Source organism: Triticum urartu, chromosome 7A (assembly GCF_056163025.1).
Source record: "Triticum urartu cultivar PI428250 chromosome 7A, HENAU_Tu73, whole genome shotgun sequence".
Taxonomy (NCBI): Eukaryota; Viridiplantae; Streptophyta; class Magnoliopsida; order Poales; family Poaceae; genus Triticum; species Triticum urartu.
In genome coordinates, this window is record NC_141879.1 from 739806755 (window position 1) to 739950933 (window position 144179).

At 44.9% G+C, this 144179-nt stretch overlaps 4 protein-coding genes, 2 long non-coding RNA genes and 1 pseudogene across 7 annotated transcripts; all 7 read right to left on the reverse strand.

Annotated features, from left to right (window-relative positions):
- Positions 1-4081: 4081 nt before the first annotated feature.
- On the reverse strand, positions 4082-16790 carry LOC147962562 (putative disease resistance RPP13-like protein 1). The gene is made up of 3 exons (XM_087534231.1): positions 15905-16790; positions 5295-7358; positions 4082-5207 (listed from the first exon to the last, which is right to left on the reverse strand). The coding sequence occupies exons 1-3, from the start codon at positions 16369-16371 to the stop codon at positions 4082-4084; spliced, it is 3657 nt and encodes a 1218-aa protein (XP_087390357.1). The 5' UTR covers positions 16372-16790.
- Positions 16791-18825: 2035 nt separating this feature from the next.
- LOC125525289 (putative disease resistance protein RGA3) lies at positions 18826-28473 on the reverse strand (annotated as a pseudogene). Its single transcript, XR_015610660.1, has 14 exons — positions 27773-28473; positions 22942-26404; positions 22733-22844; positions 22459-22614; positions 22259-22376; positions 22041-22161; positions 21806-21952; positions 21660-21700; positions 21421-21566; positions 21154-21282; positions 20905-21057; positions 20619-20710; positions 20402-20521; positions 18826-20278 (listed from the first exon to the last, which is right to left on the reverse strand). The product of XR_015610660.1 is annotated as a putative disease resistance protein RGA3 (transcript).
- A 2174-nt stretch (positions 28474-30647) lies between these two features.
- On the reverse strand, positions 30648-32844 carry LOC147962563 (uncharacterized). Its single transcript, XR_015611880.1, has 4 exons — positions 32728-32844; positions 32441-32532; positions 32224-32343; positions 30648-32100 (listed from the first exon to the last, which is right to left on the reverse strand). It is a non-coding gene; the product is annotated as an uncharacterized LOC147962563 (long non-coding RNA).
- Positions 32845-32980: 136 nt separating this feature from the next.
- On the reverse strand, positions 32981-33766 carry LOC147962564 (uncharacterized). The gene is made up of 3 exons (XR_015612421.1): positions 33629-33766; positions 33244-33523; positions 32981-33105 (listed from the first exon to the last, which is right to left on the reverse strand). It is a non-coding gene; the product is annotated as an uncharacterized LOC147962564 (long non-coding RNA).
- Positions 33767-35071: 1305 nt separating this feature from the next.
- Positions 35072-36980, reverse strand: LOC147962565 (uncharacterized). The gene has a single exon (XM_087536213.1). It carries the CDS (start codon positions 36789-36791, stop codon positions 35175-35177), a length of 1617 nt encoding a protein of 538 aa, XP_087392339.1. The 5' UTR covers positions 36792-36980; the 3' UTR covers positions 35072-35174.
- Positions 36981-47403: 10423 nt separating this feature from the next.
- On the reverse strand, positions 47404-48483 carry LOC147962566 (putative disease resistance protein RGA3). The gene has a single exon (XM_087534232.1). The coding sequence runs from the start codon at positions 48481-48483 to the stop codon at positions 47404-47406; it is 1080 nt and encodes a 359-aa protein (XP_087390358.1).
- Positions 48484-49970: 1487 nt separating this feature from the next.
- On the reverse strand, positions 49971-50648 carry LOC147962567 (uncharacterized). Its single transcript, XM_087536214.1, has one exon. It carries the CDS (start codon positions 50643-50645, stop codon positions 50103-50105), a length of 543 nt encoding a protein of 180 aa, XP_087392340.1. The 5' UTR covers positions 50646-50648; the 3' UTR covers positions 49971-50102.
- Between the last annotated feature and the right edge of the window lie 93531 nt (positions 50649-144179).

A 144179-nucleotide genomic window follows, 5' to 3' on the forward strand; every position in this document is an offset into this window, starting at 1 on the left:
GACCCCTTTAGTACCGGTTCATGGCACGATGGACCTGGAAGCAGCAGGATGGACCTGGAAGGGATTATTGTGATAGTATCGGCCCAGCCCCACACTGCTGGATTACTGGGTCTGTGTGGCGGCCCAGCCTGGCTAGGACTAGTGTGTTCCAAATTATTACTACTTCCTTCCTTTTTTTTCTTTACTCCGTATATAAGTTTTGTGCAAAGTCAATCTTCATAAAGTTTGACTAAATTTATACTAAAAATATAAACATTCACAATAATAATGTTATACAATATAAAATTATTAGTGCTGATATTTTTTTGGGAAAATAATAATTTCATGATGCATATGCTCTAGCCTTTAAACACATTTACAGTAGGGAAGAATCAATGGAGTGATCAATGAACAAGAAACATTTGTGTGTGGCCTAGCATTCTCCATTTGCAACACACATTCTGATACGAAAACAAAGCAACAAAATGCTGGAAATTTAACCAAGAATGGACAATTTATTCAAAGTGTTCTGCTTAATAGTAGTAAGCACTACATGTCTGAACAGCAAGTAATGCTCCAGGTTTGTCTGTGTTAAACAATCAAGCCTCAAAAGGAAAAGGAAAATCAATCTACCTAGGAAGGCTAGCTGGAACTGAACCGCAATCCTTACAATCTAAATTAACTTTCAAGTAAGTTTACACTAGGGATGAATTGTTATACTGATCAACACTACAGAAAAGCATGCATGATTTTCCATCTAAATTAACTTTCAAGTAAGTTTACACTAGGGATGAATTGTTGTACTGATCAACACTACAGAAAAGCACGCATGATTTTCCGAGTTCGAAATCGTCGTCGTCATCATCTTCATCATCTATGGTGTGCCAAGTTCTGTCCATGCTGCTTGATCCCGTCGACTGATCCGGCAAGATGGGCAGCGGAGTGGGGGTAGGAAGGAAGGGAGGAGTGTAAAGAGGCATTTTCTTAGAGAGCGAGAGACCCAACATGATTTGTGTTGGTGATCAAAGGGTGTTTTGTATACATGCACGACACGATGCACGCTTGAGAGCCTAACTAATTCCTAAATGCTGCTCAAAACTGTGTTTATTTGCAAGGACTAAGCGGGAGTGATGGGGAGCTCAGCTCACTGGTGGTATCGGCTTGGCGAGAGCAGACCAAGGGAGAGTAGATGGTGGGGAGGCAATGTAGGCGGTGGCAGTGGCGGAGGCTAGAAAGAGAAGGCGGTGGGGAGAGAGGATCAGGAGGAGCCTAGTGTCTGGCTTCATCAAAAGAAGGGGAAACCTGCATGACGATGACGCAACATTCATTAATCAATCAGTACCAGAAAATCACAGTGATAATTAAGAGATAATGTAACTTCTCTAAACACGTACTGAATCACCACCTCTTGATGTAATTAATTACCTTTGAAACAATTGATGCAGAACTGCGCAGCTCTCCATCGAGTCATCAAGACAGGGGCTCACTTCAGCTGCAGGTAATTAGCCAACTTGTAAATTCACTGTTGGCTTCAAATTGATTGTTCTGCATAATTCAAGTAATGGTGAACGTAAGACTTGGAAACTCACGAACATGAGTGCTCAGTTTATTAGTAGTATTTTGAGTCGGTCTACAATCGAACCTGCTGAACTGGCAATGAAACTCTGAGGGATGTAAGTGAAACATCACCATCAAGCGATCTCCAAAGTCTGCACAAGATGAAATGTAATCAACCTGTTCCAATGTTGCACGAAACATGCTTTTATTAGCATTCAAATATATTCATTCAGAATATAAATGCGAATGAAACGTTCTTGCATTAAACCAATGTAAGAATGGAGCAAAAAAAGGGTGTGATGACTACTCCATATACAGTACTAATTAACAGCCACTTGTATCATCTAAAATTGCTCAGATAGATCAATAGACCTAAACAGAGGAGAAATTGCTCTTGCACCCAAATTGATTATGTAGTGAAACAAAAGCCGGCCAGTCACTAGGAAGTTAGGCAATGCGCATGCATAAAAGTGAATCGGCCGATACTCCAGGGGAACCAATGAAACGGCTTGTATAATCTGAGACCTGAAATATTGCACACAGGTTAGAATAATGACACCACACTCTTAAGTTAAAAGAAAGGCACATTCATAAGATTTATGTAAACAAATAGGCATGCACCTCCTGGTGAATCAATCCGCTACCCCAGCCATGTCTTCAAATTTGACCATGCAATGCAAGCAAATTGCAGTACTCCATTTCAAACACCGGTACCACAATACACAAAATGTAATATAAGAGCTGCCAGAACTGCATAGGCAAGGAAGGTAGGCGTAAAACAGAAGCACTATGGAATGAAACAATAAATCAAGGAACACGAGTACATGTTTGTTTTGCATGCACTTAGTAGTTACTTGATGACTTGCATCGGTATATAATGAATTACCGTTGAAATGGCGAATGAACGTGCGCAGCTCTCCATCCAGACATCAAGACCGATGCTCTTTGCAGGTTACTTTTGCTGTTTGGATGTAACTACCAACTTAGCTTCTGAATACCGACTTCTGAATTCACCGTTGACTGCAACCTGTTCTGCAGAAATAGAATTAACGAATCTAAGAGCCAGAAAATGATGAACGAGGTCATGGAATTCATCATCGTGGATACAGTTGGCTCAATTCTTACAGCTGAAACTCTGAAGGTTAACACACAGCAGCACCGTGATGCTGCCACCAAATACATGAAATGAATCAGCACAGAAAATATGTAATGTAACTTGTTGAAACGAGTAATGAATCACCACCAGTCCACAGGAAGTAATCAACTAGTACCTTTTAAATGGTAGATTATGCACAATCACTCAGCTCTCCATCGAGAAATCCGGACAGATGCTTCTATTTTTACAATCGTTGTTTGGATGGAAAAACCGAGCTCTGAATTAATGCCAACTTGTAAATCCACTGTTGGATGCAATTTGTCTGCAGAAACCAAGTAACGGGTGTAAGACTAAATAAAAAAGGGTAAACAAGGTAATGGGATTCATGGATATAATTTCTCAGTCATTACTTCCGTTGGTCAACAGCCAACAGGCGAACCTGCTAAATCTGAACTGAAACTCTGAAGCTTGAGACTTTGAGAGTGAGTCTAGTCGGCGGTCAGGGGCTGCATGGACTTATGAACAAATAACCTGGTCGCTGATGCCACACATGCATGGAAAAAATCGGTGCTTTAGTATGGATCTTTTTTCCCCTTTCTAAAAGAGGTGAATGAGCGGCCAAACTGACATTTGTGATGGACGGTCGATGCAGAACTGGGCAGCTCCTCCAGGACATTACGGCATCTGCTTCTTTTGTCTAACTTCCAACAGTAGAAATGACAGTTGACTGTAAATCTGTAATGGTTCTGCAGAATAAAAGTAATGAATATGAGGTGAGAAAATTAGCAAGGTAAGGGAACTAACGAAATATAGATGCTTAGACATTACTTTGAGCTGGTTGTAGATGAAGCTACCAAGCAGAGACTGAAACTATGAAGGATGCAAGTCAAACTTCACAATATATGCAAACTTCACAGTCTGCACAAGATGCAGTTGGTAGTTGATTGTACTCCGAACCGACCAAGAGCTTGAAAAAATATGTGCCTGTTCCAACATCGTACAAAATAGTAGGCGTTTTAGCTTTGAGATATTCAAAAAACGGTGAGGAAACATAGTTGCATTATGCCACCAAAAAAAATGGAGCAAAGTATGTGTTGTGCTTACTCATATACAATTGAAGCAGTCTTATATCATCTAAAACTTCTGCGATATATATATTTCGCCAATACTCCAAACAAGCAATGCACACAACCTAGCTCGATCTAGTATCTGAGACCTGAAATATTTCCAAACCGTGAAGGTTAGGATAATAATCTTCATACTCCAAATTAGCAGAAAACAGAAGAAGGGCTCGCATATTACCAGTTACGTACCTTGGCCGAGCTAGTGAATGTACACACGAACATCTGGGTTTGTTTCCTTTAATTTCTGGAGTTGCTCATCTAGCTCGCGACTGCCAGCCGTTACGGCTACACGTAGCGAAGTGGGGAAGTCCCCCTTGGGCAGAGATCAGATTTCAGGACAACGTGTGACATGTAGGTGGCGAAGTGAAGGAAGGAGGTGTAACACTTGAGGAAGGCATGGCAGATTCGGGCAATCCTCAAATGTGATGTAACGGAGGGAGGTGAGGAGCTGAAGAGCTCCATCTTCCTCTCCCGTGAAGCTTTCTGCCCGCTGATCATGCCAGAATTGTAAATTCTGGAGGTTGCCGGCAAGGAGGCTGCAGATGGGAGCAACGAGCACGGCTAAGATGCAATCCACTACAAGAAATTCCAGTCGGAAGGATCCCACACGCAATGATAGGTTGGTCCTTGCTACCGCCAATTCCGAGAACAGATCCGCTGATACAGAGCGGCCAACACAATTTCCTTTGTTATACACAAACAAAGAGTTGAGGCTGACCGTGATGAGAGGATTAAATCCATCCACTGTTAAATTCTCAAAGTCCAGCAAAGCTAGAGATTTGAGACAAGTGAGGTCTGAGAGCAGAGCCATTGACTGCATGCCTGACTCCCCGTGGATCTCAAGGACTTCAAGGGAAGCAGGGAAAGGCTTGATGGTGTGAGCTGCTTCAGTGGGCCACTTAAAGAAGTTGCTACAGTCTTTTACTATAAGTTGTTGGAGCCACGTGAAGTCCTGCAGTCCATGCCACGTGATGTTGCATGTGCTGAAACTTAGATCTTTTAGGGATTTCAGTTTGATGAGCTCTCTCAATGGAATGTGTGACAGATCTTCAATACGGATTCCTTGTACTTCATGTAGGTTATCCCAGGCCAGCTCACCACTATACCCATTAATAACCAAGACCTTTTCATATCTTTCACAATCATAAGACAACTCTGTGGAACCATGTCTCACAAGATAAGATGTTAGTGTGGGCGTGTGAGGCATGGGAGGCAGAGACAACTTAGGGCAATCATCAACAACAAACTTTGACAGATTGGCATAAGAGATAGAGCACTCCAGAAAGGGCACAGCACAGAGTTTGGGACAATCTTTGCAGCTGATGCATTCAAGTCTTGAAAAAGATTGGGCATTAGCCCCCCCAACCCACTCAACAAATTCAGGTAATCTGTCAAGAACAATATTCTTCAAATTCACAAAGCTTTTGTCCGAAACACCACCCAAGCAAGGTCTGATCTCACGAAGTACAGAAATGCTGATCAATGTGAGTGACGCGAGATGCAATAGCTGCCCAAAAGGTGGAAGGGTGCCCCAAGACACATCCTCTAGGTGGAGAGACCCCAACATTTTGATGCTAATGTCACCACACAACCAACTAGGGCCAATTGTACCACCATGATTTCTAATTTCAAGTGCTTCAAGATTAGGGTGTCGCTTAAGAGCATCAAGAACATCACTATGTTGGAGTTCCGTACCACAAACTAACTCAAGCTTTTTCAAATCTCTTTTACACACAAGCTTGGCTTCTTTAGCCTCTTCCATGGTTGCCACCTTCTCAAGACCATATATAGTGAGTTCTCCTCCAAGCTCATTTAGTTCCCCCAACTCCCTCAGTTCAAACCCAACACTCTCTTTTCTAACGCTGAATTCTTTGAGCTCCTGTAAGCATTTCATCTTTCCGACCCCGGGAACTCGGGCATGGTGGTAAACACCAACACCAAAATGACGTAAGTTGATAAGACAGTTAATATCTTTAGGTAAGTTCGAATGAAGATCAAAAAAGTATAAATATTTCAAGTGATAGAATCTGGATAGTGTACTAGCAATTAGCCAATAGTCTGAATTTGGGTGCAAAAGTTTTAGGTACCGGAGGTGGATAAGTTTTGAAAAATTGAGTGGCAAAGGTTCATTGAACCCCACTCTTATAAGTAGGACACGGAGACCCTCTACTTCTTTACAAATATCTTTCAAAATACCATCTATTGTGACTCCATATCCTCCAAAAATCATCAAAGCCCGCAAATTGGCCATGTCTATCTTGCTTCTCAATTTGATCATTTCTATACTAAAATTCCCTTCATACCTACCTTCTATTGTGATGGATAAGTGTCGAACAGTTTGTGGGATGTCACCAACTCTAAAACCTGAACTACATATGTTGAGGCACTCTGGTGATGAAACACTTCGAGACAGTTCATGTAATAAATCATGAATTACATAGTATGGTTCCTTGTTATGATCTACTACCTTAACAAGAAAACCATTCTCTACAAATTCTTCAATATAATTCTCATCTTTTTCTATGACCCCTAGTGCAATCCAAAAATATGTAATATCTAAATTCCTAAACTGATAATCTTCAGGGAACAAGGCAAAATATGAAAAGCATTTTTTTAGATGAAAAGGAAGGTGATCATAGCTAATCCGCAACGATGGCATAATATCATCACTATTTTTTTGCTTTTGCCACTCATTGTTGTTAAGAACTCCGGTCCAATGTTCCCGAGAAAATTCCTTCCTTAGTAACCGACCAACTGTTTTGGCTGCTAGCGGTGAACCTTTCCATTTATTTGCAATATCTCTTGCTATATCATCAAAGTCCTCTTGGTTATACTCAAGTTTGATTCCCCCAAATATTAATGATTTAAAGAATGTGAAGAAGTCATCAAACTCCAGACCTTGCAGTGCTATTGTATTGGTTGTTTTAACCATTTCAGATATTATTGGAAATCGAGTTGTGACGAGAACCATGTTACCCTTGGCTTCCCCCTTCTTGAATGGCGCTAACAATTTTTTCCATCCCTCACCATTGCATTCCCATATATCATCAAAGACAATTAAAAACCTTTTTGACTTGAGTCTCTCTGCTATGGATATTTGGAGCTGATCTAAGCTTGTTGTCTGATTTGGAGAGTTGCTTCCTTCTATGCTACTAAGGACCTGTTGGCTGAGTCTAAGCTCATCAAAATCAGTTGATACGCATACCCAAACCCTAACAGCAAAGTGCTCTTCTATCCTCTTATCATTATACAGGTGTTGGGTGAAAGTTGTCTTTCCAATACCCCCTGGACCAACTATAGGAAGAACAGAAAGGGGCTCACACTGCTCTGTGGCACTAGTGAGGATATCACCTACAGTTTTCTCAAAAATAGCTCTCCTCCCATACAATGTATCTTGGACAATGGTTGACCCTGTGATACGGTGTCTTTGGGGGATTGTAGTGGTGGTGCTATGGTGAGGAATTATGTGGAGCAACTGGGAGACACGGTTACAAAGGGATTGTGTTTCCTCTATCACTGACTTGATTTTCTTGGAAATGGCAACTCTGTCAAATGGCAACTTAGCAACTGGACCATCATTATCATCACTACCAGGTTTCAGAATTGCATGTTGGGGAGCGTAGCAGAAATTCAAAATTTTCCTACGTGTCACCAAGATCAATCTATGGAGAGACAAGCAACGAGGGGAAGGTGAGTGCATCTACATACCTTTGTAGATCGCTAAGCGGAAGCGTTCAAGTGAACGGGGTTGATGGAGTCGTACTCGTCGTGATTCAAATCACCGATGACCAAGTGCCGAACGGACGACACCTCCGCGTTCAACACACGTACAGCCCGGTGACGTCTCCCATGCCTTGATCCAGCAAGGAGAGAGGGAGAGGTTGAGGAAGACTCCATCCAGTAGCAGCACAACGGCGTGGTGGTGGTGGAGGAGCGTGGCAATCCTGCAGGGCTTCGCCAAGCACCGCAGAAGAGGAGGAAGACTTAGGAGAGAGGGAGGGGCTGCACCAAAGGCAAAAGGTGTGTTTGAGAGGCCCTCCTACCCCACTATATATAGGGATCTCAAGGGGGGGTGCGCCAGCCCCTAGGAGATCCAATCTCCAAGGGGGCGGCGGCCAGGGGAGGAGTCCTCCCCCCCCAAGGCACCTAGGAGGTGCCTTCCCCTGCTGGGACTCTTCCTTTAGGGTTTCCCCAGGCGCATGGGCCTCTTGGGGGCTGGTGCCCTTGGCCCATGTAGGCCAAGGCGCACCCCCTACAGCCCATGTGGCCCCCCCGGGGCAGGTGGCCCCACCCGGTGGGCCCCCGGGACCCTTCCGGTGGTCCCGGTACAATACCGATGACCCCGAAACTTGTCCCGATGGCCGAAACAGGACTTCCTATATATAAATCTTTACCTCCGGACCATTCCGGAACTCCTCGTGACGTCCCGGATCTTATCCGGGACTCCGAACAACATTCGGTAACCACATACAAGCTTCCTTTATAACCCTAGCGTCATCGAACCTTAAGTGTGTAGACCCTACGGGTTCGGGAGACATGCAGACATGACCGAGACGTTCTCCGGTCAATAACCAACAGCGGGATCTGGATACCCATGATGGCTCCCATATGTTCCACGATGATCTCATCAGATGAACCACGATGTCAAGGACTTAATCAATCCCGTATACAATTCCCTTTGTCGAGCGGTATTGTACTTGCCCGAGATTCGGTCGTCGGTATCCCGATACCTTGTTCAATCTCGTTAACGGTAAGTCTCTTTACTCGTTCCGTAACACATCATCCCGTGATCAACTCCTTGGTCACATTGCGCATATGATGATGTCCTACCGAGTGGGCCCAGAGATACCTCTCCGTTTACACGGAGTGACAAATCCCAGTCTCGATTCGTGCCAACCCAACAGATACTTTCGGAGATACCTGTAATGCACCTTTATAGTCACCCAGTTACGTTGTGACGTTTGATACACCCAAAGCATTCCTACGGTATCCGGGAGTTGCACAATCTCATGGTCTAAGGAAATGATACTTGACATTAGAAAAGCTTTAGCATACGAACTACACGATCTAGTGCTATGCTTAGGATTGGGTCTTGTCCATCACATCATTCTCCTAATGATGTGATCCCGTTATCAATGACATCCAATGTCCATGGTCAGGAAACCGTAACCATCTACTGATCAACGAGCTAGTCAACTAGAGGCTTACTAGGGACACGGTGTTGTCTATGTATCCACACATGTATCTGAGTTTCCTATCAATACAATTATAGCATGGATAATAAACGATTATCATGAACAAGGAAATAATATAATAATAATCAATTTATTATTGCCTCTAGGGCATATTTCCAACAGTCTCCCACTTGCACTAGAGTCAATAATCTAGTTCACATCGCCATGTGATTAACATTCACAGGTCACATCGCCATGTGACTAACACCCAAGAGTTTACTAGAGTCGGTAGTCTAGCTCACATCACTATGTGATTAACACTCAATGAGTTCTAGGTTTGATCATGTTGCTTGTGAGAGAGGTTTTAGTCAACGGGTCTGAACCTTTCAGATCCGTGTGTGCTTTACAAATCTCTATGTCATCTCCTAGATGTAGCTACCACGTTCTATTTGGAGCTAATCCAAATAACTTTTCTACTTGGAGCTATTCTAAATTATTGCTCCATTATATGTATCCGGTATCTCTACTCAGAGCTATCCGGATAGGTGTTAAGCTTGCATTGACGTAACTCTTTACGACGAACTCTTTCACCACCTCCATAATCGAGAAAATTCCTTAGTCCACTAGTTACTAAGGATAACTTTGACCGCTGTCCTGTGATCCATTCTTGGATCACTCTTGTACCCCTTGACTGACTTATGGCAAGGCACACTTCAGGTGCGGTACACAGCATAGCATACTGAAGAGCCTACGTTAGAAGCATAGGGGACGACCTCCGTCCTTTCTCTCTATTCTGCCGTGGTCGAGCTTTAAGTTTCAACTTCATACCTTACAACTCAGGCAAGAACTCCTTCTTTGACTGGTCCATCTTGAACACCTTCAAGATCATTTCAAGGTATGTGCTCATTTGAAAGTACCATTAAGCGTTTTGATCTATCCTCATAGATCTTGATGCTCAATGTTCAAATAGCTTAATCCAGGCTTTCCATTGAAAAAACACTTTCCAAATAACCCTATATGCTTTCCAGAAATTCTACATCGTTTCTGATCCATAACATATACTCATCAGAAATTCTATAGTGCTCCCACTCACTTGTTTGGAAATACAAGTTTCTCATAAACTTTGTATACACCCAAAATCTTTGATCATCTCATCAAAGCATACATTCCAACTCCGAGATGCTCACTCCAGTCCTTAGAAGGATTGCTGGAGCTTTGCATACTTATTAGCATCTTTCAGGATTGACAAAATCATCCGGTTGTATCACATACAACCTTTCCTCAAGAAAAACGTCGAGGAAACAATGTTTTGACATCCTATCTGCAAGATTTCATAAATAATGCAGTAATCGCTAATATAATTCCAACAGACTCTTAGCATCGCTACGAGTGAGAAAGTCTCATCGTAGTCAACTCCTTGAACTTGTCGGAAAACATCTTAACGACAAGTCGAGCTTTCTTAATGGTGACATTTACCATCATTGTCCGTCTTCCTTTTAAAATCCATCTGCACTCAACAGCCTTATGACCATCGAGCTGTTCTGTCAAAGTCTACACTTTGTTTCCATACATGGATCCTCTCTCGGATTTCATGGCCTCGAGCCATTTATCGGAATCCGGGCCCACCATCGCTTCTCCATAGCTCGTAGGTTCATTGTTGTCTAGCAACATGACTTCCAAGACAGGGTTACGTACCACTCTGAAGTAGTACGCATCCTTGTCATCCTATGATGTTTGGTAGTGACTTGATCTGAAGTATCATGATCACCATCATAAGCTTCCACTTCAATTGGTGTAGGTGCCACAGGAACAACTTCTGTGCCCTGCCATACACTAGTTGAAGAGACGGTTCAATAACCTCATCAAGTCTCCACCATCCTCCCACTCAATTCTTTCGAGAGAAACTTTTCCTCGAGAAAGGACCCGATTCTAGAAACAATCCCTTATTGCTTTCGGATCTTAGACAGGAGGTATATCCAACTGTTTTGGGTGTCCTATGAAGATGCATTTATCCGCTTTGGGTTCGAGCTTATCGGCCTGAAACTTTTCCACATAAGCGTCGCAGCCCCAAACTTTTAAGAAATGACAGCTTAGGTTTCTCTAAACCATAGTTCATACGGTGTCATCTCATCGGAATTACGTGGTGTCCCTTTTAAAGTGAACGTGGTTGTCTCTAATGCCTAACCCATAAACTATTGTGGTAATTCGATAAGAGACATCATGGTATGCATCATATCCAATAGGGTGCAGTTATGATGTTCGGACACACCATCACACTATGGTGTTCCAGGATGGATTAGTTGTGAAACAGTTTCCACAATGTCTTAGTTCTGTGCCAAACTCGTAATTCAGATATTCATCTCTATGATCATATCATAGATATTTTATCCTCTTGTCACGACGATCTTTCAACTTCACCCTGAAATTACTTGAACCTTTCAATAATTCAGACTCTTGATTCATCAAGTAAATAGACTCAACATCTACTCAAATCATCTGTGAAGTAAGAACATAACGATATCCACTACACGCCTCAGCACTCATTGGACTGCACACATCAAAATGTATTACTTCCAACAAGTTGCTTTCTATTTCCACTTTACTGAAACGAGGCTTTCAGTCATCTTGCCCATGTGGTATGATTTGCATGTCTCAAGTGATTCAAAATCAAGTGAGTCCAAACGATCCATCTGTATAGAGTTTCTTCATGCATATCTACCAACAAACATGGTTCGCATGTCTCAAACTTTTCAAAAATGAGTGAGTCCAAAGATCCATCAACATGGAGCTTCTTCATGCGTTTTATACCGATATGACTTATGTGGCAGTGCCACAAGTAGGTGGTACTATCATTACTATCTTATATCTTTTGGCATGAACATGCGTATCACTATGATCGAGATTCAATAAACCATTCATTTTAGGTGCAAGACCATTGAAGGTATTATTCAAATAAACAGAGTAACCATTATTCTCCTTAAATGAATAACCGTATCGCGATAGACATAATCCAATCATGTCTATGCTCAACGCAAACACCAAACTCGATGGTAGAGGGAGCTTGCGATGCTTGATCATATCAACATTGGAAACACTTCCAACACATATCGTCAGCTCACCTTTAGCTAGTCTCCGTTTTATTCCGTAGCTTTTATTTCGAGTTACTAACACTTAGCAACTGAACCGGTATCTAATACCCTGGTGCTACTAGGAGTACTAGTAAAGTACACATCAACACAATGTATATCCAATATACTTCTATCGACCTTGCCAGCCTTCTCATCTACCAAGTATCTAGGGTAATTCTGCTCCAGTGGCTGTTCCCCTTATTACAGAAGCACTGAGTCTCGGGTTTGGGTTCAACCTTGGGTTTCTTCACTAGAGCAGCAGCTGAATTGCCGTTTCATGAAGTATCCCTTTGTTCCCTTGCCCTTCTTGAAACTAGTGGTTTCACCAACCATCAAAGATTGATGCTCCTTCTTGATTTCTACTTTTGTGGTGTCAAACATCGCGAATATCTCAAGGATCATCATATATGTCCCTGATATATTATAGTTCATCACGAAGCTCTAGCACCTTGGTGGTAATGACTTTGGAGAAACATCACTATCTTATCTGGGAGATCAACTCCCACTCGATTCAAATGATTGTTGTACTCAGACAATCTGAGCACAAGCTCAACAATTGAGCTTTTCTCCCTTAGTTTGCAGGCTAAGAAAATCGTCGGAGGTCTTATACCTCTTGACGTGGGCACGAGCCTGAAATCCCAATTTCAGCCCTCGAAACATCTCATATGTTTCGCGACGTTTCAAAAAACATCTTTGGCGCCTCAATTCTAAACCATTTAGCATTACGCACTGAACTATCATGTAGTTATCAAAATGTGTATGTCAGATGTTCGCAACATCCACAAACAACGTTCGAGGTTCAGCACACTGAGCGGTGCATTAAGGACATAAGCCTTCTATGACGCAATGAGGACAATCCTCAATTTACGGACCTAGTCCGCATAATTGCTACTATCAACTTTCAACTAAATTTTCTCTAGGAACATATCTAAACAGTAGAACTGAAGCGCGAGCTACGACATAATTTGCAAAGATCTTTTGACTATGTTCAGGATAATTAAGTTCATCTTATGAACTCCCACTCAGATAGACATCCCTCTAGTCATCTAAGCGATTACATGATCCGAGTCAACTAGGCCGTGTCCGATCATCACGTGAGACGGACTAGTCAACGTCGGTGAACATCTTCATGTTGATCGTATCTTCTATACGACTCATGCTCGACCTTTCGGTCTTCTGTGTTCCGAGGCCATGTCTGTACATGCTAGGCTCGTCAAGTTAACCCTAAGTGTTTTGCATGTGTAAAACTGTCTTACACCCGTTGTATGTGAACGTAAGGATCCATCACACCCGATCATCACGGCGTACTTAGAAACGACGAACTGTAGCAACGGTGCACAGTTAGGGGAGAACACTTCTTGAAATTTTAATGAGGGATCATCTAATTTACTACCGTCGTTCTAAGCAAATAAGATGTATAAACATGATAAACATCACATGCAATCAAATAATAGTGACATGATATGGCCAATATCATATAGCTCCTTTGATCTCCATCTTGGGGCTCCATGATCATCTTGTCACCGGTATGACACCATGATCTCCATCATCATGATCTCCATCATCGTGTCTTCTTGAAGTTGTCTCGTCATTGACATGCAAGTCGTGATTCCTTTGACAAGAACATGATCAATCTCATACATCACATATATCATTCATCACATCCTTTTGGCCATATCACATCACATAGCATACCCTGCAAAAACAAGTTAGACGTCCTCTAATTGTTGTTTGCATGTTTTACGTGGCTGCTATGGGTTTCTAGCAAGAACGTTTCTTACCTACGCAAAGACCACAACGTGATATGCCAATTGCTATTTACCCTTCATAAGGACCCTTTTCATCGAATCCGATCCGACTAAAGTAGGAGAGACAGACACCCGCTAGCCACCTTATGCAACTAGTGCATGTCAGTCGGTGGAACCGGTCTCACGTAAGAATACGTGTAAGGTTGGTCCAGGCCGCTTCATCCCACGATGCCGCCGAATCAAGATAAGACTAGTAACAGCAAGCATATTGAACAAAATCAACGCCCACAACTACTTTGTGTTCTACTCATGCATAGAATCTACGCATAAACCTAGCTCATGATGCCACTGTTGGGGAACGTAGCAGAAATTCAAAATTTTCCTACGTGTCACCAAGATCAATCTATGGAGAGACCAGCAACGAGGGGAAGGTGAGTGCATCTACATACCTTTGTAGATCGCTAAGCGGAAGCGTTCAAGTGAACGGGGTTGATGGAGTCGTACTCGTCGTGATTCAAATCACCGATGACCAAGTGCCGAACGGACGGCACCTCCGCGTTCAACACACGTACAGCCCGGTGACGTCTCCCATGCCTTGGTCCAGCAAGGAGAGAGGGAGAGGTTGAGGAAGACTCCATCCAGCAGCAGCACAACGGCGTGGTGGTGGTGGAGGAGCGTGGCAATCCTGCAGGGCTTCGCCAAGCACCGCAGAAGAGGAGGAAGACTTAGGAGAGAGGGAGGGGCTGCACCAAAGGCAAAAGGTGTGTTTGAGAGGCCCTCCTACCCCACTATATATAGGGATCCCAAGGGGGGGTGCGCCAGCCCCTAGGAGATCCAATCTCCAAGGGGGCGGCGGCCAGGGGAGGAGTCCTCCCCCCCCAAGGCACCTAGGAGGTGCCTTCCCCTGCTGGGACTCTTCCTTTAGGGTTTCCCCAGGCGCATGGGCCTCTTGGGGCTGGTGCCCTTGGCCCATGTAGGCCAAGGCGCACCCCCTACAGCCCATGTGGCCCCCCCGGGGCAGGTGGCCCCACCCGATGGGCCCCCGGGACCCTTCCGGTGGTCCCGGTACAATACCGATGACCCCGAAACTTGTCCCGATGGCCGAAACAGGACTTCCTATATATAAATCTTTACCTCCGGACCATTCCGGAACTCCTCGTGACATCCGGGATCTTATCCGGGACTCCGAACAACATTCGGTAACCACATACAAGCTTCCTTTATAACCCTAGTGTCATCGAACCTTAAGTGTGTAGACCCTACGGGTTCGGGAGACATGCAGACATGACCGAGACGTTCTCCGGTTAATAACCAACAGCGGGATCTGGATACCCATGATGGCTCCCACATGTTCCACGATGATCTCATCGGATGAACCACGATGTCAAGGACTTAATCAATCCCGTATACAATTCCCTTTGTCGAGCGGTATTGTACTTGCCCGAGATTCGATCGTCGGTATCCCGATACCTTGTTCAATCTCGTTACCGGTAAGTCTCTTTACTCGTTCCGTAACACATCATCCCGTGATCAACTCCTTGGTCACATTGCGCATATGATGATGTCCTACCGAGTGGGCCCAGAGATACCTCTCCGTTTACACGGAGTGACAAATCCCAGTCTCGATTCGTGCCAACCCAACAGATACTTTCGGAGATACCTGTAATGCACCTTTATAGTCACCCAGTTACGTTGTGATGTTTGATACACCCAAAGCATTCCTACGGTATCCGGGAGTTGCACAATCTCATGGTCTAAGGAAATGATACTTGACATTAGAAAAGCTTTAGCATACGAACTACACGATCTAGTGCTATGCTTAGGATTGGGTCTTGTCCATCACATCATTCTCCTAATGATGTGATCCCGTTATCAATGACATCCAATGTCCATGGTCACGAAACCGTAACCATCTATTGATCAACGAGCTAGTCAACTAGAGGCTTACTAGGGACATGGTGTTGTCTATGTATCCACACATGTATCTGAGTTTCCTATCAATACAATTATAGCATGGATAATAAACGATTATCATGAACAAGGAAATAATATAATAATAATCAATTTATTATTGCCTCTAGGGCATATTTCCAACATTGCATTGGGTGGGTTGTCCTTGTCAGTAATGACAGCAGCAGCAATACCATCATCATCTTTCATGCACGAACAAGAAAAGCATGTAAAGCAGTTACCAATGGTGTGGCGAAGAGCATAGCGACCGTGGCGAGCATGACCTCGGAGGTCATCACCCAGGTCTGCCATCGCGTAGTGGGTGCCGTCGAGCTGGTCCTGGATGATGAAGTAGTGGAGCTCATCCAGTGCGTCCTCGGCCTGGTCGGCCTTGGCGCTGAGCCTCTGCAACAACCCCTGGAGACCAGGGTTGTCGCTCACGCCCCTCCTTTGGGCCTCGTGCAACAGCCCCTGCGTGAGCAGGAGATCCTCCTTCATCTTCTCCGAGTTGAGGCCGAGCTGAGAGCTGGCAACAAATGCCTCAACGAACTCATTGGATAGGTGGTTCAGCACGCTGCCAATGAGCCCATTTGCCGGGCCGATCGCCGCCTCCATCTCCTCCGGCACCCCGGCAGGCAGGGTTAACTATGGTGGTTGGTGGTATGTGTGAGAGGTTGTGTGAGCAAGCTAAGCTAGCTGTTCGGTTGTGTGTGTTCCTGGTGGGTTGATGGATGGACTCTTTTATAGCACAGATCTGTAGGCATAGAGCGGGTAATCCTCTCTAGTTAGCAATAACTAGGTAGTAAAGTTTTGTGATACTAAAAAGATCTAGATCTGAAATTGAAGCACGAGCCAGGCCAGCATAAGAAAATCAATCAGGAATCCGAGGCAGGCGACACTCCATGTGCTAAGCAACAAAGCATGGGACAAAAAGGTGCAGAATTTTTAAGGAAGAAGAGCAGAGTGACCTGCTGCATTGACTCGATGGAAATTGTTGCGACCGACCGTTGCTAATGCCTTGTTTCATCTGCACGCGCGCGTGTGAGGCGATGGATGACGAACGGGGCTATGCAATGGTATTCAGTTGCACTTCTTGTTTAGTGTCTGGACAATGAGAGTTGGTGTTGGAATGGTGACATGCACACACACTTATCGACTATGCCATTTTCCAATAGTACTCCTGCTCGTGCCATCCTCTTCAGTTAACTCATAATTACAGTAGTAAAGTTTGTACTAGTAGTATACTAAGCTAGCTAGATCTAAAACTGAAGCACGAGCCAAAGGCAGTATACAAATGAATCAGGAACGCGAGGGGGACGACAGTCCATGAGGAAGCAACTAAGCACAGGAGAAAAGGTGCAGCATTTTTTAACAGAATGACCTGCATTGACTCGATGGACGGAAATTGCTGCGACCCACCGTTGGTTGTCTCATCTGCATGCGAGCGCAACCAAAGATCGATGACGAACGGGAAGCGGAACCGCAGGTCGAGGTGCCGCACCGGCCATGCGGTCGAGGTCATGCAGGTGATGTTGCGTGCCAAGGAGAAGTTTTTCCAGCTAGATCTGAAACTAAAGAACGAGCATTCCGGCTGCATAAAGAATCAGAAGGGCGGCAGTCCCTTCCATGTGACAGTCCATTGGCTGGAAGTAAAGTGTACGCTGCGACCGTTAATCCGCAGTCTGATCTGGAGCATGATCTCCGGCGTGGATGATGAAAGACGAGTTATGCTAGCTTGTGCATGGCATCAGTCAGAGAACACCTTATCCCAGCACTCACACAGAAAGAGATGATTTTTGGGACACACATTATATTAATTCCGGGATTTGAGAACTCGGTTGGGCCTGCAACTTGTTTGATCATGCGCGCAGGTGCACCACAAAACAGAGCTTATGTGCCTATGTTCATTTGTGTCTCGATCAACTCTTGTACCATTCAACAGGCCAGCATCCAACACTAGTTCTCTGAACTTGATAGTACGGAGTACCATTCAGCATTAGGAAAAGGATTAATTTGGATCATTTTATTGAAGGGTGGTGATCTGTGATCTAATAGGCCGGCATGCTTGAACATTTCTTTTTTTGAAAACAAAATTAAAAGAACTGGATGAGCCAATATGATTGGATCAAGAGGAGGCCGGCCGGAGCTGGAGACAGAGCCACATGTGTGAGAGATAGTAGCGTGGTTCGTCCGAAAAGATAATGTCCTGTACCGTAGTAGTATAATCTCTTGGAGATTCAGGGCCAGATAGACGCTTGACTTTCACTATATAAAAAGCATGTTGTGGATTCAGATCGATCTTGATGTTTTCAATGCACTGTGCCAGCTTGCACTCATCGTTTCTTTATCAGCTCCATTAATTGCTTGCATGCATGGACTGAGAATCTGAGATGGAACTGAAGAAAAAGAAAAGAGAAAGGTTTGCTTAGTTAGTGAGCTGAAAGCCTGCAGATGGTGTACGATTATTGCTGACAAAGACCCTGAGGTAGTACATTCTCAACTCAGCTACGCAAGAGGAAGAGAGCTGTTTGAATAAATAATCTCTTGCAAGACGGGGTGATATTTATTACAATAATTATTATTGGAAGAAGCAGTACTCGAGTCAGTGGCAATTAAAGCTCGTAAGACTAGCCATCGGATGCGGATTTTCGTGCTGAATTTTTTGATATATTATACGTTTTTTTCCAACATCGTATGCAAAAGTTATAGCCATTTTACATTTTCCCTACACTTTTTGCAAAACATGTCCAAATTTAAGTTTTCAAATTTTCCTAACTAGTAGATTTAGTAATATAACTACCTCTCGAAGGATTTTATTTTTTTGAAGTTTTTATCATTTTCTTTTGATTTTTTCAAAACTGAAATGGCGACACAAACCGGTCCTATAAGTCAGACCCCTTTAGTACCGGTTCATGGCACGAACCGGTACTAAAGGTTAGACCTTTAGTACCGGTTCGTGCCACGAACCGGTACTAAAGGTGATCGTGGGGCCCCGGCCTGACGCCAGCCTGCCACCACCCCTTTAGTACCGGTTCGTGCCACGAACCGGTACTAAAGGTTCAACACGAATAGGCATTAATGCAAATCCGTTCAAACCGGCACTAATGGTACCATAAGTACCGGGCCAAAATCAAACCGGCACTAATGTGCTTCACGTTTGACCCTTTTTCTACTAGTGGATATAGATGGATCCTTTTGTAGCAACTTCTGCACTTTGATTTCAATAAGTACAAAAAGGTCCGTGTTCATTTGAGCGAGTCTTCTTAACAGAATATTTATGTATTCGCCCATGTTTGATGGTGCGGTGGCAGAACTTAATTTGTTTAGCATATCATTGACCTAGTACCGTGCACTCAAGGAAGCTTCCAAGAAGATACCTTCTTTTTTTTGCAAAGAAATAAACAGGAAGTAGACTTTGTTGTGCAGACGATCGAGTCCACATGAGGGCCTGATCATGTTGCTTTCAGAAACTACCAGATTGACTGGTGGTTTAGCAGATTATGAAGTCAATGCTTCACGTACCCGTTCAATCATGCAGCCAAGGAGAAGGAGACACATGAAGTCTTGGCAATCAGACCGCTCCAGCCAAGAATTTTTGTGAATGTTGTGGCCGGTTGCTAGGAAAAGGAAAGAAAATGTTGCTCACGCATTCCAGCAGACACCTTCAGTGCACGGAAACACGGTGATTTCTCAATCACAAGATACAGCGTAGGCTAGTAAATACAGCTAGCAAATTCAACAGAAGGAAGGTAGACTCGCCTCACGCGGGCATCGGAGAAAGAAGGCCGGAGCAGGAGAAGGCGAGCGTCGTGACGGCTAGCTGGAACTGAACCTAGGAAAAGGAAAATCAATCTACCTAGGAAGGCTAGCTGGAACTGAACCGCAATCCTTACAATCTAAATTAACTTTCAAGTAAGTTTACACTAGGGATGAATTGTTATACTGATCAACACTACAGAAAAGCACGCATGATTTTCCATCTAAATTAACTTTCAAGTAAGTTTACGCTAGGGATGAATTGTTGTACTGATCAACACTACAGAAAAGCACGCATGATTTTCCGAGTTCGAAATCGTCGTCATCATCTTCATCATCTATGGTGTGCCAAGTTCTGTCCATGCTGCTTGATCCCGTCGACTGATCCGGCAAGATGGGCAGCCGAGTGGGGGTAGGAAGGAAGGGAGGAGTGTAAAGAGGCATTTTCTTAGAGAGCGAGAGACCCAACATGATTTGTGTTGGTGATCAAAGGGTGTTTTGTATACATGCATGACACGATGCACGCTTGAGAGCCTAACTAATTCCTAAATGCTGCTCAAAACCGTGTTTATTTGCAAGGACTAAGCGGGAGTGATGGGGAGCTCAGCTCACTGGTGGTATCGGCTTGGCGAGAGCAGACCAAGGGAGAGTAGATGGTGGCGAGGCAATGTAGGCGGTGGCAGTGGCGGAGGCTAGAAAGAGAAGGCGGTGGGGAGAGAGGATCAGGAGGAGCCTAGTGTCTGGCTTCATCAAAAGGAGGGAAAACCTGCATGACGATGACGCAACATTCATTAATCAATCAGTACCAGAAAATCACAGTGATAATTAAGAGATAATGTAACTTCTCTAAACACGTACTGAATCACCACCTCTTGATGTAATTAATTACCTTTGAAACAATTGATGCAGAACTGCGCAGCTCTCCATCGAGTCATCAAGACAGGGGCTCACTGCAGCTGCAGGTAATTAGCCAACTTGTAAATTCACTGTTGGCTGCAAATTGATTGTTCTGCATAATTCAAGTAATGATGAACGTAAGACTCGGAAACTCACGAACATGAGTGCTCAGTTTATTAGTAGTATTTTGAGTCGGTCTACAATCAAACCTGCTGAACTGGCAATGAAACTCTGAGGGATGTAAGTGAAACATCACCATCAAGCGATCTCCAAAGTCTGCACAAGATGAACTGTAATCAACCTGTTCCAATGTTGCACGAAACATGCTTTTATTAGCATTCAGATATATTCATTCAGAATATAAATGCGAATGAAACGTTCTTGCATTAAACCAATGTAAGAATGGAGCAAAAAAGGGTGTGATGACTACTCCATATACAGTACTAATTAACAGCCACTTGTATCATCTAAAATTGCTCAGATGGATCAATATACCTAAACAGAGGAGAAATTGCTCTTGCACCCAAATTGATTATGTAGTGAAACAAAAGCCGGCTAGTCACTAGGAAGTCAGGCAATGCGCATGCATACAAGTGAATCGGCCGATACTCCAGGGGAACCAATGAAACGGCTTGTATAATCTGAGACCTGAAATATTGCACACAGGTTAGAATAATGACACCACACTCTTAAGTTAAAAGAAAGGCACATTCATAAGATTTATGTAAACAAATAGGCATGCACCTCCTGGTGAATCAATCCGCTACCCCAGCCATGTCTTCAAATTTGACCATGCAATGCAAGCAAATTGCAGTACTCCATTTCAAACACCGGTACCACAGTACACAAAATGTAATATAAGAGCTGCCAGAACTGCATAGGCAAGGAAGGTAGGCGTAAAACACAGAAGCACTATGGAATGAAACAATAAATCAAGGAACACAAGTACATGTTTGTTTTGCATGCACTTAGTAGTTACTTGATGACTTGCATCGGTATATAATGAATTACCGTTGAAATGGCGAATGAACGTGCGCAGCTCTCCATCCAGACATCAAGACCGATGCTCTTTGCAGGTTACTTTTGCTGTTTGGATGTAACTACCAACTTAGCTTCTGAATACCGACTTCGGAATTCACCGTTGACTGCAACCTGTTCTGCAGAAATAGAATTAACGAATCTAAGAGCCAGAAAATGATGAACGAGGTCATGGAATTCATCATCGTGGATACAGTTGGCTCAATTCTTACAGCTGAAACTCTGAAGGTTAACACACAGCAGCACCGTGATGCTGCCACCAAATACATGAAACGAATCAGCACCGAAAATATGTAATGTAACTTGTTGAAACGAGTAATGAATCACCACCAGTCCACAGGAAGTAATCAACTAGTACCTTTTAAATGGTAGATTATGCACAATCGCTCAGCTGTCCATCAAGAAATCCGGACAGATGCTTCTATTTTTACCATCGTTGTTTGGATGGAACAACCGAGCTCTGAATTAATGCCAACTTGTAAATCCACTGTTGGATGCAATTTGTCTGCAGAAACCAAGTAACGGGTGTAAGACTAAATAAAAAAGGGTAAACAAGGTAATGGGATTCATGGATATAATTTCTCAGTCATTACTTCCGTTGGTCAACAGCCAACAGGCGAACCTGCTAAATCTGAACTGAAACTCTGAAGCTTGAGACTTTGAGAGTGAGTCTAGTCGGCGGTCAGGGGCAGCATGGACTTGTGAACAAATAACCTGGTCGCTCATGCCACACATGCATGGAAAAAATCGGTGCTTTAGTATGGATCTTTTTTCCCCTTTCTAAAAGAAGTGAATGAGCGGCCAAACTGACCTTTGTGATGGACGGTCGATGGAGAACTGGGCAGCTCCTCCAGGACATTACGGCATCTGCTTCTTTTGTCTGACTTCCAATAGCAGAAATGACAGTTGATTGTAAATCTGTAATGGTTCTACAGAATAAAAGTAATGAATATGAGGTGAGAAAATTAGCAAGGTAAGGGAACTAACGAAATATAGATGCTTAGACATTACTTTGAGCTGGTTGTAGAAGAAGCTACCAAGCAGAGACTGAAACTATGAAGGATGCAAGTCAAATTTCACAATATATGCAAACTTCACAGTCTGCACAAGATGCAGTTGGCAGTTGATTGTACTCCGAACCGACCAAGAGCTTGAAAAAATATGTGCCTGTTCCAACATCGTACAAAATAGTAGGCATTTTAGCTTTGAGATATTCAAAAAACGGTGAGGGAACATAGTTGCATTATGCCACCAAAAAATGGAGCAAAGTATGTGTTGTGCTTACTCATATACAATCGAAGTAGTCTTATATCATCTAAAACTTCTGCGATATATATATTTCCCCAATACTCCAAACAAGCAATGCACACAACCTAGCTCGATCTAGCATCTGAGACCTGAAATATTTCCAAACCGTGAAGGTTAGGATAATAATCTTCATACTCCAAATTATCAGAAAACAGAAGAAGGGCTCGCATATTACCGGTTACGTACCTTGGCCGAGCTAGTGAATGTACACACGAACATCTGGGTTTGTTTCCTTTAATTTCTGGAGTTGCTCATCTAGCTCGCGACTGCCAGCCATTACGGCTACACGTAGCGAAGTGGGGAAGCCCCCCTTGGGCAGAGATCGGATTTCAGGACAGCGTGTGACATGTAGGTGGCGAAGTGAAGGAAGGAGTTGTAACACTTGAGGAAGGCATGGCAGATTCGGGCAATCCTCAAATGTGATGTAACGGAGGGAGGTGAGGAGCTGAAGAGCTCCATCTTCCTCTCCCGTGAAGCTTTCTGCCCGCTGATCATGCCAGAATTGTAAATTCTGGATGTTGCCGGCAAGGAGGCTGCAGATGGGAGCAACGAGCACTGCTGAGATGCAATCCACTACAAGACATTCCAATCGGAAGGATCCCACACGCAATTATAGGTTGGTCCTTGCTACCGCCAATTCCGAGAACAGATCCGCTGATACAGAGCGGCCAACACAATTTCCTTTGTTATACACAAACAAAGAGTTGAGGTTGACCGTGATGAGAGGATTAAATCCATCCACTGTTAAATTCTCACAGTCCAGCAAAGCTAGAGATTTGAGACAAGTGAGGTCTGAGAGCAGAGCCATTAACTACATGCCTGACTCCCCGTGGATCTCAAGGACTTCGAGGGAAGCAGGGAAAGGCTTGATGGTGTGAGCTGCTTCAGTGGGCCACTTAAAGAAGTTGCTACAGTCTTTTACTATAAGTTGTTGGAGCCACGTGATGTCCTGCAGTCCATGCCACGTGATGTTGCATGTGCTGAAACTTAGATCTTTTAGGGATTTCAGGTTGATGAGCTCTCTCAATGGAATGTGTGACAGATCTTCAATACGGATTCCTTGTACTTCATGCAGGTTATCCCAGGCCAGCTCACCACTATACCCATTAATAACCAAGACCTTTTCATATCTTTCACAATCATAAGACAACTCTGTGGAACCATGTCTCACAAGATAAGATGTTAGTGTGGGTGTGTGAGGCATGGGAGGCAGAGACAACTTAGGGCAATCATCAACAACAAACTTTGACAGATTGGCATAAGAGATAGAGCACTCCAGAAAGGGCACAGCACAGAGTTTGGGACAATCTTTGTAGCTGATGCATTCAAGTCTTGAAAAAGATTGGGCATTAGCCCCCCCCCCCCCCCAACACACTCAACAAATTCACGTAATCTGTCAAGAACAATATTCTTCAAATTCACAAAGCTTTTGTCCGTAACACCACCCAAGCAAGGTCTGATCTCACGAAGTACAGAAATGCTGATCAATGTGAGTGACGTGAGATGCAATAGCTGCCCAAAAGGTGGAAGGGTGCCCCAAGACACATCCTCTAGGTGGAGAGACCCCAACATTTTGATGCTAATGTCACCACACAACCAACTAGGGCCAATTGTACCACCATGATTTCTAATTTCAAGTGCTTCAAGATTAGGGTGTGGCTGAAGAGCATCAAGAACATCACTATGTTGGAGTTCTGTACCACAAACTAACTCAAGCTTTTTCAAATCTCTTTTACACACAAGCTTGGCTTCTTTAGCCTCTTCCATGGTTGCCACCTTCTCAAGACCATATATAGTGAGTTCTCCTCCAAGCTCATTTAGTTCCCCCAACTCCCTCAGTTCAAACCCAACACTCTCTTTTCTAACGCTGAATTCTTTGAGCTCCTGTAAGCATTTCATCTTTCCGACCCCGGGAACTCGGGCATGGTGGTAAACACCAACACCAAAATGACGTAAGTTGATAAGACGGTTAATATCTTTAGGTAAGTTCGAATGAAGATCAAAAAAGTATAAATATTTCAAGTGATAGAATCTGGATAGTGTACTAGCAATTAGCCAATAGTCTGAATTTGGGTGCAAAAGTTTTAGGTACCGGAGGTGGATAAGTTTTGAAAAATTGAGTGGTAAAGGTTCATTGAACCCCACTCTTATAAGTAGGACACGGAGACCCTCTACTTCTTTACAAATATCTTTCAAAATACCATCTATTGTGACTCCATATCCTCCAAAAATCATCAAAGCCCGCAAATTGGCCATGTCTATCTTGCTTCTCAATTTAATCATTTCTACACTAAAATTCCCTTCATACCTACCTTCTATTGTGATGGATAAGTGTCGAACAGTTTGTGGGATGTCACCAACTCTAAAACCTGAACTACATATGTTGAGGCACTCTGGTGATGAAACACTTCGAGACAGTTCATGTAATAAATCATGAATTACATAGTATGGTTCCTTGTTATGATCTACTACCTTAACAAGAAAACCATTCTCTACCAATTCTTCAATATAATTCTCATATTTTTCTATGACCCCTAGTGCAATCCAAAAATATGTAATATCTAAATTCCTAAACTAATAATCTTCAGGGAACAAGGCAAAATATGAAAAGCATTTTTTTAGATGAAAAGGAAGGTGATCATAGCTAATCCGCAACGATGGCATAATGTCATCACTATTTTTTTGCTTTTGCCACTCATTGTTGTTAAGAACTCCGGTCCAATGTTCCCGAGAAAATTCCTTCCTTAGTAACCGACCAACTGTTTTGGCTGCTAGCGGTGAACCTTTCAATTTATTTGCAATATCTCTTGCTATATCATCAAAGTCCTCTTGGTAATACTCAAGTTTGATTCCCTCAAATATTAATGATTTAAAGAATGTGAAGAAGTCATCAAACTCCAGACCTTGCAGTGCTATTGTATTGGTTGTTTTAACCATTTCAGATATTATTGGAAATCGAGTTGTGACGAGAACCATGTTACCCTTGGCTTCCCCCTTCTTGAATGGAGCTAACAATTTTTTCCATCCCTCACCATTGCATTCCCATATATCATCAAAGACAATTAAAAACCTTTTTGACTTGAGTCTCTCTGCTATGGATATTTGGAGCTGATCTAAGCTTGTTGTCTGATTTGGAGAGTTGCTTCCTTCTATGCTACTAAGGACCTGTTGGCTGAGTCTAAGCTCATCAAAATCAGTTGATACGCATACCCAAACCCTAACAGCAAAGTGCTCTTCTATCCTCTTATCATTATACAGGTGTTGGGTGAAAGTTGTCTTTCCAATACCCCCTGGACCAACTATAGGAAGAACAGAAAGGGGCTCACACTGCTCTGTGGCACTAGTGAGGATATCACCTACAGTTTTCTCAAAAATAGCTCTCCTCCCATACAATGTATCTTGGACAATGGTTGACCCTGTGATACGGTGTCTTTGGGGGATTGTAGTGGTGGTGCTATGGTGAGGAATTATGTGGAGCAACTGGGAGACACGGTTACAAAGGGATTGTGTTTCCTCTATCACTGACTTGATTTTCTTGGAAATGGCAACTTAGCAACTGGACCATCATTATCATCACTACCAGGTTTCAGAATTGCATTGGGTGGGTTGTCCTTGTCAGTAATGACAGCAGCAGCAACACCATCATCATCTTTCATGCGCGAACAAGAAAAAGCATGAAAAGCAGTTACCGACGGTGTGGCGAAGAGCATAGCGACCGTGGCGAGCATGACCTCGGAGGTCATCACCCAGGTCTGCCATCGCGTAGTGGGTGCCGTCGAGCTGGTCCTGGATGATGAAGTAGTGGAGCTCATCCAGTGCATCCTCGGCCTGGTCGGCCTTGGCGCTGAGCTTCTGCAACAACCCCTGGAGACCAGGGTTGTCGCTCACGCCCCTCCTTTGGGCCTCGTGCAGCAGCCCCTGTGTGAGCAGGAGATCCTCCTTCATCTTCTCCGAGTTGAGGCCGAGCTGAGAGCTGGCAACAAACGCCTCCACGAACTCATTGGACAGGTGGTTTAGCACGCTGCCAATGAGCCCATTTGTCGCGCCGATCGCCGCCTCCATCTCCTCCGGCACCCCGGCAGGCAGGGTTAACTATGGTGGTTGGTGGTATGTGTGAGAGATTGTGTGAGCAAGCTAAGCTAGCTGTTCGGTTGTGTGTGTTCCTGGTGGGTTGATGGATGGACTCTTTTATAGCACAGATCTATAGGCACAGAGCGGGTAATCCTCTCTAGTTAGCAATAACTAGGTAGTAAAGTTTTGTCATACTAAAGAGATCTAGATCTGAAATTGAAGCACAAGCCAGGCCAGCATAAGAAAATCAATCAGGAATCCGAGGCAGGGGACACTCCATGTGCTAAGCAACAAAGCATGGGACAAAAAGGTGCAGAATTTTTAAGGAAGAAGAGCAGAGTGACCTGCTGCATTGACTCGATGGAAATCGCTGCGACCGACCATTGCTAATGCCTTGTTTCATCTGCACGCGCGCGTGTGAGGCGATGGATGACGAACGGGGCTATGCAACGGTTTTCAGTTGCACTTCTTGTTTAGTGTCTGGACAATGAGAGTTGGTGTTGGAATGGTGACATGCACACACACAGCATGAGTAGCAGACTACTTATCGACTATGCCATTTTCCAATAGTACGTCTTGTTTGCAAAGAGGATGTTCTCTGTACTCTTGCTCTTGCCATCCTCTTCAGTTAACTCATAATTACAGTAGTAAAGTCTGTACTAGTAGTATACTAAGCTAGCTAGATCTAAAACTGAAGCACGAGCCAAAGGCAGTATACAAATGAATCAGGAACGCGAGGGGGACGACAGTCCATGAGGAAGCAACTAAGCACAGGAGAAAAGGTGCAGCATTTTTTAACAGAATGACCTGCATTGACTCGATGGACGGAAATTGCTGCGACCCACCGTTGGTTATTGCCTCTAGGGCATATTATTGCCTCTAGGGCATATTTCCAACATTGCATTGGGTGGGTTGTCCTTGTCAGTAATGACAGCAGCAGCAATACCATCATCATCTTTCATGCACGAACAAGAAAAGCATGTAAAGCAGTTACCAATGGTGTGGCGAAGAGCATAGCGACCGTGGCGAGCATGACCTCGGAGGTCATCACCCAGGTCTGCCATCGCGTAGTGGGTGCCGTCGAGCTGGTCCTGGATGATGAAGTAGTGGAGCTCATCCAGTGCGTCCTCGGCCTGGTCGGCCTTGGCGCTGAGCCTCTGCAACAACCCCTGGAGACCAGGGTTGTCGCTCACGCCCCTCCTTTGGGCCTCGTGCAACAGCCCCTGCGTGAGCAGGAGATCCTCCTTCATCTTCTCCGAGTTGAGGCCGAGCTGAGAGCTGGCAACAAATGCCTCAACGAACTCATTGGATAGGTGGTTCAGCACGCTGCCAATGAGCCCATTTGCCGGGCCGATCGCCGCCTCCATCTCCTCCGGCACCCCGGCAGGCAGGGTTAACTATGGTGGTTGGTGGTATGTGTGAGAGGTTGTGTGAGCAAGCTAAGCTAGCTGTTCGGTTGTGTGTGTTCCTGGTGGGTTGATGGATGGACTCTTTTATAGCACAGATCTGTAGGCATAGAGCGGGTAATCCTCTCTAGTTAGCAATAACTAGGTAGTAAAGTTTTGTGATACTAAAAAGATCTAGATCTGAAATTGAAGCACGAGCCAGGCCAGCATAAGAAAATCAATCAGGAATCCGAGGCAGGCGACACTCCATGTGCTAAGCAACAAAGCATGGGACAAAAAGGTGCAGAATTTTTAAGGAAGAAGAGCAGAGTGACCTGCTGCATTGACTCGATGGAAATTGTTGCGACCGACCGTTGCTAATGCCTTGTTTCATCTGCACGCGCGCGTGTGAGGCGATGGATGACGAACGGGGCTATGCAATGCTATTCAGTTGCACTTCTTGTTTAGTGTCTGGACAATGAGAGTTGGTGTTGGAATGGTGACATGCACACACACTTATCGACTATGCCATTTTCCAATAGTACTCCTGCTCGTGCCATCCTCTTCAGTTAACTCATAATTACAGTAGTAAAGTTTGTACTAGTAGTATACTAAGCTAGCTAGATCTAAAACTGAAGCACGAGCCAAAGGCAGTATACAAATGAATCAGGAACGCGAGGGGGACGACAGTCCATGAGGAAGCAACTAAGCACAGGAGAAAAGGTGCAGCATTTTTTAACAGAATGACCTGCATTGACTCGATGGACGGAAATTGCTGCGACCCACCGTTGGTTGTCTCATCTGCATGCGAGCGCAACCAAAGATCGATGACGAACGGGAAGCGGAACCGCAGGTCGAGGTGCCGCACCGGCCATGCGGTCGAGGTCATGCAGGTGATGTTGCGTGCCAAGGAGAAGTTTTTCCAGCTAGATCTGAAACTAAAGAACGAGCATTCCGGCTGCATAAAGAATCAGAAGGGCGGCAGTCCCTTCCATGTGACAGTCCATTGGCTGGAAGTAAAGTGTACGCTGCGACCGTTAATCCGCAGTCTGATCTGGAGCATGATCTCCGGCGTGGATGATGAAAGACGAGTTATGCTAGCTTGTGCATGGCATCAGTCAGAGAACACCTTATCCCAGCACTCACACAGAAAGAGATGATTTTTGGGACACACATTATATTAATTCCGGGATTTGAGAACTCGGTTGGGCCTGCAACTTGTTTGATCATGCGCGCAGGTGCACCACAAAACAGAGCTTATGTGCCTATGTTCATTTGTGTCTCGATCAACTCTTGTACCATTCAACAGGCCAGCATCCAACACTAGTTCTCTGAACTTGATAGTACGGAGTACCATTCAGCATTAGGAAAAGGATTAATTTGGATCATTTTATTGAAGGGTGGTGATCTGTGATCTAATAGGCCGGCATGCTTGAACATTTCTTTTTTTGAAAACAAAATTAAAAGAACTGGATGAGCCAATATGATTGGATCAAGAGGAGGCCGGCCGGAGCTGGAGACAGAGCCACATGTGTGAGAGATAGTAGCGTGGTTCGTCCGAAAAGATAATGTCCTGTACCGTAGTAGTATAATCTCTTGGAGATTCAGGGCCAGATAGACGCTTGACTTTCACTATATAAAAAGCATGTTGTGGATTCAGATCGATCTTGATGTTTTCAATGCACTGTGCCAGCTTGCACTCATCGTTTCTTTATCAGCTCCATTAATAGCTTGCATGCATGGACTGAGAATCTGAGATGGAACTGAAGAAAAAGAAAAGAGAAAGGTTTGCTTAGTTAGTGAGCTGAAAGCCTGCAGATGGTGTACGATTATTGCTGACAAAGACCCTGAGGTAGTACATTCTCAACTCAGCTACGCAAGAGGAAGAGAGCTGTTTGAATAAATAATCTCTTGCAAGACGGGGTGATATTTATTACAATAATTATTATTGGAAGAAGCAGTACTCGAGTCAGTGGCAATTAAAGCTCGTAAGACTAGCCATCGGATGCGGATTTTCGTGCTGAATTTTTTGATATATTATACGTTTTTTTCCAACATCGTATGCAAAAGTTATAGCCATTTTACATTTTCCCTACACTTTTTGCAAAACATGTCCAAATTTAAGTTTTCAAATTTTCCTAACTAGTAGATTTAGTAATATAACTACCTCTCGAAGGATTTTATTTTTTTGAAGTTTTTATCATTTTCTTTTGATTTTTTCAAAACTGAAATGGCGACACAAACCGGTCCTATAAGTCAGACCCCTTTAGTACCGGTTCATGGCACGAACCGGTACTAAAGGTTAGACCTTTAGTACCGGTTCGTGCCACGAACCGGTACTAAAGGTGATCGTGGGGCCCCGGCCTGACGCCAGCCTGCCACCACCCCTTTAGTACCGGTTCGTGCCACGAACCGGTACTAAAGGTTCAACACGAATAGGCATTAATGCAAATCCGTTCAAACCGGCACTAATGGTACCATAAGTACCGGGCCAAAATCAAACCGGCACTAATGTGCTTCACGTTTGACCCTTTTTCTACTAGTGGATATAGATGGATCCTTTTGTAGCAACTTCTGCACTTTGATTTCAATAAGTACAAAAAGGTCCGTGTTCATTTGAGCGAGTCTTCTTAACAGAATATTTATGTATTCGCCCATGTTTGATGGTGCGGTGGCAGAACTTAATTTGTTTAGCATATCATTGACCTAGTACCGTGCACTCAAGGAAGCTTCCAAGAAGATACCTTCTTTTTTTTGCAAAGAAATAAACAGGAAGTAGACTTTGTTGTGCAGACGATCGAGTCCACATGAGGGCCTGATCATGTTGCTTTCAGAAACTACCAGATTGACTGGTGGTTTAGCAGATTATGAAGTCAATGCTTCACGTACCCGTTCAATCATGCAGCCAAGGAGAAGGAGACACATGAAGTCTTGGCAATCAGACCGCTCCAGCCAAGAATTTTTGTGAATGTTGTGGCCGGTTGCTAGGAAAAGGAAAGAAAATGTTGCTCACGCATTCCAGCAGACACCTTCAGTGCACGGAAACACGGTGATTTCTCAATCACAAGATACAGCGTAGGCTAGTAAATACAGCTAGCAAATTCAACAGAAGGAAGGTAGACTCGCCTCACGCGGGCATCGGAGAAAGAAGGCCGGAGCAGGAGAAGGCGAGCGTCGTGACGGCTAGCTGGAACTGAACCTAGGAAAAGGAAAATCAATCTACCTAGGAAGGCTAGCTGGAACTGAACCGCAATCCTTACAATCTAAATTAACTTTCAAGTAAGTTTACACTAGGGATGAATTGTTATACTGATCAACACTACAGAAAAGCACGCATGATTTTCCATCTAAATTAACTTTCAAGTAAGTTTACGCTAGGGATGAATTGTTGTACTGATCAACACTACAGAAAAGCACGCATGATTTTCCGAGTTCGAAATCGTCGTCATCATCTTCATCATCTATGGTGTGCCAAGTTCTGTCCATGCTGCTTGATCCCGTCGACTGATCCGGCAAGATGGGCAGCCGAGTGGGGGTAGGAAGGAAGGGAGGAGTGTAAAGAGGCATTTTCTTAGAGAGCGAGAGACCCAACATGATTTGTGTTGGTGATCAAAGGGTGTTTTGTATACATGCATGACACGATGCACGCTTGAGAGCCTAACTAATTCCTAAATGCTGCTCAAAACCGTGTTTATTTGCAAGGACTAAGCGGGAGTGATGGGGAGCTCAGCTCACTGGTGGTATCGGCTTGGCGAGAGCAGACCAAGGGAGAGTAGATGGTGGCGAGGCAATGTAGGCGGTGGCAGTGGCGGAGGCTAGAAAGAGAAGGCGGTGGGGAGAGAGGATCAGGAGGAGCCTAGTGTCTGGCTTCATCAAAAGGAGGGAAAACCTGCATGACGATGACGCAACATTCATTAATCAATCAGTACCAGAAAATCACAGTGATAATTAAGAGATAATGTAACTTCTCTAAACACGTACTGAATCACCACCTCTTGATGTAATTAATTACCTTTGAAACAATTGATGCAGAACTGCGCAGCTCTCCATCGAGTCATCAAGACAGGGGCTCACTGCAGCTGCAGGTAATTAGCCAACTTGTAAATTCACTGTTGGCTGCAAATTGATTGTTCTGCATAATTCAAGTAATGATGAACGTAAGACTCGGAAACTCACGAACATGAGTGCTCAGTTTATTAGTAGTATTTTGAGTCGGTCTACAATCGAACCTGCTGAACTGGCAATGAAACTCTGAGGGATGTAAGTGAAACATCACCATCAAGCGATCTCCAAAGTCTGCACAAGATGAACTGTAATCAACCTGTTCCAATGTTGCACGAAACATGCTTTTATTAGCATTCAGATATATTCATTCAGAATATAAATGCGAATGAAACATTCTTGCATTAAACCAATGTAAGAATGGAGCAAAAAAAGGGTGTAATGACTACTCCATATACAGTACTAATTAACAGCCACTTGTATCATCTAAAATTGCTCAGATAGATCAATATACCTAAACAGAGGAGAAATTGCTCTTTCACCCAAATTGATTATGTAGTGAAACAAAAGCCGGCCAGTCACTAGGAAGTTAGGCAATGCGCATGCATACAAGTGAATCGGCCGATACTCCAGGGGAACCAATGAAACGGCTTGTATAATCTGAGACCTGAAATATTGCACACAGGTTAGAATAATGACACCACACTCTTAAGTTAAAAGAAAGGCACATTCATAAGATTTATGTAAACAAATAGGCATGCACCTCCTGGTGAATCAATCCGCTACCCCAGCCATGTCTTCAAATTTGACCATGCAATGCAAGCAAATTGCAGTACTCCATTTCAAACACCGGTACCACAATACACAAAATGTAATATAAGAGCTGCCAGAACTGCATAGGCAAGGAAGGTAGGCCTAAAACACAGAAGCACTATGGAATGAAACAATAAATCAAGGAACATGAGTACATGTTTGTTTTGCATGCACTTAGTAGTTACTTGATGACTTGCATCGGTATATAATGAATTACCGTTGAAATGGCGAATGAACGTGCGCAGCTCTCCATCCAGACATCAAGACCGATGCTCTTTGCAGGTTACTTTTGCTGTTTGGATGTAACTACCAACTTAGCTTCTGAATACCGACTTCTGAATTCACCGTTGACTGCAACCTGTTCTGCAGAAATAGAATTAACGAATCTAAGAGCCAGAAAATGATGAACGAGGTCATGGAATTCATCATCGTGGATACAGTTGGCTCAATTCTTACAGCTGAAACTCTGAAGGTTAACACACAGCAGCACCGTGATGCTGCCACCAAATACATGAAACGAATCAGCACCGAAAATATGTAATGTAACTTGTTGAAACGAGTAATGAATCACCACCAGTCCACAGGAAGTAATCAACTAGTACCTTTTAAATGGTAGATTATGCACAATCGCTCAGCTCTCCATCGAGAAATCCGGACAGATGCTTCTATTTTTACCATCGTTGTTTGGATGGAACAACCGAGCTCTGAATTAATGCCAACTTGTAAATCCACTGTTGGATGCAATTTGTCTGCAGAAACCAAGTAACGGGTGTAAGACTAAAAAAAGGGTAAACAAGGTAATGGGATTCATGGATATAATTTCTCAGTCATTACTTCCGTTGGTCAACAGGCAACAAGGGAACCTGCTAAATCTGAACTGAAACTCTGAAGCTTGAGACTTTGAGAGTGAGTCTAGTCGGCGGTCAGGGGCAGCATGGACTTATGAACAAATAACCTGGTCCCTGATGCCACACATGCATGGAAAAAATCGGTGCTTTAGTATGGATCTTTTTTCCCCTTTCTAAAAGAAGTGAATGAGTGGCCAAATTGACCTTCGTGATGGACGGTCGATGCAGAACTGGGCAGCTCCTCCAGGACATTACGGCATCTGCTTCTTTTGTCTGACTTCCAACAGCAGAAATGACAGTTGATTGTAAATCTGTAATGGTTCTGCAGAATAAAAGTAATGAATATGAGGTGAGAAAATTAGCAAGGTAAGGGAACTAACGAAATATAGATGCTTAGACATTACTTTGAGCTGGTTGTAGATGAAGCTACCAAGCAGAGACTGAAACTATGAAGGATGCAAGTCAAACTTCACAATATATGCAAACTTCACAGTCTGCACAAGATGCAGTTGGCAGTTGATTGTACTCCGAACCGACCAAGAGCTTGAAAAAATATGTGCCTGTTCCAACATCGTACAAAATAGTAGGCGTTTTAGCTTTGAGATATTCAAAAAACGGTGAGGAAACATAGTTGCATTATGCCACCCAAAAAAATGGAGCAAAGTATGTGTTGTGCTTACTCATATACAATTGAAGCAATCTTATATCATCTAAAACTTCTGCGATATATATATTTCCCCAATACTCCAAACAAGCAATGCACACAACCTAGCTCGATCTAGTATCTAAGACCTGAAATATTTCCAAACCGTGAAGGTTAGGATAATAATCTTCATACTCCAAATTAGCAGAAAACAGAAGAAGGGCTCGCATATTACCGGTTATGTACCTTGGCCGAGCTAGTGAATGTACACACAAAAATCTGGGTTTGTTTCCTTTAATTTCTGGAGTTGCTCATCTAGCTCGCGACTGCCAGCCGTTACGGCTACACGTAGCGAAGTGGGGAAGCCCCCCTTGGGCAGAGATCGGATTTCAGGACAACGTGTGACATGTAGGTGGCGAAGTGAAGGAAGGAGGTGTAACACTTGAGGAAGGCAGTGGCGGCGCCAGGAAATGAAGCCTGGGTATTCATCCAAATTTTTTTTGCTCTAAATGTAGTATATGAACCAAACAACACAACACTAGCAATATATGAACAAAACAACACTAGCATAACGGCAATAGCAATATTTCAATGTATCAGACCATAACGACATGAATACATAAGTACCTTTTGATTGATAAAGTGATGATATCCTTCTTACAATATAACTTTGCGGTCGCCTTTTTGGAGGAAATTGATGACATCTTCATCCTTCACTTGATTGAAAAATTCTCTCTCAACAAATGTAACCAAACAATTGTTCAAATATTCATCACCCATTTTGTTCCTTAGCTTATTCTTCACATGGCTCATTGAAGAGAACACCCTTTCAACACTAGCAGTAGCTACTGGCAGAATCAATACCAACTTAAGAAGCTTGTAAACAATATGATATTGTTCATGCTTGTTTGTCTCAACAAGCATAACTAAAAGCTGACACAGATTTTTCAGGTTTTGAAACCTTTCATCTCTACGCACATAAATAACATACATGTTTAGTTGCCATGGAAGTCTTGCCAGTTCATCACTTGTAAAATCAGAAGCATAAAACTTTGTAGCAAGCCTAACCAACTTATCTTGGTCATAAGCAGCAAATAGATGAAGTGGACAGAATGCTGCCATGCAAGAAAGTAGCTCCGTGTTTACCTCATCAAATCTGCCATTCAGCTTACTGATTTGCCTATCAATGACACCCACAAACATATCAACCTTGAAGCGGTGGTAATTGATCACACCATTACATAAACCCCTTCTAGGCCGGCCAACGGGAAAGTAAGGACCCTCCATATCAACAACTTTGATCTTATGCTTTGTACAAAAAGATGTGACCTTTGTGAGAAAATCATCCCATTCAGCATCGGTCCTCAAAGCCTCCAAGTAATACTTTGTGTCACCAACAAGCTCAATAGCATGAACAATATCTTCGTCTTGCTTTTGCAAAGCTCTACACAACTCATCTGTGTATCCAAATATTTCTTGCATCAAGTGTGCCATGAAAACAAACTCAAATGATCGAAATATTGTCTCTATGGATAGAGCCACTTGTGCCTCCACACCATGGTACTCGTCTCCAATCTTGCGAAGGACTCGTCGTAGTGCACCATACATAGAGATGACATGGTTCACAGTTTTGAAGTGAGAGCCCCAACGTGTATCACATGGCCTTCCCAAACCCATTTCCTGATTCAGCCCACTCCCTGTTTCTACTTCTTCCAATTCCAATGCATTAATGAGTTCTTCAGCCTGAGCTATCCGAAGCATTCTCATCTTTTTACAAGACATGCCAAGAGCATTTAACAAGTGTGCAAGCTGCTGAAAGAACCAAGTACAATCACCACTCTCCTTAGCAACAGCAACAAGAGTTAACTGTAGTTGATGGGCAAAACAATGAACATAGTAGGCAGAAGGGGACTCATCCATAATCAGTTTTTTCAGGCCATTAGCATTACCTCTCATGTTACTAGCTCCATCATATCCTTGCCCACGAACCATTGCAGAGGTTAAATTGTAGTCCATAAGCATTTTCTGAATTGCAGCTTCTAGTGTCTGAGAGGTAGTATCTTCAACATGAGCAAGACCAAGAAAACTTACAACCGCCCTTCCTTTCTTATCAACATAACGCAAGCAAACAACCAACTGTTCATTCTGATACACATCACTAGACTCATCTGCAAGTATTGCAAAATAACCACCATCAAGTTCTTCAATGACTAGTTTAGTAGTCTCTTGTGCACAACATTTTATCACCTCTTGTTGTATATCATGGTGAGTCATCTTGCAGTTCCGTGGAGCATTCTTGAGAACAACCCTGTCAACCTCTTCAAAATTTCCTGCTAGCCAATTTAGAAGCTCAAGGAAATTTCCTTTATTTAGTGAGTCTTCACTTTCATCATGTCCTCTAAATGCCAAGCCTTGGCGCAACAGAAATCTCACACACTTGAGTGTCCATGTCAAACTTTGTTTATACAAAGCCTTGTATTGTGAGGTGTTGGAAGCAACAGACTCCCGAATTGATATTTGTGGTGTAGTGAACATATCATACTTCTCTTGAGCTTCAGCATGAGCACTACTTACATCACCAACATGCCTTGTCAATCTTGCTTTCATGTTCCAGTTTCTAAACCCACCCTTAACAGATGAATCTCCACCGGGGCTTTTTGTTTTATCCTTGAACAAATAGCAAACAAAGCAGAAAGCAACCTCTTTGTTCACACTATACTCAAGCCACTTGTAATCCTTAAACCAAGAAGGACAAAAGCGACGTTGTAATCCCTTATGTCTCTGTACTCAAAATTATGTTTCTTTGGTTGACATGCCCCCAACTCGATGTATCTCCTTCTAACTTTATCCTGGTCATTGACATTGTACCTAGAGATGGGGATCCGTTTCCCGGGATCTGACTCAAGTGCGTTCAAATCTACTTCAAATTGAACTTCATCATTTGCTTCATCATCTTCTATAATTGGGGCTGGGGAGCCACTCTCAGGTTCTGTGTGACTATCATCCGGTTCATGTGCTTGCACTAGTGCCAGTTGCAGATTGCTCTCAACATCAGGAGGAATGTTACTGCTCTCAACTTCAACATCAGGAGGATTTGGTGTAGATGTGGAAGTTCTTTTATTTGCCTTTGAAGCTCTTTCCCACAATGCAACAATGCTAACACCCTTCTTCTTCATCTATGATACAAGATCAGAAAAAGATAGATTAGCAATCTACCAAAATATACACTCTGAAAATTGTAGGTTAAAAATTAAAATATCAAAATTTCAATCTAGCAACCTGGTCGTTCCACCAAACTGGATGTACTAGCAGTAATATGTACTAGGAAGAAGCAAGCAACCTGCTCTGCTGGTCGCTCCAGCAAACTACATTAAAATAGCAAAACTGCAGTCTAGCAAACTAGTGACCAGATACTAAATTAGGAACTGGCTGGCCTTAAGAACGATTGCAGATTTGCTATTTGTCCGGATACTAAACGCTAGCAAACTAGTACTAGTAATCATTTTAATCTGGCTGGGGGCTGGCCTTCTTACTTTCTTAGGGGAAGAGATCAAGAGAACTAGAGAGAGAAGACATGGACAAGGAGAATAGAACTTGGACGCTCGTCGGACGCCGGCCGCCGGCGGCTCCGCTTGCCGCTGCTCACCGCCGCCACTGCAGGAGGCGCTAGGTTAAGTTGGGGAACGAACGACCTGTTGGAAATATGCCCTAGAGGCAATAATAAATTGATTATTATTATATTATTTCCTTGTTCATGATAATCGTTTATTATCCATGCTATAATTGTATTGATAGGAAACTCAGATACATGTGTGGATACATAGACAACACCATGTCCCTAGTAAGCCTCTAGTTGACTAGCTCGTTGATCAATAGATGGTTACGGTTTCCTGACCATGGACATTGGATGTCATTGATAACGGGATCACATCATTAGGAGAATGATGTGATGGACAAGACCCAATCCTAAGCATAGCACTAGATCGTGTAGTTCGTATGCTAAAGCTTTTCTAATGTCAAGTATCATTTCCTTAGACCATGAGATTGTGCAACTCCCGGATACCGTAGGAATGCTTTGGGTGTATCAAACGTCACAACGTAACTGGGTGACTATAAAGGTGCATTACAGGTATCTCCGAAAGTATCTGTTGGGTTGGCACGAATCGAGACTGGGATTTGTCACTCCGTGTAAACGGAGAGGTATCTCTGGGCCCACTCGGTAGGACATCATCATATGCGCAATGTGACCAAGGAGTTGATCACGGGATGATGTGTTACGGAACGAGTAAAGAGACTTACCGGTAACGAGATTGAACAAGGTATCGGGATACCGACGATCGAATCTCGGGAAAGTACAATACCGCTCGACAAAGGGAATTGTATACGGGATTGATTAAGTCCTTGACATCGTGGTTCATCCGATGAGATCATCGTGGAACATGTGGGAGCCATCATGGGTATCCAGATCCCGCTGTTGGTTATTGACCGGAGAACGTCTCGGTCATGTCTGCATGTCTCCCGAACCCGTAGGGTCTACACACTTAAGGTTCGATGACGCTAGGGTTATAAAGGAAGCTTGTATGTGGTTACCGAATGTTGTTCGGAGTCCCGGATAAGATCCTGGACGTCACGAGGAGTTCCGGAATGGTCCGGAGGTAAAGATTTATATATAGGAAGTCCTGTTTCGGCCATCGGGACAAGTTTCGGGGTCATCGGTATTGTACCGGGACCACCGAAAGGGTCCCGGGGGCCCACCGGGTGGGGCCACCTGCCCCGGGGGGGCACATGGGCTGTAGGGGGTGCGCCTTGGCCTACATGGGCCAAGGGCACCAGCCCCAAGAGGCCCATGCGCCTGGGGAAACCCTAAAGGAAGAGTCCCAGCAGGGGAAGGCACCTCCTAGGTGCCTTGGGGGGGGGGAGGACTCCTCCCCTGGCCGCCGCCCCCTTGGAGATTGGATCTCCTAGGGGCTGGCGCACCCCCCCCCCATGGGATCCCTATATATAGTGGGGTAGGAGGGCCTCTCAAACACACCTTTTGCCTTTGGTGCAGCCCCTCCCTCTCTCCCAAGTTCTTCTCCTCTTCTGCGGTGCTTGGCGAAGCCCTGCAGGATTGCCACGCTCCTCCATCACCACCACGCCGTTGTGCTACTGCTCGATGGAGTCTTCCTCAACCTCTCCCTCTCTCCTTGCTGGATCAAGGCATGGGAGACGTCACAGGGCTGTACGTGTGTTGAACGCGGAGGTGCTGTCCGTTCGGCACTAGGATCATCGGTGATTTGAATCACAACGAGTACGACACCATCAACCCCGTTCACTTGAATGCTTCCGCTTAGCGATCTACAAGGGTATGTAGATGCACTCACCTTCCCCTCGTTGCTAGTTTCTCCATAGATAGATCTTGGTGACACGTAGGAAAATTTTGAATTTCTGCTACGTTCCCCAACAGTGGCATCATGATCCAGGTTTATGCGTAGATTCTATGCACGAGTAGAACACAAAGTAGTTGTGGGCGTTGATTTTGTTCAATATGCTTGCCGTTACTAGTCTTATCTTGATTCGGCGGCATCGTGGGATGAAGCGGCCCGGACCAACCTTACACGTACTCTTACGTGAGACCGGTTCCACCGACTGACATGCACTAGTTGCATAAGGTGGCTAGCGGGTGTCTGTCTCTCCTACTTTAGTCGGATCGGATTCGATGAAAAGGGTCCTTATGAAGGGTAAATAGCAATTGGCATATCACGTTGTGGTCTTTGCGTAGGTAAGAAACGTTCTTGCTAGAAACCCATAGCAGCCACGTAAAACATGCAAACAACAATTAGAGGACGTCTAACTTGTTTTTGCAGGGTATGCTATGTGATGTGATATGGCCAAAAGGATGTGATGAATGATATATGTGATGTATGAGATTGATCATGTTCTTGTCAAAGGAATCACGACTTGCATGTCAATGACGAGACAACTTCAAGAAGACACGATGATGGAGATCATGATGATGGAGATCATGGTGTCATACCGGTGACAAGATGATCATGGAGCCCCAAGATGGAGATCAAAGGAGCTATATGATATTGGCCATATCATTTCACTATTATTTGATTGCATGTGATGTTTATCATGTTTATACATCTTATTTTCTTAGAACGACGGTAGTAAATAAGATGATCCCTCATTAAAATTTCAAGAAGTGTTCTCCCCTAACTGTGCACCGTTGCTACAGTTCGTCGTTTCTAAGCACGCCGTGATGATCGGGTGTGATGGATCCTTACGTTCACATACAACGGGTGTAAGACAGTTTTACACATGCAAAACACTTAGGGTTAACTTGACGAGCCTAGCATGTACAGACATGGCCTCGGAACACAGAAGACCGAAAGGTCGAGCATGAGTCGTATAGAAGATACGATCAACATGAAGATGTTCACCGACGTTGACTAGTCCGTCTCACGTGATGATCGGACACAGCCTAGTTGACTCGGATCATGTAATCGCTTAGATGACTAGAGGGATGTCTATCTGAGTGGGAGTTCATAAGATGAACTTAATTATCCTGAACATAGTCAAAAGACCTTTGCAAATTATGTCGTAGCTCGCGCTTCAGTTCTACTGTTTAGATATGTTCCTAGAGAAAATTTAGTTGAAAGTTGATAGTAGCAATTATGCGGACTAGGTCCGTAAATTGAGGATTGTCCTCATTGCGTCATAGAAGGCTTATGTCCTTAATGCACCGCTCAGTGTGCTGAACCTCGAACGTTGTCTGTGGATGTTGCGAACATCTGACATACACATTTTGATAACTACATGATAGTTCAGTGCGTAATGCTAAATGGTTTAGAATTGAGGCGCCAAAGATGTTTTTTGAAACGTCGCGAAACATATGAGATGTTTCGAGGGCTGAAATTGGGATTTCAGGCTCGTGCCCACGTCAAGAGGTATAAGACCTCCGACGATTTTCTTAGCCTGCAAACTAAGGGAGAAAAGCTCAATTGTTGAGCTTGTGCTCAGATTGTCTGAGTACAACAATCATTTGAATCGAGTGGGAGTTGATCTCCCAGATAAGATAGTGATGTTTCTCCGAAGTCATTACCACCAAGCTGCTAGAGCTTCGTGATGAACTATAATATATCAGGGACATATATGATGATCCTTGAGATATTCGCGATGTTTGACACCACAAAAGTAGAAATCAAGAAGGAGCATCAATCGTTGATGGTTGGTGAAACCACTAGTTTCAAGAAGGGCAAGGGAACAAAGGGATACTTCATGAAACGGCAATTCAGCTGCTGCTCTAGTGAAGAAACCCAAGGTTGAACCCAAACCCGAGACTGAGTGCTTCTGTAATAAGGGGAACAGCCACTGGAGCAGAATTACCCTAGATACTTGGTAGATGAGAAGGCTGGCAAGGTCGATAGAAGTATATTGGATATACATTGTGTTGATGTGTACTTTACTAGTACTCCTAGTAGCACCAGGGTATTAGATACCGGTTCAGTTGCTAAGTGTTAGTAACTCGAAATAAAAGCTACGGGATAAAACGGAGACTAGCTAAAGGTGAGCTGACGATATGTGTTGGAAGTGTTTCCAATGTTGATATGATCAAGCATCGCAAGCTCCCTCTACCATCGAGTTTGGTGTTTGCGTTGAGCATAGACATGATTGGATTATGTCTATCGCGATACGGTTATTCATTTAAGGAGAATAATGGTTACTCTGTTTATTTGAATAATACCTTCAATGGTCTTGCACCTAAAATGAATGGTTTATTGAATCTCGATCGTAGTGATACGCATGTTCATGCCAAAAGATATAAGATAGTAATGATAGTACCACCTACTTGTGGCACTGCCACATAAGTCATATCGGTATAAAACGCATGAAGAAGCTCCATGTTGATGGATCTTTGGACTCACTCATTTTTGAAAAGTTTGAGACATGCGAACCATGTTTGTTGGTAGATATGCATGAAGAAAATCTATACAGATGGATCGTTTGGACTCACTTGATTTTGAATCACTTGAGACATGCAAATCATACCACATGGGCAAGATGACTGAAAGCCTCGTTTCAGTAAAATGGAAATAGAAAGCAACTTGTTGGAAGTAATACATTTTGATGTGTGCAGTCCAATGAGTGCTGAGGCGTGTAGTGGATATCGTTATGTTCTTACTTCACAGATGATTTGAGTAGATGTTGAGTATATTTACTTGATGAATCACGAGTCTGAATTATTGAAAGGTTCAAGTAATTTCAGGGTGAAGTTGAAAGATCGTCGTGACAAGAGGATAAAATATCTATGATATGATCATAGAGATGAATATCTGAATTACGAGTTTGGCACAGAATTAAGACATTGTGGAAACTGTTTCACAACTAATACAGCCTGGAACACCATAGTGTGATGGTGTGTCCGAACATCATAACTGCACCCTATTGGATATGATGCATACCATGATGTCTCTTATCGAATTACCACAATAGTTTATGGGTTAGGCATTAGAGACAACCACGTTCACTTTAAAAGGGACACCACGTAATTCCGATGAGATGACACCGTATGAACTATGGTTTAGAGAAACCTAAGCTGTCATTTCTTAAAAGTTTGGGGCTGCGACGCTTATGTGGAAAAGTTTCAGGCCGATAAGCTCGAACCCAAAGCGGATAAATGCATCTTCATAGGACACCCAAAACAGTTGGATATACCTCCTGTCTAAGAGCCGAAAGCAATAAGGGATTGTTTCTAGAATCGGGTCCTTTCTCGAGGAAAAGTTTCTCTCGAAAGAATTGAGTGGGAGGATGGTGGAGACTTGATGAGGTTATTGAACCGTCTCTTCAACTAGTGTATGGCAGGGCACATAAGTTGTTCCTGTGGCACCTACACCAATTGAAGTGGAAGCTTATGATGGTGATCATGATACTTCAGATCAAGTCACTACCAAACATCATAGGATGACAAGGATGCGTACTACTTCAGAGTGGTACGTAACCCTGTCTTGGAAGTCATGTTGCTAGACAACAATGAACCTACGAGCTATGGAGAAGCGATGGTGGGCCCGGATTCCGATAAATGGCTCGAGGCCATGAAATCCGAGAGAGGATCCATGTATGGAAACAAAGTGTAGACTTTGACAGAACAGCTCGATGGTCATAAGGCTGTTGAGTGCAGATGGATTTTAAAAGGAAGACGGACAATGATGGTAAATGTCACCATTAAGAAAGCTCGACTTGTCGTTAAGATGTTTTCCGACAAGTTCAAGGAGTTGACTACGATGAGACTTTCTCACTCGTAGCGATGCTAAGAGTCTGTTGGAATTATATTAGCGATTACTGCATTATTTATGAAATCTTGCAGATAGGATGTCAAAACATTGTTTCCTCGACGTTTTTCTTGAGGAAAGGTTGTATGTGATACAACCGGATGATTTTGTCAATCCTGAAAGATGCTAATAAGTATGCAAAGCTCCAGCAATCCTTCTAAGGACTGGAGTGAGCATCTCGGAGTTGGAATGTATGCTTTGATGAGATGATCAAAGATTTTGGGTGTATACAAAGTTTATGAGAAACTTGTATTTCCAAACAAGTGAGTGGGAGCACTATAGAATTTCTGATGAGTATATGTTATGGATCAGAAACGATGTAGAATTTCTGGAAAGCATATAGGGTTATTTGGAAAGTGTTTTTTCAATGGAAAGCCTGGATTAAGCTATTTGAACATTGAGCATCAAGATCTATGAGGATAGATCAAAACGCTTAATGGTACTTTCAAATGAGCACATACCTTGAAATGATCTTGAAGGTGTTCAAGATGGACCAGTCAAAGAAGGAGTTCTTGCCTGAGTTGTAAGGTATGAAGTTGAAACTTAAAGCTCGACCACGGCAGAATAGAGAGAAAGGACGGAGGTCGTCCCCTATGCTTCTAACGTAGGCTCTTCAGTATGCTATGCTGTGTACCGCACCTGAAGTGTGCCTTGCCATAAGTCAGTCAAGGGGTACAAGAGTGATCCAAGAATGGATCACAGGACAGCGGTCAAAGTTATCCTTAGTAACTAGTGGACTAAGGAATTTTCTCGATTATGGAGGTGGTGAAAGAGTTCGTCGTAAAGAGTTACGTCAATGCAAGCTTAACACCTATCCGGATAGCTCTGAGTAGAGATACCGGATACATATAATGGAGCAATAATTTAGAATAGCTCCAAGTAGAAAAGTTATTTGGATTAGCTCCAAATAGAACGTGGTAGCTACATCTAGGAGATGACATAGAGATTTGTAAAGCACACACGGATCTGAAAGGTTCAGACCCGTTGACTAAAACCTCTCTCACAAGCAACATGATCAAACCTAGAACTCATTGAGTGTTAATCACATAGTGATGTGAGCTAGACTACCGACTCTAGTAAACTCTTGGGTGTTAGTCACATGGCGATGTGACCTGTGAATGTTAATCACATGGCGATGTGAACTAGATTATTGACTCTAGTGCAAGTGGGAGACTGTTGGAAATATGCCCTAGAGGCAATAATAAATTGATTATTATTATATTATTTCCTTGTTCATGATAATCGTTTATTATCCATGCTATAATTGTATTGATAGGAAACTCAGATACATGTGTGGATACATAGACAACACCATGTCCCTAGTAAGCCTCTAGTTGACTAGCTCGTTGATCAGTAGATGGTTACGGTTTCCTGACCATGGACATTGGATGTCATTGATAACGGGATCACATCATTAGGAGAATGATGTGATGGACAAGACCCAATCCTAAGCATAGCACTAGATCGTGTAGTTCGTATGCTAAAGCTTTTCTAATGTCAAGTATCATTTCCTTAGACCATGAGATTGTGCAACTCCCGGATACCGTAGGAATGCTTTGGGTGTATCAAACGTCACAACGTAACTGGGTGACTATAAAGGTGCATTACAGGTATCTCCGAAAGTATCTGTTGGGTTGGCACGAATCGAGACTGGGATTTGTCACTCCGTGTAAACGGAGAGGTATCTCTGGGCCCACTCGGTAGGACATCATCATATGCGCAATGTGACCAAGGAGTTGATCACGGGATGATGTGTTACGGAACGAGTAAAGAGACTTACCGGTAACGAGATTGAACAAGGTATCGGGATACCGACGATCGAATCTCGGGCAAGTACAATACCGCTCGACAAAGGGAATTGTATACGGGATTGATTAAGTCCTTGACATCGTGGTTCATCCGATGAGATCACCGTGGAACATGTGGGAGCCATCATGGGTATCCAGATCCCGCTGTTGGTTATTGACCGGAGAACGTCTCGGTCATGTCTGCATGTCTCCCGAACCCGTAGGGTCTACACACTTAAGGTTCGATGACGCTAGGGTTATAAAGGAAGCTTGTATGTGGTTACCGAATGTTGTTCGGAGTCCCGGATAAGATCCCGGACATCATGAGGAGTTCCGGAATGGTCCAGAGGTAAAGATTTATATATAGGAAGTCCTGTTTCGGCCATCGGGACAAGTTTCGGGGTCATCGGTATTGTACCGGGACCACCGGAAGGGTCCCGGGGGCCCACCGGGTGGGGCCACCTGCCCCGGGGGGCCACATGGGCTTTAGGGGGTGCGCCTTGGCCTACATGGGCCAAGGGCACCAGCCCCAAGAGGCCCATGCGCCTGGGGAAACCCTAAAGGAAGAGTCCCAGCAGGGGAAGGCACCTCCTAGGTGCCTTGGGGGGGGGAGGACTCCTCCCCTGGCCGCCGCCCCCTTGGAGATTGGATCTCCTAGGGGCTGGCGCACCCCCCCTTGGGATCCCTATATATAGTGGGGTAGGAGGGCCTCTCAAACACACCTTTTGCCTTTGGTGTAGCCCCTCCCTCTCTCCCAAGTTCTTCTCCTCTTCTGCGGTGCTTGGCGAAGCCCTGCAGGATTGCCACGCTCCTCCATCACCACCACGCCGTTGTGCTGCTGCTGGATGGAGTCTTCCTCAACCTCTCCCTCTCTCCTTGCTGGATCAAGGCATGGGAGACGTCACAGGGCTGTACGTGTGTTGAACGCGGAGGTGCTGTCCGTTCGGCACTAGGATCATCGGTGATTTGAATCACGACGAGTACGACACCATCAACCCCGTTCACTTGAACGCTTCCGCTTAGCGATCTACAAGGGTATGTAGATGCGCTCACCTTCCCCTCGTTGCTAGTTTCTCCATAGATAGATCTTGGTGACACGTAGGAAAATTTTGAATTTCTGCTACGTTCCCCAACACGACCGAGTGGGGACTGGGGAATGGATTCGGGTCGAGGTCAAACGAATCAGCGAAACGAGGTGCCGAGGTGGTCAGCGTGTTGGACTCGCTGTGTGGGCTGCAATACTGGTGGGCTCTGGGCTGTAGGCTTGTGGGTCGCCGAATAATACATATAATAAATTTTTTGGGCCAAATCTTTGGTATTCACATGAATACACGTGAATACCCCTGCCGCCGCCACTGGAGGAAGGCATGGCAGATTCGGGCAATCCTCAAATGTGATGTAACGGAGGGAGGTGAGGAGCTGAAGAGCTCCATCTTCCTCTCCCGTGACGCTTTCTGCCCGCTGATCATGCCAGAATTGTAAATTCTGGAGGTTGCCGGCAAGGAGGCTGCAGATGGGAGCAACGAGCACTGCTGAGATGCAATCCACTACAAGACATTCCAGTCGGAAGGATCCCACACGCAATGATAGGTTGGTCCTTGCTACCGCCAATTCCGAGAACAGATCCGCTGATACAGAGCGGCTAACACAATTTCCTTTGTTATACACAAACAAAGAGTTGAGGTTGACCGTGATGAGAGGATTAAATCCATCCACTGTTAAATTCTCATAGTCCAGCAAAGCTAGAGATTTGAGACAAGTGAGGTCTGAGAGCAGAGCCATTGACTACATGCCTGACTCCCCATGGATCTCAAGGACTTCGAGGGAAGCAGGGAAAGGCTTGATGGTGTGAGCTGCTTCAGTGGGCCACTTAAAGAAGTTGCTACAGTCTTTTACTATAAGTTGTTGGAGCCACGTGAAGTCCTGCAGTCCATGCCACGTGATGTTGCATGTGCTGAAACTTAGATCTTTTAGGGATTTCAGTTTGATGAGCTCTCTCAATGGAATGTGTGACAGATCTTCAATACGGATTCCTTGTACTTCATGCAGGTTATCCCAGGCCAGCTCACCACTATACCCATTAATAACCAAGACCTTTTCATATCTTTCACAATCATAAGACAACTCTGTGGAACCATGTCTCACAAGATAAGATGTTAGTGTGGGCGTGTGAGGCATGGGAGGCAGAGACAACTTAGGGCAATCATCAACAACAAACTTTGACAGATTGGCATAAGAGATAGAGCACTCCAGAAAGGGCACAGCACAGAGTTTGGGACAATCTTTGCAGCTGATGCATTCAAGTCTTGAAAAAGATTGGGCATTAGCCCCCCCAACCCACTCAACAAATTCAGGTAATCTGTCAAGAACAATATTCTTCAAATTCACAAAGCTTTTGTCCGTAACACCACCCAAGCAAGGTCTGATCTCACGAAGTACAGAAATGCTGATCAATGTGAGTGACGTGAGATGCAATAGCTGCCCAAAAGGTGGAAGGGTGCCCCAAGACACATCCTCTAGGTGGAGAGACCCCAACATTTTGATGCTAATGTCACCACACAACCAACTAGGGCCAATTGTACCACCATGATTTCTAATTTCAAGTGCTTCAAGATTAGGGTGTGGCTGAAGAGCATCAAGAACATCACTATGTTGGAGTTCCGTACCACAAACTAACTCAAGCTTTTTCAAATCTCTTTTACACACAAGCTTGGCATCTTTAGCCTCTTCCATGGTTGCCACCTTCTCAAGACCATATATAGTGAGTTCTCCTCCAAGCTCATTTAGTTCCCCCAACTCCCTCAGTTCAAACCCAACACTCTCTTTTCTAACGCTGAATTCTTTGAGCTCCTGTAAGCATTTCATCTTTCCGACCCCGGGAACTCGGGCATGGTGGTAAACACCAACACCAAAATGACGTAAGTTGATAAGACGGTTAATATCTTTAGGTAAGTTCGAATGAAGATCAAAAAAGTATAAATATTTCAAGTGATAGAATCTGGATAGTGTACTAGCAATTAGCCAATAGTCTGAATTTGGGTGCAAAAGTTTTAGGTACCGGAGGTGGATAAGTTTTGAAAAATTGAGTGGTAAAGGTTCATTGAACCCCACTCTTATAAGTAGGACACGGAGACCCTCTACTTCTTTACAAATATCTTTCAAAATACCATCTATTGTGACTCCATATCCTCCAAAAATCATCAAAGCCCGCAAATTGGCCATGTCTATCTTGCTTCTCAATTTAATCATTTCTACACTAAAATTCCCTTCATACCTACCTTCTATTGTGATGGATAAGTGTCGAACAGTTTGTGGGATGTCACCAACTCTAAAACCTGAACTACATATGTTGAGGCACTCTGGTGATGAAACACTTCGAGACAGTTCATGTAATAAATCATGAATTACATAGTATGGTTCCTTGTTATGATCTACTACCTTAACAAGAAAACCATTCTCTACCAATTCTTCAATATAATTCTCATATTTTTCTATGACCCCTAGTGCAATCCAAAAATATGTAATATCTAAATTCCTAAACTGATAATCTTCAGGGAACAAGGCAAAATATGAAAAGCATTTTTTTAGATGAAAAGGAAGGTGATCATAGCTAATCCGCAACGATGGCATAATGTCATCACTATTTTTTTGCTTTTGCCACTCATTGTTGTTAAGAACTCCGGTCCAATGTTCCCGAGAAAATTCATTCCTTAGTAACCGACCAACTGTTTTGGCTGCTAGCGGTGAACCTTTCAATTTATTTGCAATATCTCTTGCTATATCATCAAAGTCCTCTTGGTAATACTCAAGTTTGATTCCCTCAAATATTAATGATTTAAAGAATGTGAAGAAGTCATCAAACTCCAGACCTTGCAGTGCTATTGTATTGGTTGTTTTAACCATTTCAGATATTATTGGAAATCGAGTTGTGACGAGAACCATGTTACCCTTGGCTTCCCCCTTCTTGAATGGAGCTAACAATTTTTTCCATCCCTCACCATTGCATTCCCATATATCATCAAAGACAATTAAAAACCTTTTTGACTTGAGTCTCTCTGCTATGGATATTTGGAGCTGATCTAAGCTTGTTGTCTGATTTGGAGAGTTGCTTCCTTCTATGCTACTAAGGACCTGTTGGCTGAGTCTAAGCTCATCAAAATCAGTTGATACGCATACCCAAACCCTAACAGCAAAGTGCTCTTCTATCCTCTTATCATTATACAGGTGTTGGGTGAAAGTTGTCTTTCCAATACCCCCTGGACCAACTATAGGAAGAACAGAAAGGGGCTCACACTGCTCTGTGGCACTAGTGAGGATATCACCTACAGTTTTCTCAAAAATAGCTCTCCTCCCATACAATGTATCTTGGACAATGGTTGACCCTGTGATACGGTGTCTTTGGGGGATTGTAGTGGTGGTGCTATGGTGAGGAATTATGTGGAGCAACTGGGAGACACGGTTACAAAGGGATTGTGTTTCCTCTATCACTGACTTGATTTTCTTGGAAATGGCAACTTAGCAACTGGACCATCATTATCATCACTACCAGGTTTCAGAATTGCATTGGGTGGGTTGTCCTTGTCAGTAATGACAGCAGCAGCAACACCATCATCATCTTTCATGCGCGAACAAGAAAAGCATGAAAAGCAGTTACCGACGGTGTGGCGAAGAGCATAGCGACCGTGGCGAGCATGACCTCGGAGGTCATCACCCAGGTCTGCCATCACGTAGTGGGTGCCGTCGAGCTGGTCCTGGATGATGAAGTAGTGGAGCTCATCCAGTGCGTCCTCGGCCTGATCGGCCTTGGCGCTGAGCTTCTGCAACAACCCCTGGAGACCAGGGTTGTCGCTCACGCCCCTCCTTTGGGCCTCATGCAGCAGCCCCTGCGTGAGCAGGAGATCCTCCTTCATCTTCTCCGAGTTGAGGCCGAGCTGAGAGCTGGCAACAAACGCCTCCACGAACTCATTGGACAGGTGGTTCAGCACGCTGCCAATGAGCCCATTTGCCGCGCCGATCGCCGCCTCCATCTCCTCCGGCACCCCGGCAAGCAGGGTTAACTATGGTGGTTGGTGGTATGTGTGAGAGGTTGTGTGAGCAAGCTAAGCTAGCTGTTCGGTTGTGTGTGTTCCTGGTGGGTTGATGGATGGACTCTTTTATAGCACAGATCTGTAGGCACAGAGCGGGTAATCCTCTCTAGTTAGCAATAACTAGGTAGTAAAGTTTTGTGATACTAAAGAGATCTAGATCTGAAATTGAAGCACGAGCCAGGCCAGCATAAGAAAATCAATCAGGAATCCGAGGCAGGCGACACTCCATGTGCTAAGCAACAAAGCACGGGACAAAAAGGTGCAGAATTTTTAAGGAAGAAGAGCAGAGTGACCTGCTGCATTGACTCGATGGAAATCGGTGCGACCGACCGTTGCTAATGCCTTGTTTCATCTGCACGCGCGCGTGTGAGGCGATGGATGACGAACGGGGCTATGCAATGGTTTTCAGTTGCACTTCTTGTTTAGTGTCTGGACAATGAGAGTTGGTGTTGGAATGGTGACATGCATCCTTTCTGCCCTTTCTGCCCTTGCCGAAGATGGCAACAATGTCCACCTGATCACAGTTGTCTAGACGTCATCAATTCAAGGTGATGAACTCAGCCATGACACATATCACTGAACCGCGGCAGCGCAAGGGGTTATTTTAAACTAATCTCTCGATGTGGCAACGCTCACTACCTTACTTTGCTCGCTTTTAACCATGAACTTGTTGCATGGGAGAGCCAGTCCTGCTTGTGTCTACGCATGCCACCTTCCCAACACGCACGCTCGCGACTAATATATATATATACTAAAAAGACACATTCGATAGCTATTTAAAGGGAACATTAGCTAAGAAAATATCATCTGACTGTTTACTGTCCGTTAATGATTGCATATATCAATATTGAGATTTAAGATTGCTCATAGGACACGCCACCCAGTAACAATAACAACAAACTTTGACATGCAGTACGCTGTCCTGAGGAGAGAAGGAGCAATCTGAATGATCATGAAGACATCAATAACCGTGCTAGTATGACGGCTCAAGCTAGATTTCCACGAAATCTTGCACCCCATACATGAGTGACAAACATCCTCATGTTGTATTTTCCTGCTGCCAGACCTGTAGAACAACTAGTGTTGGCCGTTATGGGATGAGTGCAAAAAAGAATGCCCCTTCCACGAGTTGCGATCTCAAGTGGCAATCCTATAATTCATCGGCAAGGATGAAACTAAGTGCATCATGTTATGAAACATGCATGGAAATAAGAAACGAAATCAAGAATAATGGAACCAGTTTTCTACGTAGAAAAATCCCGTACACAATGGGAGACAGGGGTCAGGGGGGCAGGACTAGCAACAGCCATGGCACACCGTTAATCTCATATGTGTCTGTGTGCGCGCGTTTTTTTTTTGTTTTATGCTTTCAATCTCTCAAATTTAAGGATAGTGTGATTTTACCCCTGCTATCAAAGGTCTGACTCAGTTGGTTTCCCTCATACTCCCTACATTTCCTTATACAAGGTCACAAACTCAGATTACAGGTACCAAGGTAAACTTTTAATAACTATTTTGCAAGCCAACTTCTCTTTTTGTTAAATGGGATCATTAATAACCTTCTTTCATGCAAGAAAGGAAAAGGAATGAAGTAGTAGTGTCATTATAACTGCATGTGTGCAAGTATTAAACAAGTTACTATAGTAGTATGAGAGAACATCATTAATTTGTCTCGATTACTGTTAGTGGTCTTGTATAGATGCAAAATATATTTTTCATAGTGGACTTATATAAGGGAATGGAGGGAGTATTTGATTCCTGGCTCCGCGACTACCATGGATGGAAATCGTGGGCACTTAACGGTCACTCGCAATCAATCGCCGATATTTGTCAGTAGACAATGTATTTATCAATAAACCTCCAGTATAAGTTCGTTATTTCATTGTTTTTATCAATAAACAATAAGCTACACTTCCAAACAAAACAACTGGTACCATGTATGACTTACACGAAGCGAGCTAGGCGAGACATGAACAATGTCGGCCAGTCTATCTCCATGGGCACGGCTTCCGTAACCATGCCCAAGAACTGCTTGTCTGCCGCTTTGACAAAAGTAAGAGGCTGATCAGTTGCTTTCTCGTAGTTCAATTGCAGCCTCGAGTTGACGATGAGTTTCCCGCTCTTCTCTCCGGACCAAAGGCTGCGAAGTGGATAGATCGGGTACTTCTTATGGGGCGGTTTTAGCTTCATTGCCCTTGTGCGGACGTGCGTAACGTCATCTCCATGAGCCCAGGTTTCTACGTAGTCGTAGATGCCTTCTATTTGAAACCCTGTAATGCAGAAGCAAAACAACAAGACCTTCCCGTCGACCGTGGCTAGATATGTGGGTGAAGGAAGAATCGTCGTCGGCGGGAACGAGAGCTTTGTTAAGGCGAGGCGCCCGCTCTCAGCGCTCACATCAATGGTGGAAGGCTGGGACCTGCCATTGTAGTCTATGTACGTGAAGAGCCAGCGTGCCACACCGCCGCACACCACCGCAACCGCGTCTGGGCAGTGCTGCCAGCCGTTTCCAAAGTCTCCGGTGAAGTACTCGGTGCACGTTGTCCAGCTTGGCTCGTGGGATGTAAGCATGCGCAGGTCGCAATGCAGCTTTTTCTGGTCATAGACATTGATGCTCATGGCTAGCACCTTGAAGAGGCCACTCGAGGAGCCGCAGTCCTCGCCGGTCAGCACGGCGTAGTTCATGTTGACTGACGACATGTTCTCCAGCGGGGGGAGAGCGTCGCACGTGCCGGAGAACGGGTTGCACACGGCCAGGCGGATGTTCTCGACACGGCCGTAGGTGATCTGGCCCAGGCGCAAGAGCAGGAAGCACCCGCGGGCTGCGAGCGGCTTTGCGCCGTCCAAAAGGCCGGCCGCGGCACCACGGACCAAGGAGGTGAAGAACTGGCGGCTAGGGCCGAGCACGGACCAACGTACGGGGACGAACACCGGCGGCACGCACGGGTCAGCCAAGTCCTTGTACCTAGAGTCCCGATTTCCTTGAGGGCACCGTTGCTGGGTAAAGAAACCGATGAGGGCAGACGAGTCGGTCGCGTCCTCTGGCCAGGAGCGGCGGAGGAAGGAGTGGTCGGCGACAAGGTCGCACCACCGCTTGCATGCCGTGGCGCACCGGAACAGCGCGGCGACGTCCGCCATGGCAACGCGTGCCAGGACCTCGAGGAGCAGGTCGTCCGGGAGCAATGGCACGTTGTCCTCCATGGTCTCCATCTTCTTTAGCTGTAAGTATGCATGCGATCTCACCGGGGTACTGCGAGCGATCGGCCGATGGAGGTAGTTATCTCTGTGCGTATATATATGTACACATCATCGTGTCAAAGAAGATAACGATGGACTCCATATCGCATGCGTTTCTCCCTAACAATTCTGCCTCTTCACGGGTAGAACTTTGTATAGATTCTGTAGCTTGTTTAAACCGCGATCAGATCTACAGATTAGTTCAACTGTACTTGGATATATACAATGCGCTGAGCAATTCCCGAAATATCAGTTTTGACTCGATCGATCCAATAACCCTAAACAACCTTACGCCGCTCTTTCCCTCCCTCCCCACCACGTCGATCTCCAGCGGCACCTCCCTCTGCGGGCGTGCTAGACTTCTCTAAACATAACCTTCCAAACCCTAATTATCTGATCTCACGTTCCAATTGTGCTTGGCTTTGAGAAAGCCATTTCTCATCTACTCCCTTCGTCCTAAAATATAAGAACATTTTTGACATGACATGTGTAAAAAACATTCTTATATTTTGGGACGGAGGGAGTAGCAGATACACTTCAACATCACCTTCCGCAAGCTTGGCCTCATAGATCACATCAATGGCCTCGTTGATGCCGAGATGATTTTTGGTAACGTTGAGTGAATGCATATTGATTAAGTATCATGTCTAGCTCCACCCATCAGTCTCCACGGATCCGTAGACTCCACCCAATAAGCATGGACACCGATCAACAACCTCTTCCTTGACAACTGTCTCCAGCGCAAATCTTCGCAAAGTCCTGATTCGACAACCTTCAGCATGGTGGTCTCTCTGCAGTAGTGGCAGCAGGAATCACCTCCTTATACTCATTGTATTCTTTTTGTCATGAATTCCAGCAATATACAACAAAATATAGCTACAGTATACATACACATCAGCAAATCTTTGGTATTCATCTCAAATTCTCAATACCAAGGAATACCCCTAGCGCCGCCCCTGCCTCTCTCATGGTATTCCAGCCAGCTTGACTGCATCGTCGACACGCTGCAGCAACCAAGAGATGCTCCTCGCCTTTATCAATGGGTTGAACGATGAGTTCACTGATCATTGCTTCGATGCTCTCGCCAATAATCCTGCCGACTTCACCTTCGCACGCACTCACTCAGCTCTTCCAAAGACCGTGGGGCAGGGGGTAAAACACTTCACATGGTGCTTCATGGAGTTCTATGTACCATGTTATGGCACTTGCTGGCCTACATATCCCCATATAGCCACAGTGTCCTCAATGCTCAATTGATGCACAAGATGTGCAACACACACTCTTTGGCTGCCGTAAGGAAAGGGAAGTTTGGAAATGCTTAGGCCTCTTGGACACTGTGAAGAAAGCAACGACATAAGATAGATTTGGCGCCATCACATTGGAGATACTGCTCAAACTTACAGAGACAGTCGATGGTCTCCCGGTGGCAAAACTGGCAACAGTTGCAGCGTGGTTTCTATGATGGCAGCGTTGCCAGCTTGTGCAAGGAGTGGACAACCAAGGTCCAGATAAAACGGTGATGTCAAAAAGTCCTTGCAACAAACTATATCCGAGTTGCCAACGAGGAGTGGCAATCATATGTGGGGAAAAAAACCCTCATGGTGTGGTGAAGGTAAACGTCGACACATCTTTTCATGCGGACACGCTGTCAGGAGCTAGTGGTGCAATTTTACGTGATGACTGTGGCAATTTCCTTTACTACTAGATCTCCTGGTTCTTGGGATGCTGTTAAACCTGATTTTATTTCTCATTTCCTTGTAAACGATAGTTAACATTATATTAGAAATAAAGTCTAGTTACTGTCAAAAAATAACTTGATTCATTCCAACTAGGACTTGTGAACCAATCTGTTGACCTACATGTGAGTTCTATCTCTGGAGTAATCAACTGAGCCATGTACCTTTCGCGGGATCGATCCAGCAGCTAGCCTGCTTAGCATGTGTCGGTTCATACATGAACGTGTTGCTGTGGCTCAAGCACGTGGCAGCCATCACACGCTGGCAATCCCGGCTCGCCTGTGACCTCCTGCAGTGCCACATGACATTAGGCATGTGCGTGCTGCTCGTTTCCATGGTAACTGCCCTAGCTACCCGACCAGAAACATTCTAGAAGGGGTTGTGGTCCTACATGAAACGCTCCATGAAATCCACACGAAAAAACTAGACGGGGCGGTTTTTAAGGGGAATTTTAAGAAAGTGTACGATAAGGTTAAATGGCCATTTCTACAGCTGGCCTTGCGGATGAAAGGATTCGATCAGTCCTGGAAAAAGCAGGTAGATTCTTTTACGCAAAAAGACAGTGTCAGAATCAAAGTGAATAATGACATAGGTCATTATTTCCAGACACACAAGAATCTGAGGCAGGGAGACCCGATGTCACCTGTCTTGTTCAACATAGTAGTGGACATGTTGACAATTTTAACAGGAAGAGCTAAAGACAATGGCCTAGTAGGCGGGCTCGTCCCGCATATAGTGGACGGAGGAGTGCCCATTATGTAGTACGCCGATGATACTATCAACTTCATGGAGCATGATCTGGCAAAAGAAAGAAACATGAATCTTGTGTTATGCTTATTCGAATAGTTGTCGGGGTTAAAGATTAACTTCCATAAAAGTGAACTGTTTTGTTTTGTGAGAGCTAAAGACAAACAAGAAGCTTACAAACAACTGTTCGGATATGAATTAGGTTCGTTGCCTTTTACATATTTGGACATACCAATTCACCATTACAAGCTATCTAACAAAGAATGGAAGTGCATTCAGGATTGATTTGAAAAGAAACTAAGTTGTTGGAAGGGCAAGCTTATGTCATATGGAGGCCAATTAATAGGAGTAGCGACATATGTTGCCTAGACGGTGGCTTTCATCAACTAGATAGGAGTAGCGATATATGTTGCCTAGACGGTGGCTTTAGTCTTACTGTTGTATGACTTTGTAAGGTCTTATGTGAATAATTAATAAAAGTGGCTGCATGCATCGTTCAGATGCAGAGGCCGGGGGTCCTCCTTCATTTCTAAAATAAGTAAATATACATTGACATATCCGTGTCTATTGCCTTTCACGGTTTTAACAGTGAGATCAGCAAAAAAAATGATACAATTGTAATGTTTTCTTCTAATTTGGATTATGATAAATGTTTCAGGTCTGAGATTAAAGAAGCTTCTCTGGCTCACGTGTTGGCTGGCTTCCAAGTGACAGGACAATATTTTGTTTCACGTGATTACCAATTTGGGTGGAAGTGCAAATTTATCCTCCGGTAAGCTTATCTGTCTGGTAGCTTTGGATGACAAGAGTGTTTTATATGGTGTAGGCAACGCTCCTTCTTGGCTCCATTCTTTTTTCTGAATATCTCAACTCTAAAACATCGTATTTTGTGCAACATTGGAACAGGTTGTTTACATTGGTACCACCAACCGCAAACTACAGCTTGTGCAGGATTTGGATACTGCGTCGATGTTTGTGATGTTTCACTGGCATCCGTCAGGGTTTCCATTCATGTTTAGCAGGTTCACACCTGTTGGCCAACTCAAAGTATTTAAATGACGAGTTTAGCAGGTTCACATTGAGCATTTAAATCATGAGTTCCCTTTATTTGTTCATCATTTTTCTGATCTTAGATTCCTCACTGGCACTCTGCACTCTGCAGAACAGTTTCCAGCTAACAATTGATTCAGAAGTTGGGTGTCCCATCCAGAGTCGACAACTAAGTGACGGGGGCCTCTATCTTTGTACCTTGGCGGAGTGCTGCGCAGTTCTTCATAGTCGACCCTATCAAAGGTAATTACATTACCTGTTCCTGTTGGCAGTGTGACACGATGGATAATTCGGGTTTTCGGTACTGATTAGTTTCATGTATGTGGTGGCAATGGCATGCGTCATCGTGCAGAGGTTTGTCAGCGGGCCTCCCTCCTTGACGAACCTCAAGTCGTGAACCCTGAGAAGGAAGTTACTATGGTTCAGTACTGGAAAGCAGTGCTTCTCCAGTCTCCACTCCTTCTCCCCTGCATCTGCTCAGCCCAGATTTGGCGACAGACATGGCGCCATAATCAAGTGCCGAATGCTTTCTAACGAGCGGTTAAGATGATTCACCCTGACATCTTGATAGGCTCCCCTCCACTCCATGTTCCTTAATGGCTAGTTCCATCCCGACTTTATCTCGACGGAGAGCCACGCAGTTCTGCATCGTCCATTTGAAAGGTAGCCAGTATCCTGTTTGCATTGGATCTCTCAGAAATGTCTCCTTCCACACCTGCAACGGCTTTGGAAAATCATGCGTCTTTCAGGTGTTTCTCTAGCATTGAGTTTATCAACACTAGAGAAACACTAGTCAGGGCCGGTCCTGAGATTTTGAGGACCCGGGGCGAAACTACAATCCGGGGCCCTTAATATACAAACAAGAAACGCGTGAAGAAATATAAGGTCCAAGTGTGATATCTACGGTTCTGAGGTGTTTCTTACGAATGATAACGTAGTAGTCCTATTATCATTGGAGAAAGCGGCAAGCCTTCAAGAATTTGTTGGTAGAGCATTTTCATACATCCGTCCCAAAAAAAATGTCTTAGATTTAGAGCTCTTTTATGGTACCCTGTAGTGAATATGGACCGTTAATCCGCGAAATCCAACACCCATGACCGATCTGTACCGCTGCGATCAGACCAACAGCATGGCTAGCAGTATAGGTAGCACCGGTCCTTCTCGACCAACAATATATATGTTCTGAGGGCATTTTTGGACTTCTACAATTCAGCTAGCCCCCAAGTCCCCAACCCACCCCACCCGTTGTTCTCGTCCACCTACGCTGGTAGAGTTCCGGCGGCCATCGCAGTGCATCGTCCTCTTCTCCATCCTGTCTTCCCTCCCTCGACAAGCCTGAATCCTGTTCTTTTTCCCAGTGCGTGGATCCGGCACTCGTCAGCTTTGGCGTAGGCCTCGGCCTGGACCGTGCTCTTCTTCTCCAATAGGCCATGAGGCGTTGGCCTGCGCCCCTCCCATGGCCCAGCATACCCCAGACCGGGCTCATTTTGTCCTGGTTCACAAATCACAATGGTGACAACCAAACCACTTTGTGCCGTTGTCCGTCGATGCAGAAGCATGCCGTGTACAGAAGTTCGTGGTCTGGCCATGCCGTTCGGGCAGGACAGAGAAGGGCGCTGACGGAGCCGTGGTCACCAGGTCTTGCTCCCAGCGAGAAATAGCGGCGTGACCCCAAGGTAGACTAGCGCGTCGGGTCGCAGTACGCGGCAGGCGGCAGCAAGGTCAGATATAGCATGGCGGCCATGGGAGCGAGCAAGCTATGTAAGTCCCAGCTATTACTCCGAAATGTTGGAATTTTGCCGGCAGGATCAATCACATAAAATCACCCGACGAACACCCGCACAAAAACTGATAGCCAAGGACCCTTGTCGTGCCCTTTTTTCTTTTTTCTTTATTTCTCCTTTTTCTCACAACTCCACGTTACAATATTGCAAGCCTCCTATGCATATATATATGCGTGAGACAGGCGACCCAAAACCTAACATATGCGTACTTATTTTGGACTCCAAAACCTATACCAACAGCCAAGCTGACTAGTATTAGGACTCAATAACCTAATCGACTCAACATCCTAAACTAGCACACGAACTAGTACAGGAAATCTGAGTCACTACAGCTACCACCACGTACGTGACAAAATCCTAATAGACTTACCAAATTAAACTCAAGATTATTTCTAACACGAAATAGGCTGGCATCTTGCCCCAACAACATTCGCGTAGACCTTCACGTACTGAAAAATTGTCCATATTGCCCACACGAAATCAACGGTGAGATTTAGTTATACTGGCCCACCTCGCCCCGAGCAGTATAGGGTACCGTAAAAAAGCTCTAGATTTACCTTGATACGGATGTATATAACATTAAAACATGTCAAGATACATTCGTATCTAAATACATCAGTATATAAATAAATGTAAGACAAGGTTTTTGGGACCAAGGGAGTATGAGGTATTGATCCTATAACGTTGCAAAATGACAGCAATATAACCGAATCAATCATGTGGCTTCACACAGGGGGGTCTCAGATGAAGTAAAGAATTGTCAGCATATTAGCTAGCGATAGAAATTCATGTATAGAAGAACAATGATGTGCTATCTTTTCGTGTTTCTAGAAAAAACAAGCCTGCAGGCAATCCGCTGAGAAGACCCTAGATCAAACAGATAAATATGGAACATAACATAAGTAATACCTGGTCGTCGAAGAACCCTAGTTTGCTCTGCCCTCGATTCTGAATGTTGTCGCTGGCTCGCCATTGCTTATGTCGCACTACCTCTCCGTAGTTGCCCGCTGCCGCCTAGTCACAGGTTGGGAAAATATTCAGGCGATCAGCCAAGGGCGCAACACGAGGAGTAGAACGGAGAGATGAAAGATACCTAATGCTCCTACCTGGCCGCGCCTGTTGAGTGCTAGTCATACCAAACGACCGCTACCTTTTTTTAAGGAAACAAATCAACTAATCGAGCGCTACTCTGGAGTCTTCGTTACGAATCAATCGCTGCTCTTTTTTGGGGCAACTAATCCCTTCTCGTGTGCCTACTTGGACAAGGCCCAGCGGCATCATTTTATCACGCCCGACCACCATGTAATAAAGCTAGCTATTTTCAAAAAAAATGTAATAAAGCTAGCAGAGCAGTCGGGGGCCCCTTCGTACTTGGGGCCCCGGGGCGGCCGCCCCCTCCAGGGCCGGCCCTGACGCTAGTGTAAACTTACTTAAACGTCCGGAATTCAATTATCCGGCTAGCAAGCAAGAAACAACTGAGAAGAAGTTAAAAGTGTTGCGACTGCTGCTTCACTCTAGACAAGCTAGCTAGCTGTGACATCCTAACTGTAGTTTGTTAACCCTGACGAAACTGGAGCAATGCATCTTGTTCAGATATGTTACGCGGCACACTTTTAATAACTAAATTGTCCATTCTTTGGATTGTGCATGCACTTGGAAGGAATTCATCATCCCCTTTCCGCTCTTTGTTTTCTTTCGAGTTCTTAAATTTGTTCCATTTCTGTTCCTTCGCTTTGGTATATCATTGTGTGTGCTAAAAATGGCAGAGCAACACAGTAGTTCCAGGCCTGGCTGGGCCATACACGTGAATCCAGCAGTGAGAGTGTGGGGCTGTGCCGTGGGATGGGCCATATCGGCACCTTCACAAAAAGTTCCTTCTAGGCCTATCTATCGGTTCGCGGCCGTCGGGAAAACCCTATACCACACTTATTGCGTCAAGTAGTCATGCAAACGCACAGATCGAGCGACTAATTGGGCCGGCCCTTTTTCCGTTTCACTGATCCCGGTTTTGGGAATATACTAGAAGGTTCCCAACCGGTCCAGGTCAGGTTTTGTGAATTTTATTTTCTTCATGCAGTTTCTTTTATGGTTTTCTTAGTTTTTTCATTATTTTTTATTTCTCATTTTTCTTTTCCTTATTTTTTTATATGCTTCTTTTTTGGTTTTACTTTTTCTTTTGCAATATTTATAAAATGAAAATGTCAAAAGATGTTCAAATTTTCAAGACATGTTCAGAATTACAAATTTTTGTTCCCTTCTATTAAAACAATGTTCGAGAATTTCAAATTCTGTTCCTGTTTTAGAAAAGTTCAGAATTTCTGAGTTTTAATTTGCAAAAAGTATTCGGGATTTCAAATTTTGTTCTTGTTTTATAAAATTGCTGAATTTTATAAATGTTTCACTTTTTCCAAATATTTTTATAAATTTGAAATTATATTCATGTTTTAATAAATGTTTGGAATTTAAAAAGTGTTCACTTTTTCGAAAAATTTATGAACATTTCAAAAAATGTCCGTTTCAAATATTTTTTTACTCTTTTAGTAACATTTTGTATTTCTAATTTGTTCACTTTCTTCAAACAATGTTCAGATTTTTAGAGTTGGTTCGAAACATTTCAAAAATGTTCAGGATTTAGAAAAAATCGTGTTTACAAATTTTATTCTTGTTCCTAAAAATGTTCAGAAATTTTTAAAAACTGTTTCTAATTCTAAATTATGTCTGCATAATTCGTAAACTATTTCGGAATCAGAATTTTTCCGAAAAAATGTTCGTGTCTTTATAAAATGTGTTAAATTTTTTGAAAAAATCTGTATGCTACAGTAAATATTATGCTGCAGGTAATGCCATACTATATTGGCTTTTAAAAAGAAGTACACGCAGTCACCTGTCACGAGTATTCATTTGGTTTGGTGGCTAGTATCACGCGTGGAGACCTGGATAGCGCGAGTTCCATCCCTGGCCGCTGCACTTCAACTTTTTTATAGTATTTTATGCATTTTTAATAGCTTTTTATGCGCTCTACGTGGGCCGCCTCAACCAGGGCACTCCTGTGCGTGAGGTCGAGTGTTTGCCGTAAGAAGCGGCGTATAGGAGCTCCCCGGCGGTTGGTCGCCCCAACCCGATGATCTCCTCATCATCGTCAACAGCGATAGGCTCACTCATGCCTCAACCTGGATTGGAGCCCACCGCCCACCGCTTCCCCATTGGTAACTCGCCTCCGCCTACATCCTCTTAGATATGTAGCTCTGACAGACCATCTTGACATAGCAGCAGTGGGGGCACGGGAGACAAACCGCCTTCGTCTTCGTCAATTCCGGCCCCATCTGTTGATTTCGACGATCAAGGTGAGCTTACTTTCCATATGTTAAATTTATTGATGAATAATTTTAAGAGGAAACATGCTAAAATTTCCTTTAATTATTTTTATGAGGGAATAGAGAGGGATTGGTGAAATCGTTGATTATTGCTTGAGCCTCGTGGGCATATATATATAAGACTATATGATCTGTTTAGAGTACAAGATAAGCTAGAACAGATCCTAGTCTATCCTATCTTTCATATAATAATCAATATACTCAACATCCACCCCCCCCCCCCCCCCCCCGGGAAGTCACAACGGTAGCGACACAGACGGTGAGACAGGAGAAGGATTTCACAATTCCCTTTCCTCTCTTTGTTTTCTTTCAACTTCTTAAACTTTGTTCCACCATTCTGTTCCTTTGCTTTGGTATATCATTGTGGGTGCTGTAAATGGCAGAGCAACACAGTAGTTCCACGCCTGGCTGGGCCATACACGTGAATCCAGCAGTGAGCGTGGCTGTTCCGTGGGTTGGGCCATATAGGCACCTTCACAAAAAGTTCTTTCCAGGCCTATCTATTGGCCCTCCCCGCCCATTTTGGTTCGCGACGGTCGGGAAAACCCTATACGACGCTTACTGTGTCAAGTTGTCCTGCAAACGCACAGACCGAGCGACTAATTGGGCCGGCCCGTTTTGCGTTTCATTGATCCCGGTTTTGGGAACCTACTAGAAGGTTCCCAACCTGTCCAGGACAAGTTTTTTGCTTTTTATTTTTCCTCCTGTTTCATTCATGGCTTTCTTAGTTTTTCATTAATTTTTGGTTTTTGTTTTTCTTTTCCTTGCTTTTGTTTATATGTTTTTTTAGTTTTCTTTTGCAGTTTTTATAAATTCAAAATCCCGATTTTTTTCCAAATTTTCAAGACATGTTCAGAATTATAAGTTTTCTCCCCTTCTATTGAAAAAAATGTTCGACAATTTCAAATTCTGTTCATGTTTTAGAAAAGTTCAGAATTTTGAATTTCTCTTTTCAAAAAATGTTCGGGATTCAAATTTGGTTCGTGTTTTAGAAAAGGTGCTGAATTTTATAAATGTTTCACTTTTTCCAAATTTTTTTAGGAATTTCAAATTATGTTCGTGTTTTAAAAAATGTTTGGAATTATAAAATTGTTCAATTCTTTTATAAAAAACTAATGGACATTTCAAAAAATGTGCGTTAAATTTTTTACTATTTTTAGTAACATTTTGTATTTCTAAATTTGTTCAATTTCTTCACAAAATGTTCAGATTTTCAAAGTTGGTTCGAAACATTTCTAAAATGTTCAGGATTTAGAATAAATCGTATTTACAATTTTTTTCTTGTTACTAGAAAATGTGCAGAATTCTTTTAAAACTGTTTCTCATTCTAAATTATATCTGCGTAATTCATAAACTATTTTCGAATCTGATTTTTTCCAAAAGAATGTTCGTTGTTTCTAAAATGTGTTCAGAAAATTGAAAAATCTGTATGCTACAGTAAATATTATCCTGCAGGTAATGTCATACTATATTGACTTCTAAAAGAAGTACACGCAGTCACCTGTCACGAGTATTCATTTGGTTTGGTGGCTAGAATCACGCGTGGAGACCTAGATAGCGCGAGTTCCATCCCTGGCCGCTGCACTTCAACTTTTTTTTATAGTTTTTTATGCGCTTTTTTAAATAGCTTTTTGTGCGCTCTTCGTGGGCCGCCTCAGTCGGGGCACTCCTGTGCGTGAGGCCGAGTGTTTGCCGCAACAAGCGGCGTATAGGAGCTCCCCGGCGGTCGGTCGCCCCAACCCGATGATCTCCTCATCGTCGTCGACAGCGATAGGCTCGCTCATGCCTCAACCTGGATTGGAGCCCACCGCCCACCGCTTCCCCATTGGTAACTCGCCTCCGCCTGCATCCTCTTAGATATGTAGCTCTGACAGACCATCCTGACATAGCAGCAATGGGGGCGCGGGAGACAAACTGCCTTCGTCTTCGTCAATTCCGGCCCCATCTGTTGATTTCAACGATCAAGGTGAGCTTCCTTTCCATATGTTCAATTTATTTATGAATCATTTTAAGAGGAAACATGCTAAAACTTTCCTTTATTTATTGTTATAAGGGAATAGAGAGGGATTGGTGAAATCATTGGTTATTGCTTGAGCCTCGTGGGCATATATATAAGACTACATGATCAACTTGTACGAGATAAGCTAGAACAATTGCCCCCCCCCTCCTACCCGGCAGTAAAAATGGTAGCGACGCAGATGGTGAGACATGAGAAGAATCAGAAGGTAACCAGGCGGACATCCCCCAACAGTCGTAACGATCGATGCATCACAGAAGTTGTGGCTGGAGTGGAAACCGACGAAGTTGGTCAAGCAAGGCGGTAGCCCTTTGTACCGATGTTGATGTAGACGAGAGCAAGGGTGGTGTAGCCGTGCGAAGAATGTCGTGGTCGATGTCGAGTCGGGGTAGCCGAAGTCGAGGAAGTCGCCGTGGAGCCGCGGGCGCAAGAAGGCACCGAGTTAGTCATGGGCGCATTGGTGTCGAAGTAGTGGTGCACCAGGAAGAAGACGGTGTTGACAAGGCGTCTCGTCGGGTTTGCCATGCCCAGGGACACGTCGTAGACGAAGACACGCGTTGGTGTTGCCAGCACCTGGCATGCGTAGACAGACGAAGACAAATTTGACAAAGCGCCACACTAGGCTTACCAGGTCCATGGACACGTCGTGGAAGAAGGCACGCACCGGTGTTGCCAGCACCGGGCATGCGTAGATGATGGACCTACACGAGCTGTATGCCATGTCGAGTAGTCAGAGGGGCCAGCAGACAAGGAGACTCGACGGCGGTCATGGCGCCAATCGGCGTGGGGCTGATGTCACCAACGGTGGTTAGAGTAGACGAAGTGGATGGGGAAGATGATGGTGACGCTGACGACGGGCTGGTGTTGGACGAAGACGAAGGGGTTGGAAGGGCGGCGGCGGCTATGGAGCAACGGAAGCTGAAGAAGAGCGGTGGCGGCTAGGTTAGGAGCGCGATGACGGTGCTCAAATTAGGCGAGGAACCTGGCAACGTGACAAAGACCGAGGCGGACGGTGGCGTTCCCGAGCCAAAGGAGGCTGCGCGGCACATACCACGTGAAGTCGACGCACTGGGATGGCAGAGTGGACCGCGGGCCGTGGTGCTACGATCGAAAGGGGCAACACAGCGGTAGCAGGTTGGCCGGGGCAATGGTGGGAAGACGGTGGGTCGGGGCGACTGTGGAAAGACCTCAGGGCGGCGACAGGGACCCCGGGCCACTGCGCTGAGGGCCGAAGGGGCGGCACAATGGCGGAACGCGGGTCGGTGCAACCACGGGGATGGCATCGGGGGGGGGGGGGGGGTGGCGGCGGGGAGCACCTGCGGTGGCGCTACAGCCTGAAGGGGCGGTCTAGTGGCAGCTCGTGGGTCGCGGGGACTTCATGTCGTGGCGCTATAGCCCGAAGGAGTGGTGTAGCGGTGGCTCGTGGGTCGGGGCAGCCGTGTGAACAACTGCCTGGTGGCGACGACCCGCCGGGAGACGGTGTGGACCGCGTGTTGTAGCGCGACAGCCCGGAGGGACGACACAAATGTGGCGACAATTATGGGGGTAGCCGTTGGGAGGATCCCAGGGTGGCGGCGTGGACCGTGGGCGTCGGCAGGAGCGGTGTGCGGGTCGGGTAGCCGACTGGATGACCTCGTGGCGGCGACACAGCGATCCGGAGGGACAAGGCGACGGCAACCTATGGCTCGATCGGCGGTAGGCGTGTGCTTGGGGACGGGCTTGGCGAAGACAGACACGTGATCGGTTGATCAGATCGACTACGGTGCTGTCGATGGCGATGTAGTCGGTGATGTCCCGGGCGATGGCGATGAAGATGGACTGCCAATGGAGACCACGCGGACAAGCGATCGAACACGAGGGTCAATGGCGACTACGGGCGACACAAACCGATGTTAGATCTGGAAACCAAAAGAGAAGCGCCCATCAAGGCGACCAGTGTGAGAGAAAAACCCAGAGCAAGGGCATGGAGAAAAGACTCTCTAGAGCAGCCGGTCAACATGACCGCGGCCGAACCCTACGTACGGGAGGCGCGGCCTCAGCGGCGCTCATGGAGGCCGACCGCTCCGGGGGTGGCTAGGGCTGCAAGAAAAGATCGAGGCTCATGATCCGCTCGAGATCGACTCGTTTTTTGACTCGACTCGAGATCAAATCGAAAAGAAACGAGCTGAGTTTGAACACTTTATGTAGCTCGATCGAGAAATGAGTCGATCTTGAGCCAATGTTGGCTCGCTCGATTTTAGCTCGATAGCTCGATAGAATATCATTATGTTAAATGATCATGCCATATATTAAATGTAAATAAGATAATTTGTTACCATATATGTTGTTCATAAGTTTTCTCCATTTTATGTACCAGCGAACATGAAAACTTAATTAAGTGCAGAGAAGATTTAGGCCTAATTATGACACGTGGTCGACTATGTGTTAAATATCCTATTATTTTTGGCAAAGGTTCCCAACATATTCACCTTAATTTTCTTGTTTTTCATCCATAGATTTATATTTTTTACCATTTCATTTAGCTCGAAACTAGCTCGAGATTGACTCGAGATCGTTACAAGCTGAGCATGAGTCATGTTCTACAACTCGATCTTGAGCTTCACTCAGTTTAAGCTCGCTCGAAATTTCATATGAGTTGAGCTGAGCCAACTCCAACTGGCTCGAGCTCGACTCGTTTACAGCCCTAGGGGTGGCACACGGGGTGGCAGCGGATGGCGGCTTCTAGGGTTTGAATCGGTTAGGCTGATATTATGTTAGAAGATAATATAAAGGGATTGATGAAATCGTTGATTATTGCTTGAGCATAATCAACTTGGAGTAAAAGATAAGTTAGAACAAATGCTAGTCTATTTTATGTTTCCTAATAATCAATATACTCAATATTTATTACTAGCCTGCGGTGTATTCTTCCGTTTGTCTGATGAGGCACCATCCTGTTTCCGTCCTTACACACAAGGTGTCTGCTAGAATGCGTAATCAATCATTTCCTTTCTTTTTCCTAGCTACCCTACCAGCCTTGGACCCCAACCACCACATTTACAAGTATTGGCCGCATATAAATCAGCAATTGATAGTTTTGTATTTCTATCTAAAACTTAAGGAAACATGATTTAAGTCTTTGTGTAATTGTGTTTGTTGAGTATAATGTTTATTAGGAAAGACGAGATAGACTAGGATTTGTTCTGGCTTGTCTTGTACTCCAAGTAGATGATTGTACTCCTATATATATGCCCACGAGGCTCAAGCAATACAACGAACTATTTCACCAATTCTCTCTCCCTTCTAACATGGTATCTATCGCAAGTCGATCCTAAACCCTAGCCGCCGCCGCTTCCGCACCTGCGCGCCGCCCCAGAGCGGTCGGCCTCCATGACCGCCGCCGGGGGCCGCGCCGCCCGTACCTAGGGTTCGTCCGCCGGCCGTGTTGGCTGGCTGCCCTAGAGAGTCTTTTTCCCGATCCTTTGATCTGGGTTTTCTCTCTCTCGCCGGTCGCTTTGATCGGCGTCTACTTTTTGGTTTTCCGGTCTTTGTGATCCGGTTTGCGTCGCCCACCGCCGCCGTCGACTCCGTGCGCCTCTACTCCGACTTCGGCGTCGACTACACCGGCGTCTTCACCGACCCGGCGGCCTCGCGCGTCGTCCGCGCGTCTACTCGCCGGTCACCCCGACCCGACGGCCTCGCGTCATGCGGCGGCCCTTCACTGCCGCCGTTCGCGTGCCGGCCCGCTCGTCGATCTACGCCGGCCGTCACCGCCCTGCTCCGACCGGGACTCCTACATCACCTCGACCCGGCAGCCTCGCGCCATGCGGCGGCCAATCATAGCCGCCCTGCCGCCCGCCGCCGCCGGCTTCATCTCGGACTCCGCCGCCACCACGCCTTCACCGAGCGGCGTCCCCGACCTCGCGCGCGATCGGCTTGATCACCCGCTCGCCGCCGCGATCCGCCTCATCTACGCCGCGCGACCGACCTGGCCCGTCGGTTACGCGCGCATCTGCAGGTCCCGTGAAGATCGTCCCCGAGTTCAGCGTGCCTCTCCACCGATCGAGCATCGGGCTGCCGCTGCGTCTCTCCGTCGGGCCGCAGCGCCGCCGCCCCGTGGTTCTTCTCCCGGCTGCACCGACCCGCGTCACCGCTGCGTCGCCCCTTCGGGCCGTAGTGCCGCGGCCCGCGGTCCACCGCCGCTCCGGGGCCGTCCGCTCCAGGCCGTCCCCGTGGCTGCACCGACCCTCACGCCACCGCTGCGTCGCCCCGTCGGGCCGTAGCGAGCGTGGCACGCGGTCCACGCCGCCGTCCCGAGGCCGTCCCCACGGTTGCACCGACTCGCGAACCGCCGTTGCGTCGCCCCTTCGGGCCGCAGCGTTGCGGCCCGCGGTCCCCGCCGCTGCCCCGAGGTCTTCCGCCATCGCCCCGACCCGCCTGCCGCCGCTGCGTCGCCCCTTCGGGCCGTAGCGCCGCGGCCCGTGGTCCGTTCCGCCGTCACCCCGCGTCGACCTCACGTGGTATGCGCCGCGCCGTCTTCCTTGGCACGGGAACGCCACCGTCCGCGCCGGTCTTCGTCACGCTGTCAGGGTTCTTCGCCTAGTTCGAGCACCGCCGCCACACTCCTAACCTAGCCGCCGCCGCCGCCGTCAGGCCGCCGCCGCCGCTCTTCTTTGGCCGCCGCAGCTACCTTTGTAGCCGCCGCCGCCGCCCGTCCACCCCCTTCGTCTTCGTCCAGCACCAGCTCGTCGCCAGCGTCGTCATCTACCGCGACCGCTTCATCTACTCCAACAATCGCGGGCGACATTGGCCCCGCGCCGATTGGCGCCGCAACCGTCGTCGAGTCCTTCTCTGCTGGCCTCTCCGACTTCTCCGACATGGCGTACAACTCGTGCAGGTCCTAGTCTCCGCATGCCCGGTGCTGGCAACACCGCCGCGTGCCTTCATCCACGACGTGTTCCCGGGCCTGGCAAGCCTGGTGCGGCGCTTCGTCAACTTCGTCTTCGTCCGTCTACGCATGCCCGGTGCTGGCAACACCGGTGTGTGCCTTCGTCTACGATGTGTCCCCGGGCTTGGCAAACCCGCCGCGACGCATCGTCAACAACATCTTCCCGGCGCACCACTACTTTGACACCACTGCGCCCATGACTAACTCGGCGCCACCTTGCGCCCGCGGCTCCACGGCGACTTCCTCGACACCGGCCACCCTGACTCGACATCGACCACAGCATTCTTCGCACGGCTACCTCGACCACGGCTCCACCACCCACGCTCTCGGCTACATCGACAAACGGCACAAAGGGCTACCGCCTGCTTGAGCAACCTCGTCGGTTTCCACTCCAGCCACGACTCCGCGATGCGTCGACCGTTACGACTGTGGGGGTGTTCGTCGGCTTGCCTTCGGATTCTTCTCCAGTCTTACCGTCTGCGTCGCTACCGTTGTGACTGCGGGGGATGTTGAGTATAATGTTTATTAGGAAAGACGAGATAGACTAGGATTTGTTCTGGCTTGTCTTGTACTCCAAGTAGATGATTGTACTCCTATATATATGCCCACGAGGCTCAAGCAATACAACGAACTATTTCACCAATTCTCTCTCTCCCTTCTAACAGTGTTTAATTGTTCCTGCATCCTACGATCACCTTCACGTAGCTTTGGACTGGCTCATCCGGACTCAGGTCGCTTGCTTACTTTCTACTCCTTTCGTCCAAAATTACTCGTCACAGAAATGTATGTAATCTAGACGTATTTTTAGTTCTATATACATTCATTTTTATCCATTTCTATGACAAGTAATTTTGAATGGAGGGAGTATTAAATTCTTAACAAACAAAGCGCATGCACGATACAAAGTCAATGATAGGACAAACAAATTAAGTTGTGCCACCGCACTATCAACAAAATCTGTAGCTCCAGATAACATTCCTGTTGCCCCACCGCACTACTCTGCCTTCTTGTTCAGAAATAACTTGGCATTAACACACTTTAATTGCCCGTGCTTTTCTTGTATGTATAACAAGAGCGTTTTTTCAGTGGATGATGAGCTCAACGACGCAACTGGACAAACAGGTACGGCATCGAGGGACATTGAAGCTTGTGCAGCTAGCCATGGGACACTTCAGTGGTGCTCCAAACAGATTACGCCGACACCGGTGATGGTGAATTGTAGTACTTGGGTAAGAGCAACTTCAGCAGAGTCTGTCATATTGGTCTCATCGTCGTAATAATGACCAATATGACAATTTTAGACTAAAATAGCCTTAGTAGAGTCGCCATGCGGCCACAAGTCGCTATAATTTTTGGCGTCCGCTCTATATCTAGCATGCGAGCCTCCATATTTGGAGGTTGTGGACGTTGGTTTGGGCCGCGCCATCCGCCAACCGCTCGTGCAGGAGGAAAGTTGCACCTTCTTACTCGCCACCCACGATTGCCCTGTGGCAATTTTACCGTCACATTTTCCTACCGCCCACCATGTCTTCCTGACACCCATAGCTATAAAAAAACATACCCTCCATTTCCCTTTTTGCCGCTAGTGTACTAGGTGCTCTTCAGAGAGAAGGGGCAGGACCGCCGTGAAGCATTGGTAAAAAAAATACCAGCCTTTTTCAGAGACACATTAAGGATTTCCCGTATGTGTCCCTGAAATGGTTAGCATAATTTTTACCATTAGGTGGGAAGAAATCAGTGACTCGACGATGGAGCAAGATGTCTGAACACATGCGAGATGTGTGCTTGCACTTTAATTAGATTGAAAGCGACAAATTGCGTTTGTGGAGGAGTGGAATCGACGTCGATGTTTGAAATTGTGAGGAGCATTAGATGGGGCATCCATGTGGATGCCTCTCATGGTGCTTTTCACAATTTCAAGCATCGCCGCCTCCAGAATCAACACCCTGAAACTGAAATTGCCGCTGGAAACAAGTCCCCGACGATGAAATCGCCACTAGAATCAGTATCCCGTTAGAAATATCCTCGCCCTTGCAGTCATGCTCATCCAAGCCTTTCTCGTTGTGCTCGTGTTTAACTGAATTTTGTTTGCTTAACTGAATATCTATTGGAGATCGAAAGACGATGCTGGTATGAAGGTAACCATTAATGGAGACTCTGAGTTTGTCCTATGACCTTGACAGACTATGTTTTTATATTGAACAGTATAATATTCCTGACAGATAACATATGTTTTTTTGTTCAAAACTGATGGTCAAAGTTGAACCTTAAAAAACGTGTGCATCATGTAAATAGGAACAGAGGGAGTAAAAGTTGCTCAACCGCTCTCCCATATGATTTCGATCGCTGCCTAGCTCCTTAATTACCTTCACTGCAATCAGTCTACCATAGTTGTTCGACTCTGCAGCTTCCCCAACAATGGAATCTATTCGATCTGATTCAAGTAGCACGGGTGGATGCATGAGATGCTGCTACTCATCTGGATTAGGACCGTGGATTGCTGACTGCCACTACTCGATTGCTGCTACTGAAAACCAGGTGACGTCGTCGTCAGCAAGATGAAGCGCCGCAGACAGATTATACATCATGACATCCTTGTTGTGATTATTAATTATCATGACATGTCTAGTTAACTACTTGCGTTATCAACCTCCCTCGTCTGCATCTCCTCATCGTCTTGAAGAAAAGTTACAGAGGTACATACCTTCCTGTAGGAGAGAATCCTCACTTAGATTTAATTGGTATGATCTCCCAGGAGGATCTGTTGTTAAATCATTCATGATATTAGTAGGAGGAGGAATCCATTGATATTCTTCCTTTAACGGTTGCGGCTCCATAAGACTGTCATAGTTCCCCCAAACTGCGGCCTCCCAACTATGGTGGTTGTTCGATCTAATTCAAACTCTCATTGATGCGCCTCCTTGTCCACCGCATCGTCCATCATGGGTTGCAGTTTCACTTGGATATGGAAGGTAAGGAGATTGAAAGGATCTCCGTCTCCGCTGCATTAATCAAGATGGATTGCAGCCAACGCCTCCTTGTTGGGGCAGAGTTTCGAACCATGGGGATTGGGGAGAGGTTAGCTGGATCGTTTATTTAGGTTCATTGTTGCATGAAGGCTTGTTTTCATCTCTACAACCGTGGAAGGATTGTGGGTCCTATGATTAATCTTGTCTGTCCAGGATTATATGAGTTAATCTACACCGTAATAATTTAGCCCCACCAGATGAACGGTTAGTATTTACTAATTAACATGGTAATTTTTTTGGAGTCTAAAAAATATTACGCGGTGCTCGGTTGAAAACGGTTTCATTCATTTGGGATTAACCAAGTACTCAAAGTGCTCTCGGTGTGCGAAACATGGATTAACATGAATGGGTAAATTTGACCCTTCTATGAAATGCGTGGGGTTTATGGCTAACGGATGCGTCAGAACAGTCGACCATATGAAAGGTGTGATATAATTCTAAGGCATTCTCTCGGCTCCAATATACAGGTAACATGATGCTTTTCTTGCGCTAGACAAGCACGTTAGAGCTTTAGTCAAACTGGTGCTACTTTTGTTTGAAGTCGTTCTCTTCATGTGGGCGAATCAACTACATTTTAAATTACAAACGGCGAATCAAGTATATTTTGTAGACAAGTGGGTGTGATAGGGCCCTGATATGTCAAATTTACTGCATTGTTTTCCTTTGCGATCGAGCTTTAGAATATGATTAGTTCAGCCTTGAGATCTATTTCAATCGTCATATCTTCCGCTAATCCCATTCTTCACATCTATCCATCCTCTTAAAGTCCTGCATGCCGAGTTAGTTTCATTTCCATTCAAACGATAATTACATCAATCATGTCCCTTTAATTCAAATTATAATAGTGAGATTACATTCAGAAAATGACATCTTTAAGCTACACGGCCCTAGTGATAGATTGCATGCTAATGGTGGCATGTATGAAGATACTAATCGCATCTTTTTTAACTTTGATCATCTCAAGTTGTGTGTGTTAGATGCTTCGGATTTGATGGTCTTGTGTGGCTCAGTGTTGGGCTTTTTTTGCAAAACACACTATAGGTTAACTACTAAGATGACCATTTCCATGTTACCAACAAAGCGTCTCATAAAATCTTCATCTTACTATTAACTCTGGATGCCCTCGAAGAAAATGTAAGGACAAGGCAGCGTCATTGAAATGTTTGACACACTAATAATGATTCTGTCATATTTGTGAGGGCCACCTAGCTAGTTTGAAGAATTTAGAAATAAATTGAGCACTGAAATATATATATATATATATATGTATATATATAATATGAAATATTATTACAATATTACACAATAGTGTGGTCCTGAGCCGACCAGCGACAAGTGATGTATTAATGAAATTTACGCAAAAACATGAAAAGTGAAAGACGAGGTGTCTCCATGCTCGCATGATTCCACCTTGTTATTTTTTCTGATGAAATCTAGTTTGCATGCCTTCACTTGTTATTCAACAAAAGTAATAGTGCAGTAACAACAAAATACGAATATATATGCTTCCAGTGCCCACAATCTGAATGAAGGCCGTAATCATGGCAGCTTCGCAGAGCACTGGAGGTCACAGCTGGCCACACATGCGACAAAGTTTGTTTGCTCGCAAGTTGGGCCTAACGCTGGCACCGTCGTGCCAGCCGCACCCTGGCATGCCGCTTTTGCAGTAACTCTACATGAAGCTGAGCAGGCAGTCGCGCATGCCTCATCGGCTATCACCATTGACGCCATAGCTAGCATGACGCAGAAGACAATGGGGGCCATCTTGAGCATGGATGCATGGACGGAAGCCATTGGTTCTGGTTGACTAAAAGATGTGTGTAGCGATTCTACAAGGCAAGTTAGGGAGATAGGTACTACAATGGATAAGGTTGGGATGCAAATATGAGGCCATCAAGCATGCTATTTATAGGAATCAAATTACATGCAGCTTGTAGCTTTACATGTTACCGCACAGAGATTAGGTTATTAGCTTGTGTAACGCTCCTCTTGTAATCAATGGGGCACTTGCAGCATGAACCATCCGACACTAGTTGACTTCATAAATGTTTTTGTTAGAACCGGCATCTCCAGCTTTTGACTTCTTATTATGGCCATCATTATCATGTACATCACTGGCGGATAAGCTGCATATTTTATAGTTAACTCGTGAACAGGTGCAACATATATTTGAATACTATCTTATTGGAGAAAGAATCATCCACTTGGCTAGATGTGTCACCATGGCCTTACGTCATGCAAAAAACAAAATAATCATGGTAAAAAGTTTTCTAGCCAAGCTAAATTAACGAATATGTGATAAACTATAGATTATAATGAAATATCCGGCATTGCTCGGTTGAAAATGGTTTCATGCATTCAGGATTAACAGAGTACTCAAAGTGCTCTCGGTATTCGAAACGGTGATTAACATGAATGGGTAAGTCTTACCCTTTTATGAAATGTGTGTGGTTTACAGCTAGGGAATGCGTCATAACGGTCCTCCATATGAAGGATGTGATATAATTCTAAGGCATTACCTCGGCTCCAATATGCTGGCAACATTATGCTTTTTTTAGCGCTAGGCAAGCACGTTATAGCTTTAGTGGAACCGATGTTACATTTTTTGAAGTCGTTCTTTTCAACTGGGTGAAAATTTTAGGTTACAAAAGACGAATCGACTACTTTTTCTTCACAAGTGGTTTCGATAGGGCCCCTATATGTCAAATTTACTGCGTTGTTTTCCTTTGCGATCGAGCCAGAGAATATGATTAGTTCGGCCTTGAGATCTGGTTCAATCTTCATATCTTCCGCTAATCCCATTCTTCACATCTATCCATCCTCTTGAAGTCCTTCATACCGAGTTAGTTTCATTCCCATTCCAACGATAATTACATCAATCATGTCCCTTTCATTCAAATTCTAATAGTGATATTACAATCTTAAAATAACACATTTAAGCAACATGGACCTAGTGATAGATTGCATGCTAATGATGGCATGTATGAAGATACTAAGCACATCTTTTTAACTTTGTTCTTGTCAAGTTATGTGTGTAAGATGCTTCGGATATACATGCTTCCAGAGCACACAGACGAATGAAGGCCCTAATCACGACAACTTTTTAGAGAACTGGGTGTCACAACTGGCCTCACCTACGACAAAGTTTGTTTGCACGCAAGTTGGGCCTAACGTTAGCACCGTTGTGCCAGCCGCACCCTGGCATGCCGCTCTAGCAGTATTTCTGCATGTACTTGAGAAGGCCATCGGACATGCCTCATCGGCTATCGCTATTGACGCCATATCTTTCATGACGCAGAGGACATGGGGGCCATCTTGAGCACGGATGCATGCACGGAAGCCATTGGTTCTGGTGGACTAGAAGATGTGTGTAGGGATCCTACAATGCAAGTTAGGGAGATATGCACTAATGGAGAAGGTTGGCATGCCAATATTAGGCCATCTGTCATGCTATTGTCATGCTATTGAGAGGCATCAAATTACATACACATCTTGTAGGTTTACATGTTGACCTCATGAAGATTAGGTTATTAGCTCGTGCAACGCTCCTCTTGTAATCAGTGGGGCACATGCCACATGAACCATCCGACACTAGTTGACTTCATAAATGTTTTTGTTGCAACTTGCACCTACCAGCTTTTGACATTGAATTATGGTTCTCATTATCACGTGCATCAAGGGTGGATAAGATGCATATTTCATAATTAACTCATGAACTCGTTCAACACATATTTGAATACCATAATATTGTCGTAATAATCATCAACTTGCCTCGATGTGTCACCTTGGCCCTACCTTTTGAGAAAAATAGCATAATCAGCGTAACAATATGTCAAGTCATGCTAAATTAATACATATGTGATAAATGTGTAAATTAAATGAAATATTAGGCGGTGCTCGGTTAAAAACGGAAGCATTTTGGATTAACCAAGTACTCAAAGTGCTTTTGGTGTGCGAAACAAAGATTAATATGAATGGGTAAGTCTGACCCTTTTATGAAATGCGTGGGGTTTATGGCCAGGGGATGCGTTAGAACGGTCGACCATATGAAGGGTGTGATATAAGTCTAAGGCATGCTCTCGGCTCCAATATGCGGGCAACATGATGCTTTTTTGTGCTATGCAAGAATTTTGTTGCTTTATTCGAACTTTTATTAGTTTTATTTGAAGTCGTCCTCCTCAAGTGGGTGAAAATTTTAAGTTACAAACGGCGAATCAACTACATTTTCTAGACAAGTGGGTGCGATAGGGCCCCTATATGTCAAATTTACCGTATTGTTTTACTTTGCGATCAAGCCATATAATATGGTTAGTTTCTCCTTGAGATCTATTTCAATCGTCACATCTTCCGCTAATCCCATTCTTCACATCTATCCATACTCTTGAAGCCCATCATACCGAGTTATTTTCATTGACATTCAACCGATAATTACATCAATTATGTCCCTTTAATTCAAATTATATTAGTGAGAATGCATTCAGAAAATAACATCTTCAAGCAACACGGCCCTAGTTATAGATTGCGTGCTAATGGTGGCGTGTATGAAGATTTCAATGACATCTTATTTAACTTTGTTCTTGTAAAGTTGTGTGTGTCAGATGCTTCAGATATGAAGGTCTTGTGTGACTCAGTGTCGGGCTTTGTGCAAAACACATTGTAGATGAACCACTAAGATGACCATTTCCATGTTACCAACAAACAGTCTCGTAAAATCTGCATCTTATTATTAACTTGAGATGCCCTCAAAGAAAATGTAAGGACAAGATAGAGTCACTGAAATGTTTTGACACACTAATAATGATTGTCATATTTGTGAGGGCCACCAAGCTAGTTTGAATAACTGAGAAACAAACAGAGCACTGAAATACACGTATGTATGTGTATATATATATGTGTGTGTGTGTGTGTGTGTGTGTGTGTGTGTGTGTGTGTGTGTGTGTGTGTGTGTAACATTATTACAAAATTGCACAATAGTGTGATCATGAGCCAACCAGCGACAAGTGATGCATTATTGAAATTAAGGAGAAAACATTAAAAGTGAAAGATGAGTTGCCTGCATGCTCGTATGATTCAACCATGTAGATTTGATCTAATGGAATCTACTTTCCATGCCTTCACACTTTACTCAACAAAATTATTAGTGAAGTAACAACGAAATACAAATATATATGCTTCCAGTGCCCACCTGACGAATGAAGAGCCTAATCACCGCAGCTTCGTAGAGCACTGGATGTCACAGCCAGCCACACATGTGACAAAGTTTATTTTCTCGCAAGTTGGGCCAAATGATGGAACCGTTGTGATAGCCAACCCTGGCATGCCGCTCTTGCAGTATATCTGCATGAATCTAAGCAGGCCATTGCACATGCCTCATTGGCTATCGCCATTGACGCCATAGCTAGCATGGTGCAGAGGACAAGAGGGGCCATCTTGAGCATGGATGGATGCACGGAAGCCATTGGTTCAGGTTGATTAGAAGATGTGTGTAGCGATTGTACAAGGCTAGTTAGGGAGACAGATACTACAATGGATAAGGTTGGGATGCCAATATGAGGCCATCTATTATCCTGTTGATGGGCTTCAAATTACATAAAACTTGTAGCTTTACATGTTGACCTCATGAAGATTAGGTTATTAGCTCGTGGAACGCACCTCTTGTAATTAGTGGGGCACATGCAACATGAACCATCCGACACTAGTTGACTTCATAAGTGTTTTTGTTGCAACTTGCATCTTCGAGCTTTTGACTTTGAATTATGGCTCTCATTATCGTGTACATCACGGGTGGATAAGATGCATATTTTGTAGTGCACTCATGAACTTGTGCAACATATATTTGAATACTATAATATAGGAGTAAGAATCATCAACCAGGTTAGATATGTCACCACGGCCCTAACTTTTGTGCAAAATAAAATAATCGTGGTAACAATATTTCAAGTCATTCTAAACTAATACATAAGTGATAAATCTGTAAATTATAATGAAAATATTAGGTGGTGCTCGATTGAGAACGGTTTCATGCATTTGGGATTAACCCAAAGTGCTCTCGATGTGCGAAACAGGGATTAACATGCATGGAGAAGTCTAACCCTTCTATGAGATGCGTGGGGTTTATGGCTAGGGGATGTGTCAGACGGTCGACAATACTAAGTGTGTGATATTAGTCTAAGGAATTCTCTCGGCTCCAATATGCGGGCAATGTGATGCTTTTTTTGCGCTAGAGAAGCACGATATAACTTTAATCCAAATGGTGTAACTTTTGTTTGAAGTCATTCTTTTCAAGTGGGCGAATTTTTAAAGTTAGAAACGGCCAAATCAACTATATTTTCTAGACAAGTGGGTGCGATAGGGACCCTATGTGTCAAATTTATTGCATTGTTTTCCTTTGCGATCGAGACAGAGAGTATGATTAGTCCCGCCTTGAGATCTCTTTCAATCGTCAGATCATCCACTAATCCCATTCTTCACATCTATCCATCCTCTTGAAGCCCTACATACATAGTTAGTTTCATTCCCATTCAAACGATAATTACATCAATCAGGTCCCTTTAATTCAGATTATAATAGCGAGATATCATTCAGAAAATAACATAATAAAGTAACACGACCCTAGTGATAGATTGCATGCTAATGGTGGCATAAATGAAGATTCTAATCATATCTTTTTTAACTTCGTTCTTGTCAAGTTGTGTGTGTGAGAAGCTTCGGATTTGATGGTATTGTGTGGCTCAGTGTCGGGCTTTGTGCAAAACACACTATAGGTTAACCACTAAGATGACCATTTTCATGTTACCAGCAAACCATCTCACAAAACCTGCATCTTACTATTAACTCTGGATGCCCCCGAAGAAATTGTAAGGACAAGACTGCATCATTGAAATGCTTCACACACTAATAATTATTCTATCATACTTATGAGGGCCACCTAGCTAGTTTGCATGCATTCTCACTTTACTCAACAAAAGTAATAGTGAAGTAACAATGAGATACAGATATATATGCTTCCAGTGCCCACATGACGAACGAAGAGCCCTATCACGGAAGATTCGTAGAGCACTGGATGTCACAACCGGCCACACATGAGACAAAGTTTGTTTGCTCGTAAGTTGGGCCTAATATTGGAACCGTTGTGATAGCCTGACCCTGGCATGCCGGTCTTGCAGTATCTCTGCATGAATCTAAGCAGGCCATCGCACATGCCTCATCGGCTATCGCCATTCACGCCATAGATAGCATGACACAGAGGACAAGGGGGGCCATCTTGAGCACGGATGCATGAACGGAAGCCATTGGTTGTGGTTGACTAGAAGATGTGTGTAGCGATTCTACAAGACAAGTGAGGGAGATAAGTACTACAATGGAAAAGGTTGGGATGCCATTATTAGGCCAACAGTTATGCTATTGATAGGCTTCAAGTAACATACAACTTGTAGCTTTACATGTTGACCTCATGAAGATTAGGTTATTAGCTCGTGGAATGCTCATCTCGTAACAGTGGGGCACATGCAACATTAGCCATCGAAACTAGTTGACTTCATAAATGTTTTTGTTGCAACTTGCATATTCCAGCTTTTGACTTTGAATTATTGCTCTCATTATCATGTACATCACGGGTGGATAAGATGCATATTTTATAGTTAACTCATGAACTCGTGCAACATATATTTGAATACCATTATATTGGAGTAAGAATCATCAACCTAGCTAGATGTGTCACCATGGTCCTAGCTTTTGCGCAAAATTAATGAATATGTGATAAAGCTGTAAATATAATGAAATATTAGGCGGTGCTCAATTGAAAATAGTTACATGCATTTGGGATTAAGTAAGTACTCAAAGTGCTCTCGCTATGTGAAAAAGTTATTAACATGAATGAGTAAGTCTGACCCTTTTACAAAATGCATCAAAACGGTTGACCATATGAATGGTGTGATATAATTCAAAGGCATTCTCTCAACTCCAATATGCGGGGAACCTGATGCTTTTTTTCGCTAGACAAGCATGTTAGAACGCTAGTCGAATGGGTGTTACTTTTGTTTGAAGTCGTTCTTTTCATGTTGGCGAAAATTTTAAGTTACAAATGGCGAATGAACTAGATTTTCCAGAGAAGTGGGTGCGATAGGGCCTATATATTTTAAATTTACTGCAATATTTTCCTTTGCAATCAAGTCAGAGAATATTATTAGTTTTGCATTCCCATTCAATAGATTATTACATCAATTATGTACCTTTAACTTACATTAATTATAATAGTGATATAAAAATCATAAAATAACATCTTTAAGCAACACGGCCCTATTGATAGATTGCATGCTAATGGTGGCCTGTATGAAGATACTAATCACTTTTTTTACTTTGTTCCTATACAGTTGTGTGTCTTGGATGCTTTGGATTTGAAGGTGTTGTGTGGCTCAGTGTCGGACATGAGGCAAATAATATCGCGTCCGAAAGCTGCTGAAAATCTGCTCCTTCCACATGTAGAAAGTTTTCTCTAATTCCCTATGGTTATAGAGTAATTTGAAAAATCGTAGAACTTTGCAAACCGAACGGCCAAGTTCATATTTTCGACGTCATTTCTAAATGGGTAATCCAATTTACGAAAATTATATTGCGTTGGAAAGCTTATGAAAATGCGCTTCTTTTTCATGTGCAAAGTTATTTCTAATTTTGAATGGTTTATGAGTAATTTAGAAAATGGTTCAAGTTCCACCAAGTTCGTATTTTCTATTTAGTTTTTTAACCGTACGTAAGAATGCAGCAAAACATATGGCGTTGGAAAGATTGAACAAATGTGAAACGTTTTTGATACAAGTGTTTTTCCCATTCTTTACGGTTTTAAGTAAATTTTGAAAATGGTTAAAAACGTTTTTAAGGTCGTAACTTTTGAAACTTTTGTCGGAATGGGGCAAATAATATACTGTTGGAATGCTATTGAAAATGTGAAACTTTTTTGTATAAAAAGTTTTCTCTAGTTGAGTCCCATTTTTAAGTAATTTAGAAAATGGCGAGATCATGATTCCTGCCTTCATCTAATAATTATGGAAATTCCTACAATAATTCTTATGGTAATTTTAATAAAATGCCCTCTGATTTTGAGAATAGTGTGAAAGAATTTATGATTTTTCAAAAGAATTTTAATGCTTTTCTTGAAGAAAAGTTGCTCAAAGTTGATGATTTGGCTAGGAACGTTGATAGACTTTCGCTTGATGTTGATTCTCCTAAACTTAGATATTCTCCTCCTAAGCATGACATCAATGAGTCTCTCAAAGCAATGAGAATTTCCATTGATGAGTGCAAGGAAAGAATAGCTAGATTGCGTGCTAAGAAAGATTGCTTTATAAAGGCGTGTTCTTCTAGTTTCCATGAAAATAATGATGAGGATCTTAAAGTTATTGATGCATCTCCTATTAGATCTATGTTTTGCAATACGAATCTTGATAATTACGGGACTGTTGATGAGTCAACTTTACCTAGAAGGCGTCCCAAAAATTCGGAGTTTTTAGATCTTGATGCTAAATTTGGTAAAAGTGGGATTGGAGAGGTCACAACTTTAAATAGCATTGAACCCACTATCTTGGATTTCAAGGAATTTGATTATGATAATTGTTATTTAGAAGGTTGTATTTCCTTGTTGCAATCCGTTGTTAATTCTCCTCATTCTTATAGTCAAAATAAAGCTTTTATCAAACATATTGATGCCTTGATGCAATCTTATGATGAAAAACTTAATTTGGAAGTTTCTATACCTAGAAAACTTAATGATGAATGGGAACCTACTATAAAGATTAGAATTAAAGATCATGAGTGTTTTGCTTTGTGTGATTTGGGTGCTAGTGTTTCCACGATTCCGAAAACTTTATGTGATATTCTAGGTTTCCATGATCTTGATGATTGCTCTTTAAATTTGCACCTTGCGGATTCCACCATTAAAAAGCCAATGGGAAGAATCAATGATGTTCTCATTGTTGAAAATAGAAATTTGGTGCCCGTGGATTTTATCGTTCTTGATATAGATTGCAATCTTTCTTGCCCTATTATTCTTGGTAGACCTTTCCTTAGAACGATTGGTGCGATTATTGATATGAAGGAAGGGAACATTAGCTTCCAATTTCCATTAAAGAAAGGCATGGAGAACTTTTCCAAGAAAGAAAGTCAAATTACCTTATGAATCTATCATGCGGGCTACTTATGAATTTAGTGGCAAAGATGGCACTAGTTAGAACTATCTTCGCTTTTATGCCTAGCTAGGGGCGTTAAACGATAGCGCTAGTTGGGAGGCAACCCAATTTTCTTTATGTTTTTTGTTTTTGTTCCTGTTTAGTAATAAATCTTGCATCTACCTTCTGTTTAGATGTGTTTTTATCTTTTAATTAGTGTTTGTGCCAAGTAGAACCTATAGGATAACCTATGATGATAGTTGATTTGATCCTGCTGAAAAACAGAAACTTTGCGCGCACGAATTTAGTTTTGTTAAATCACAGAAACGTGCTTTTGCGTTGATTCTTTTTGATGCTGATCAATAGACAAATTGTTCAGTACTTCCTATTTTGGTAGGAGTTTTAGAGTTCCAGAAGTTTGAGTTAGTTACAGATTGCTACAGACTGTTTTGTTTTTGACAGATTCTGCTTTTCGTGTGTTGTTTGCTTATTTTGATGCATCTATGGCTAGTAAAATAGTTTATAAACCGTAGAGAAGTTGGAATACAGTAGGTTTAACACCAAAATAAATAAAGAATGAGTTCATTACAGTACCTTATGTGGTGGTTTTGTTTTCTTTCACTAACGGAGCTTATAAGATTTCCTGTTGAGTTTTGTGTTGTGAAGTTTTCAAGTTTTTGGTAAAGCTTTTATGGACTATGGAATAAGGAGTGACAAGATCCTAAGCTTGGGGATGCCCAAGGCACCCCAAGATATTCAAGGATAGCCAAAAGCCTAAGCTTGGGGATGCCCCGGGAAGGCATCCCCTCTTTCGTCTTCGTTCATTGGTAACTTTACTTGGAGCTATATTTTTATTCGCCACATGATATGTGTTTTGCTTGGAGCATCGTGTATTATATTAGTCCTTGCTTTTTAGTTTACCACAATCATCCTTGTTGTACACACCTTTTGGGAGAAGCCTATTTGATTAGAATTTGCTAGAATACTCTATGTGCTTCACTTATATCTTTTGAGCTTGATAGTTTTTGCTCTAGTGCTTCACTTATATCTTTTAGAGCACGGCGGTGGCTTATTTTGAAGAAATTGCTAGTCTCTCATGCTTCACTTATATCTTTTTGAGTGTATTTTAGAATAGCATGGTATTTGCTATGGTTACAAAGTTGGTCCTAGAATGATGAGCATCCAAGTTGGGTATAATAAAAACTATCATAGGAAGAGAATTGGATGCTATGATCAATTTGATGCTTGATAATTGTTTTGAGATATAAAGGTAGTAATGTTAGGGTCATGCTAGTGGGTAATTATGAAATTGATAAATACTTTTGTTGAAGTTGGCAAGTCCCATAGCATGCACGTATGGTAAAAGTTGTGTGACAAATTTGTTGCATGAGGTGCTCTTTTGATTATCTTCCTTATGAGTGGCAGTCGGGGACGAGCGATGGTCTTTTCCTACCAATCTATCCCTCTTGGGGCATGCGTAGTAGTACTTTGCTTCGAGGGCTAAGTAGACTTTTGCAATAAGTATATGAGTTCATTTTGACTAATGTGAATCCATGGATATACACACACTCATCCTTCCACTTTGCTAGCCTTTATTATTACCGCGCAACTTTCGCCAGTATCATGAACCCCTTATTTACCTTCCTCAAAACAGCCACCATACCTACCTATTATGGCATTTCCATAGCCATTCCGAGATATATTGCCATGCAACTTTCCACCGTTCCGTTTATTATGACACGTTCCATAATTGTCATATTTCTCTTTGCATGATCATGTAGTTGACATCGTATTTGTGGAAAGGCCACCTTCATAATTTTCATACATGTCGCTCTTGATTCATTGCATATCCCGGTACAGCGCCGGAGGCATTCATATAGACTCATATCTTGTTCTAGCTTTGAGTTGTAATTCTTGAGTTGTAAATCCATAGAAGTGTGATGATCTTCATTATTAGAGCATTGTCCCAGTGAGGAAAGGATGATGAAGACTATGATTCCCCCACAAGTCGGGATGAGACTTCGGACTTTATAAAAAGAAAAAAAAAAGAGAAAGGCCAGAAAGAAAAAAAAAGAAAAAAAAGAAGAAAGGCCAAAGAAAAAAAAGAAGAAAAAAATGAAAAAAAGAAAATGAGAGAAAAAGAGAGAAGGGACAATGCTACTATCTCTTTTTCCACACTTGTGCTTCAAAGTAGCACCATGATATTCATGATAGAGAGTCTCCTATGTTGTCACTTTCATATACTAGTGGGAATTTTTCATTATAGAACTTGGCTTGTATATTCCAATGATGGGCTTCCTCAAAATGCCCTAGGTCTTCGTGAGCAAGCGAGTTGGATGCACACCCACTTAGTTTCTTTTATTGAGCTTTCATATATTTATAGCTCTAGTGCATCCTTTGCATGGCAATCCCTACTCACTCACATTGATATCTATTAATGGGCATCTCCATAGCCCGTTGATACGCCTAGTTGATGTGAGACTATCTTCTCCCCTTTTGTCCTCACAACCACCACCATATACCACCATAGTGCTATGTCCATGGCTTGCGCTCATGTATTGCGTAAGAGTTGAAAAAGCTGAAGCGCGTTAAAAAGTATGAAACAATTGCTCGGCTCGTCATCGGGATTGTGCATGATGGGAGTATTTTGTGTAATGAAAATGAAGCATGGCCTAACTATATGATTTTGTAGGGATAAGCTTTCTTTGGCTATGCTATTTTGATAGGACATGATTATTTGTTAGTATGCTTTGAAGCATTATTATTTTTATGTTTTATAAGCTTTTATTTTGAATCATTTGGATATCAACATTCATGCCACAATAAAGAAAATTACATTGAGAATTATGCTAGGTAGCATTCCACATCAAAAATTTCTTTTTTATGATTTACCTACTTGAGGATGAGCAGGAATTAAGCTTGGGGATGCTTGATACGTCTCCAACGTATCTATAATTTTTGATTGTTCCATGCTATTATATTACCTCTTTTGGATGTTTATGGGCTTTATTTTACACATTTATATCATTTTTGGGACTAACCTACTAATCGGAGGCCCAGCCCGTATTGCTGTTTTTTTTGCCTATTTTAGTATTTCGAAGAAAAGGAATATCAAACGGAGTCCGAACGGAATGAAACCTTCGGGAGCGTGATTTTTGGAACGAACGTGATCCAGATGACTTGGAGTGCACGTCAAGAAGTAGCCGAGGCCTCCACGAGATAGGAGGGCGCCCCCCCCATATAGGGCGTGCCCCCTGTCTCGTGGGCCCCTCAGGCGTCCACCGGCGTACTTCTTCCTCCTATATAAGCCTACGTACCCCGAAAACATCCAGGGAGCAACCGAAACACAATTTCCACCGCCGTAACCTTCTGTATCCGCGAGATCCCATCTTGGAGCCTTCGCCGGCGTTCTGCCGGAGGGGGAATCGACCACGGAGGGCCTCTACATCAACATCCTTGCCCGTCCGATGAGTTGTGAGTAGTTTACCATAGACCTACGGGTCCATAGTTATTAGCTAGATGGCTTCTTCTCTCTTTTTGGATCTTAATACAATGTTCTCCCCCTCTCTTGTGGAGATCTATTCGATGTAAACTCTTTTTGCTGTGTGTTTGTCGAGATCCGACGAATTGTGGGTTTATGATGAAGTTTATCTATGAATAATATTTGAATCTTCTCTGAATTCTTTTATGTATGATTGAGTTATCTTTGCAAGTCTCTTCGAATTATCAGTTTGGTTTGGCCTACTAGATTGATCTTTCTTTCCATGGGAGAAGTGCTTAGCTTTGGGTTCAATCTTGCGGTGTCCTTAACCAGTGACAGAAAGGGTTGCAAGGCACGTATTGTATTGTTGCCATCGAGGATAACAAGATGGGGTTTATATCATATTGCTTGAGTTTATCCCTCTACATCATGTCATCTTGCTTAAGGCGTTACTCTGTTCTTATGAACTTAATACTCTAGATGCAGGTAGGAGTCGGTCGATGTGTGGAGTAATAGTAGTAGATGCAGGCAGGAGTCGGTTTACTTGTTGCGGACGTGATGCCTATATACATGATCATGCCTAGATAATCTCATAATTATTCGTTTTTCTATCAATTGCTCGACAGTAATTTGTTCACCCACCGTAATACTTATGCTATCTTGAGAGAAGCCACTAGTGAAACCTATGGCCCTCGGGTCTATCTCTTATCATATTTGCTTCTTATCTACTTTTATTTGCATCTTTACTTTTTGCATCTATATTATAAAATACCAAAAATATATTTATCTTATCTTACTATCTTTATTAGATCTCACTTTCGCAAGTGGCCGTGAAGGGATTGACAACCCCTTTATTGCGTTGGTTGCGAGTTCTTTGTTTGTTTGTGTAGGTGCGTGGGACTTTTGAGGAGCCTCCTACTGGATTGATACCTTGGTTCTCAAAAACTGAGGGAAATACTTACGCTACTATTGCTGCATCACCCTTTTCTCTTCAAGGAAAACCAACGCAAGCTCAAGACATAGCATCACCCTCAAGAACTCTCTAGTTATTCTTCTTTGGGATCCAGATCAACTTGATGGGAATTCTTGGAGGTGTAGTAGTACTTGATGAAGTAGAACTTGAAGTAGTCTTGGGAACCCACTTGACCATGGCCTTTGGAGCTTCTTCAAATGCGTCAATCTCATCTTCAAGCTTGTCCTTGCCTTTTAGCTTGTTGTCTTGTGGTGGAAGATCGTCTTGATCTTGTGTTCCCTTGAAGGAAGTAGGGTCATACTTCTCTTGTTGAGGAACTAACTTTGTCTTGGGGTATTGATCTTCTTCCCACTCAACTCCATTGGCATTGAACTTTTGTTCAAAACCAACACCTTGGATTCTTCCGGTGCCTTCCTTGCTTGCGTACAATTTCCTCAAATTGCTTACTTCTAGCAAGGCTCTTGTAAACACCTTTCTCTATAATTCCCTTCAATAAGCTATTTGCTTGCTCAAGTGTGTCTTGGCTAAGAGAATCATTAGTGGAATTAAGAGAACTAGTAGAAGCAACAATATTGGATTTAGCATGATTATTGTTACTACTAGAAGAAGAATCTTTCTTACTCTTGTTGCTTGATTTTACTTGTGGCATGTACGCAGACAAGAGTAAACGCTTGGCAATGTAAGAGGAACTTTTCTCACGAAGATCGTCATTGATTTATTTTAAGAACTCATGCTCTTCCTCTAAGTTGAGCTTTTCAAAGCGTACCTTATCATGAGTTTTTAAAAGTTCTCGATGATCCTATAAAGTTGTTTCATTAGCTAACTTAAGAGTGTTTACTTCTGTACTTAAATGCTCAATCTCCTTCTTATCATTGTCATTCATTTTATCTTGATTAGCATGATTAATAGCAATTTCATAATAGATTTCATCACTAGCACTGTCAACAAGTAACTCATCATCACCTAGCAAATCATCTTCATCACTATTGAAATCAATATACTCGGGGTGTGTTACCTTAGGGCATTTAGCCATGAAGCATCTTCCAATTCCTTCATTTGGTGAGTCAAATATGTCATAGGAGTTGGTTGACACAAGTGCAAGACCAACACCTTCATCTTGAGTATATTCGGAGTCGGAGTGATAACTTCTCTCGGAGTAGTTGTCGAAGTCGGAACCGGATACCCATTCACCAACATGAGCTTGATGTCTTCATCTTGTGTAGCTCTTTGATGACATGTCCTTACTTTCCGAATCCTTGCTTCTGCGAGAGGATCTTTGTTCATAACGATCATCTCTGCTCCTTCTCTCTCTTGGAGGTGATTCATCTCCTCTACTTATCCTTTTAGGTGATCCTTCTTTTCTTCTGTAGGGAGCCGTAAACTCATTGGACTAGTGTCCGGGTCTTCCACAATTGTAGCAATTGCGATCACGACTAGAAGATCTTTTATCATGGTAGGATCTTGACTTGGAGCTTCTCTCTTTGCTTCTATGCTTGTAGAATTTGTTGAAATTCTTCACCATTAAGCTCATTTCTTCATTGAAGACTTGTTTTTCACTTGATGTGGCAGGAGCATCACACATGAAGCTTTATAAGCACCACTAGACTTGTTGTGAAGCTCTTCTTTATCCTTGAGTGACATCCCATGAGCAACAATTCTTCCAATGACTTCCGTTGGCTTGAGATCTTTGTAATTGGGCATCATTTGGATCAAAGTGCATACGGTATCATATTTTCCATCCAAGGGTCTTAGGATCTTCTTGATGATGAACCTGTCGGTCATCTCTTCACTTCCTAAGCCAGCAATCTCATTTGCGATGAGAGCAAGCCTAGAATACATCTCAGTGACACCTTCACCATCCTTCATTTTGAACTTGTCAAGTTGACTTTGAAGCACATCCAGTTTGGATTCCTTGACGAACTCGGTACCTTCGTGCATATCAATCAAAGTATCCCAAATTTCCTTTGCATTCTCAAGACGACTGATTTTGTTGAATTCTTCAGGGCACAATCCATTGAAGAGGATATCGCAAGCTTGTGCATTGTATTGCAGCATCTTCAATTCTTCCGCAGTTGCTTCACGATTTGGTTCTCTCCCATCGAAGAATTCACCTTGCAAACCAATACACACAATAGCCCAAACGGCAGGGTTATGTCCAAGAATATGCATTTTCATCTTATGCTTCCAACTAGCAAAATTAGTACCATCAAAGTAAGCACCTCTACGGTGGTAATTTCGCTCGCTAGACGCCATACTCCCCTAGGTTGTGAAACCAAGGCTATATATGATCACCAAAGCTATGGAAATCAAGGCAAATGGAAAGCAAAGCTCTGATATCACTTGTAGGATCAAAAGTAGGTCTAGAGGGGGGTGATTAGCCTACTTGACCAAATAAAAATCTAGCCTTTTCCGAATTTTAGGTCTTGGCAGATTTTAGCAACTTAGCACAAGTCAAGCAATCAAACTACACATGCAATTCTTAGAGTTTGGCAGCGGAAAGTAAAACATTGCATATGAAGGTAAAAGGGAAGTGTTTGGAGAGGGCAAACGCAATGTAGATATGGTGATTTTTGGCGTGGTTCCGATAGGTGGTGCTATCGTACATCCACGTTGATGGAGACTTCAACCCACGAAGGGTAACGGCTGCGCGAGTCCAAGGAGAGCTCCACCCACGAAGTGTCCACGAAGAAGTAACCTTGTCTATCACACCATGGCCATCTCCCAAGAAGGACTTGCCTCACTCGCGGAGATCTTCACGAAGTAGGCGATCTCTATGCCCTTTCAAACTTCTTGGTTCAACTCCACAATCTTGACGGAGGCTCCCAAGTGACACCTAACCAATCAAGGAGACACCACTCTCCAAAAGGTAATAGATGGTGTGTTGATGATGAACTCCTTGCTCTTGTGCTTCAAATGATAGTCTCCCCAACACTCAACTCTCTATCACAGATTTGGCTATGGTGTAAAGATGATTTGAGTGGAAGCAACTTGGGGAAGGCTAGAGATCAAGTTTCTTGTGGTAGGATTGGAATGTCTTGGTCTCAACACATGAGTAGGTGGTTCTCTATCAGAAAATGAGTACTGGAAGTGTAGACACGTTCTGATGTCTCTCTCGCAAATGGAGAAGGGGGTGGAGGGGTATATATAGCCTCCACACAAAATCTAGCCGTTACACACATACCAAACTCGGTCAAACCGAATAGAGAAACTCGGTGGGACCGATCTAGTTCAAAATGCGAACATTAGGGTTTTTGGTGGGACCGATCTAGTTCAAAATGTGAATGTTAGGGTTTTCGGTGGGACCGACGGGTTCAACTCGGTGGGACCGATGAGCTAGGGTTAGGGAAAAACCTCATCTCGAGGAGACCGATCGCATAACCTCAGTGAGACCGATTTCAGCGATGAGCAAACAGAGACTCGGCCAAGCAAACTCGGTGGGACCGATCGCTCATTTCGATGAGACCAAAATGTTACGAAAAGGAAACAGAGAGTTTGCAATGCGAACTCGGTGGGACGGATCGCTCATTTTGGTGAGACCGAAACGTTACGAAGGGAAGCAGAGAGTTTGCAAAGCCATCATGGTGGGACCGAGAACCTTATCGGTGAGACCGAACTGATTAGGATTTCTAGCTATGGCTATGTCAAGTGAACTCGGTGGCGCCGGATAGATCAAATCGGTGGTGCCGAGTTTGACTTTAGGTTTAGGACAAATGTGGAAATCAGAAAGTGGTTGAGGGTTTTTGGAGCATATCACTAAGCATTTTGAGCAATTAGACCATTAAGAAACACCTCATCCTGCCCCTTTTAATAGTATTGGCTTTTCCTATGGACTCAATGTGATCTTGGATCACTAAAATGAAAATGAAGAGGCTTGAGGCTTTGCCAATCTTTGTCCTTAGTATTTCAAGGGGTCCACATCTCTAGTCCATGCCTTGCCAATCACTGAACTTTCTAAAACACTTAACTTGAATGGATATTAGTTTAATGAGCTATATGTTGTTATGAATTACCAAAACCACCCGGGGATTAGTTACACTTTCATCCTCGACCATCGACCCCTCGCCCCTGGACCCCTCGCCCCTCGACGCGTTGACCCCTTGGTGACCCTCGACCCCTCAACGACCCTCGACCTCTCGATCCCTGACCCATCGGCAATCTTCGATCCTCGACCCCTCGGCGATCGTCGCCCCCTCGATCCCTGACCCCTCAGCAATCCTCGACCCTCGACCCCTCGGAGGTCCTGTCGAACATCTTCACTTTGAGCATGGTGCGGATGTTGTCCGAGCTGAAGGTCATCAGTGCGAGCGAACTGCTTCCATCTGTTCTTCATGCAAGGATGGAAGAAGTTGACCCACGCTCATGACCTTCAGCTCGAGGAAGTCCTCATCTTAAGCTACGACACCAGTCGGTCAGCACTCGGCCCGGAAGACCCTCGACCATCGACCCCTAGACCCTCGCTCCCTCGCCCCTCGATCCTCGACCCTCTGCCCCGACCCTCGACCCGGTTCCGTCGGCGCTGACGCACCCCTAACCTTGACCCAGTTCCGTCGGCACCGACGCACCCTAACCTCCACCTCCTCCTCTTATTCTTCTTCTTCTTCTTCTTCTTCTTCTTCTTCCTCCTCCTCCTCCTCCTCCTCCTCCTCTTCTTCTTCTTCCACCTCCTCTTCTTCTTCTTCTTCTTCTTCTTCTTCCTCTTCTTCTTCTTGTCTTTTTTTTCATCTTTCTTCTTTCTTTTTAACTAAACCTAAACTAAACTAAATATAAACCTAAACCTAAAAAACAGAAAAAACCTAAACTAAACCTAAACTACACTAACTAAACCTAAAAAACAGAAGAAAAAACATAAACTAAACCTAACCTAATTAACAGAGAAAAAATTGAGAACAAAAGAGAGGGGGAGGGGGCTCACCGGAGTGGGGTAGGTCGAGGAGGCCGACACCAGCGGGTCGTGGCGGCGGGGCGTCGGGTGGGGGGGCTGGGCGGCGGGGAGGCCGGGCGGCGAGGGGGCCAGGGCAGCAGGGCATCGGGCGGCCCGGAGCGACGGAGGGTAGGAGGGGCTGGGCGGCGGGCCGGGGCGGTGTGCCGGCGCGGCGGGGCATCGGGGGGGGGGGGTGTGGCCGAAGCGGCGGGCCGGCACAGCGGGGTGTCGGGGGGGGTGGAGTGGGCGGTGGCAGTGGGCGGCAGGGCGACTTGGATGGGGCGGCGGGGGCGCAGTGGGCGGAGGCGGTTAATTGGGGTCAGGTGGAGGGTCGGGTAGGGGAGGCAGTGAGAGAGAGAGAGAGAGAGAGAGAGAGAGAGAGAGAGAGAGGAGGGGACGGGACTGCCGTTAGGTAGTGAATTCTTGGTCGTCTGCTAGCAGACGGCAAAGAGCTGACTGATGGCAAATATATATTCCAGTGCACTGTTTATTTCTCAGTTATTCAAGCTAGCTTGGCGGCCCTCGCAAATATGACAGAATCATTATTAGTGTGTCAAACATTTCAATGACTATGTCTTGTCCTTACATTTTCTTCGATGGCATCCAGAGTTAATAATAAGATGTAGATTTTATGAGACGGTTTTTGGCAACATGGAACAGGTCATGTTAGTGGTTAATGTATAGTGTGTTTTGCACAAAGCCCGACATTGAGCCACAATAGACCTTCAAATCCGAAGCATTTGACACACACAAATTGACCAGAACAAAGTTAAAAAAGATGTGATTAGAATCTTCATCCATGCCATCATTAGCATGCAATCTATCACTAGGGCTGTGTTGCTTAAATATGTTATTTTTTGAATGTATTCTCACTGTTATAATTTGAATTAAAGGGACATGATCGATGTAATTATCATTTGAATGCTAATGAAACTAACTCGGTTTGATGGGCTTCAAGAGGATGGATATATTTGAAGAATGGGATTAGCGGAAGATATGATTACTGGAATAGATCTCAAGGCCAAACTAATCATATTCTCTGTGTCAACCGCAAAGGAAAACAATGCAGTAAATTTGATATATGGAGGCCCTATCGCACCCACTTGTCTAGAATATGTTATTGATTCGGCATTTGTAACTTATAATCCCCCCCCCCCCCCCCCCCCCACACACACACTTGAAAGAAACGACTTAAAACAAAAGTAACACCAGTTCAATTAAAGTTATAATGTGCTTTTCTATCGCAAAAATGCATCAGGTTGCCTACATATTGAAGACCAGAGAATGACTTAGAATTATATCACACCCTTCATATGGTCGACCGTTCGGATGCATCCCGAAGCCATAAACCCCACGCATTTCATAGAAGGGTCAGACTTACTCATTCATGTTAATCCCTGTTTCCCACACTGAGAGCACTTTGAGTACTTGGTTAATCTCAAATGCATGCAACCGCTTTCAACCAAGCGCTGCCTAATACTCCCTCCGTCCCAAAATAACTGTCTCAACTTTGTACTAGCTCTAGTACAAAGCTCAAGACACTCATTTTGACACTTATTTTGGGACGGAGAGAGTATTTCATTATAATCTACAAATTTATCACATATGTATTAATTTGGCATGACATGAAATATTTTGACCATCATTATTTTATTTTGTGTAAAAGTAAGGCCGTGGTGACACATCTAGCCAGGTTGATGATTCTTACTCCAATATTATGATACTCAAATATATGTTGCACTAGTTCATGAGTTAACTATACAATATGCATGTTACGTGCCAGTGATGTAGATGATAATGAGAGCCATAATGAGAAGTCAAAACTGGTAGATGCAAGTTGCAATTAAAACATTTATGAAGTCAACTAGTGTCGGATGGTTCATGTTGAATGTGCCCCACTGATTACAAGAGGAGCGTTCCACGAGCTAATCACCTAATCTTCATGATGTTAACATGTAAACCTACAAGCTACATGTAATTTGATGCCTATAAATAGCATGGCAGATGGCCTCATATTGGCATCCCAACCTTATCCATTGTAGTACCTATCTCCCTAACTTGCCTTGTAGAATCGCTACACACATATTCTAGTCAACTAGAACCAATGGCTTCCGTGCATGCATCCGTGCACAAGAGGGCCACACTTATCCTCTGCGTCATGCTAGCTATGGCGTCAATGGGGATAGCCGATGAGGCATGCTCGGCGGCCTGCTCAACTTCATGCAGAGATACTGCAAGAGTGGCATGCCAGGGTGTGGCTGGCACAACGGTGCCAGCGTTAGGCCTAACTTGCGAGCAAATAAACTATGTCCCATGTGTGGTCGGTTGTGACAACCAGTGCTCTACCAAGCTGCCGTGACTAAGCTCTTCATTCGTCGTGTGGGACTATATATGTATATTTACTTCCCAATTACTTTTGTTGAATAAGAAGTGAATGCGTGCAAACTAGATTCCATCAGGTCAAGTCAACAAGGTCGAATCATGCGAGTATGCAGGCACCTCGTCTTTCACTTTTCATGTTTTTGCGCTAATTTCAGTAACACATGACTTGTCAGTGGTCGGATCATGATCACACTATTGTGTAATATTGTAATAATGTTTCACACATATATTGTTTATATATATATATATATATATATATATATATATATATATGGCAAGCTAAGATAGATTTATATATATATTGTTTGTTTGTGTGTGTGTGTGTATGTATGTATGTATGTATGTATGTATGTATGTATGTATGTATTTATGTATGTATATTTGAGTGCTCAGTTTATTTCTCAAATCATCAAACTAGCTAGCTCGCCCACTCAAATTTGACCGAATCATTATTAGTTTGTCAAACATTTCAATGACGCTATCTTGTCCTTACATTTTCGTCCAGGGCATCCACAGTTAATTTTAAGATGCAGATTTGATGAGACGGTTTGTTGGTAACATGGAAATGGCCATCTTCGTGGTTAACCTATAGCACGTTTTGCACAAAGCCCGACACTGAGCCACAAAAGACCTTCAAATCCGAAGCATCTGACACACACAACAGTATACGAACAAAGTAAAAAAGGTGATCAGTATCTTCATACAGGCCACCATTAGCATGCAATCTATCGCTAGGTTCGTGTTGCTTAAACATATTGTTTTCTGAATGTAATATCACTACTATAATTTGAATTAGAGGTACATGATTGATGTAATTATCGTTTGAATGGGAATGCAACAAACTCAGTGTGAAGGACTTCAAAAGGGTGGTTAGATGTGAAGAATGGGATTAGTGGAAGATATGACGATTGAACTAGATCTCAAGGCCGAACTAATAATATTCTCTGGCTCGATCGCAAAGGAAAACAATGGAGTGAATTTTTAAATATAGCGACCCTATCACATGTCTAGAAAATGTAGTTGATTCGAGGTTTGTGACTTCAAATTTCCACCCACTTCAAAAGAACGACCTCAAGCAAAAGTAACACCAGTTCGACTAAAGTTTTGACATGCTTGTCTTGCACAAAAGAGCATCAGGTTCCCCACATATTGGAGTCGAGAAAATGCCTTTGAATTATATCACACCCTTCTTATGGTTGACCATTCTGACGCATCCCCTAGCCATAAACCGCAAGCATTTCATAAAAGGGTCAGACTTACCCATTCTTATTAGCGCACCAAGAGCACTTGGTTAATCCCAAATGCATGAAACTGTTTTCAATCGAGCACCACCTAATATTTCATTATAATTTATAGATTTATTACATATATATTAATTTAGCATGATTTGAAATATTTTTACCATTATTATTATATATTGCGCAAAAGCTAGGGCCGTGGTGACACATCTGGCTAAGTTGATGATTCTTACTCCAATATTATGGACTCAAATATATCTTCCACGAGCTCATGAGATAACTATAAAATATGCGTCTCACCCACCGGTGATGTTCATGATAATGAGGGAAATAATTCAAAGTCAAAGGCTGGAAGATGCAAGTTGCAACAGAAAATTTGAAGTCAACTAGTGTCGATGGTTCATGTTGCATGTGCCCCACTAATTACAATGGGAGCGTTCCACGAGCTAATAACCTAATCTATGTGAGGTCATGATTAGTGTGTCAAATATTTTAGTGACTCTATCGTGTCCTTACATTTTCTTTGAGGGCATCCAAAATTAATAATAAGATGCCGATTTTATGAGACAGTTTGTTGGTAACATGGAAATGGTCATCTTAGTTGTTAACCTATAGTGTGTTTTGCACAAATCCCGACACTGAGCCACACAAGACCTTCAAATCCAAAGCATCTGCCATACACAAATTGACAAGAACAAAGTTAAAAAAAGATGTGATTAGAATCTTCATACATGCCACCATTAGCATGCAATCTACCACTAGGGTCGTGTGATGACCCACAAGTATAGGGGATCTACCGTAGTCCTTTCGATAAGTAAGAGTGTCGAACCCAACGAAGAGCAGAAGGAAATGACAAGCCGTTTTCAGCAAGCACTGAAATTGTCGGTAACAGATAGTTTGTTATTAAGATAATTCATAACAGGTAACAAGTAACAAGTGTAGCAAAGGTACAGCAAGGTGGCCCAATCCTTTTTATAGCAAAGGACAAGCCTGGACAAATTCTTATAGCGGGAAAACCGCTCCCGAGGACACATGGGAATTGCTGTCAACTTAGTTTTCATCATGCTCATATGATTCGCGTTCACTACTTTGATAATTTGGTAGGTGGGTGGACCGGTGCTTGGGTGCTGCCCTTACATGCACAAGCCTCCCACTTATGATTAACCCCTCTCGCAAGCATCCGCAACTACGCAAGAAGAATTAAGATAAATATAACCATGGGATGAAACATATGGATCCAAGTCATCCCCTTACGAAGCAACACATAAACTAGGGTTTATGCTTCTGTCACTCTACCAACCCATCATCTAATTATTAATTCCCAATGCCTTCCCCTAGGCCCAAATCATGGTGAAGTGTCATGTAGTCGACGTTCAGATAACACCACTAGAGGAAAGACAACATACAACTCACCAAAATATCGAACGAATACCAAATTAACATCATTACTTATAACAAGACTTCTCCCATGTCCTCAGGAACAAAAGTAACTACTCACAAACCATACTCATGTTCATAATCAAAGGGGTATTTAATAGCATCAAGCATCTGAACATATAATCTTCCACTAAATAAACCTACCAGCAACAACTACAAGGAGTAATCAACATTACTGGCGACCCGTAGGTACCAATCTGAGGTTTTGAGACAAAATTTGAATACAAGAGATGAACTAGGGTTTGAGATGAGATGGTGCTGGTGAAGATGTTGATGAAGATTGGTCCTCCCACGATGAGAGGTTCCTTGGTGATGACGATGGCATCGATTTCCCCCTCCCGGAGGTAATTTTCCCCGGCAGAATCGCTTTGTCGGAGCTCTAGATTGGTTCTGCCCATGTTCTGCCTCGAGACGGCGGTGTCTCGTCCTGAGAGCCTTCTCTTTATTTTCTCTAGGTCAAAACACTTAATATAGCAGAAGATGGGCACCAGACGCTGGCTAGGGGGCCCACATGCTCAGGAGGGCGACCTGGGGTAGGGCGCGCCTCCTAGGCTTGTGGCCACCTGGTGGCTCCCCCGATGTTATTTCTTTGCCCACTATTTTTTATATAACCAAATAATTCTCCGTAAAGTTTAAAGACATTTGGAGATGTTCAGAAAAAGGGTCTATATTTGCTCCTCTCCGGTCCAGAATTCCAGCCACCGGCATTCTCCCTCTTCTTGTGGATCTTGCAAATTAAGAGAGAAAAGGCATAGGGATTGTATCATAAAGTGTTCATAATGCTCAAAAACATAATAAATAATAGTAGGAAATCATGATGCAAAATGGACGTATCAACTCCCCCAAGCTTAGATCTTGCTTGTCCTCAAGTGAAAGCCAAAATCGAGAAATATCACCACATGTTTAGAGATAGAGGTATCGATAAAAACTAATTACGGACATGAGGGCATCACGATCAATGTTATAGCAGCAATGTATATATATTATCATCAGAAAACTTCTCGTGAGAAATTAGCAATTAATCACAACAACAAATTATAACTTGTAAACTTTCTTGAAAAGTAACAAACTTTGTTCTTAGTCAACAAAGCAATTGCGATTCATCATCTTTTAAGGAAGGGTCTCATGTAAGAGCTTTTTATTTAGCAAGTCCACATACTCACCTATCATTTAGTCTTCCATGATTGTTGGAACTCATGACATATATCTAATGAAGCAAAAGTTTCAGTCTGACACATAGAAATAGAGGGGCTTATTGTTTCGTCTCCCAACTTAGTTACCTCAAGGGCAATGTCAACAATTATAACTCATGATCACTCATATCGAACTGGATATATATGCCTAGATCTTTCCCCAACACATGTTGCTTGCAAAAGGAGAAAATAAAAAGGAATCGTGCTGATAGACCATGACTTGCATAAAATTGAATAAAGAAGATAGGCCCTTCGCAGAGGGAAGCAGATGTTCTCATGCGCTTTCTATTGTTGGATGTGCAACCTCTTAATGCAAAGGAACGTCACTTGATATTGCCCCTTGTAATAGCAACCTTTATTATGCAGTCCGTCGCTTTTATTTCTTTGCCATCACAAGTTTGTACCAAGATTATTTTCCACCACAATAAAAGATCTTACATATTTAGAGAGCAATTTTATTTCTTTGCACCGATGACATCTTAGTTGAAGGATCTTACTGAATCCATAGGTAGGTATGCTGGACTCTCATGGCATGAAACTGGGCTTAAGGAATTTGGATGCACAAGTAGTATCTCTACTTAGTGCGGAATTTTTGGGTAGCATGAGTTAGGAAGAAAGCACCACATGTTAGAGGATCCATGAAAATATAACTTCTATTTGAATATAAGCAAACATAACTCAGTACGTTGTCTTCCTTCTCTGATGTCAACTATTTTACACATAGTACTTAATGAGGGTTCACAATCAAGACAGATGTCCAAGATAGTATATTTGCATGTCAATCTTCTCTTCCCTTATTAATGCTTTCATGAATTGCATCATTGACCAATACTATGTTTGTCAACTTTCAATAAACTTTACCAACTATACTTTTCCTTATGTGATATAATTATCTTCTATCAGATTTTCCTATGATCTTTTTCCTTATTTTCTTTACCATTACTTGAAACATTGAAGAAAAGCACTTAACTCAAAAATTAGTCTTTATTATATAGCTCTCACACTCTATTACATAGATAGATCATGAAACAAAAACTAAAAGACAAGATCATACTAAAACTTTTGTTCAACTAAATCATGAGAGAAGCAAAAGGATCAAACTAAAATAGATAATAATGAATAATGAAAAAGAAGTGATGGTGATACGATACCGGGGCACCTCCCCCAAGCTCGGCAAAAGCCAAGGGGAGTGCCATACCCATATACTCAAGTCTCCTTCTTCGGAGGTGGTGACGATGAAGTTGAAGATGTGATAGGCTTGTCCTCCGCCTTCCAAGGGATAGGCTCTCCATCATAGAAAGATGAACGAGTCTCTGGGATCCTTAAATCTGCAGCCCAACTCATCCTCTTAAATCTGGACTCATACTCACAGTTCTGGTTTTGAAGATCATATATTTGTGCTCGGAGGTGCTCGAATCGCTCGTGAAGCTTGAAGATGGCGTCCCCAATATTGTCCTTGTCCAGCTAGTGATTCCGCGTGAATTCCGTGATCGCGGGGTGGTTCGTGTTGAGTCTGCATTCCACCATCCCTTGACACCTGAAGATCTCTTGCTCCACCGATTCGAGCCTGGCTTCCATGCTTCCGGTCTTCTTTGGCCCTTGAAAATCCAGGATGTGAAGCATCCCCTCACGCATCTCAATGGCTTGAGGGTGTTTCATCACCTCCGGAAGGCAAGGGCTGATGACCTTCTCATAGAACTTGTCCTTGGGTGAACTTGGAGGTGCCATGGTGATCTAGATTTGTCAGAAAATAGCACGAAACAAAGAGAGAGGAAATTCTCATGATACGATGGTCGAAACCTCCGAGAGTTTATATAATGGATTTTTGCCATGCAAAACAAGTAATCCGGGAGAAAATGGAGTCCGGGCGGTGCACGAGGGCACAACAAGCTCGGGTGGCGCACCGAGGAGGTAGGGCGCGCCCCCAGGCTTGTCGCCTACTCGTTCGCCTTCCTGACTACTTATTATATTTTAATTTTTCTATATATTCCAAAATGGAGAAAAAATGCTTTTATGGAACTTTCGCAGTCGGTTTACTTACCGTATCACATACCTATTGCTTTTCAGGGTTCTAGAGCGTTCCAGAAGGTTTCCTTACCATATTAGCATAGTATGCATACCAAGGAGTTTTACGAGAAGTATTTATAACAGCTAATTGTTCATTAGGGAAAATATGATCAATAGGCAGTGGGCCATCAAGAATGTTTTCCAACCTAGACAGGTTATCAGCTACATGATTCTGAGCTCCCTTCCTATCAATAATATGCAAATCAAATTCTTGTAGCAAAATAACCCACCTAATAAGCCTAGGTTTAGCATCTTTAATTTCCATAAGATATTTAATAGCAGCGTGATCAGTGTGAACAATTACTTTAGAATCAAAAATGTAAAATCTGAATTTATCACATGCAAACACAACTACTAGAAATTCTTTTTCAATAGTAGTATAATTCTTTGAGCACTGTCTAGGGTTTGACTAGCATAATGGATAACATTTATTTCTTTTATCAACTCTTTGTCCTAGAACAGCATCAACATCATAATCACTCGCATCCACTACTAGGAGAAAGTTTCTAGATAGAATCTTAATAGTAGCGCGGGGCCTGGGAGCAACACTACTGCTAATTAGCAGTAGCGCGTGTGAAGGACCATCGCTACGGGTAGCATAGTAGCAGTAGAGCGGGCTAGACAAGCAGGGCTACTGCGAAGTGGTCCCATCGACACCGACTGGGGCTGCCCGTAGTAGTAGCGCTTGGGAGAAACCAGTGCTACTACTATTCCCACAGTAGTAGCGTGTGTCAGTGGCCCACCGCTACCACTATGTGTGCACGGTGCCAGCAGGTGCGCCCCACTTAGCAAGAGTGCTGGCCAGCGGCAGGCGCTACTGCTATGGATCTTAGCAGTTGCAATGTTAGCCATCCCGCGCTACTACTATGCATAGTAGCCACCTTTTCCTCCCACCCTTCCCCTCCCCCTCCCCCTTTCCCCTCTCCCTCCTCTACCTCTGTCGGTGTCAAAACCGGCGGATCTCGGGTAGGGGGTCACGAACTGTGCGTCTAGGCGGATGGTAACAGGAGACAAGGGACACGATGTTTTTACCCAGGTTCGGGCCCTCTCGATGGAGGTAAAACCCTACTCCTGCTTGATTGATATTGATGATATGGGTAGTACAAGAGTGGATCTACCACGAGATCAAGGAGGCTAAACCCTAGAAGCTAGCCTATGGTATGATTGTTGTTCGTCCTATGGACTAAAACCCTCCGGTTTATATAGACACCGGAGAGGGCTAGGGTTACACAGAGTCGGTTACAATGGTAGGAGATCTACATATCCGTATCGCCAAGCTTGCCTTCCATGCCAAGGAAAGTCCCATCCGGACATGGGACGAAGTCTTCAATCTTGTATCTTCATAGTCTTGGAGTCCGGCCGATGATGATAGTTCGGCTATCCGGACACCCCCTAGTCCAGGACTCCCTCAGTAGCCCCCGAACCAGGCTTCAATGACGACGAGTCCGGCGCGTATATTGTCTTCGGCGTTGCAAGGCGGGTTCTCCTCCAAATTCCATGTGCTTGCCGAATAGTGTCCGGCTTCCTTGTAAATGTTGCGCTCCTTGGCTTCCACGCCCAATAATGGCCCTCTTCCATGTGTCGTACGAATGCGAAAGGCCAGGGTATTTTTACATTTTACCCCCAAGCTGCGCGAATAAGCTGCCTATAAGAGAGGCAAGAATCCAGATCCAAATCACACCATCCTCCTTTCGCGAGTACTCATCGGAGCGCTTTTGACAAAAATCCACTCCATCATGGACCGTCGACGCGGCTCCTCTTCTCGCGCTCCCAGCCCTCAGCCAGGAGATTGGAGGAGATGCTCAGTCCCGCACAGCGAGCTGTTGACGCTCCAAGCGGAGGGATACCTTCCTCCGGCCTTTATGGTCCCGGTTCGAGCCGGGCTGGCCACCTACAAAGGTGGAAAGCAGGCGGAGAACACCCCCAGTCCCTCCAAAGGAGAGCGGGTGTGCTTCGTCCCTTATCTAATAAGGGGGCTCGGATTTCCCATACATCCGTTCCTCCGGGGGCTTCTGGAGTTCTACGGACTCCAGCTTCATCACCTTACGCCCGCCTCCATTCTGCACATCGCAGGTTTCGTAGCTCTTTGCGAGCTGTTCTTGGGCATCGAGCCCCATTTTTCGCTGTGGAAGAGATTGTTTTTCCTCGTACCCCGTTCTCACGAGGGGTCGATATATCAAGTGGGCGGAGCCGAAATATGGCGCATCGCCGGGACCGGATATCTATCCGGAACCCCAAAGAAGGCGTCCGAAGACTGGCCTTCAGAATGGTTTTATGTGGAAGATGCTCCACTGCCGGACCCAGTTCGGATCGGCCTCCCGGAGTTCAGCAACGCTCCTCTGAAGAAACGCCTGAGTTGGCGCCCGCGGAGCCCTCAACGGGAAGATGACAGGAGCGTCCATTATCTGATGGGACGGATAAGGTTGCTGGCTCATTCTGGATTTACCATGATTGGAGTCATGGCCACGTGCATTATGCGAGGGGTGCAGCCGCTCCAATATAGGGGCCACCCCATGTGGGATTTCAACGGGGAGGATGACGCCACCCGTCATGGTCGCAAGGGGCCGGGATCGGCCGTAGATCTGGTGAAGATCCTGTCCAGCTTGTACAAGGGGGAGAAGGAGGACTTTCTCCAAACGAGTCCATTGAACGGATTCTCCATGAATAACCCTCGGAGCTGGGTAAGCGGACGTTATCTATCTGATCCGTGCTTTCAAAGTTAAATGTCTTACTTTATGATTTCGACGCAGGGACTGCGCCGGGATGTGGAGGGCATACACAGTCTGGCTCCACAACCCGAGGATCCAGGAAGATCCCTTGATCCGGCCTCCGAAGAGGATCCGGACATAAAGGTGGAGCTGATTGACGGGGTGTTCCACCAACTTAGCATGGACAATGCTCTAGTCGCCATTACGGCTGACTACCCCGGTTTATCTCCGGCTTCCCAGGTTAGTATGACCGGAGCCCTGACACCATTACTTCGTCCGTGCTTATTTCTGACCACCGTATACCAGCGGTGTCTCGCAGGAGGTGCCTTCAAGGCGGGAAGCTGATCCTGCGGCGTCTGACCAACAAGGGTCAGTTCGACCCAGCAGGCGGAAGAGGGGTGCGGTGCGAATTGAAACGTTGCCGCAACGGTATGGCACGCCACCGTTTTTAAGGAAAAGACTCCTGTGAGATATATTAATGCTCAAGTCTTTTCCACGAGAAAGAGCACTCGCCGGACTGTGCCCGGAGAGGTTGCCAACCAAGCCTCCGCCAGCCAGGCTCCAACACCTGGTCCGGAGGGGGAGGCAAGCGCGAGGCGCGAGCCGGATGCTCCTCCAACGGAGGATGCCGACAGGCTGTCCGCTACCAGGTCTGAGGTGGAGAGCGCCATGAATCACAGGCGCCGCCGGACAGTTCTTCGTGACGCGTGTTTCTCCCCGGAGGCGTTGAGTGCCTTTAATGCGGGAGACGCGCACCTTCGTGCCTCTCAAGATGGTTTAACCAGAGCCACGGAGCAGTATGTGAAAGACATACGGGTAAGGAATTTTAATAGTTATATATGATAGTAGCCCCCGAGACTTAAAGTAGTTAGAATAACTGATTTAAGGATCATATGATACGCAGGATCTTACGGAGAAGAATACCCAACTGTCCCAGGAGCTGCAAGAGTGCAAGGCCCAACTTGAGGCCGCACTAGCCACAGGAGGAGGCACAGAGGCCCCCACTGGTAACACATATTTCGAAAAGATGAGCAGTTTATGGCGTGCGGCGTGCGTATAAATCTGACAATAATATTGCAGATGTTGCCGGACTTGATCCGGACAAGCAACAGCTACTGCGCCAGTTGAAGGCCGGCGAGAGGGTGCTTATGAAGGTGCAGCAGGAGAGGAACAAACTCCAAGATGCCCACACCCAGCTGGGAGAAGAGCTGAAAGGTGTTCGGGCCCAGCTGTCTGGCTCCGTGAAGGAGAATCAGCGGCTTCGTCGCGGCATTTATAGTAAGTGCTTGAGCAAACTCCTTTGAAAAGAAGAGTTCGGCGAGGGAGTCGATTGACAGAAATATGTCTGCAGGTGTGCTCACGGGTCGTCCTGCGGAGGAAATGCCCGGTTCCATGGGTGACCAAATTCCCAAGCTGGTGCAACTGCACGAACGTGTTCGGCAGGCGATGAGTGGCGTCGCCCAGGCCTTATGGCCGTCCGTCTCCCTACCCGAGGGCCTTGGAGGGCTTGCGGAGAAGCTTCAGGGAGCACGGCAGCGCTTCCGTCTGTGGAAGATATCGGCCTGCCGTCAAGGCGCCAGGGAGGCCTGGGCCATGGTGAAGACGCGGTACAAGAAGGCAGATCCGAACCACATGGCCGAGGTCGGACCTGTGGATCCCTGTGAGCTTAATGTACGGCCAAGTAGAGTTGGCCGCTAAGTATTTGTGACGCCCCCGATTTAATCGTACACTAATCATACACGCAAACGTGTACGATCAAGATCAGGGACTCACGGGAAGATATCACAACACAACTCTACAAATAAAATAAGTCATACAAGCATCATATTACAAGCCAGGGGCCTCGAGGGCTCGAATACAAGAGCTCGATCATAGACGAGTCAGCGGAAGCAACAATATCTGAGTACAGACATAAGTTAAACAAGTTTGCCTTAAGAAGGCTAGCACAAACTGGGATACAGATCGAAAGAGGCGCAGGCCTCCTGCCTGGGATCCTCCTAACTACTCCTGGTCGTCGTCACCGGGCATCACGTAGTAGTAGGCACCTCCGGTGTAGTAGGAGTCGTCGTCGACGGTGGCATCTGGCTCCTGGACTCCAGCATCTGGTTGCGACAACCAGAATGAAAGGAAAAGGGGGAAAAGGGGGAGAAAGCAACCGTGAGTACTCATCCAAAGTACTCGCAAGCAAGGAGCTACACTACATATGCATGGGTATCAAATGGAGTAAGGGTATCATATGTGGACTGAACTGCAGAATGCCAGAATATGAGGGGGATAACTAATCCTTTCGAAGACTATGCTTCTGGCAGCCTCCGTCTTGCAACATGTAGAAGAGAGTAGACTGAAGTCCTCCAAGTAGCATCGCATAGCATAATCCTAACCGATGATCCTCCCCTCGTCGCCCTGTGAGAGAGCGATCACCGGTTGTATCTGGCACTTGGAAGGGTGTGTTTTATTAAGTATCTGGTTCTAGTTGTCATATGGTCAAGGTACAACTCCAAGTCGTCCTGTTACCGAAGATCACGGCTATTCGAATAGATTAACTTCCCTGCAGGGGTGCACCACATTCCCCAACACGCTCGATCCCATTTGGCCGGACACACTTTCCTGGGTCATGCCCGGCCTCGGAAGATCAACACGTCGCAGCCCCACCTAGGCACAACAGAGAGGTCAGCACGCCGGTCTAAACCTATGCGCACAGGGGTCTGGGCCCATCGCCCTTAGCACACCTGCACGTTGCGTACGCGGCCGAAAGCAGACCTAGCCTAGTGGCTTTCCAGTCCAATCCGGCACGCGCCACTCAGTCGCTGACGTCACGAAGGCTTCGGCTGATACCACGACGCCGGGATACCCATAACTACTCCCGCGTAGATGGTTAGTGCGTATAGACCAAATGGCCAGACTCAGATTAAATATCCAGATCTCGTTAAGCGTGTTAAGTATCCGCGAACGTCGACCAGGGCCAGGCCCACCTCTCTCCTAGGTGGTCGGAACCTGCCCTGTCGCTCCGCCTCAAAGATCCACTCGCGGGTGCTCCTCAAGCCGACCCGTCTTTAGTCACCACATGTATCATGTATAAAGTATATAGTATATACCCGTGATCAACTCCCGAGTGATCACGGCCCGATAGTATAGCATGGCAGACGGACAAGGATGTAGGGCCACTGATGATAAACTAGCATCCTATACTAAGCATTAGGATTGCAGGTAAAGGTAACAACAGTAGTAGCAAGGACAGGCTATGCATCAGTATAGGATTAACGGGAAGCAGTGACATGCTACCCTACTCTAATGCAAGCAGTATAGAGAAGAGTAGGCGGTATCTGGTGATCAAAGGGGGGGGGGGCTTGCCTGGTTGCTCTGGCAAGAGAGAGTGGTCGTCAACTCCGTAGTCGTACGGGGTAGCAGCGGCGTCGGTCTCGGTGTCTAGCGAGAGAAGAGGGGGGAGAAAGAATAAATATTTAAGCAAACAGATGCATAGTGATGCATGACATGACAAGTAGCGGTGCTAGGGGTGCCCTATCGCGGTACGAGGTGGTACCGGTGAAGGGGGAAAACATCCGGGAACGTATTCCCGGTGTTTCGCGTTTTCAAACAGATGAACCGGAGGGGAAAAGTTGCGTGTTCGCTATGCTAGGGATGCGTGGCGGATGAACGGGCTGCGTATTCGAACTCGTCTCGTCGTTCTGAGCAACTTTCATGTACAAAGTATTTTCATCCGAGTTACGGATTAAAAGATATGATTTTCTAAAGATTTAAATCATTTTCTGATTTTAATTATATATTTAATTCCAACATTATCCAAAACAGTGTGTGATGACGTAGGCATGACATCAGAGTGATGTCAGCAGGTCAACTGGTCGGTTGACCAGTCAAACCAGACAGGTGGGTCCAGTGGGACCCACATGTCATTGTCAAGGGCCTTAACAAAGTTTTAAAACTAACTAAAATGGGTTAATTAATGGGTGGCCCCAGCAGTCAGTGTCTAATTAGGTTTTAGTTAATTAACTTAATTAATTAGTAGTTTATTTATTTGTTTTCATTTGTTTTATGGCATGGGCCCGCATGTCAGTGGCAGTAGCTGCCACGTCAGCGAAGTTGACTTGGTCAACGTGGTCAGTTGGGGCCCCCAGGCCCACAGGCAGCGACCCAGGGGTGGGGCCCGCCTAGCCACGTCGGCGGACGGTGCCGGAGCGACTCCGGCGACCCAACAGAGGCGGCCCCTCGCCGGAGTTGGCCGGAATCGCGCTACGGGGCACCAAATCGGGCGCGGCCAGGCTCTCTGGAACGGCCTCTTCGCGCCGCGTCCGATGGAGGGGAGCACGACGGCGGGGGTGGCCGGAATGGTCGCCTAGAGCTGCGGGCGTCGGCGGGAGAGCGGCGTAAGGTGTGCAAGGGGCGGGGCGAGCCGTAGGCGAGCGCGGAGCAGGGGGACGCGGGAGCGAGGCGGGCGCGCAGACACGCGCGGGCGGCGAGCGCGTCCGCGCAGGGGCCAACCATGGCCAGGGCACGACCCGGTCGCGTCGAGCGCTGGTCAGGGGAGGGAGTGGCTACAGGCAGCGGGCGGGGCTCGGCGGTGAGCGCGCGTGCGTGCGCGCGGACGGCGCCGACGATGGAGGGGATAGAGTGGAGGTCGGGGCCTCACTGCGAGGCGTAGGGACGTGGCAGCGGTGGTTGAGGCGGAGTCGGGGACGACGGTGCCGGCGAGGAGGAAGGCGACGGTGGTGTCGGGGGTCGAGGCGGCGAGGTCCAGGCGGCGGCGCGGGCTCCGGGCGACGACGGGCGGCATTAGGCGGGCGCAAGGCGAGCGGCGGCGAGCGCAGGGGCGCTGCCCCGATCTGGATCGGGGGCGGGTGCAGAGGCGAGGGGAGGAATCGTGGGGGAGTGGGGTGTGCGGTTAGGGTTCCTGGGGTGGGGGCATGTGTAGGCCAGAGGTGGGCCGGCCTGGGCCAGTTGGGTTGGCCGGCTGGGCCGGTTGGCCCATGTGGGGAGGGGGGTTGTTCTCCTTTTGTTTATTTTCTTTTTTACTATTTTACTTTTAGTTTTCTTTACTTTAGTTTTATATAAAAGAAAATCATCACTACCACCTAAGTTAATACTTTTAAATATACTACTGCCACATTAATTCTCAACCCAAATTAAAATACTTAAATAATTTATAAAATTCAAAAGGTATTTATTTTAATATTTAAACCTATGTTTTAATTATTTTGAACACTTAAACATTTTATTAAATTTAGGTTTCTCCATCACTATTATCCATGATTTATTTAATACCTTTACAACATTTTAGTTTTGACTATGGAAATCTTTTATTGTTTCCCTCATTTTAAATTTTGAATTTGAATCGGTTCCGAACTAATGTGAGATTAGCAACAATAACCGAGGTGATGTGGCATCGTTAACGTGGGATTACTGTAGCTTAATTATCCGGGCGTCACAATTCTCCTCCACTACAAGAAATCTCGTCCCGAGATTTAAGAGGGAAGTAAAGGGGGAAGGTTCGGGTTACGAAATTCTAGGGAGTGTTCTTGGTCTTGGTTGTCTTTCTCGAAGAGGTTGATCCACTACCTTGATGTCTTCATTTCGCTGTTTCATGTCACCATGATGAAGTTGTCGTCCTTTCTTCGGGAACTCCATCGTACTTACGAATAGGTAAGGGGCAGCTTTACAACAATTGAATGTTATATGGGAAATTTATTTGGGGGTATCCCAAGAATGATCATAAGGGTATCTCTCGAGTTGAACAAATAAAACACATCGAGAGCAAAGTAAGAAGGTACCATAAGAAGTTTGAAATGGATAGACAATCGTCATTGCCTGAAACAAGGCAACGGGTATAGGTATTATGTTTAATACCAGAATCGATGATTCCCCGAAAGGTGGCTCTTGAATTACATACGAAGCCAAGCGTGAGGAATAACTTTGGAAACAGGGTTGTACATGAGAGTCAGGTTTTGATCCTGTGGAACTATGGGTTATGGGCCCACCATGTGGGTTATAGCCTAACATTTATGTCGGCAACAACATCGGTACCAAGGGCGAGGGACGAAGAGAACCATTTTCCTGCTCATTGAACGAGGCGGACCAATAGGCAAAATTCTCGTCCATCGGTGGCTACCGGAATGTCATCAACAATAGTAACAGGGTCTTACTGACAGAGTGGTACAACAAGGTGCTTAGCTAAGCAGGGAAATGCCACTGCTCAGATAAGTCAGATTACTAGAAATGTTAATTAATACAATGGGAAGGATAGTATGATTATCAGATTAAACAGATCAATGGAAAGGAAAATGTTTTTGAACACTTATTTCAGGGGTATATCCTTCCCAAGGACAAATAGAGCATGATATCCCTGGCAGGATATTAAGTAGAAAAACCCTTTAGGAAAGGGGAGAGAAAATTCATGACATTACCCATACAACGGTGATTGGATAATTGAGCAAGAAACATTTAGCACTGGGCTTCAAATGTTCTTGTTGAAAAATGGAGTACCATAGACATGCTTCGAGATAGCATTGACGTGGTCATCAAGTAAGGGTTCGGAATTTGGATGCACAAAGGATTCATCAGGAACAACTTATAGCATAAGTCTTATGATTTCCTTAGGGAAGAATCGCTAAGCTTGCTAAAAAGGGAACTATAACAATAGGTCCTCCGGCCAGGGGTGATAGGCATGACCTCACCTTACCGATATATAAGGACCAATGTTATAACTCTTGGAAATAAGTCCCAACCATCATATCTGACTGAGATTCAGATCTGGTTGGTGCCATGGTACCTCAGACGCAGGATGTCCGAGATGAAAAGGTGCAACACAAATCGACGAGACGACATTGTAAGATTCTCGGGAAATGAACTATGGAAGTGGGTCCCAAAACAATAGTTCATCATTAGACCAAGGAGAGGATGAGGAGGTGGCTGATTGACTCAGCGACAATCCATTGACATTTCCAAAAAGGATGGATTTCCACAACTATGTGAACAAGGAGATAACATTTATCAGATCAAATGATATAACGAGGTATGCTGGAGGAAAACATACACAGTTAAACATTGGTAGAAAGATGCGCCCGAAATATGGTTGGGCTGCACGACCAATGTCAGAATGGTGATTCAATAATCAATAGTCTAAGAATGAATGGCCAGCCATTAACTTCAAAGTAATAGGGTTGCTAGAAAGGCAGAATCCAAACAGCACCGTTCACTTGTTGGTACCCCGGTTGGAATCAACGCGAGGACCAAGAAAGAATGGTGATGATGAGAAGTATCACTATTCCAAGAATTCTTAAGAGGTGGAGCAATCCTCACAACATCCTTGATATTAAAAGATGGTAATACTCCAAGGTAAAGAAGAACAAATGCTGGATAGCAGGGAACTCAAGGTATAACACAAAACACGAACACGTTTGTGTTGACCGGAAGGCAATAAAGTGGTCAAAACTAACACAAATCATCGGGGGCAAGGATAATATTTCTCATCATGAACTCAATTGATATTCTGGAAGAGCTCATAAGGTCGATGATGATCACGACACATTTGTCGAGGGATTTCATGAAGATGTAATCAATCAGCGATGACATCAGGTCAAAGGAATGATGGAGCGGAAGGTTATTGGAACCATGGGTAGGACACAAACTTGAAATCAAGCTTGTTGTTCAAGGTGAACTGATACGACGAGCATGATCGTCGTAAGCTTAGCTCATCATCGAAAGTTGTGCTCCGGGATTAAGGACCAGGTAGCACAGTTAAAGTTTAGCATGATAATGATATAGCCGAGCAGGCCAGGACTTACGTGATCGAGTTCAAATTCGTAAGTAATGAAGGTTACCAAGAGTTGTTTAATCGTGGTGCGATATCGATTCAGTTATCGGTGTCTTTGAGTGTCTAATAACTCCAGCCCGTGGAAAATTGGAATCAGTGAGAATGTAGCACTTGATGAAGAACTCATAAGAAGTTATGCAGTTCCATGATTATCTCAAGATACCAGGGGGTAATACTCGACGACAGATCAAGGTAGAGGTTGGACTAGGGTGTTGCTCTGCAGAAGATAAGGGCTCAAACTTGCACGAGAAATGGAATCAAGGAGGAACATGGTCGGAACCACGTCCATGGATACAAGATGAATTTATAACAAGGGGATAATTATTTTAAGAGAAGCTTCCATGATAAGGTATACATCATGTCCATGGGCATGAACACAGGGTTCAAGGTCGACTCCCACTTGTTTAACGCATAACCTTTCATTCGCCTCTCGTATTTCGAAAATGACATTAGTTGTTGAAAGCTTTTATCTGGTGCAATACCAGATAAGTATGACCCGTGTAATATTTCGGGTTCACACGAATTAGGGAAGGCGTAGGTCCAACCCATCAGGGCATCTTAGGAACATATACCACAAACTTCGGAGTAGATAATACAAGCTCGAAAGTAGAGCATTATTCAAAAGCAGATGATACAATTTACCAAAGGCATTATATACCCATGCAAAGGCTCACAAGGTTATTCAATATGAAGCACACTGTCGGATAAAATCCAACAAAGGAACCGATGGTCCACAAGGGATATGATGTGAGCATCGGTACTCAACCAGAGGAAGAAGAATGCAAGGAGATCTGATTATAGAAACACCTGACTAATTCAAAGTTCAAATGCAAAAGGATTATGATTTCCGATCAAGGGATCAGAAGCAACCGCTCTGACTTAAGGATGGATAAGTTGCATAGACTTAGGGGTACAATCAATGGCAATCCGACTGGTCGGGAACCAGCTCAGGTTTAAAAGGATGTCTGAGCCGGGAAGATAATTTAGAAGGGTTGATATATGATTGTGTGCATTCGCACATATGTTGAATCAATAGGATCAAAATGACGGTGACAAAAGATACTAGTGAATATTGCTAGTGATATGGGAGCATCCATAATATAAGCATACAAGTATTTGCAGAGCATTAGTTGCTAAGGATTTTCGGAGGATTGAATAGTATTTCAAAGACTTTTGTGAAACACCTGAACAACTGGGGATGAGCGGATACTCGGAAAGTGCGAGAAATTATTCTTAGGGATAATCAGGTGGCAAAGAGCTGCAAGGCAGTAGGCACAAAATATTCTTGAGGTATCTTGTAATAACAAGATCGACTGGGAATAAAAGTAAGCACGACAGGTGTAAGTATTTATCCATAGGGATATTTCGGTGGAAGGGAATTGTAAAAGCAACGGCACAAGGTCTCGAGAGAATATCGGAGAGTATCTTCGAAATCTTCTGGTGCAGCCGGCGATCATCTGGACTGAAGGGGCTCTCCGGGAGAAAGTAATTTCGAGAACCTAAAGTTAGATTTTATTAAAAATCATTTAACCCGAATAGAAGAGAGTTCAGAATCCCGGAGTAAAGATCGAGGAGTAAAAGATTCTAATACCACCCAAATGGCGATGTGGGCCCGTAAGGCACACGGCCATGTTAGTAAAAGTTTTTGTAATGTCTAGACTCAACTTCGACCAAAGAGTGTGGAAGGGGGATTCCTACAGGCAGTCGGCTCTGATACCAACTTGTGACGCCCCCGACTTAATCGTACACTAATCATACACGCAAACGTGTACGATCAAGATCAGGGACTCACGGGAAGATATCACAACACAACTCTACAAATAAAATAAGTCATACAAGCATCATATTACAAGCCAGGGGCCTCGAGGGCTCGAATACAAGAGCTCGATCATAGACGAGTCAGCGGAAGCAACAATATCTGAGTACAGACATAAGTTAAACAAGTTTGCCTTAAGAAGGCTAGCACAAACTGGGATACAGATCGAAAGAGGCGCAGGCCTCCTGCCTGGGATCCTCCTAACTACTCCTGGTCGTCGTCAGCGGGCATCACGTAGTAGTAGGCACCTCCGGTGTAGTAGGAGTCGTCGTCGACGGTGGCGTCTGGCTCCTGGACTCCAGCATCTGGTTGCGACAACCAGAATGAAAGGAAAAGGGGGAAAAGGGGGAGAAAGCAACCGTGAGTACTCATCCAAAGTACTCGCAAGCAAGGAGCTACACTACATATGCATGGGTATCAAATGGAGTAAGGGTATCATATGTGGACTGAACTGCAGAATGCCAGAATATGAGGGGGATAACTAATCCTTTCGAAGACTATGCTTCTGGCAGCCTCCGTCTTGCAACATGTAGAAGAGAGTAGACTGAAGTCCTCCAAGTAGCATCGCATAGCATAATCCTAACCGATGATCCTCCCCTCGTCGCCCTGTGAGAGAGCGATCACCGGTTGTATCTGGCACTTGGAAGGGTGTGTTTTATTAAGTATCTGGTTCTAGTTGTCATATGGTCAAGGTACAACTCCAAGTCGTCCTGTTACCGAAGATCACGGCTATTCGAATAGATTAACTTCCCTGCAGGGGTGCACCACATTCCCCAACACGCTCGATCCCATTTGGCCGGACACACTTTCCTGGGTCATGCCCGGCCTCGGAAGATCAACACGTCGCAGCCCCACCTAGGCACAACAGAGAGGTCAGCACGCCGGTCTAAACCTATGCGCACAGGGGTCTGGGCCCATCGCCATTAGCACACCTGCACGTTGCGTACGCGGCCGAAAGCAGACCTAGCCTAGTGGCTTTCCAGTCCAATCCGGCACGCGCCACTCAGTCGCTGACGTCACGAAGGCTTCGGCTGATACCACGACGCCGGGATACCCATAACTACTCCCGCGTAGATGGTTAGTGCGTATAGACCAAATGGCCAGACTCGGATTAAATATCCAGTTCTCGTTAAGCGTGTTAAGTATCCGCAAACGTCGACCACGGCCAGGCCCACCTAGGTGGTCGGAACCTGCCCTGTCGCTCCGCCTCAAAGATCCACTCGCGGGTGCTCCTCAAGCCGACCCGTCTTTAGTCACCACATGTATCATGTATAAAGTATATAGTATATACCCGTGATCAACTCCCGAGTGATCACGGCCCGATAGTATAGCATGGCAGACGGACAAGGATGTAGGGCCACTGATGATAAACTAGCATCCTATACTAAGCATTAGGATTGCAGGTAAAGGTAACAACAGTAGTAGCAAGGACAGGCTATGCATCAGTATAGGATTAACGGGAAGCAGTAACATGCTACCCTACTCTAATGCAAGCAGTATAGAGAAGAGTAGGCGGTATCTGGTGATCAAAGGGGGGGGGCTTGCCTGGTTGCTCTGGCAAGAGAGAGTGGTCGTCAACTCCGTAGTCGTACGGGGTAGCAGCGGCGTCGGTCTCGGTGTCTAGCGAGAGAAGAGGGGGGAGAAAGAATAAATATTTAAGCAAACAGATGCATAGTGATGCATGACATGACAAGTAGCGGTGCTAGGGGTGCCCTATCGCGGTACGAGGTGGTACCGGTGAAGGGGGAAAACATCCGGGAACGTATTCCCGGTGTTTCGCGTTTTCAAACAGATGAACCGGAGGGGAAAAGTTGCGTGTTCGCTATGCTAGGGATGCGTGGCGGATGAACGGGCTGCGTATTCGAACTCGTCTCGTCGTTCTGAGCAACTTTCATGTACAAAGTATTTTCATCCGAGTTACGGATTAAAAGATATGATTTTCTAAAGATTTAAATCATTTTCTGATTTTAATTATATATTTAATTCCAACATTATCCAAAACAGTGTGTGATGACGTAGGCATGACATCAGAGTGATGTCAGCAGGTCAACTGGTCGGTTGACCAGTCAAACCAGACAGGTGGGTCCAGTGGGACCCACATGTCATTGTCAAGGGCCTTAACAAAGTTTTAAAACTAACTAAAATGGGTTAATTAATGGGTGGCCCCAGCAGTCAGTGTCTAATTAGGTTTTAGTTAATTAACTTAATTAATTAGTAGTTTATTTATTTGTTTTCATTTGTTTTATGGCATGGGCCCGCATGTCAGTGGCAGTAGCTGCCACGTCAGCGAAGTTGACTTGGTCAACGTGGTCAGTTGGGGCCCCCAGGCCCACAGGCAGCGACCCAGAGGTGGGGCCCGCCTAGCCACGTCGGCGGACGGTGCCAGAGCGACTCCGGCGACCCAACAGAGGCGGCCCCTCACCGGAGTTGGCCGGAATCGCGCTACGGGGCACCAAATCGGGCGCGGCCAGGCTCTCTGGAACGGCCTCTTCGCGCCGCGTCCGATGGAGGGGAGCACGACGGTGAGGGTGGCCGGAATGGTCGCCTAGAGCTGCGGGCGTCGGCGGGAGAGCGGCGTAAGGTGCGCAAGGGGAGGGGAGAGCCGTAGGCGAGCGCGGAGCAGGGGGACGCGGGAGCGAGGCGGGCGCGCAGACACGCGCGGGCGGCGAGCGCGTCCGCGCAGGGGCCAAGCATGGCCAGGGCATGACCCGGTCGCGTCGACCGCTGGTCAGGGGAGGGAGTGGCTGCAGGCAGCGGGCGGGGCTCGGCGGTGAGCGCGCGTGCGTGCGCGCGGACGGCGCCGACGATGGAGGGGATAGAGTGGAGGTCGGGGCCTCACTGCGAGGCATAGGGACGTGGCAGCGGTGGTTGAGGCGGAGTCGGGGACGACGGTGCCGGCGAGGAGGAAGGCGACGGTGGTGTCGGGGGTCGAGGCGGCGAGGTCCAGGCGGCGGCGCGGGCTCCGGGCGACGACGGGCGGCATTAGGCGGGCGCAAGGCGAGCGGCGGCGAGCGCAGGGGCGCTGCCCTGATCTGGATCGGGAGCGGTGCAGAGGCGAGGGGAGGAATCGTGGGGGAGTGGGGTGTGCGGTTAGGGTTCCTGGGGTGGGGGCATGTGTAGGCCAGAGGTGGTCCGGCCTGGGCCAGTTGGATTGGCCGGCTGGGCCGGTTGGCCCATGTGGGGAGGGGGGTTGTTCTCCTTTTGTTTGTTTTCTTTTTTACTGTTTTACTTTTAGTTTTCTTTACTTGAGTTTTATATAAAAGAAAATCATCACTACCACCTAAGTTAATACTTTTAAATATACTACTGCCACATTAATTCTCAACCCAAATTAAAATACTTTAATAATTTATAAAATTCAAAAGGAATTTATTTTAATATTTAAACCTATGTTTTAATTATTTTGAACACTTAAACATTTTATTAAATTTAGGTTTCTCCACCACTATTATCCATGATTTATTTAATACCTTTACAACATTTTAGTTTTGACTATGGAAATCTTTTATTGTTTCCCTCATTTTAAATTTTGAATTTGAATCGGTTCCGAACTAATGTGAGATTAGCAACAATAACCGAGGTGATGTGGCATCGTTAACGTGGGATTACTGTAGCTTAATTATCCGGGCGTCACAATTCTCCTCCACTACAAGAAATCTCGTCCCGAGATTTAAGAGGGAAGTAAAGGGGGAAGGTTCGGGTTACGAAATTCTAGGGAGTGTTCTTGGTCTTGGTTGTCTTTCTCGAAGAGGTTGATCCACTACCTTGATGTCTTCATTTCGCTGTTTCAGGTCATCATGATGAAGTTGTCGTCCTTTCTTCGGGAACTCCATCGTACTTACGAATAGGTAAGGGGCAGCTTTATAACAATTGAATGTTATAAGGGAAATTCATTTGGGGGTATCCCAAGAATGATCATAAGGGTATCTCTCGAGTTGAACAAATAGAACACATCGAGAGCAAAGTAAGAAGGTACCATAAGAAGTTTGAAACGGATAGACAATCGTCGTTGCCTGAAACAAGGCAACGGGTATAGGTATTATGTTTAATACCAGAATCGATGATTCCCCGAAAGGTGGCTCTTGAATTACATACGAAGCCAAGCGTGAGGAATAACTTTGGAAACAGGGTTGTACATGAGAGTCAGGTTTTGATCCTGTGGAACTATGGGTTATGGGCCCACCATGTGGGTTATAGCCTAACATTTATGTCGGCAACAACATCGGTACCAAGGGCGAGGGACGAAGAGAACCATTTTCCTGCTCATTGAACGAGGCGGACCAATAGGCAAAATTCTCGTCCATCGGTGGCTACCGGAATGTCATCAACAATAGTAACAGGGTCTTACTGACAGAGTGGTACAACAAGGTGCTTAGCTAAGCAGGGAAATGCCACTGCTCAGATAAGTCAGATTACTAGAAATGTTAATTAATACAATGGGAAGGATAGTATGATTATCAGATTAAACAGATCAATGGAAAGGAAAATGTTTTTGAACACTTATTTCAGGGGTATATCCTTCCCAAGGACAAATAGAGCATGATATCCCTGGCAGGATATTAAGTAGAAAAACCCTTTAGGAAAGGGGAGAGAAAATTCATGACATTACCCATACAACGGTGATTGGATAATTGAGCAAGAAACATTTAGCACTGGGCTTCAAATGTTCTTGTTGAAAAATGGAGTACCATAGACATGCTTCGAGATAGCATTGACGTGGTCATCAAGTAAGGGTTCGGAATTTGGATGCACAAAGGATTCATCAGGAACAACTTATAGCATAAGTCTTATGATTTCCTTAGGGAAGAATCGCTAAGCTTGCTAAAAAGGGAACTATAACAATAGGTCCTCCGGCCAGGGGTGATAGGCATGACCTCACCTTACCGATATATAAGGACCAATGTTATAACTCTTGGAAATAAGTCCCAACCATCATATCTGACTGAGATTCAGATCTGGTTGGTGCCATGATACCTCAGACGCAGGATGTCCGAGATGAAAAGGTGCAACACAAATCGACGAGACGACATTGTAAGATTCTCGGGAAATGAACTATGGAAGTGGGTCCCAAAACAATAGTTCATCATTAGACTAAGGAGAGGATGAGGAGGTGGCTGATTGACTCAGCGACAATCCATTGACATTTCCAAAAAGGATGGATTTCCACAACTATGTGAACAAGGAGATAACATTTATCAGATCAAATGATATAACGAGGTATGCTGGAGGAAAACATACACAGTTAAACATTGGTAGAAAGATGCGCCCGAAATATGGTTGGGCTGCACGACCAATGTCAGAATGGTGATTCAATAATCAATAGTCTAAGAATGAATGGCTGGCCATTAACTTCAAAGTAATAGGGTTGCTAGAAAGGCAGAATCCAAACAGCACCGTTCACTTGTTGGTACCCCGGTTGGAATCAACGCGAGGACCAAGAAAGAATGGTGATGATGAGAAGTATCACTATTCCAAGAATTCTTAAGAGGTGGAGCAATCCTCACAACATCCTTGATATTAAAAGATGGTAATACTCCAAGGTAAAGAAGAACAAATGCTGGATAGCAGGGAACTCAAGGTATAACACAAAACACGAACACGTTTGTGTTGACCGGAAGGCAATAAAGTGGTCAAAACTAACACAAATCATCGGGGGCAAGGATAATATTTCTCATCATGAACTCAATTGATATTCTGGAAGAGCTCATAAGGTCGATGATGATCACGACACATTTGTCGAGGGATTTCATGAAGATGTAATCAATCAGCGACGACATCAGGTCAAAGGAATGATGGAGCGGAAGGTTATTGGAACCATGGGTAGGACACAAACTTGAAATCAAGCTTGTTGTTCAAGGTGAACTGATACGACGAGCATGATCGTCGTAAGCTTAGCTCATCATCGAAAGTTGTGCTCCGGGATTAAGGACCAGGTAGCACAGTTAAAGTTTAGCATGATAATGATATAGCCGAGCAGGCCAGGACTTACGTGATCGAGTTCAAATTCGTAAGTAATGAAGGTTACCAAGAGTTGTTTAATCGTGGTGCGATATCGATTCAGTTATCGGTGTCTTTGAGTGTCTAATAACTCCAGCCCGTGGAAAATTAGAATCAGTGAGAATGTAGCACTTGATGAAGAACTCATAAGAAGTTATGCAGTTCCATGATTATCTCAAGATACCAGGGGGTAATACTCGATGACAGATCAAGGTAGAGGTTGGACTAGGGTGTTGCTCTGCAGAAGATAAGGGCTCAAACTTGCACGAGAAACGGAATCAAGGAGGATCATGGTCGGAACCACGTCCATGGATACAAGATGAATTTATAACAAGGGGATAATTATTTTAAGAGAAGCTTCCATGATAAGGTATACATCATGTCCATGGGCATGAACACAGGGTTCAAGGTCGACTCCCACTTGTTCAACGCATAACCTTTCATTCACCTCTCGTATTTCGAAAACGACATTAGTTGTTGAAAGTTTTTATCTGGTGCAATACCAGATAAGTATGACCCGTGTAATATTTCGGGTTCACGTGAATTAGGGAAGGCGTAGGTCCAACCCATCAGGGCATCTTAGGAACATATACCACAAACTTCGGAGTAGATAATACAAGCTCGAAAGTAGAGCATTGTTCAAAAGCAGATGATACAATTTACCAAAGGCATTATATACCCATGCAAAGGCTCACAAGGTTATTCAATATGAAGCACACTGTCGGATAAAATCCAACAAAGGAACCGATGGTCCACAAGGGATATGATGTGAGCATCGGTACTCAACCAGAGGAAGAAGAATGCAAGGAGATCTGATTATAGAAACACCTGACTAATTCAAAGTTCAAATGCAAAAGGATTATGATTTCCGATCAAGGGATCAGAAGCAACCGCTCTGACTTAAGGATGGATAAGTTGCATAGACTTAGGGGTACAATCAATGGCAATCCGACTGGTCGGGAACCAGCTCAGGTTTAAAAGGATGTCTGAGCCGGAAAGATAATTTAGAAGGGTTGATATATGATTGTGTGCATTCGCACACATGTTGAATCAATAGGATCAAAATGACGGTGACAAAAGATACTAGTGAATATTGCTAGTGATGTGGGAGTATCCATAATATAAGCATACAAGTATTTGCAGAGCATTAGTTGCTAAGGATTTTCGGAGGATTGAATAGTATTTCAAAGACTTTTGTGAAACACCTGAACAACTGGGGATGAGCGGATACTCGGAAAGTGCGAGAAATTATTCTTAGGGATAATCAGGTGGCAAAGAGCTGCAAGGCAGTAGGCACAAAATATTCTCAGGGTATCTTGTAATAACAAGATCGACTGGGAATAAAAGTAAGCACGACAGGTGTAAGTATTTATCCATAGGGATATTTCGGTGGAAGGGAATTGTAAAAGCAACGGCACAAGGTCTCGAGAGAATATCGGAGAGTATCTTCGAAATCTTCTGGTGCAGCCGGCGATCATCTGGACTGAAGGGGCTCTCCGGGAGAAAGTAATTTTGAGAACCTAAAGTAAGATTTTAGTAAAAATCGTTTAACCCGAATAGAAGAGAGTTCAGAATCCCGGAGTAAAGATCGAGGAGTAAAAGATTCTAATACCACCCAAATGCCGATGTGGGCCCGTAAGGCACACGGCCATGTTAGTAAAAGTTTTTGTAATGTCTAGACTCAACTTCGACCAAAGAGTGTGGAAGGGGGATTCCTACAGGCAGTCGGCTCTGATACCAACTTGTGACGCCCCCGACTTAATCGTACACTAATCATACACGCAAACGTGTACGATCAAGATCAGGGACTCACGGGAAGATATCACAACACAACTCTACAAATAAAATAAGTCATACAAGCATCATATTACAAGCCAGGGGCCTCGAGGGCTCGAATACAAGAGCTCGATCATAGACGAGTCAGCGGAAGCAACAATATCTGAGTACAGACATAAGTTAAACAAGTTTGCCTTAAGAAGGCTAGCACAAACTGGGATACAGATCGAAAGAGGCGCAGGCCTCCTGCCTGGGATCCTCCTAACTACTCCTGGTCGTCGTCAGCGGGCATCACGTAGTAGGCACCTCCGGTGTAGTAGGAGTCGTCGTCGACGGTGGCGTCTGGCTCCTGGACTCCAGCATCTGGTTGCGACAACCAGAATGAAAGGAAAAGGGGGAAAAGGGGGAGAAAGCAACCGTGAGTACTCATCCAAAGTACTCGCAAGCAAGGAGCTACACTACATATGCATGGGTATCAAATGGAGTAAGGGTATCATATGTGGACTGAACTGCAGAATGCCAGAATATGAGGGGGATAACTAATCCTTTCGAAGACTATGCTTCTGGCAGCCTCCGTCTTGCAACATGTAGAAGAGAGTAGACTGAAGTCCTCCAAGTAGCATCGCATAGCATAATCCTAACCGATGATCCTCCCCTCGTCGCCCTGTGAGAGAGCGATCACCGGTTGTATCTGGCACTTGGAAGGGTGTGTTTTATTAAGTATCTGGTTCTAGTTGTCATATGGTCAAGGTACAACTCCAAGTCGTCCTGTTACCGAAGATCACGGCTATTCGAATAGATTAACTTCCCTGCAGGGGTGCACCACATTCCCCAACACGCTCGATCCCATTTGGCCGGACACACTTTCCTGGGTCATGCCCGGCCTCGGAAGATCAACACGTCGCAGCCCCACCTAGGCACAACAGAGAGGTCAGCACGCCGGTCTAAACCTATGCGCACAGGGGTCTGGGCCCATCGCCCTTAGCACACCTGCACGTTGCGTACGCGGCCGAAAGCAGACCTAGCCTAGTGGCTTTCCAGTCCAATCCGGCACGCGCCACTCAGTCGCTGACGTCACGAAGGCTTCGGCTGATACCACGACGCCGGGATACCCATAACTACTCCCGCGTAGATGGTTAGTGCGTATAGACCAAATGGCCAGACTCGGATTAAATATCCAGTTCTCGTTAAGCGTGTTAAGTATCCGCAAACGTCGACCACGGCCAGGCCCACCTAGGTGGTCGGAACCTGCCCTGTCGCTCCGCCTCAAAGATCCACTCGCGGGTGCTCCTCAAGCCGACCCGTCTTTAGTCACCACATGTATCATGTATAAAGTATATAGTATATACCCGTGATCAACTCCCGAGTGATCACGGCCCGATAGTATAGCATGGCAGACGGACAAGGATGTAGGGCCACTGATGATAAACTAGCATCCTATACTAAGCATTAGGATTGCAGGTAAAGGTAACAACAGTAGTAGCAAGGACAGGCTATGCATCAGTATAGGATTAACGGGAAGCAGTAACATGCTACCCTACTCTAATGCAAGCAGTATAGAGAAGAGTAGGCGGTATCTGGTGATCAAAGGGGGGGGGCTTGCCTGGTTGCTCTGGCAAGAGAGAGTGGTCGTCAACTCCGTAGTCGTACGGGGTAGCAGCGGCGTCGGTCTCGGTGTCTAGCGAGAGAAGAGGGGGGAGAAAGAATAAATATTTAAGCAAACAGATGCATAGTGATGCATGACATGACAAGTAGCGGTGCTAGGGGTGCCCTATCGCGGTACGAGGTGGTACCGGTGAAGGGGGAAAACATCCGGGAACGTATTCCCGGTGTTTCGCGTTTTCGAACAGATGAACCGGAGGGGAAAAGTTGCGTGTTCGCTATGCTAGGGATGCGTGGCGGATGAACGGGCTGCGTATTCGAACTCGTCTCGTCGTTCTGAGCAACTTTCATGTACAAAGTATTTTCATCCGAGTTACGGATTAAAAGATATGATTTTCTAAAGATTTAAATCATTTTCTGATTTTAATTATATATTTAATTCCAACATTATCCAAAACAGTGTGTGATGACGTAGGCATGACATCAGAGTGATGTCAGCAGGTCAACTGGTCGGTTGACCAGTCAAACCAGACAGGTGGGTCCAGTGGGACCCACATGTCATTGTCAAGGGCCTTAACAAAGTTTTAAAACTAACTAAAATGGGTTAATTAATGGGTGGCCCCAGCAGTCAGTGTCTAATTAGGTTTTAGTTAATTAACTTAATTAATTAGTAGTTTATTTATTTGTTTTCATTTGTTTTATGGCATGGGCCCGCATGTCAGTGGCAGTAGCTGCCACGTCAGCGAAGCTGACTTGGTCAACGTGGTCAGTTGGGGCCCCCAGGCCCACAGGCAGCGACCCAGAGGTGGGGCCCGCCTAGCCACGTCGGCGGACGGTGCCGGAGCGACTCCGGCGACCCAACAGAGGCGGCCCCTCGCCGGAGTTGGCCGGAATCGCGCTACGGGGCACCAAATCGGGCGCGGCCAGGCTCTCTGGAACGGCCTCTTCGCGCCGCGTCCGATGGAGGGGAGCACGACGGCGAGGGTGGCCGGAATGGTCGCCTAGAGCTGCGGGCGTCGGCGGGAGAGCGGCGTAAGGTGCGCAAGGGGAGGGGAGAGCCGTAGGCGAGCGCGGAGCAGGGGGACGCGGGAGCGAGGCGGGCGCGCAGACACGCGCGGGCGGCGAGCGCGTCCGCGCAGGGGCCAAGCATGGCCAGGGCACGACCCGGTCGCGTCGACCGCTGGTCAGGGGAGGGAGTGGCTGCAGGCAGCGGGCGGGGATCAGCGGTGAGCGCGCGTGCGTGCGCGCGGACGGCGCCGACGATGGAGGGGATAGAGTGGAGGTCGGGGCCTCACTGCGAGGCGTAGGGACGTGGCAGCGGTGGTTGAGGCGGAGTCGGGGACGACGGTGCCGGCGAGGAGGAAGGCGACGGTGGTGTCGGGGGTCGAGGCGGCGAGGTCCAGGCGGCGGCGCGGGCTCCGGGCGACGACGGGCGGCATTAGGCAGGCGCAAGGCGAGCGGCGGCGAGCGCAGGGGCGCTGCCCCGATCTGGATCGGGGGCGGGTGCAGAGGCGAGGGGAGGAATCGTGGGGGAGTGGGGTGTGCGGTTAGGGTTCCTGGGGTGGGGGCATGTGTAGGCCAGAGGTGGGCCGGCCTGGGCCAGTTGGATTGGCCGGCTGGGCCGGTTGGCCCATGTGGGGAGGGGGGTTGTTCTCCTTTTGTTTGTTTTCTTTTTTACTGTTTTACTTTTAGTTTTCTTTACTTGAGTTTTATATAAAAGAAAATCATCACTACCACCTAAGTTAATACTTTTAAATATACTACTGCCACATTAATTCTCAACCCAAATTAAAATACTTTAATAATTTATAAAATTCAAAAGGAATTTATTTTAATATTTAAACCTATGTTTTAATTATTTTGAACACTTAAACATTTTATTAAATTTAGGTTTCTCCACCACTATTATCCATGATTTATTTAATACCTTTACAACATTTTAGTTTTGACTATGGAAATCTTTTATTGTTTCCCTCATTTTAAATTTTGAATTTGAATCGGTTCCGAACTAATGTGAGATTAGCAACAATAACCGAGGTGATGTGGCATCGTTAACGTGGGATTACTGTAGCTTAATTATCCGGGCGTCACAATTCTCCTCCACTACAAGAAATCTCGTCCCGAGATTTAAGAGGGAAGTAAAGGGGGAAGGTTCGGGTTACGAAATTCTAGGGAGTGTTCTTGGTCTTGGTTGTCTTTCTCGAAGAGGTTGATCCACTACCTTGATGTCTTCATTTCGCTGTTTCAGGTCATCATGATGAAGTTGTCGTCCTTTCTTCGGGAACTCCATCGTACTTACGAATAGGTAAGGGGCAGCTTTATAACAATTGAATGTTATAAGGGAAATTCATTTGGGGGTATCCCAAGAATGATCATAAGGGTATCTCTCGAGTTGAACAAATAGAACACATCGAGAGCAAAGTAAGAAGGTACCATAAGAAGTTTGAAACGGATAGACAATCGTCGTTGCCTGAAACAAGGCAACGGGTATAGGTATTATGTTTAATACCAGAATCGATGATTCCCCGAAAGGTGGCTCTTGAATTACATACGAAGCCAAGCGTGAGGAATAACTTTGGAAACAGGGTTGTACATGAGAGTCAGGTTTTGATCCTGTGGAACTATGGGTTATGGGCCCACCATGTGGGTTATAGCCTAACATTTATGTCGGCAACAACATCGGTACCAAGGGCGAGGGACGAAGAGAACCATTTTCCTGCTCATTGAACGAGGCGGACCAATAGGCAAAATTCTCGTCCATCGGTGGCTACCGGAATGTCATCAACAATAGTAACAGGGTCTTACTGACAGAGTGGTACAACAAGGTGCTTAGCTAAGCAGGGAAATGCCACTGCTCAGATAAGTCAGATTACTAGAAATGTTAATTAATACAATGGGAAGGATAGTATGATTATCAGATTAAACAGATCAATGGAAAGGAAAATGTTTTTGAACACTTATTTCAGGGGTATATCCTTCCCAAGGACAAATAGAGCATGATATCCCTGGCAGGATATTAAGTAGAAAAACCCTTTAGGAAAGGGGAGAGAAAATTCATGACATTACCCATACAACGGTGATTGGATAATTGAGCAAGAAACATTTAGCACTGGGCTTCAAATGTTCTTGTTGAAAAATGGAGTACCATAGACATGCTTCGAGATAGCATTGACGTGGTCATCAAGTAAGGGTTCGGAATTTGGATGCACAAAGGATTCATCAGGAACAACTTATAGCATAAGTCTTATGATTTCCTTAGGGAAGAATCGCTAAGCTTGCTAAAAAGGGAACTATAACAATAGGTCCTCCGGCCAGGGGTGATAGGCATGACCTCACCTTACCGATATATAAGGACCAATGTTATAACTCTTGGAAATAAGTCCCAACCATCATATCTGACTGAGATTCAGATCTGGTTGGTGCCATGATACCTCAGACGCAGGATGTCCGAGATGAAAAGGTGCAACACAAATCGACGAGACGACATTGTAAGATTCTCGGGAAATGAACTATGGAAGTGGGTCCCAAAACAATAGTTCATCATTAGACTAAGGAGAGGATGAGGAGGTGGCTGATTGACTCAGCGACAATCCATTGACATTTCCAAAAAGGATGGATTTCCACAACTATGTGAACAAGGAGATAACATTTATCAGATCAAATGATATAACGAGGTATGCTGGAGGAAAACATACACAGTTAAACATTGGTAGAAAGATGCGCCCGAAATATGGTTGGGCTGCACGACCAATGTCAGAATGGTGATTCAATAATCAATAGTCTAAGAATGAATGGCCGGCCATTAACTTCAAAGTAATAGGGTTGCTAGAAAGGCAGAATCCAAACAGCACCGTTCACTTGTTGGTACCCCGGTTGGAATCAACGCGAGGACCAAGAAAGAATGGTGATGATGAGAAGTATCACTATTCCAAGAATTCTTAAGAGGTGGAGCAATCCTCACAACATCCTTGATATTAAAAGATGGTAATACTCCAAGGTAAAGAAGAACAAATGCTGGATAGCAGGGAACTCAAGGTATAACACAAAACACGAACACGTTTGTGTTGACCGGAAGGCAATAAAGTGGTCAAAACTAACACAAATCATCGGGGGCAAGGATAATATTTCTCATCATGAACTCAATTGATATTCTGGAAGAGCTCATAAGGTCGATGATGATCACGACACATTTGTCGAGGGATTTCATGAAGATGTAATCAATCAGCGACGACATCAGGTCAAAGGAATGATGGAGCGGAAGGTTATTGGAACCATGGGTAGGACACAAACTTGAAATCAAGCTTGTTGTTCAAGGTGAACTGATACGACGAGCATGATCGTCGTAAGCTTAGCTCATCATCGAAAGTTGTGCTCCGGGATTAAGGACCAGGTAGCACAGTTAAAGTTTAGCATGATAATGATATAGCCGAGGAGGCCAGGACTTACGTGATCGAGTTCAAATTCGTAAGTAATGAAGGTTACCAAGAGTTGTTTAATCGTGGTGCGATATCGATTCAGTTATCGGTGTCTTTGAGTGTCTAATAACTCCAGCCCGTGGAAAATTAGAATCAGTGAGAATGTAGCACTTGATGAAGAACTCATAAGAAGTTATGCAGTTCCATGATTATCTCAAGATACCAGGGGGTAATACTCGATGACAGATCAAGGTAGAGGTTGGACTAGGGTGTTGCTCTGCAGAAGATAAGGGCTTAAACTTGCACGAGAAACGGAATCAAGGAGGAACATGGTCGGAACCACGTCCATGGATACAAGATGAATTTATAACAAGGGGATAATTATTTTAAGAGAAGCTTCCATGATAAGGTATACATCATGTCCATGGGCATGAACACAGGGTTCAAGGTCGACTCCCACTTGTTCAACGCATAACCTTTCATTCACCTCTCGTATTTCGAAAACGACATTAGTTGTTGAAAGTTTTTATCTGGTGCAATACCAGATAAGTATGACCCGTGTAATATTTCGGGTTCACGCGAATTAGGGAAGGCGTAGGTCCAACCCATCAGGGCATCTTAGGAACATATACCACAAACTTCGGAGTAGATAATACAAGCTCGAAAGTAGAGCATTGTTCAAAAGCAGATGATACAATTTACCAAAGGCATTATATACCCATGCAAAGGCTCACAAGGTTATTCAATATGAAGCACACTGTCGGATAAAATCCAACAAAGGAACCGATGGTCCACAAGGGATATGATGTGAGCACCGGTACTCAACCAGAGGAAGAAGAATGCAAGGAGATCTGATTATAGAAACACCTGACTAATTCAAAGTTCAAATGCAAAAGGATTATGATTTCCGATCAAGGGATCAGAAGCAACCGCTCTGACTTAAGGATGGATAAGTTGCATAGACTTAGGGGTACAATCAATGGCAATCCGACTGGTCGGGAACCAGCTCAGGTTTAAAAGGATGTCTGAGCCGGAAAGATAATTTAGAAGGGTTGATATATGATTGTGTGCATTCGCACACATGTTGAATCAATAGGATCAAAATGACGGTGACAAAAGATACTAGTGAATATTGCTAGTGATGTGGGAGCATCCATAATATAAGCATACAAGTATTTGCAGAGCATTAGTTGCTAAGGATTTTCGGAGGATTGAATAGTATTTCAAAGACTTTTGTGAAACACCTGAACAACTGGGGATGAGCGGATACTTGGAAAGTGCGAGAAATTATTCTTAGGGATAATCAGGTGGCAAAGAGCTGCAAGGCAGTAGGCACAAAATATTCTCAGGGTATCTTGTAATAACAAGATCGACTGGGAATAAAAGTAAGCACGACAGGTGTAAGTATTTATCCATAGGGATATTTCGGTGGAAGGGAATTGTAAAAGCAACGGCACAAGGTCTCGAGAGAATATCGGAGAGTATCTTCGAAATCTTCTGGTGCAGCCGGCGATCATCTGGACTGAAGGGGCTCTCCGGGAGAAAGTAATTTCGAGAACCTAAAGTTAGATTTTAGTAAAAATCGTTTAACCCGAATAGAAGAGAGTTCAGAATCCCGGAGTAAAGATCGAGGAGTAAAAGATTCTAATACCACCCAAATGGCGATGTGGGCCCGTAAGGCACACGGCCATGTTAGTAAAAGTTTTTGTAATGTCTAGACTCAACTTCGACCAAAGAGTGTGGAAGGGGGATTCCTACAGGCAGTCGGCTCTGATACCAACTTGTGACGCCCCCGATTTAATCGTACACTAATCATACACGCAAACGTGTACGATCAAGATCAGGGACTCACGGGAAGATATCACAACACAACTCTACAAATAAAATAAGTCATACAAGCATCATATTACAAGCCAGGGGCCTCGAGGGCTCGAATACAAGAGCTCGATCATAGACGAGTCAGCGGAAGCAACAATATCTGAGTACAGACATAAGTTAAACAAGTTTGCCTTAAGAAGGCTAGCACAAACTGGGATACAGATCGAAAGAGGCGCAGGCCTCCTGCCTGGGATCCTCCTAACTACTCCTGGTCGTCGTCACCGGGCATCACGTAGTAGTAGGCACCTCCGGTGTAGTAGGAGTCGTCGTCGACGGTGGCGTCTGGCTCCTGGACTCCAGCATCTGGTTGCGACAACCAGAATGAAAGGAAAAGGGGGAAAAGGGGGAGAAAGCAACCGTGAGTACTCATCCAAAGTACTCGCAAGCAAGGAGCTACACTACATATGCATGGGTATCAAATGGAGTAAGGGTATCATATGTGGACTGAACTGCAGAATGCCAGAATATGAGGGGGATAACTAATCCTTTCGAAGACTATGCTTCTGGCAGCCTCCGTCTTGCAACATGTAGAAGAGAGTAGACTGAAGTCCTCCAAGTAGCATCGCATAGCATAATCCTAACCGATGATCCTCCCCTCGTCGCCCTGTGAGAGAGCGATCACCGGTTGTATCTGGCACTTGGAAGGGTGTGTTTTATTAAGTATCTGGTTCTAGTTGTCATATGGTCAAGGTACAACTCCAAGTCGTCCTGTTACCGAAGATCACGGCTATTCGAATAGATTAACTTCCCTGCAGGGGTGCACCACATTCCCCAACACGCTCGATCCCATTTGGCCGGACACACTTTCCTGGGTCATGCCCGGCCTCGGAAGATCAACACGTCGCAGCCCCACCTAGGCACAACAGAGAGGTCAGCACGCCGGTCTAAACCTATGCGCACAGGGGTCTGGGCCCATCGCCCTTAGCACACCTGCACGTTGCGTACGCGGCCGAAAGCAGACCTAGCCTAGTGGCTTTCCAGTCCAATCCGGCACGCGCCACTCAGTCGCTGACGTCACGAAGGCTTCGGCTGATACCACGACGCCGGGATACCCATAACTACTCCCGCGTAAATGGTTAGTGCGTATAGACCAAATGGCCAGACTCGGATTAAATATCCAGTTCTCGTTAAGCGTGTTAAGTATCCGCAAACGTCGACCACGGCCAGGCCCACCTAGGTGGTCGGAACCTGCCCTGTCGCTCCGCCTCAAAGATCCACTCGCGGGTGCTCCTCAAGCCGACCCGTCTTTAGTCACCACATGTATCATGTATAAAGTATATAGTATATACCCGTGATCAACTCCCGAGTGATCACGGCCCGATAGTATAGCATGGCAGACGGACAAGGATGTAGGGCCACTGATGATAAACTAGCATCCTATACTAAGCATTAGGATTGCAGGTAAAGGTAACAACAGTAGTAGCAAGGACAGGCTATGCATCAGTATAGGATTAACGGGAAGCAGTAACATGCTACCCTACTCTAATGCAAGCAGTATAGAGAAGAGTAGGCGGTATCTGGTGATCAAAGGGGGAGGGGCTTGCCTGGTTGCTCTGGCAAGAGAGAGTGGTCGTCAACTCCGTAGTCGTACTGGGTAGCAGCGGCGTCGGTCTCGGTGTCTAGCGAGAGAAGAGGGGGGAGAAACAATAAATATTTAAGCAAACAGATGCATAGCGATGCATGACATGACAAGTAGCGGTGCTAGGGGTGCCCTATCGCGGTACGAGGTGGTACCGGTGAAGGGGGAAAACATCCGGGAACGTATTCCCGGTGTTTCGCGTTTTCGAACAGATGAACCGGAGGGGAAAAGTTGCATGTTCGCTATGCTAGGGATGCGTGGCGGATGAACGGGCTGCGTATTCGAACTCGTCTCGTCGTTCTGAGCAACTTTCATGTACAAAGTATTTTCATCCGAGTTACGGATTAAAAGATATGATTTTCTAAAGATTTAAATCATTTTCTGATTTTAATTATATATTTAATTCCAACATTATCCAAAACAGTGTGTGATGACGTAGGCATGACATCAGAGTGATGTCAGCAGGTCAACTGGTCGGTTGACCAGTCAAACCAGACAGGTGGGTCCAGTGGGACCCACATGTCATTGTCAAGGGCCTTAACAAAGTTTTAAAACTAACTAAAATGCTTTAGGCTCTCTGGAACGGCCTCTTCGCGCCGCGTCCGATGCAGGGGAGCACGACGGCGGGGGTGGCCGGAATGGTCACCTAGAGCTGCGGGCGTCGGCGGGAGAGCGGCGTAAGGTGCGCAAGGGGAGGGGTGAGCCGTAGGCGAGCGCGGAGCAGGGGGACGCGGGAGCGAGGCGGGCACGCAGACACGCGCGGGCGGCGAGCGCGTCCGCGCAGGGGCCAAGCATGGCCAGGGCATGACCCGGTCGCGTCAAGCGCTGGTCAGGGGAGGGAGTGGCCGCAGGCAGCGGGCGGGGCTCGGCGGTGAGCGCGCGTGTGTGCGCGCGGACGGCGCCGACGATGGAGGGGAAAGAGTGGAGGTCGGGGCCTCACTGCGAGGCGTAGGGACGTGGCAGCGGTGGTTGAGGCGGAGTCGGGGACGACGGTGCCGGCGAGGAGGAAGGCGACGGTGGCGTCGAGGGTCGAGGCGGCGAGGTCCAGGCGGCGGCGCGGGCTCCGGGCGACGACGGGCGGCATTAGGCGGGTGCAAGGCGAGCGGCAGCGAGCGCAGGGGCGCTGCCCCGATCTGGATCGGGGGCGGGTGCAGAGGCGAGGGGAGGAATCATGGGGGGAGTGGGGTGTGCGGTTAGGGTTCCTGGGGTGGGGGCATGTGTAGGCCAGAGGTGGGCCGGCCTGGGCCAGTTGGGTTGGCCGGCTGGGCCGGTTGGCCCATGTGGGGAGGGGGGGTTGTTCTCCTTTTGTTTGTTTTCTTTTTTACTGTTTTACTTTTAGTTTTCTTTACTTTAGTTTTATATAAAAGAAAATCATCACTAGCACCTAAGTTAATACTTTTAAATATACTACTGCCACATTAATTCTCAACCCAAATTAAAATACTTTAATAATTTATAAAATTCAAAAGGTATTTATTTTAATATTTAAACCTATGTTTTAATTATTTTGAACACTTAAACATTTTATTAAATTTAGGTTTCTCCACCACTATTATCCATGATTTATTTAATACCTTTACAACATTTTAGTTTTGACTATGGAAATCTTTTATTGTTTCCCTCATTTTAAATTTTGAATTTGAATCGGTTCCGAACTAATGTGAGATTAGCAACAATAACCGAGGTGATGTGGCATCGTTAACGTGGGATTACTGTAGCTTAATTATCCGGGCGTCACAGTATTCCCAACGGGACTGTAAATTAGACAGCCTATTAGACGGGATTGAAGAGGAGTACAGTCAGTCAATTTGACGATGTATTTTAAAATGACATGTAAAATGCCTTCTAGCCGGATTGTAGATCGTTTGTCTTTGCGGACCTTTTCGCTTCAACCTCGGGACCCTAGAGTCCGGAGTGTGTCCGAATACCCTCGCGGTTATGAAAAAACCGGGGCATGCATGGAGACTAGGCGTAGGGGTCATTAGTGCTTTATCAGACAAGTGCCCAACTAGTTATGTTATATTACATGGTTAGTAAGAAACATCTTCCAGGGAGAATAGTTCCGTTAGGGGTTCCTTTCCCTGGGAGGCATGCCCTAAAGTGCATGTCCGGACTGCGAAAAGAGCAGAAAAGCATCTGGGGGCAGATAAATAAATAAATAAATAATCATCTTTCAAGTCACCAACTGAATATTCCCTTAAGAACGCTAGCTTTCGGCTTCACCTAGTCTGAGGTACACATCCGGCTGACCCGGCAGTAACAATCGCAGAGGTGCTCCCTTTACCTCCTAGCCGAACAATTGGGAACGTAGGGGTAAGCACAGGAGCCAGGCAACCCAGCTTGGCCAAAACTTAAGTCATATCGATGCATATAATGGTGAATAAAAGGTACATGCAGAAGTGTGACACATGTGTTGGGCATGAAGCCCGTATAAATAAGCTTCTGTTAAAGAAGCCCCCAGGTATAATGAGTGCGGGTAGCACGTCGAGTGTGTGCGAACAATGCGCAGATCAGCCCTCAAAGGCTCTATGAAAAAGGAAGGAGAAAAGAGAAAAACAAAAGACAACTGAAGTATAAAATGTGGACGGAGGAAGGAGACGAACTCTGAGTCCGGCGCTAGGCGTAGAATCTTCGGAGGCGGGCTGCGTTCCATGGGTTCGGCTCGAGTCGGTTGTCCGATGCGTTTCGCAGACGGTATGCTCCGCCGGTCAGGACTTGGTCGATGATGAAGGGACCTTCCCATTTGGGCTTGAGTTTGTCCTTTTTCTTGTCCGGCAGGCGTAGAACTAGTTCGCCAACATTGTAAGTTTTGGCCCGTACTTCTCTGCTTTGATATCTTCGAGCCTGCTACTGATAGAATGCGGAACGAGCCTTTGCCACATCGCGCTCCTCCTCCAATGCATCCAAACTGTCCTGCCGATCCAACTCGGCTTCTCTTTCTTCGTACATGCGCACTCAAGGTGAGTCATGAATTATATCGTAGGGCAAGACTGCGTCTGCGCCGTATACCATAAAGAATGGCGTGAATCCGGTGGTACGATTTGGCGTGGTCCGCAGCCCCCAGAGTACGGAGTCGGGCTCCTCTACCCAGTGCGTGTAAGATTCCGTGAGGGACCGCACTAACCTGGGTTTGATGCCGCTCATGATTCGACCATTTGCCCGTTCGACCTGACCGTTAGTTTGAGGGTGATAGACTGAAGCGTAGTCGAGCTTGATGCCCATATTTTTGCACCAGAGTTTAACCTCGTCGGCCGTGAAGTTCGTGCCATTATCGGTGATGATACTGTGGGGGACGCCATACGGTATACTACCCCGGATATGAAGTCTATCACAGGTCCGGATTCGGCCGTTTTAACTGGCTTGGCCTCTATCCATTTGGTGAATTTGTCCACCATGACCAATAGGTACTTTTGCTTGTGGGTTCCCCCTTTAAGGGGTCCGACCATGTCAAGCCCCCAGACCGCGAACGGACAGGTGATGGGTATAGTTTTGAGGGCAGTGGGTGGCATGTGGCTCTGATTAGCAAAGAGCTGGCAACCGACGCATCGTTGGACTAAGTCCTGAGCGTCTGGCCGGGCCGTTGGCCAATAAAATCCTGTACGGAAGGCCTTGCCTACAAGGGCCCGGGCTGCAGCGTGGTGTCCGCCTAGTCCAGCGTGAATTTCAGCTAGAAGATTTCGCCCTTCCTCTTTGGAGATGCACCTTGTAGGCTTTAGATCGCCGAACTATGCAGCGGGCCTCATTTTGGTCTTCGGGAAGTTCCTGCCTAATTAAGTAGGCTAGGAATGGTTCTGTCCACGGGGCAATTACTTCCATTATTTCATGGGCTGAAGGTGTTATTTCATTGGCTGTGCCACCGATTATGTCAGATTGTTCTATGTTGGGTGGTGCGGTTGCTTCCGGGTTGTTATTTCCGAACTCCTCTTCCCATAATACGAACGGCTTAAAGAGCTGCTCCAGTTAGATGTTTGGAGGGACGGCGTTGCGTTTTGCGCCGATGCGTGCCAACACGTCGGCTGGCTGGTTATTATCCCGGGCTACATGGTGGAATTCGAGTCCTTCGAACCGAGCTGACATTTTTAAGACGGCGTTACGATAGGCTGCCATTTTCGGATCCTTGGCATCAAAGTATCCATTTACTTGGGATATTGCGAGGTTTGAATCCCCGTGCACCTCTAGGCGTTGAATACCCATGGAGATTTCCATCCGGAGACCATGTAGGAGGGCCTCATATTCGGCTGCATTGTTGGAGTCCGTGTACATTATCTGAAGTACGTATTTGACTGTGTCTCCGGTTGGGTACGTCAATACAATGCCAGCCCCAAAGCCGGCCAACATTTTGGAGCCGTCGAAATGCATGATCCAATTGGAGTATGCGCCGTACTCTTTAGGGAGTTCGGCTTCGGTCCATTCAGCGATGAAGTCAGCCAAGACTTGCGACTTTATAGCTCGCCGTGGTTTGTAGGTTATGTGGAATGGTAAGAGCTCGATGGCCCATTTTGCAATCCTTCCGGTCGCGTCGCGGTTGTTTATAATGTCGTTGAGGGGTACTTCGGAGGCCACTGTTATCGAACACTCTTGAAAGTAGTGTCGCAGCTTCCGAGATGCCATGAACACCGCGTACGCTATCTTTTGATAATGCGGGTACCGGGACTTGCATGGAGTTAAGACAGTGGATACGTAGTACACTGGTTTTTGAAGAGGGAATTTGTGCCCTTCTGTTTCTCGTTCGACGACGAGCACCGCGCTTACCACTTGATGTGTTGCCACGATATATAACAACATTGGTTCGCCCAAGTTGGGCGCGGCCAGGACCAGAATTGTTGCCAATATGGCCTTTATTTCTTCGAGTCCGGCCGTGGCAGCATCCGTCCATTAGAAGTGTTCGGTGCACCTGAGGAGGCGATAGAGGGGCAATGCCTTTTCTCCTAAACGGGAGATGAAGCGACTTAGAGCCACCACGCATCCAGTCAATTTTTGTATTTGTTTGAAGTCTTTTGGAATATCCAACTTTGACAGAGCTCGAATCTTGGCTGGGTTTGCTTCAATTCCTCTACCGGATACAATGAAGCCCAAGAGCTTTCCGACTGGTACGCCGAAAACGCATTTTTCCGGGTTGAGCTTAATGTCATATGCTTGGAGGTTGTCGAATGTGAGCCTCAAGTCGTCTACTAGAGTTTCGACGTGTTTGGTTTTGACGACCACATCGTCTACGTATGCCTCCACTGTTTTGCCGATCTGGGTAGCCAGACATGTCTGAATCATGCGCTGATATGTTGCGCCGGCGTTTTTGAGTCCGAAGGGCATTGTGTTGAAGCGGAATGGTCCGTATGGAGTAATGAATGCCGTTGCGGCTTGGTCTGTCTCCGCCATCTTGATTTGATGGTAGCCGGAGTATGCGTCGAGGAAGCACAATGAATCGTGCCCTGCGGTGGCGTCGATGATTTGATCGATGCGGGGAAGGGGGAAAGGATCCTTTGGACAAGCCTTGTTAAGGTCTTTAAAATCGACACACAGGCGCCAGGATTTGTCCTTTTTTGGTACCATTACACTAGTAGAAAAAGGGTCAAACGTGAAGCACATTAGTGCCGGTTTGTATTTGAGCCGGTACTAATGGTACCATTAGTGCCGGTTCGAACGGATTTGCATTAATGCCGGTTCGTGTTGAACCTTTAGTACCGGTTCATGGCACGAACCGGTACTAAAGGGGTGGTGGCAGGCTGGCGTCAGGCCGAGGCCCCACGATCACCTTTAGTGCCGGTTCGTGTCACAAACTGGTACTAAAGGGCTAACCTTTAGTACCGGTTCGTGCCATGAACCGGTACTAAAGGGGTCTGACCTATAGTACCGGTTGGAGACACAAACCGGCACTATAGGGCAATTTTCAAACTTGAAAAAATCATAACTAAATCATCCTAATTCAGAAAAATACATATAATATATCAAAATTGGCAGAACAAAAAGATTGATCCGCTGAATTCCAAAGGGAAAATAGAGTTTTTGGGCGTTTTAGACGTTTTTTGGACGTTTTTAGCGTTTAGTGCTAGGGTTTAGATTTCAGCGTTTAGGGTTAGGTTTTATGGTCTAAACCCTTAGTTTTTACTGTTTAGCATAGAGTTTCCGACGTTTTAAGTCCCGGGTTTAGGGTTTAGGACAATTTTTGAAATGACAAATTGTAAAAGGAAAAAAAGATATGCTCTAATTTATGTTTTTTTGAATTTTGGTTAAATCTTGTCAAACCGGTCAAACAACTGATTCAAGAAATATAGAGTGTTACTAAATAATTACGCAATAATATTAGTGTTACTAAATAAGTATCTCAGTTTTTTTGAATTTTGTTCAAATCTGGTCAAACTGTGGTCAAACTATGGTCAAACTACTTATTCAAGAAATATTAGTGTTACTACATAATTATTCAAGAATATTAGTGTTACTAAATAATTATTTCAATTTTTTGAATTTTGGTCAAATCTGGTCAAACTATGGTCAAACTGTGGTCAAACTATAGTCAAACTTATTCAAGATATATTAGCGTTACTAAATAATTACTGTTTTTTTAGAATAATAGTTTCAAACTCAAACGGTGAAATGTGTGACTTCATGCTCAAGCTAAACTCCTGAGGGTTAATAGGATTGACATCTTACTATTGTCAGGAAAACAACAAGTGCAGACTCGGAAACGAAGGAGAATAGAACCTGAAAGTTAAGCATGCTCGGGCTGGAGTAGTGAGAGGGATGGGTGACCGGTCGGGAAGTTATATGATTTGGAATGAGTGATCCACACTTGAGCAGTTAAGAGAGGTGATTAGAGACTAAATCATCAAATAATTCAGAAAAATTAAAAATAAAAAAAATCAAATTTTTTTTCCAAAATTTTCAAAAAAAAATTCAAAAAAACCTTTAGTACCGGTTGGTAACACCAACCGGTACTAAAGGTCCCCCGTACCAGGGCGCGAGCTCACGCCACGTGGTGGCACTTTAGCGCCGGTTCGTGCCGAACCGGTACTAAAGGGGGGGGGGCCTTTAGTGCCGAAACGTTAGTGCCGGTTCCATAACCGGCACGGTTCCATAACCGGCACTAAAGGCCCTTACAAACCGGTACTAATGGTCCGTTTTCTACTAGTGTTACCAGGTTTGCTAGCCAGTCCGGATGTTTGATGTCTCTGATGAATCCGGCTTCTAATAGTTTGGCTAGCTCCTCTCCCATTGCCTGTCTTTTGGGTTCGGAAAATCGCCGAAGAGCCTGTTTGACTGGCTTGAATCCTTTTAGGATGTTTAGGCTGTGTTCTGCCAATCTGTGTGGAATTCCTGGCATATCCGAAGGGTGCCAGGCAAAGATGTCCCAATTTTCCTAAAGGAATTCTCGTAGTGCGGCGTCTACATCCGAGTTTAATTGTGCCCCGATGGAGGCCGTCTTTGTGGGGTCCGTTGGATGGACCTGGAGTTTGACTATTTCGTCTGCTGGTTTGAAAGAGGTGGACTTGGATCTTTTATCGAGTATCACATCGTCCTTGTTCACCGTAGAGCGCAGCGCGGTGAGTTCCTCTGCCGCTAGGGCTTCGGATAGTGCCTCTAGGGCTAGTGCGGCTGTCTTGTTTTCGGCGCGGAGTGCTATGTCCGGATCACTGACAAGAGTGATGGTTCCATTGGGCCCGGGCATTTTAAGCTTCATGTACCCGTAATGGGGTATGGCTTGGAAAATTGTGAATGCCTCTCGTCCTAATAAAGCGTGGTATCCGCTGCTGAACGGGGCCACTTGGAACGTGACCTCCTCGGACCTGTAATTGTCCGGCGAGCCGAACACCACATCAAGTGTAATTTTTCCTGTGCAGCGTGCTTCCCGACTAGGGATTATTCCTCTAAAGGTTGTGCTGCTTCGCTCAATGCGGCTCCAGTCTATTTCCATTTTTCGAAGGGTTTCCTCGTAGATGAGGTTTAATCTGATGCTGCCATCCATGAGTACCTTGGTAAGACGAAAGTCGTCCACAATTGGACTGAGGACCAATGCAGCTGGTGCTCGGGCTGTTCGGAATTTAGGTTCGTCGCTGGCCTTGAAGGTGATAGCCATGTCGCTCCATGGATTTGTTGTTGCTACTTGGTAGACTTCGGCGAGGCTGCGGATTTTTCATTTCCGCATATTATTTGATGCGAAAGTCTCAAAGACTGTTAATACCGTACTGGTACTGTTGGGGTGGTTCTCCGGGGCTAGAAGCTCTTCACCACTTTTGGCCACCTGCCGTAGTATCCAACATGCTCGAAGGCTATGTGTTGGAGTGGCGCCCTCTGTACTATGAATTTTACAGGGTCCGCTAAGCCATCCCTCTAGTACGGTTCCGTGCCCTTTATGGGGTTTTTGCTTTTTGGTTTTTGCCCCGGGTACCTGAGCATGATGCACCCTTTTGTTTCGGACTAGGGTTGTGTTTGGAGCCGGATTGTCCCAAAATTTACTTTCGGTTTTCTAGACACTCTCCATCGCACGGTACTTTCGTACTATGGACGCCAGGTCGGCGAAGCATGTGATTTCGCGGCGACTTACGGCGTTAGAGATTCCTATGTCCGTGCAATTGTCGCAGAAAATTGAGATTGCGCTTTCTTCACGGCAGTCCTTTATCCTGTCCATAACCAGGAGGAATCTGGCCCAGTAATGATGTACTGTCTCCGTGGGCTCTTGTCGGATTTGAGATAGATCGCATATGTTTGGGTGGGCGGGTGGAATTAAGTCCGGAACCCTGCCCAACTTGAGGCTCAAAGGCCGAAAAGTTTCCAAATTTGGAAGCTTGGATTGCTGGACGTTGTCCAACGAGTCTGGTCCGCTGCCTGACTTTAGGTTCAGTACTTGATTGACGTCCGTCCCTCCGCGGGAATCCGACATGGAGGGATCAGGAGTCCGGACATAACTGGTTTTTAATACAGAAGAAGAGTCGCCGCATTGTTCCTCTACCACCGCAACGTGGTGGGTAACCTGGGGAGAGTTAACCTCTCTCAGATCGGTTTTAAGCCCAATCTGATCGTAGTCTGTAGCGACTCCCAGGGCGGCGATGCGATCCAAGAGCTCGTTTACAGAAGAGAGCTCCATTGGATCCAGCTGCTCGGCGAATTCCGAGTTGACGTGAAGATTGCTTTCGATGACCTGAGAGGTCATCGTCGAAGCGGCGGCCGAACAGGCGGTCATGAGAAAACCACCTAGCCGGATAGTTTGGCCGGCGGCCAAAGCTCCTTTGGCAATGGTACCGTCTTTAAAGACGGGAAGAGGCATCCTTCCTGATCGTGACGGCACAGAGGAACTCTCAATGAAAGCACCAATGTCGGTGTCAAAACCAGCGGATCTCGGGTAGGGGGTCCCAAACTGTGCGTCTAGGCGGATGGTAACAGGAGACAAGGGGCACGATGTTTTTACCCTGGTTCGGGCCCTCTCGATGGAGGTAAAACCCTACTCCTGCTTGATTGATATTGATGATATGGATAGTACAAGAGTGGATCTACCACGAGATCAAGGAGGCTAAACCCTAGAAGCTAGCCTATGGTATGATTGTTGTTCGTCCTATGGACTAAAACCCTCCGGTCTATATAGACACCGGAGAGGGCTAGGGTTACACAGAGTCGGTTACAATGGTAGGAGATCTACATATCCGTATCGCAAGCTTGCCTTCCACGCCAAGGAAAGTCCCATCCGGACACGGGACTAAGTCTTCAATCTTGTATCTTCATAGTCTTGGAGTCCGGCCGATGATGATAGTTCGGCTATCCGGACACCCCCTAGTCCAGGACTCCCTCAACCTCCCTCACTTAGTTCCTCGTGCTCCTAACACTCTTCTCTCCCCCATTAATTTCCCTATCCACCATCTCCTCCATTAATGACCTCTCCTTCTCTCTAGCTTCTTCCTCACTTTATTTGTCTCTCTCTCTCTCTCCTTCCCTTTCCCCACTCCTAACTTTGTTTCTCTAGCTAGCTCTCCCTCCCTCTCCACTAGTTATGTAGAGAATCTTCTTCCAACTAGATCTACCCATTTTAGAAGTAAGCCATGCATAATTGTCCACTGCCATCTATCGTGTGCTCGATCCCTCTCTATGGACGATATGTGAGTAAAAACATGTGCTTTACAAGAATGGAATGTGTGTTTGCGCTATGATGGTGGGAATGTGCGTGTGGCATGAGTTGCCGCATATGTGTATTTGTGAGATAGTGCGTGACATGAGTTGCTTATGTTTTGCCGAAATGTAGATTTATTTCCGTTTCGGTGAATTTCGGGCAAACTCTATATGTCCTAATTTTAGGGAAGGTCATGCCGAGTTTTTTAATGACTTTGATGTATGCATATATATGCATTCATGGTAATAATTATTTTGCTTATTATACCGTGCAGGCAGTCATGAAGGTTAATGGAAAGGTGGTTGAAAGATGGTTGAAATCTGCGGTGCACGACATGTATTCAAATAACCGGACTTGGATTACATGTCCGTGTAGAAAATGAAAACTAATTTTCATCATGGACCCCTTTGACCGTGGCAATTTGAAGGACCACCTGCTCATGCATGGTTTCATGGATGGATATAGTCGGTTGATAATTGAAGATGATGATGAGGATGTCCACATGGCAGAAAACGACATGGTGGGGCTAGACAAATAGATGACCGACAATGATGGCGCTGGAAATGGCGGGGAAGAGGAGGCCAGACAGGCACTACTAGAAAAACGGCTATAGCTAATATGGACATTAATGGCGCACTATACATGTGGTGCGCCACTGCTATATAGCAGTGGCGCACCATATGTAGGTGCGCCATTAATAACCAAAACAGTAATGGCGCACCAGGTGAAAAGTGTGTCATTACTAAGTTTGACCAAGGTTTAACCAAGTCATACATATAGTAAGGCGCACTTTGTATAGGTGCGCCATTACTAAGTTGACATAGTAATGGCGCACCTTTACAAAGTGCACCATTACTATGTGTATGACTGCGTCAAACCTTGGTCAAACTTAGTAATGGCGCACTCTGCATAGGTGCGCCATTACTATGTCAAACTTAGTAATGGCGCACCTATACAAAGTGCGTCATTACTAACTTTGACCAAGGTTTGACCAAGTCATACACATACTAATGGCGCACTTTGTGAAGTTGCGCTATTACTAATTTTGACCAAGGTTCGTATGCAAAAATGTTCAAAATATGATACGTAATATGACCAGGAAGTTTCAAAAATTTCACCAAATGCACCCCCCCCCCCGCGACTGCCTTTTCAGTTTAAAAAAAATAAAAGGAAGTGATGGAAATGTCAAAAAAAATAAAAAAATTAAGTTTCCCATGTGATATGTGGTCTAGTTTTTGAGAAAATTTACAAATATGAATTTCGACTTTATTTGCAAAATCTCTCTGGAATTTAGTAAAATGGGCATAACTTTTGCATACGAACTCGGATTAAAAAGTTTTTTTATATGAAAAATCATCTATTCGAAAAGTTACATCCGACTTCAACCGGGGGAACCCCGTTGAAGATTTTTAGAATCCCCAAAAACCTAACAGAATAAAAGATACGGTGCTTTTAAGATTTAGCGGGGGGAAATGGAAAAAAATTCAAACTTAGTAATGGCGCATCATTTGCTAGGTGCGCCACTATTAACAGAAAAAAAATTGGTTTCGAATTTTTTTGAAAAAATGTTCAAAATATGAACGTAATATGACCGGGAAGTTTGAAATCGTTTTTCAAAATTTCATCACATCATGCACATGAACAAAGTCCTAGACATCAATAAGGTTTAATAGGATTGATATGATAGATATATCAACAAGTGCCTGTTAAGTGAGCTGGTGCTGGGATTGGATAGAACTGAGAAGTTAAGCGTGCTTGGGCTGTAGTAGTGTGAGGATGGGTGACCTTCCAGGAAGTTTGACCACGGAGTGTGATTTGACTTGAGATTAAGCATATTGACCCGAGATTAAGCCATAGTGACCCAAGATTAAGAAAGAAAAGAAAAAAAATTGAAAATAATATTTGAAAAAAAATTCTGAAAAAATATTTGAAAAAAAATGTTAGTAATGGCGCACTTCTATGTCACATAGTAATGGCGCACTGTTGGGCATAGTAATGACGCACTATGTGGTGCGCCACTATTATCTGAGATACTAATGGCACACCAGATGTGCGCCATTAATATTTGTTACTAGTGGCATGTTAATACTGGTGCACCTATAGTGCGTCATTAATAGCAAAAATCGGTGCGCCACTAACAGCCTTTTTTCTAGTAGTGTGGCGTAGAAGAGGGCGGACACGGTAGAGAAGGGGTGGATACGCCGTAGTCTTCGACGTGACTAAGTTCAGTTGTGCATGACCCTCATGTTCAAGACCTGCTTGCAAGAATACGACTGGCGACAGAGCTGCTTCAAGAGAGGAGGCCAAGCTGGCGCAACTGGATGGTAGACTCAAAGATTCCATTGTATGACAGTTGCGATCCCGAGGTGACCTGCTTGCAGTTTCATGCTCGAACTTCTAAAGATGAATGCTAAAAACAAATGGGCATACGCAAGCCTCGATTAGCATTTGAATTATCTACATAATAAAGTTCTCCCTGCGGGGAACCTGTGTCCTACTAGTGTCGATGACGCCAAGAAGATCGTGTGCCCTCTTGATCTGCCCCACATTAGATATCATGGATGCATCAACGATTGCAGCATTTATCGGAAGGAGCAAGCGAAAAAAAGCAGCTGCCCGGTGTGCCATGCTTCTCGATACAAGAAGGCCGAGAAGAAATCTCCTTAGAAAGTTGTATTGTACTTACCGATCACTGATAAGTCTCCAAAGTATCTATAATTTTTTATTGATTTAATGCTATTATAGTATCCATCTTGAATGTTTTATATGCATTATTATGCTATTTTATATCATTTTTGGGACTAACCTACTAACTTTGTGCCCAGTGCTAGTTGTTGTTTTTCCTTATTTTTGTCTTTTACAGAAAATAAATGTCAAACAGAGTCCAAATGGAACGAAACTTTTTGACGATATTTCTTGGACCATAAGACACCTAGGATGCTTTGGGGAAGGTCAGGAGATCTACGAGCTGACGACAAGTTCGTAGGGCGTGGCCTAGGGGGGCGCCCTACAGGCTTGTCGCCAACTCGCGGATCCCCCAACCATAATCTCAACTCCAAAAATACCGAAATATTCCCCAGAGACCAGGGGCACACCAAAAATACTTTTCCCCCGCCACAAGCCTCTAACCTTGTGAGATCCCATCTTGGGGCCTTTTCCGGTACTCTTACGAAGGGGGATTCGATCACGGAGGGCCTCTACATCAACCTTTCTGCCCTTCCAATGATGTGTGAGTAGTTTATCAAAGACCTATGGGTTCATAGCTAGTAGCTAGATGACTTCTTTTCTCTCTTTAATCTTCAATACAATGTTCTCCTTGATGTCCTTGGATATCTATTTGATGTAATCTTCTTTTTGCGGTGTGTTTGTTGAGATCCGATGAATTGTGAGTTTATGATCAGATTATCTATGAATATTATTTGAGTCTTCTCTGAATTTTTATATGCGTGATTTGATAGCTTTGTATTTCTCTCCGATCTATTGATTTGGTTTGGCAAACTAAATTGATTTTTCTTGCAATGGGAGAGGTGCTTTGTAATGGGTTCAATCTTGCGGTGTCCTCACCCAGTGACAGAAGGGGTAGCGAGGCACGTATTGTATTGTCGCCATTAAGGATAAAAAGATGGGGTTTATATCATATTGATTGGATCTATCCATCTACATCATGTCATCTTGCATAAGGCATTACTCTGTTCTTGTTAACTTAAAACACTAGATGCAGACAGGAGTCGGTCAATGTGTGGAGTAATACTAGTAGATGCATGCAGGAGTCGGTCTACCCGTCATGGACATGACGCCTACATTCATGATCATTGCCTTAGATATTGTCATGATTATTCGCTTTTCTATCAATTTCTCAACAATATTATTTTAAGAGAGAAGCCTCTCGTGAAACCTATGGCCCCCAGGTCTACTTTTATCATATTATTTTCAGATCTATGAAATCAAAAACACAAAAATACCTTGCTGAATTTTATTTACTTTTATTTGTTTTACATCTACCACTATCAGATCTCATCCTTGCAAGTAACTGTG

Bases quoted from the DNA above. Each gene is read 5' to 3' on its own strand.
- LOC147962566 (XM_087534232.1), bottom strand. From the start codon at position 48,483: ATGAAATGCTTACAGGAGCTCAAAGAATTCAGCGTTAGAAAAGAGAGT.
- LOC147962565 (XM_087536213.1), bottom strand. From the start codon at position 36,791: ATGACTCACCATGATATACAACAAGAGGTGATAAAATGTTGTGCACAA.
- LOC147962567 (XM_087536214.1), bottom strand. From the start codon at position 50,645: ATGGAGGCGGCGATCGGCGCGGCAAATGGGCTCATTGGCAGCGTGCTG.
- LOC147962562 (XM_087534231.1), bottom strand. From the start codon at position 16,371: ATGGAGGCGGCGATCGGCCCGGCAAATGGGCTCATTGGCAGCGTGCTG. The intron at 7,359-15,904 runs AATGTTGGAAAT...CCAACATGCAAT, and splicing joins AAGGACAACCCACCCAATGC to TCTGAAACCTGGTAGTGATG. The intron at 5,208-5,294 runs GTCTTGGGGCAC...TCGTGAGATCAG, and splicing joins TCTCTCCACCTAGAGGATGT to ACCTTGCTTGGGTGGTGTTT.